The following is a 129,234-nucleotide window of genomic DNA, read 5'->3' on the forward strand; positions in this document are numbered from 1 at the left end:
TCCCCCTGCTGATGGTTGCCCATTGCTCCTACAAGTCTAAATCTCTCAGCCTGGCATGCATGGTCCATCATGAGCAGACTCTGGCAGCCCTCCCAGCCCTCCATGCTCCATCACATGCTCTCTCCCCTTGGCAGAGGACCTCACGACTGTGCTCAGAGCTACTTTGGGGGCTCTCCAGGAACGCCCACCACTTCCTCCCCATAATCTCTTACCTGTGTTAAGAGCTTGGTGGCATCCCAGCATGAGACTTTACTTATGTATCTCAGGGATTACTCCCAGTGGCCCTGGGAATTCTGAGAAGTTTAACAACCTGACCAAGGACACACGGATGGGTAGTGATGCTGCTTGATCTGACTCTTGCCAGAGTCAAACAGAGGGGATTTTCAAGTTACTGTAACTGGGTCCCTAAGCATCACATATGCCTTTACCCCTACAATGGGGCAAACTAGGCTGCAGGCAGGAAGTTGACAAAGGTGGGGGAGCAGTCTCAGGGAGCAGTACCCGGCAGGAGCTCACCAGCTTCCCCTACTTCAGTGAAGTTCCCCTGTGGGAGGCCAGGGAGGCGAATGGAGAAGAAGCGCAAGACTGTGAAACGTGACACAAGCCAAGCTGACCAAATAGATCCAAGGCTCGTCAATGGGAAGCTATCCGGATGGGGGGAGAGCCCCTGGCAGGTGAGAGGAGAAGCAGCCTCTTGGGTGAGGAATCACAGATCCCCTGCTGGGAGTTCCCCCACTCAGGATGCCCAGATGGGGAGGGGAAATGCTGCTTTCGCTTGGGGTGGGGGGCTGTGCTAATGGCGGAGCCATTTCAGGGAAAGCTGGGGGGAAAGCTGGAGGTACTTGATGGGGGATAGCAGCCAGGGTTGGATGGGCTGAGCACAGGGGCATGTGGTGGACGTACAGGAAGGCAAGCCATCATTTTACTAAAGAGCCAGAAAGATAATGCACTGCCAGTGGCATTTTAGGAGGAGGCCCAGGGTGTTTTGCTTGGAGAGGTGAGAGGTGGGAGAGGAGAGGTGAGAGAGGTGTTTTGCTTGGGAGAGAGGTGGGAGGGATGGTTGACCCTGAATACTGCTCCAGCCTCACCGTGGGTGCTAACACTTACTTGGTCCCAGGCATTGGATGGTACAGAAATCAATAAGCAGGGGATTGGCAGGCCTTGGGGAGCTCAAAGATTCTGGGAGGGTCAGGCTCCTAAACACAGCGACTCAATGGGACCAAAGCCAGGATGGCCAGTGGGACAGGACCTGATGGAACCCCAAGGGATCCCCGTTCAGGGGACTTGAGTCCCAGCCTGAGCCCCAAGGGTGAGTAGAACTCTCTGGGTGCTGTGGAGAATAACTACAGCAACAGCATGGGCAAAGGTGGGGAGAGGCCCTACAACAGGCCAACTCTGTAAAACAGGCAGAAATAGAAAATGCCAGCAAAGGGCCGTGGGTCTGTGCCTGTGTGACCAGGGAACAGGAAAGATCCACTTTTGCAACCAGCACCTCAGGCTTGAGAACCACGGCTGTGCTGCGCGCCATGGGCCCTTGCCTGGAGCTGTCAGGGGTAGTTGTGGTGATGTCACTGCCCACTCCCATTCCAGGTGATCCTGCTGGACTCAAAGAAGAAGCTGGCCTGCGGGGCGGTGCTCATCCACACGTCCTGGGTGCTGACAGCGGCCCACTGCATGGAGGACTCTAAGAAGCTCATGGTCAGGCTCGGTACGGACTGGGGCTGGGCAGGAGGGGCCTCGGAGGCCTCCAGGAGGGGTGGTGCCAGCAGCCTGGCCAGGTTTGGGGACCCTGATCCTCGGGGTGCTTGAACAAGAGGCTGCTTGAGCTCCACGGAAGGTGTCTGGGGAGAAGAGACCTCAGTGCTCCCCTGACCAAGCCACTCCCCTGGTGGGATTTGAGATGCAGTGACACCTGGTATATGGCAGGTGGGGATTCTCTTCAAATCTGGTGCCCAGGTGCTTACACACGTGTTTGCAAAGTGAGGGGGGCGTCTCACACACACATACACACACACACACGCCTATTCACTCCCACTCACATGGAGCAGGCTGTGTGGACGTCCAGTGCTGTCGGGTACAGACACCCACAAGGGATCTACATGGCCTGGCTCCAGGGCCATGCTTCACACAGACTGATAAGCTGATGGAGTTGAGTGGCAGAGACTCTGGCATCTGCCACAGCAAGGCAGCTGCAGTGGTCCCCAGGACCCTGAGTCCGGGCCCCACTCTGTACCAGTTTCTGAAGGGGCTCTCCACTGTCCATGCGGAAAAAAGAAGGAAAAGCTGTATTGAGAATGACCAATTCACATTCCCTGCAATAATCTGCCACACAACCAATGGCCAGTGGCCTCCAGTGGCACTGGGCTTAGAATCTCCAACTCCCCTGCCCCTGCCCCTCCAGGAGCCATCAGCCTTGCTGGGGAGGATCTTGTCTCTGGTGTGTGATCCGATCTTTCTTCCCCGGCAGAGCCCGTGTCCTGTTGGTTCTTCCCTCTGGGTCTTGTGTCTTGCTGTTCTTGCCCCGTCAGCTCCCCCCCAGTTGCTTGTCGCTGCGTTGCTCTCAGGCCAGCAGTGCTGGCAGGAGAGGCGTGTCTCTGCACCACAGTAGCTCCACACACCCTTTGTGGCTCCTCTCTGTGTTCCTGGCCTCCCTGCTCACTGCCCACGGCCGCCAGGCCTCCCTGCCCCATTGAGTGAGGCCTCAATTCCAACCAGCCTTCCACCCCTTTAAGACGACACCTGGCAGGGATGTGAGATTTGTGGCGCCCATGGCAGTGCCTGGGATGCGTGACGTCCGCTCCAGCTGTGGACCCTGGTGCTGCCCCCAACCACTCCAACTGCCCCCCTTGCCCCATAGGGGAGTATGACCTGCGGCGCAGGGAGAAGTGGGAGTTGGACCTGGACATCAAGGAGGTCCTCATGCATCCCAACTACAGCAGAAGCACCTCAGACAATGACATTGCACTGCTCCGCCTGGCCCAGCCCGCCATCCTCTCACAGACCATCGTGCCCATCTGCCTCCCTGACAGTGGCCTTGCAGAGCGCGAGCTCACCCAGGCTGGCCAGGAGACGGTGGTGACTGGCTGGGGCCATCGCAGCGAGGCCAAGAGAAACCGCACCTTCGTCCTCAACTTCATCAAGGTCCCCGTGGTCCCTCAAAACGAGTGCATCAATGCCATGCACAACATGATCTCTGAGAACATGCTGTGCGCGGGCATCCTTGGGGACTCACAGGATGCCTGTGAGGGCGACAGTGGGGGGCCTATGGTTGCATCCTTCCGCGGCACCTCGTTCCTGGTGGGCTTGGTGAGCTGGGGCGAGGGCTGTGGGCGCCTCCACAATTATGGCGTTTACACTAAAGTCAGCCGCTACCTTGACTGGATCCACAGCCACATTAGAGCTGAGGAGGCCTCGCTTGAGGGCCAGGTGCCTTAGCTTCCCTCAGGCTTGTGTCTGGAGCCCAGAGGCCACTCGTGGAACGGGGTGGGTGGGGGGGCTGGATGGCTGAATGCAACAGTTGAGACATTAAAGGGGACATGTAACAAGCACACCAGCTATAGTTCTGTCTCTCTTTGCATCCCTTTTCTGGGCTGTTCTGAAGGAAGTAACATTTGTGGAACATCTACTGCATGTCTCACACTTTATGAACACAGTCTTTTTCAGCTCTGTGGGGTGGGGAAGAGCTGAGCCAAATTTGGTGGGGTCTGAGGCTGATAACATTTGGGGGAGGAGCTCTCTTTATGAAAAAGAATAAAAAATGTGACCATAAAACTGTGGGAGCCCCTCTCAGGGCCTTGGAAGGAGACTGCACAAAGCAGAGATCTAGAAGTCAGAGCTTTACAGTACACCCAACAATGAAGGTAGAGGTTTTAAGCTCATATTACAGAGGGGAAAACTGAAGTTTAGGAGGGGTTACATGGTGGAATCAGGATTCAGATCTAGGCCTGACTCCCAACCCCCCTGTGCCCCTGTGTGTTCTCCACTGTTCTTGGAGGGCAGCTGTGTTGAGCACTTGCTGGGTATGGAGGCCATTATCAGCCCAGTGGGGGAAGTAGCCAGAGACTCAGAAGGTGTTGGTTCAGCTCAGAATGAGCTCACAGCTGAGGAAGCTGTTTAAGAACAATTTCGCAAAGGGGCGCCTGGGTGGCTCAGTTGGTTGAGTGTCTGGTTTTTTATTTCAGTTCAGGTCATGATCCCGGGGTCGTGGGATCCATCCCTGTATCAGGCTCTGCACTGAGTGTGGAGCCTGCTTAAGATCCTCTCTCTCTCTCTCTCTCTCTCTCTCTCTCCCCCCCCCCCCCCGCCCCTCTACCCTACTTGTGTGCGTGCACTTTCTCTCCCTCAAAAAAAAAAAAAAAAAAAAAGAAATTCACATGAGCATGAATAGCAGTAAGTAGGCGGCTCTGTGTTGAGCCAGCCTTATGGGCATAACTGGATGAGACAGAGAAATAAGTAAGGATGTACTTGATAAAGAGGGACAGAGGTGAGACGAAGCTGAGACAATTGGCCTAAAGTCATACAACGAGTCTAACTCTTTGTGTAGCTGTGGCCAAGCTATTCTCTTCTCTGGGCATCGGTAAAATAAAGGGATTAAATGATAACATTAAATGGTTCTCAATCCTAGCTGTACGTTTGAGCCTCCTGGGGAATTTTTACAAACATCCAGTTGCCCCCTCAGAGATTCTGGTTTAACTGATTTAGAGTGGGGGACCCTGACATTGATAATTTAAAAACTCCCCAGCTTATTTAAAAGTGTAGCTAGGGTTGAAAGCCACCGGACCAGATGGCCTTTAAGGGCCATTTTTGCTTGGATAGGCCCTAGTTCTGAGCCTCCGTACCAATGACAATGAAGACCAGCAATCTGAAAAAGGACAGCACAAGTGAGTCAATAGTGAAGGAGGCCCTGACTTGTGGTTATACCCAGCTTGTCAGAGCCACAGCTGCTTATTAGAGACCAGAGACCCCAGGAGGCGTGCCTGAGAAGGGGCCTGCAGGATCCATCTCCTAACAGATGCAGCAAAGGGGTAGTAGATGGGACATCTAGGGAGTGGGAGGAAGTCAGGCCCAGGGCTGGAACCACCTCCTAATGAATGCATTGAGCCAGCATCCCTGACACTCACAGTAGGATGTAATGGATTGGGAGTGACAGCGTGCTGGACGTCTTTGCCCCAGGCAAGCTTCCGGTGAAGCCAGTTAACTAGTATGGTAGCTTGGGTGAGGAAGCTCTGGTATGACCCGAGGATCTCTACTGACCTGCTCCCTAGTGAAACTCGTGAAAATTATAAAAACAAATATCTAAAATCTCTGGGAATGGTCCTAAGGGCAAACAAAACAAGAACAAAGATACAGCTTTTAAATCAATGCAAGAAAACTTGATCTGTCCAACAGAAAGCAAAGGAGAATAAAAATAAATAAGCAGCACACATAAATCCATTGCATTTCTGTGTAATAACAATGACTATGTGAAAATCAAAATTAAAACCACAATACCACTTCCAAGCACCCTAAAAAAAATGAAGTACTTCGATATAAGTTAAACATACAACTATGGCCACCTGACTTTTGACAAAGCTGCAAAAGCAATTCGATTGAGGAAGAAGAGCCTTTTCACAGGAAGCTGGTACAGTGGGGCATCCATAGGCCAAAAAATGAAACTGAATCTGAGTTTCACACCTTATACGAAAACTAACTCAAAATGGACATGAACTATAAAGTGAGACAAGAAGAAAGTATAGTAAATGGAAACTATGGAATAAGATGGAAATAACGATAAGTGTAATTAGGTTAAACTTATCAAGTAAAAGAGAGAACTCTCAAATTAAAAAAAAAATCAATCTGACCATATATTATTTACACACAACTTAAAAACACTGAAAGACTGAACATATACAATAATAGAAAGTCCATATGATTTTGAACAAAAAGCTAAGATAGTGATTTTCATAATGGATAAAATGGAAACCAAGGGGAAAATATCTTAAACACCAATGATGGACATTAAATACTGATGAAAGAATCAATCGTGTAATCATCATAGTATGTGCCTCTAACAATAAAACCTCAAAATATATAAACCAACAACTGACAGAAGTTCAGGAAAAAAGAAACAATTGTACTGGAGATTTTTAAAACTCTCTCAGAAACCAATAAATTAAACAGATTAAAAAATAAGTGGCTATGTAGAATACCTGGGCAATAAAATTAATAAGCTTGAGTGATTCTTTTTTAGCATATGAGGAACACTTATAAAAATATACTGGGCCAGAAGGAAACCTGACTAAATTCCAAGGGCTCACTATGATCTAGAACCTCCCCTCTAGCCAAAAGGCAATGCAAATATAAATTCACAAAAAATGTTTTAAAATCTTGTACATTTTCAAACTAACATATTAGTAAAAAAAAATCATTAAAAAAATGAAGAAATAGTAAGATTGAATGCCAAATTGTGGCACACAGCTAAAGCAAGGCATAGAGGAAAATTATATCTTCAAATATACTTATCAAGAAACAAAAGTTAACAGAGAGAGATTGTAACAAATTGCCTTGTGTGATTATGGAGGCCTGGCTGGTCCAAAATCTGATGGGACAGACTGCAGGCTGGAGGCTCAGGGAAAAATTGCAGATCGAAATTTTTTTTTAAATGTTTATTTATTTTTGAGACAGAGAGAGACAGTGTGAGTGGCGGAGAGGCAGAGAGAGAGAGAGAGACACAGAATCCAGAGCAAGCTCCAGGCTCTGAGCTGTCAGCACAGAGCCTGATGCGGGGCTTGAACTCACAAGCTTTGAGATCACAACCTGAGTTGAAGTCAGCTGCTCAACCGACTGAGCCACCCAGGTGCCCCAAGAATTGCAGATCTAGTCCAAGGACCATCTGCTGGCAGAATTCCTTTTTGCACAGGAGAGGTCAGTCTTGGTCCTTTTAAGGCCTTTGACTGATTGAGGCTCACCCACATTATGGAGGGTAATCTGCTTTACTCAATCTACCAATTTAAATGTTACTTGCATCTAAAAATGCCCTTCAAAGAAAATATTCAGAATGATGTTTGACTAAATATCTGAGCACTATGGTCCAGCCAGGTTGACCCATAAAATTAACCACCAACAAAAGGTTGAACTGGGCCCCTGACCCTGAAATTCAAATGTTGAAATCATAATTCCCCACAACCTCTGAAGGTAACCTTATTTGAAAACAGGGTCATTGCAGATGTAATTAAGGTGAGGCAATACAGGGATAGGGTGGACCCATGATATGACTGGTGTTACTATAAAAAGAGAGAAATTTGAATATAGACACACCAAGAGGGAAAACAATGTGATCACACAAGGAGAATGCCAGGTGAACACAAAGTCAGACATCAGGGTGATGTGCGTACAAGCCAAGGAACCCCAAAGATTGCCAGCAAGCCACCAGAAGCTAGGGGAGAAGCATAGATTCTCCTCATAGCCAACAGAAGGAACCAACCCCACAGACACTTTGATCTGGGACTTCTAGGCTCTAAACTGTGAGACAGTGCATTTCTGTGCTTAGGCAGCTTGGTTTGTGGTACTTTGTTTCAGTAGCCTTGGCAAACTAATAAATACAGCAAGTGACACAAGAATTCTACTTGAGATAGAGCTGGAAAAAGGAACACAAACCCAAAGGAATAAGAGGGAAGGAAATACGGATAAAGGAGCAGAAATCAGTGTAGTAACAAGGAGAAATGGAGAAAAGGAGATGGGAAACAAAAGTGAAACTGCAGCCCTGAAAAGACTACCTCTAGCAAGGTAGATGTGGAAAGTGCACATCAAAAAGATAAGAATGAAGAGAGAGGACCAGGGGTTCCATTTCAAGATGGCATGGAGGAAGATACTGAAGTCACTCTTTTCCATGTATGCCCTGAATCTATAGCTACCTACGGAAAAATTTCCTCTGGGAAAAATAAACACACACACAAAAAACAAACCAAAACTAGCTGAATGACTCTGGTGCATCACCCAAATAAGAAAAAAAAAATCCACATCAAAGTGGGTAGGAGAAGCTGAGACACAGTCTTGCCATTAATCCCACCCCTGGTGCAACAACTCACAATCGGGAGGGAACTCAAAACCCTGAGCTTCTCCCTGAGGACTGAAGGGTCTGAACTCCACGCCAGGCATCCCAACATTTAGGACCAGCCCTTGAGAGATAAGCCTCCAAAACATCTAGCTTTGAAAGCCAATGTGGCTTGGGTCCATAAGACTCACAAGGCTATAGCAAACTACGAAACCATTCTTAAAGGGCTCTCATGCACTGATTCATCCACCGCAGAGCCCAGCACAAAGGCAGCTGACTGAAAAATGTCCAGACTTTCTGTAAAAGAGGTGTATTTGCTTATTCTAAAGCACTGGCCTGAGGGGCAGATGTCTAATTTAACACATGCCTAGGGTCTTGCTGAACAACTTTCCAAAGACAGAGGCCAATGGGCACCGTCTTTGTACTCTCCCTCTGCCTTGCTCCAGCTCACCATTGTCTCCCCAAAAGGAGCCTGTACCCTCATCTGGCACCCTGATTTTTGCAGCTGCTGCCCAGAAGACACCTCTAGATCACCTGGCTCTGATGGCCAGTGGGGCTTATGCTCATGGGTCCTACAGAGAGTTCTCGGCTAGTGTCCTCCCCCAGGGCACAGCTTAGAGACACTAGAATGAAACACATACCCAGCCTTTCTGTGAAAGAGTACCATTACAGGTGTCGAAGCTTCAGCCTAAAGGTCAGGCTTCTGGTTTGGCACATATCAAGGAGCCTACTGAGGTGTTCTCTGAGGACAGAGGCTGGTGGGTACCATCTTTTTGCTTTCCTTCTGTCTCATTCTGGGCTGTTGGTATCTGTGAAAGTCCTAACTGCTTACTTCTATGGATGTATCCTGATGCGTAGGCTTTTAATTAAACATATATCTAGGGGCTGAATGCAATCCTTTCCAGAGACAAAGGAAGACAACATGTCTCTTCTTTATGCTTTCCCTCTGTTCAGCCCTGGGTTGTACATGTCTTTGAGAAAGGAACTTGTGTACAAGTCAGATGTCCTGGCTTTTGTGTCTGCTACCCAGAAGATATATCCCTCGACAGCATGGCTCTGGTGGGCAGTGGGGCTTGTGTTCATGGGTTCAATGGGATAGTAGCAAAAAAAGAAAAGCTCTTAACTGGCTATCACCCCAGGGCTCAGCACAAAGAAAGCAGATAGAAATGACCATCTCCTAGTCTTCCCCTGAAAAAAGGCATATTTGCAAACATTAAAAGCTGCTTCCTGTGGGTCTGGCTTCCAACAACCTGAATCTATGTGCTGACTGAAATCCTTGCCTTTGAGACTCTGACAGTCTTGGTACACCCTCAACTACTGGGAGCCACTAAAAATAAAGTAGGCTGCTTAGATAATTACAGAGGTTTAAGAGACAACTAAGATCTAGGGCAGGGTCAAATGATAAGGTTCATCTCCCACACAAAGCCACTCCTTCAAGGCTGGGAGAGGCAGCTGTTATGTTTAATGCATAAAAGCCAACAAAGAGTGAAGTAAAAAACCAACAAAGAGCAAAGTAAAATGAAGAAACAGAGGGGGGTGCCTGGGTGGCTCAGTCATTTAAGTGCCCAAATTTGGCTCAGGTCATGATCTCACGGTTTATGAGTTTGAGCCCAGCATCAGGCTCTCTGCTGTCCCCCTCTCTCTCTGCCCCTCCCTGGCTTGTTCTCTTTCTCTCTTTCTCTCTTTCTCTCAAAATAAATAAATAAATAAACTTAAAAAAAAAAGAAAAAAGAAATAGGAATATGTTCTAAATGAAAGGACAAGATAAAACCTCAGAAAAATACATTAATGAAATGGAGATAAGTGATTTATCTGATAAAGAGTTCAAAATAATGGTCATAAAGATTCTCACTGAACTTGGGACAAAAGCAGAAGAACAAAGTGAGAACTTCAAGAAAGAGAGAAATTTTAAAAAAGTACCAAACAGAAGTCATAGAGCTACAGAATACAATAACCGTCCTGAAAAATACACTACAGGGGCTCAACAGCAAACTGGATGATGCAGAAGAAAGGGTCAATGAATCAAAGACAAGGTAAGGAACTCAGCCAATCCAAACAGGAAAAAGAAAAAAGAGTGAAAAAGAACAAAGACAGCTTAAGGGACCTATGGGACAACATCAAGAGGAACAACATTTGCATTATAGGGGTCCCAGAAGGAGAAGAGAGAGAGAGAGACAGAGAGAGAATGAGGCAGAAAACATATTTGAAGAAATAAAGGCTGAAAAGTTTCCTAATCTGGGAGAAGAAACAGACATCCATGTCCAGGAAGCCTAGAACTTCAAAAGAAGATAAATCCAAAAAGATCCACAACAAGACATATTACAATTAAAGTGTCAAAAGTTAACAATAGAGAGAGAATCTTAAGAGCAGTAAGAGAAAAACAACTTGTTAAGTATAATGGAACCCCTATAAAACTACAAGCAGATTTTTCATCAGAAACATTGCAGGCCACATGGCAGTGGCATGATATATTCAAAGTGCTGAGCGTTAAAAACTGCCAACCAAGAGGGGTGCCTGGGTGGCTCAGTCAGTTAAGCATCTGACTTTGGCTCAGGTCATGATCTCATGGTTTGTTAGTTTGAGCCCCACATCAGGCTCTGCGCTGACATTGCAGAGCCTGCTTGGGATTCTCTCCCTCCCTCTCTCTCTCTGCTCCTTGCCCACACTTGCACTCTCTCTCTCTCTCTAAATAAGTAAATAAACTTTAAAAAAAAAAACACTGCCAACCAAGAATACTCTATCTGGAAAAGTTGTCCTTCACAATTGAAGGAGAGATAGTTTTCCACACATGCAAAAGCTAAAGGAATTCATCCCATTAGACTAGCCTTATAGGGACATTTTTTAGGTGAAAAGGATTTCTTTAAGCTGGAGCAAAAGGGCACTAGTTAGTAACAGGAAAGTATATAAAGGTAAAAATCTCACCGGTAAAGTTAAATATATAGTAAAATTTGGAATAATGTAAAAGTGGTGAGTTGATCACTTAAAGCTACTCTAAAGGTTAAAAGACAAAAGTAGTAAAAATATAATTTCAATAATTAGTTAATGGATATACAAGATAAAAAAAGATGTGAATTGTGACCACCCCCCAACATAAAATGTGGTGGATGGGTGAGTAAAAAAGTAGAGCTTTAGAATGCATTCAACCTCAAGTTGTTATCAACTTAAAATATGTTGTAACAAATACAATTTGTTTTATGTAAGCCTTATGGTAACCACAAAACTCAAACCTACAGTAGATACACAAAAGGTAAAGAGAAAAGAATCTAAGCATACCACTACAGAAAATGATCAAGTTACAAAGGAAAAGAGCAAAAGAAGAAAGGAACAAAGGAATTACAAACCAGCCAGAAAACAATTAACAAAATGAAAGTAAGTACATACCTTTCATTAATTACTTTAAATATAAATGAACTAAATTCTCCAATAAAAAGACATAAAATGACTGAATGAATTAAAAAACCAGACCGATATCTATGCTGTCTACAAGAAATTCATTTCAGCTTTAGGGGCACACACATAGACTGAAAGTGAAGAGCTGGAAAAACATATTCTACACAAATGGAAACCAAAAGAAAGCTGGGGTAGTTTTATCAGACAAAATAGACTCTAAGGTAAAGACTGTATTAAGAGACAAAAAAAATTACATAAAAATAAAGGAGTCAATCCAACAAGAGGATATAACATTTGTAAATATTTATTCACCAGCATCAGAGCACCTAAATATATAAAGCAAAGGGGCGCCTGGGTGGCTTAGTTGGTTAAGTGTCTGACTTCAGCTCAGGTAATGATCTTACTGTTTGTGAGTTTGAGCCCCGCATCGGGCTCTGTGCTGACAGTTTAGAACCTGGAGCCTGCTTCAGATTCTGTGTCTCCTTCTCTCTCGGCCCCTCCCCAGCTCATGCTCTGTCTCTCTCAAAAATAAATAAACATTAAAAAAAGTATATATATATATGTATATATAATAGCAAAAATTAATAGAACTAAAGGGAGAAATAGACAGCAACGCAATAATAGTAGAGAACTTTAATACCCCACTTTCATTGATGTGATAGATCCTCCCAATAGAATGTCAATAAGAAAACATTGGCCTTAAATGAAATGTTAAACCAGATGAATTTAACAGACATATGTAGAACATTCCATCCAAATGCAACAGAATACACATTCTTCTCAAGTGCACATGGTACATTCTCCAGGATAGATTATATGCTAGGACTCAAAATAAATCTTAATAAATTTAAGAAGATTGAAATCATATCAAGCATCCTTTTTGACCATAATGGTAGAAGACTAGGAATCAACTATAAGAAGAGGTCTGGAAAATTCACAAAAATGTGGAGATTAAACAATGTGATACTGAACAACCAAGGAGTCAAAGAAGAAATCAAGAGAAAGAAAAAAATACCTTGACTCGAATGAAAATGGAAATACAACATACCAAAACTTATGGAATGCAGAAAAAACAGTCTTAAGAGGGAAGTTCACAGTGATAAATACCTACCTCAACAAACAAGAAAGAGCTCAACCAACCTAACTTTACACCTTAAAAACTAAAAAAAGAACAAAGCCCAAAGTTAGTAGAAGGAAGGAAATAACAAAGATCAGAAAGGAAATAATTAAAAGAGTAAAAAGACTATTGAAAGGGTAAATGAAACTAAGAACTATGTCTTTGAAAAGATAAATTCAACAAATATTTAGCTAGACTGCCAAAGAAAAAGAGAGGACTCAAATAAATACAAACAGAAATGAAAGGGAAGACATTACAACCAATACCACAGAAATACAAAGGATAAGAGACTACTGTGAACAATTAGATGCCAGCAAATTGGACAATCTAGAAGAAGTGTATAAATTCCTGGAAACACACAACTTCCAAAGACTGAATCATGAAGAAATAGAAAGTCTGAACAGACCAATTTTTTTAAAGTTTATTTATTTATTTTGAGAGAGACAGAGAACACAAGTGGGGGAGGGGCAGAGTAGTTGGGGGATGGGGACAGAGGATCGGAAGCAGGCTCTGTGCTGACAGCAATGAGCCTGATGTGGGGCTCAAATCCGCGAACCGCGGGATCATGACCTGAGCCAAAGTCAGATGCTCAACTGCTGAGCCACCCAAGCACCCCAGAAAGACTGAACAGGCCAATTACCCATAAGAAGATTGAGTCAGGGGGCACTCAGATGACTAGTCAGTTGAGTGTCTGACTTCAGCTCAGGTCATGACCTCACGGTTCATGAGTTTGAGCCTTGCATCCGGCTCACTGCTGTGAGCATGGAGCCTGCTTCAAATCCTCTATCCAGTCTCTCTCTGCCCCTCCCCTGCTCATGCTGGCTCTCTCTCTGAGAAATAAATAAACATTAAAAAAAAAAAAGAAGGGGCGCCTGGGTGGTTCAGTTGGTTAAACATCCAACTTCAGCTCAGGTCATGATCTCACAGTTCCTGAGTTCTATCCCCGCATCAGGCTCTGTGCTGACAGAGCCTGGAGTGTGCTTCAGATTCTGCGTCTCCCTCTTTCTCTGCCCCTTCCCCGCTCATGCTCTGACTCTCTCAAAAAATAAAATAAACATTTAAAAAAGAAGAAGAAGAAGAAGTTTGAGTCAGTACTCAAAAACCTCCCTGAGTCTGGGTGGCTCAGTCGGTTAAGCGTCTGACTCTTGATCTCAGCTGAGGTCTTAATCTCTGGGTTGTGAGTTCAATCCCTGCACTGGGCTCCATGCTGGGCAGGGAGCCTACTTAAAAAGAAAAACAAAAACAAAACAAAACAAGTCCCAACAAGGTTTAGGACCAGATGGCTTCACCAGTGAATTCTACCAAACATTCAAAGAAGAATCAATACCAATCCTTCTCAAACTTCCAAAAACTAGAAGAGGAAAAAATACTTCCAAACTCATTTTATGAGGCCAGCATTACCCTGATACTAAAACCAGACAGGGACAAGAAGAAAATTATAGGCCAGTATCCCTGATTAACATAGATGCAAAAATATTCAAGAAAATACTAGCAAATCAAATTCAACAATACATTAAAAGGATCACATACAGCGATCAAGTAGGATTTATGCCAGAAATGTAAGGAAGTTTCGACCTCTGCAAATCAATCAATGTGATACATCACATTAGCAAAATGAAGGATCAAAATCACATGATCATCTCAATAGACACAAAAGAAAAGAACATTTGACAAAATTCAACATCCATTTATTGTAAAAATTCTCATCAAAGTGGGTATGGAGGAAATGTATCTCAATGTAATAAAGAACATATATGACAAGCCCACAGCTAACATCACACTCAGTGATAAAAACCTGAGAGCTTTTCCTCTAAGATCAGGAAAAAGACACAGATATCCACTCTCTCCACTTTTATTCAGTGTAATACTGGAAGTCCTAGCCACAGAATGAAGTAATAAAAAGAAATAAAAGTCATCCAATTTTGCAAAGGAAGAAGTAAAACTGCCACTATATCCAGGTGACATGATATACATAGAAAATAATGAAGACTCCACGAAAAAAATGTTAGAACTAATCAACAAATCAGTAAATTTGCACAATACAAAATCAGTATACAAAAATGTATTGCATTTCGGGGCGCCTGGGTGGCGCAGTCGGTTAAGCGTCCGACTTCAGCCAGGTCACGATCTCGCGGTCCGTGAGTTCGAGCCCCGCGTCAGGCTCTGGGCTGATGGCTCGGAGCCTGGAGCCTGTTTCCGATTCTGTGTCTCCCTCTCTCTCTCTGCCCCTCCCCCGTTCATGCTCTGTCTCTCTCTGTCCCAAAAATAAATAAACGTTGAAAAAAAAAATTAAAAAAAAAAATGTATTGCATTTCTATATATTACAGTGAACTACCAGAAAGAGAAATTAAGAAAACAACCCCATTTACAATTATACCCCAAAGAATATTTCTCAGGATAAATATAACCAAGGAGCTGAAAGACCTGTACACTGAAAATGATAAGACATTGACAAAAAAAGTGAAGAAGATACAAATAAATGGAAGGCTGTTCAATGATTTAAATGAATTGATTTAAAGAATTAATATTGTTAAATTTTTTTTTGAATGTTTATTTATTTTTGGAACAGAGAGAGACAGAGCATGAACGGGGGAGGGGCAGAGAGAGAGGGAGACACAGAATCGGAAACAGGCTCCAGGCTCTGAGCCATCAGCCCAGAGCCCGACGCGGGGCTCGAACTCACGGACCGCGAGATCGTGACCTGGCTGAAGTCGGACGCTTAACCGACTGCGCCACCCAGGCGCCCCAAGAATTAATATTGTTAAAATGTCCATATTACCCAAGGAAATCTCCAGATTCAATGCAATTCCTATCAAATTCCAATGGCATTTTTTCACAGAAATAGAAAAAAACAATTCTAAAATTTGTATGGAACAACAGAAGACCTCAAATTGCCAAAGCAATCTTGAGGAAGAAGAACAAAGCTGGAGACATCATACTTTCTGATTTCAAACTACATTACAAAGCTATATAATCAAAAAAGTACATATCTGTCATTAAAAAAATGTCAGTGGAACAGAATAGAGAGCCCAGAAATAAAACCATGCATACATGATTAATTTACAAGGAGGCTAGAGTATGCAGTGGAGAAAGGACAGTCTCTTCAATAAATTGTACTGAGAAAATTGGAGACCCACAAGCACAAGAATGAAACTGGACCACTATCTTACACTATACACAGATATTAATGCACAATAGATTACAGTCTTTTTTTAATTTTAATTTTTTGAATTTACATCCAAGTTAGTTAGCATATAGTACAACAATGATTTCAGGGGTAGATTCTTTAATGCCCCTTACCCAGTTAGCCCATCCCCCCTCCCACAACTCCTCCTGTAACCCTCAGTTTGTTCTCCATATTTATGAGTCTCTTCTGTTTTGTCCCCCTCCCTGTTTTTATATTATTTTTGTTTCCCTTCCCTTGTGTTCATCTGTTCTGTGTCTTAAAGTCCTCATATGAGTGAAGTCATATGATATTTGTCTTTCTCTGACTAGTTCACCTAGCATAATACCCTCCAGTTCCATCCACATAGTTGCAAATGGTAAGATTTCATTCTTTTTGATTGCCGAGTAATACTCCATTGTATATATATATATATATATATATATATATATATATATATATATATATATATCTCCACATCTTCTTTATCCATTCATCCGTCGATGGAAATCTGGGGTCTCTCCATACTTTGGCTATTGTTGATAGTGCTGCTATAAACATTGGAGTGCATGTGCCCCTTCGAAACAGCACACCTGTGTCCCTTGGATAAATACCTAGTAGTGCAATTGCTGGGTCGTAGGGTAGTTCTATTTTTAATTTTTTGAGGAACCTCCATACTGTTTTCCAGAGTGGCTGACCAGTTTGCATTCCCACCAGCAGTGCAAAAGAGAGCCTCTTTCTCTACATCCTCACCAACATCTGTTGTTGCCTGAGTCATTAATGTTAGCCATTCTGACAGGTGTGAGGTGGTATCTCATTGTGGTTTTGATTTGTATTTTCCTAATGATGAGTGATGTGGAACATTTTTTCATGTGTCGGTTGGCCATCTGGATGTCTTCTTTAGAAAAGTGTCTATTCATGTCTTTTGCCCGTTTCTTCACTGGATTATTTGTTCTTTGGGTGTTGAGTTTGATAAGTTCTTTATAGATTTTGGATACTAACCCTTTATCTGATATGTCATTTGCAAATATCTTCTACCATTCTGTCAGTTGCCTTTTAGTTTTGCTGATTGTTTCCTTTGCTGTGCAGAAGCTTTTTATTTTGATGAGGTCCCAATAGTTCATTTTTGCTTTTGTTTCCCTTGTGTCTGGAGACATGTTGAGTAAGAAGTTGCTGTGGCCAGAGTCAAAGAGGTTTTTACCTGTTTTCTCCTCGAGGATTTTGATGGCTTCCTGTCTGACATTTAGGTCTTTCATCCATTTTGAGTTTATTTTTGTGTGTGGTGTAAGAAAGTAGTCCAGGTTCATTTTTCTGCATGTTGCTGTCCAGTTTTCCCAACACCACTTGCTGAAGAGACTGTCTTTATTCCATTGGATAGTCCTTCCTGCTTTGTCAAAGATTAGTTGGGCATATATTCGTGAGTCCATTTCTGGGTTCTCTATTCTGTTCCATTGATCTCAGTGTCTGTTTTTGTGCCAACAATGGATTAAAGTCTTAAATGTAAGACCTGAAACCATAAATCTCCCAGAAGAAAACATAGTAAATTACTTGACCTGAGTCTTAGTGATGATATTTCAAATTCGACACCAAAAGTAAAGGTAGCAAAACCAAAAATAAACAAGTGAGAGAGACTACATAAAACTAAAAGCATCTGCACAGCAAAGGAAACCAACAAAACGAAAAGACAACCACTGAATGGGAGAAAATACTTGCTAATTACATATCTGATTAGTGATCAATGGCCAAAGTATATAAAGAGTTCACATAATTCAACAGCAAAAAACCCAATCTGATTAAAAATAGGCAGAGGCTCCGACAGACCTTTTCCCATAGAAGACATACTGATGGCCAAAAGGTTTGTGAAAAGGTGCTCAACATCCCTAATCATCAGGGAAATACAAATCAAAACCACAATGAGATAACATCTCATACCTGTTAGAATGGCCAGTATCAAAGAGACAAGAAATAGTAAGTGTTGGCAAACACGTGGAGAAAAGGGAACCCTCGTGTACCGTTGGTGGGAATGCAAACTGGTGCAGCCACTGTGGAAGACAGCATGGAGTTTCCTCAAAAAATTAAAAACAGAAATACCATATGCTCCAATAATTTCACTTATGGGTATTTATCTGAAGGAAAGAAAACACCATCTTGAAAAGATGTCTACACCACCATGTTTTTTGCAGCATTATTTATAACAGCCAAGATCCAGAAGCAATCTTAATGTCCCTCAATGGATGAATGGATAAAGAAGACATGATACACACACACACACACACACACACACACACACACACTGGGATATTATTCAGCTATAAAAAGAAGGAAATCTTGCCACTTGTACAACCTGAATGAACTCTGAGGTTACTATGCTAAGTGAAATAAGTCAGAGAGAGAAATATAAATACCATAGTTTCTCAATTATATGTGGAATCTAAAAAAACTAATTAACCAACAAACCAAAACACCAAACTCATAGACCCAGAGAAAAGATTGGTGGCTGCCACAGAAGATTTGGGAGTGGGAAAAATGGGTGAAGGGGTTCAAAAGGCACAAACTTCCAGTTATAAAATAAGTAAGTCTTGAGGATGTAATGTTCAACATGGTGACTATAGTTATTAATACCGTATTGTATATTTGAAAGCTGCTAAGAAAGTAAATCTTGAATGTTGTCATCACACAAAAAAGCAACATTTGTAACTAAGTGTGGTGATGGATGTTAACTAGACTTATTGGGGTGATTATTTTAAAATATATACAAATATTAAATTGTTATCTTGTATATCTGAAACAAATATAATATTAAATGTCAATTATATCTCAAAAATAAAATCACATAATAAAACAGAAAGGAGAAGGAATTAGGAACTGTTTTGTCATAAGCTAATAAATTTGAAAACATAAATGAAATAGATACATTCCTGGGGCGCCTGGGTGGCTCAGCATCTGACTTTGGCTCAGGTCACGATCTCAAAGTTCGTGAGTTTGAGCCCTGTGTCAGGCTCTGTGCCGACAGTTCAGAGCCTGGAGCCTGTTTCAAATTCTGTGTCTCCCTCTGTTTCTGCACGCTCCCATCCTGGCTAGCGTTCTGTCTCTCTTTGAATAAAAATGTAAAAACAATAAAAAAAAAACATTCCTGAAAACACAGCAGAAAACTGAAGTGGTACTGAAAACCATCCCTTGTCCCCTTCCAAAGCCTCAGCCACATGTTGTTTGTGTGAGTTCTACCAAACTCGTAAAGAACAGGCAGTTCCCATCTTAAACAAGTTTCTCCTACGAAATGAACAAAAAGAACAAAACACAGCAACAGCTGCCCAGCTCATTTTATATTTATTGCCATGGATAGCTCCCAGTTGATGCCTAAGGCTTGCTGCCTGACCCTGAACTTTCATTTCCTCGTCTAAGAACTTGGGTTCATATTCACTACATCCCTAGTGGTTGTGAGGATCAAACAAAATAAAAACAGGCAGTGCCTGCAGCCTGGAAGTAAAGTCCTCAGTGAGTTCCTCCCTCTCCTTCTTTCCTTACTCCTTCACACAAAGTCCAGGACTGAGGGTCACAGTAATTAATACCTCCTCAGAGATGGGAGAGAGCTGTACAGGCTAGAGTCATCTATGAAAGTGGAAAAGTTCAGTTCTCCAGTGGAAGAAGCAGCCATGTGCACAGACTTCTGGCTCTGGGGCTGCTGGGGTAAGGGGTTGGGGTTTCTGCCTCCTGAAGAGCCCTCCACCCAGCTGACACAGGGGGCAGAGCAGGGGTGGAAGGACAGATGGGAAACTGCTAACTAAACTGAGGCCAAGAGGACCAAGGGAGAGCTGGCGGGGGGTAGGTGGTGGGGTGGTGGGGCTGGTGAGCTGGTGGGCACAGGTTCAGGAGTAGCTGGGCCAAGTCCCAGGGAATGCCAGGAGAGGCTAAGCAGGGAGCTGGGCTCCAGGGAAGAGATGGCTGGCCAGACCCCTCTGTCTCAGGGAGGCTGAAGGCTGAGAGCAGGGATAAGATCATCCTCACTCAGCTGACCATGTGATGGTGGTTGTCTCACAGCAACTAGAGGAGGGAGTTGCTGACTGTCTCCATATTGATGAGAAGGAAAGAGGCTCAGAGGGACTCCCTCAGTTGTCCCTAATGGAAGAGTTGGGTGGAATTTGTGGTAGGCTTCAAAGTCCCTGTTCTGTCCTCTGTGACAAGGAGCGAGGTTGCAGGTGAGGGAGAGGAGTCAGGTACAGTTGGGCAATGGCAGGACCTAGGCTCTGTCAATATTTGGATAGGTCAATCATTAGCCAACTTCAGCCTTGTCCCTTGGCAGTCTCCACTGGAGCAGGTGCAGGGCTAGGACTGGCCCAGGCTGCAGCCCTGCTGGAAACTCCAGGGGGCTCAGTCAGGATTGGATATGGCAGGGCAGGCAGGGGGCAGCGCCTACCCTCTCTGCTCAGGATGTTTCCCATGGTAGGTGGTTCCTCACCTGTTCCCAAACGGGGCTGCAGTTCGGTCTCTGGGGCCAAACAGACACTTAGGTCACTGAAATAGTTGAAGTGAGTTTTAAAAGAATCTGTCAAGAAAGAAAAAAGGCATTGAACGTAGTCATCATGGGGGCGTCTGGCTGGCTTAGTTGGTAGAGCGTGCGACTCTTGATCTCAGGGTTATAAGTTTGAGCCCCACGTTAGGTGTGGAGATTACTTAAAAATAAAATCTTAAAAAAAAAAAAGAATGTAGTCATCATGGGAAAGTCAGAATTGTGATGGACTTTATTGCACTTATTTTGTGGTTCAGCATGATTTTTACTTTAAATTATGTACGTGGGGAGGAGGAACACACCATAATCTTTCTAGTTCTCAGAAGTTCTTAAATCAGACTCTGTTTACCTGGACCTGTGCTAAGGACCAGGGATTTTTCTAGCCCCTTTATATGCACTGTTTGATTTAATCCTCTAAGCGCTCTTAAAAGATGCATGCTGTCGTTCTCCCACTTTACTCAGATGAGGAAAACTGAAGCTCAGAGAGATAAAACTTCTTCCCAAACACATATGGTGAGTATGGAGAGAATGAGGATCTGCCCCTAAGTTTGTTGGCCTCCAGGCAAGGATTCTTACTTAATGTCAGTCCTACAGAGACCTCAGCAGAGCCAGGAATTAACAGGGTGAGAGAGCAAGTGAGGGTGTTCCCAGGTTCTGGCAGAGGCTGGAGCTGAATGGGGCTGGCTATTGGCAACACGGGGTTCTAAAGACTGACACATCGCTGTTGTGGGGTCTCCACAGAGCCCTGCTTCTGTTACCAAGTGGGATGCAGATGGAGGGACAGCAGCTCTCCCAACACAAGGTGCAGGTGCTAGAGCTGGTTTGCAGTAACTGGATAGTAACAAGCCTAACCCGGCTCCAGAGAATCTATGCTATTTGGGGGCCAGTTACCTCAGCCCATTAGGCCACAGTACTCATTAGCTATCCCTCATTTGGAAGGCAAGCAAACCCAGATCACACAGCAAGCTGGTGGGAGAGCTAGGCCCGAAGCCCAGGTCCTCTGGTTTCTAGTCCTTTCCCCTGCACCCACCACCCCCCGCCCCGCCATGCAATGTGCACAAGGGTCAGAGTGTGGGCACTAAGGGTCCCACAGAACCCCTCATCAGCAGGAGAGCGTTGCACACGTTTACAAAATTCATGCATGTGGTTAAACAATCACATGGTACAGAGGACCTCATATGAGTAGTCAGTTGGCCATCCCCTCTCTCCATATTTCTTTCTTGCTTTCTCTCTATGCTGATTTGAGGAGTTTCTATCAATCTGTCTTCAAGTCCACTAATGTGTCTTCTCCTGTGGCCAATCTCTGTGAAAGCTGTGCAATAAGTTATTAATTTCAGATATCAAAGTTTCAGTTCCAGAGGGTCCACATGATTTGTCTTTGCATATTCCATTTCTCTGAGAAAATCTCCACCTTTCCACCCATTTGGCCCACTGTTTTCTCTGTCTTCTTTAATACATTGTGGGTGTGCAAATATTGGCTCTTTTCTTCTTGATTATTGGTTACATTTTTTTCTTCTTTGTCTTATAATTTTTTAAAATTTTTTTTTCAACGTTTTTTATTTATTTTTGGGACAGAGAGAGACAGAGCATGAACGGGGGAGGGGCAGAGAGAGAGGGAGACACAGAATCGGAAACAGGCTCCAGGCTCCGAGCCATCAGCCCAGAGCCTGACGCGGGGCTCGAACTCACTGGACCGCGAGATCGTGACCTGGCTGAAGTCGGACGCTTAACTGACTGCGCCACCCAGGCGCCCCTGTCTTATAATTTTTATAGAATGCAGAAACTCATTTAAAAAGGAATTAGAGCAACCAAAGATTATATATTTTTTCCTACCAGAAAATGTTTCCTCTTTCTGGTTCAATCAAGAACTAAGCTGGTAACAGCTTGTTTTTCAGCAGAAACCACAGGCTAGAAAAGAGTGGCATGATACATTAAAAGTACTGAAAGGGAAAAAAATTACAACCAAGAAAACTCTATCTAGCAAGGTTATCATTCAGAATAGAAGGAGAGATAGCTTCCCTGGCAAATGAAAGTTAAAGAAGTTGATCACCACTAAACCAGTCTCATAAGAAATGTTAAAGGGAATTCTTTAAGTGGAAGAAAAAGGCTGTTACACTAGAAGTAAGAGGAAACGAAAAAAGGAAAGAATTTCACAGGTAAAAGTAAACGTACAGTAAAGATGGTAGGTTAATCACTTATAAAAGCCAGTATGGAGGTTAAAACACAAAAGTAGTAAGATTAATTATGTCTATAAAAATTAGTCATGGGATACACAAAATAAAAAGATGTAAAGCATGATACCATACACATAAAATGTGTGTGTGTATGTGTGTGTGTGTGTGTGTAAAAATTTAGTGATTTTAGAGTGTCCTTGAACTTAAGGGACCATCAACTTAATATAGACTGTTACACACATAAAATGTTGTATATGAAACCAATGGTAACCACAAATAAAAAACCTACAATAGACACACAAAAAATAAAGAGAAATGAATCCAAGCAATAACACTAAAGAAATCCATCAAGCCACAAGAGAAGAGAGCAAGAGAAGAAGAAACAGAGAAGAACTACAAACACAACCAGAAAAACAATGAACAAAATGGCAATAAATACTTTAAGTGTAAATGGACTAGGGACACCTGGGTGGTTCAGTCGGTTAAGTGCCCAGCTCTTGACTTCAGCTCAGGCATGTCTCACGGTTCATGGGTTTGAACCGCGTCGGGCTCCATGTTGAGCGTGGAGCCTGCTTGGGATTCTCTCTCTCTCTCTCTCTCTCTCTCTCTCTCTCTCTCTGTGTGTCTGTCTCTCTGTCCCTGTATGTCTCTCTCCTCTCACCCTCTCTTGCTCCATGCTCTTTCTCTCTCAAATAAATAAACTTAAAAAAAATGTAAATCGACTAAATGCTCAAATCAAAAGACATAGGGTGACTAAATGGATTTTAAAAAGTAAACAAGACCCACATATTTGCGACCTTCAAGAGACTCACTTCAGACCTAGACAGTACAAACTACAATAGAAAAATATATACCATACAGATGGAAGCAAAAAAGAAAAAAAAAACTGGGGTAGCAATACTTATGTTGGACAAGATAGACTTTAAAATAAAGACTATAGCAAGAGATAAAGAAGGACAATGCATAATGATAAAGGGGTCAATCCACCAAGAAAATAATAACTATTGTAAATATCTATACACTCCTATCTATCTATAAGAGCACCTGAATACATAAAGCAAATACAAATAAATACATACAGCAAATATTAACAGACATAAAGGAAGAAATTGACAGTAATACAGTGTACTAGGGGACTTTAACACCCCACTTGTATCAATGGATAGATTATCCAGACAGAAAATCAACAACAACAACAAAAAAACAGTGGTTTTGAATAGCATGTTACAGTTGTGAATGGGATCAGTTTCTTTATTTCTCTTTCTGTTGCTTCATTATTGGTGTATAAAAATGCAACTGGTTTCTGTACATTAATTTTGTACCCGGCGACTTTTCTGAATTCGTGTATCAGTTCTAGCAGACTTTTGGTGGAGTCTGTTGGGTTTTCCATGTAGAGTATCATGTCGTCTGTGAAAAGTGAAAGTGTGACTTCCTCTTTACCAATTTTGATGCCTTTTATTTCATTTTGTTGTCTGATTGCTGATGCTAGGACTTCCAATACTATGTTAAACAACAGTGGTGAGAGTGGACATCCCTGTCATGTTCCTAATCTCAGGGGGAAAGCTCTCAGTTTTTCCCCATTGAAAATGCTATTAGCTGTGGGCTTTTCACATATGGCTTTTATGATGTTTAAGTATGTTCCTTCTATCCCAGCTTTCTTGAGAACCATAAAATACCTAGGAATAAACCTAACCAAAGATGTAAAAGATCTGTATGCTGAAAACTATAGAAAGCTTATGAAGGAAATTGAAGAAGATACAAAGAAATGGAAAAACATTCCATGCTCATGGATTGGAAGAATAAATATTGTCAAAATGTCAATACTACCCAAATCAATCTACACATTCAATGCAATCCCAATCAAAATTGCACCAGCATTCTTCTCAAAGCTAGAAAAAACAATCCTAAAATTTGTATGGAACCACAAAAGACCCCAAATAGCCAAAGTAATATTAAAGAAGAAAACCAAAATGGGAGGCATTACAATCCCAGACTTTAGCCTCTACTACAAAGCTGTAATCATCAAGACAGTATGGTATTGGCACAAAAACAGACACATAGACCAATGGAATAGAATAGAGACCCCAGAATTGGACCCACAAAAGTATGGCCAACTAATCTTTGACAAAGCAGGAAAGAGTATCCAATGGAAAAAAAACACTCTCTTTAACAAATGGTGTTGGGAGAACTGGACAGCAACATGCAGAAGATTGAAACTAGACCATTTTCTCACACCATTCACAAAAATAAACTCAAAATGGATAAAGGACCTGAATGTGAGACAGGAAACCATCAAAACCCTAGAGGAGAAAGCAGGAAAAAATCTCTTTGACCTCAGCTGCAGCAATTTCTTACTCGACACATCTCCAAAGGCAAGGGAATTAAAGGCAAAAATGAACTATTGGGACCTCATCAAGATAAAAAGCTTCTGCACTGCAAAGGAAACAATCGACAAAACTAAAAGGCAACTTATGGAATGGGAGAAGGTATTTGCAAATGACATATTGGATAAAGGGCTAGTATCTAAAATCTATAAAGAACTCACCAAACTCCACACCTGAAAAACAAATACTCCAGTGAAGAAATGGGCAGAAGACATGAATAGACACTTTTTCCAAAGAAGATATCCAGATGGCTAACAGACACATGAAAAGATGCTCAACGTCACTCATCATCAGGGAAATACAAATCAAAAGTACAATGAGATATCACCTCACACCAGTCAGAGTGGCCAAAATGAACAAATCAGGAGACTATAGATGCTGGAAAGGATGTGGAGAAATGGAAACCCTCTTTCACTGTTGGTGGGAATGCAAACTGGTGCAGCCACTCTGGAAAACAGTGTAGAGGTTCCTCAAAAACTTAAAAATAGAACTACCCTATGACCCAGCAATAGTACTGCTAGCAATCTACCCAAAGGATACAGGAGTTCTGATGCATAGGGGCACATGTACCCCAATGTTTATAGCAGCACTTTCAACAATAGCTAAATTATGGAAAGAGCCTAAATGTCCATCAACTGACTAATGGATAAAGAAGATGTGGTTTATATATACAACGGAATACTACTTGGCAATGAGAAAGAATGCAATCCTGCCATTTCCAACGACATGGATGGAATTGGAGGGTATTATGCTAAGTGAAATAATCAGGCAGAGAAAGACAGCTACCATATGTTTTCACTCATATGTGGATCTTGAGAAACTTAACACAAGACCATGGGGGAGGGGAAGGGGGGAAAAAAGAAGTTACAGAGAGGGAGGGAGGCAAACCATAAGAGACTCTTAAGGACTGAGGACAAACTAAGGGTAGATGGGGGGTGGGGGAGAGGGGAAAGTGGGTGATGGGCAGGGAGGAGGGCACTTGTTGGGATGAGCACTGGGTGTTGTATGAAAACCAATTTGAAAATAAGTTATATTTAAAAAAAACGAATAGCATATTATACCAAATAAACCTAACAGATACATACAGAACATCCCACCCAAAACAAATAAAATACACATTATTTTCAAGTACACATGGAACATTCCCCAGGATTTACCACATTAACCCACAAAACAAGTCTCCATAAATTTAAGAAGACTGTATTTAAGAAGAAGTATCTTTTCCAACCACAACAGTATGAAACTAGAAATTGAATACCAAAAATAATCTGGAAAGAATAAAAAAAATGGGCTAAACAACATGCTAATAAATGATGAATGTGTCAACTAAGAAATCAAAGAGGAAACCAACAAATACATGGAGACAACTGAAAATAAAAACACATCAGTCCAGTATCTTTGGGACAGAGCAAAAGTAAAGTTCTAAGAGGGAAGCAATACAGGTCTACCTCAAGAAACAAGAAAAATCTCAAATAAACAACCTAATCTTACACCTAAAGGAGCTAGAAAAAGAAGAATAAACAAAGTCCAAAGCTAGTAGAAAGAAGGGAACAATAAATATTAGGCCAGAAATAATGAAATAAAGACGAAAAACACAGTAGAAAAGACCAATGAAAAACCAAGAGCTGTTTTTTGGAAAGATAAACAGAATTGATCAACTTTTAGCTAGATTCATGAAGAAAAAGAGGGTACTCAAACAAATAAAATCAGAAATAAAAGAGGAAAAATAACAGACACCACAGAAACACAAAAGAGTATAAGAGAATAGTATGAAAAATTATATGCCAACAAATTGGACAACCTAGAAGAAATGGATAAATTCCTAGAAACATACCATCTTCCAAAACCGAATCAGGAAGAAATAGAAAATTTGAACAGACCAATTACTAGTAATGAAATTGAAATAGTAATAATAATAAAAACTCCCAACAAACAAAAGTCGAGGACCAGAGGGCTTTACTGATGAATTCTACCAACATTTAAAGAAGAATTTATACCTATTCTTCTCAAACTATTCTGAAAAATAGCAGAGGAAGGAAATCTTCCAAATTCATTCTGAGACCAGACTTACCCTAATATGAAAACCAGAAAAAGACACTACAGAAAAGGAAAACCACAGGCCAACATCTCTGATTAACATAGATGCAAACATCCTCAACAAAATATTTGCAAACCAAATTCAATAATACATTTAAAAAGTCATCCACTACAAACAAATGGGATTTATTCAAGGTTACAAGAATGGTTCAATATTCACAAATCAATTAATGTGATACATCACATTAATAAGACAACGGGGAGGGGTGCCTGGGTGGCTCAGTCGGTTAAGCGTCTGACTTCAGCTCAGGTCATGATCTCGCAGTTCATGGGTTCGGGCTCTGTGCTGACAGCTCAGATCCTGGAGCCTGCTTCGGATTCTGTGTCTCCCTCTCTCTCTGCCCCTTTCTCTCTCTCTCTCTCTCTCTCTCTTTCTCCCTCCCTCCCTCAAAAATAAATGGATAAAATATTGAAAAAAATAAGAGAAGGGAAAAAACCATATGATCATCTCAATAAATTCAAAAGAAATATTTGACAAAATACAATATATGTTCATGATTAAAAAAAAAAAAACCTCTCAATATAATAATAGTCACAAAGGGGCGCCTGGGTGGCTTAGATGGTCAAGTATTCAACTCTTGATTTTGGCTCAGGTCATGATCTCATGGTTTGTGAGTTCAAGCCCCTCATAGAGATCTGCACTCTCAGTGCTTGGGCTTGTCTCTCTCTCCCTCTCTCTCTGCCCCTCTTGTGCATGCTCCCTCTCTCTCTCAAAAAAAAAAAAAAAAAAAAAAAACTTTAAAAAGATAATAAAAAATAAAAATATTAAAAAAAATTAAAATAATGGCCATATATGAAAAACCCATAGCTAACAACATACTTAATGGTGAAAAACTGAAATCCTTTCCTCTAAGGTCAGGAATAAGACAAGGATGTCCACACTCAACACTTTTATTCAGTATAGTATTAGAAGTCTTGGCTGCAGCAATTAGATGAAAAAAAAATTATAAAGGCATCCATATTGGTAAAGAAGGAGTAAAACTGTTACTATTTGCAGATTACATGATACTATATATAGAAAGCCCTAAAGACTCCACCAAAAATCTATTAGAACTGATCAACGAGTTCAGTAAAGTTTCAGGATAAAAAATTAATGTACAGAAATCTGCTCCATTTCCATACACTAATAATGAGGTAACAGATAGAGAAATTAAGAAAACAATTCCATTTAAAATTATACCAAAAAAAAAAAAAAAACCCAACCCACCTAAGAAGAAAGTAAATGAAGGAGGTGAAACACCTATACTCTGAAAACTGTAAGACATTGAGGAAAGAAACTGAAGATGACCAGAACAAATTAAAAAGGTATGCCATAACCATGGGTTGGAATAATTAATATAATTAAAATGTCCATACATTGTCCATACCCAAAGCAATCTACAGATCAGTTCAATCCCTATCATTACAAAGAGCATTTTTCACAGAACTAAAGCAAATAATTATAAAATTTGTATACAGAGTATTATGCTATGTGAAATAAGTCAGTCAGAGAAAGACAAATACCATATTATTTTACTCAGATGTGAAATTTAAGAAACAAAACAAATGAGAAAAAGGGAACAAAAAAGAGAGGCAACCCAAGAAACAACTATAGAGAACAAACTGATGGTTACCAGAGGAGAGCTGGGTGGGGGGATGGGTGAAATAGGTGATGGGGATTAAGGATGCACTTGTGATGAGCACCAGGTGATGTATGGAATTAACGAATCACTATATTGTACACCTGAAATTCATATAACATTGTGTGTCAACTAACAGGAATTAAAGCAAAAACTAAAAAAATAAAATAAAAATATTAATAGACTTTTTAAGGAGTTCAATTTTACAGAAAAATTGAATAGAAGACACAGGGAGTTCCCATATATTCCTCCCCCCTCCTCCAGTTTCCCCTCTTATTAACATCTTGCATTGGTGTGGTACATTTGTTGCAACTGATGAATCAATATTGATACAGTATTATTAACTAAAGTCCATAGTTTACCTTAAAGTTCAGTCTTTGTTGTTGTACATTGTATGGGTCTAGACAAATGTATAATGACATGTATTCAACATTACAGTATCCTAGAAAATCGTTTCACTGCCCTAAAATTCCCCCGTGGTTCACCAACTCATCCCTCCCTCCTTTCCTCCAGGCCTTAGCAACCACTAATGTTTTTACTGTCTCCATATTTTTGCCTCTCCCAAAATGTCATATACTTGGAATCATACAGTATGCAACCTTTTCAAATTGGCTTCTTTCACTAAGCAATATGCATTTCTTGGTAGCTCATTTCTTTTTGTTAATGAAGGATATTCGACTATCTGGAAGTCCTATGGTTTGTTTATTCATTCACCTACTGAAGGACTTCTTGGTTGCTTCCAAGTTTTGGTAATTATAAATAAAGCTGCGAAAAAATCTGTGTGCACATTTCTGTGTGAATATAAATTAATGTTTGGGAAAATACCAAGGAACACAATTGCTGAATTATACGGTGAGATTATGTTTAGTTTACAAGGAACTGCTGAACCGTCTCACAAAGTGGCCATACCAGTTCACATTCCCACCAACCATAAATGAGAATTCCTGTTGCTGCACATCCTCATCAGCAATCGGTGTTCTCAGTGTTTTAGATTTTTGCCATTCTAGTAAGTGTATAGTGGTATCTTGCTGTTATTTTAGTTCGCAATTCCTTATTTACATGTAATGTTGTGCAGCTTTCAAACGCTTATTTGCCATCTGTGTATCTTCTTTGATGGGGTGTCTGTTCAGATCTTTTGCCCATTAAAAATTTTTTTTTACATTTATTTATTTTTGATAGAGACAGAGCATGAGCAGGGGAAGGGCAGAAAGAGGGGGACACAAAATCTGAAGCAGGCTCCAGGCTCTGAGCTGTCAGCACAGAGCCCGATGTGGGGCTCGAACTCACAAACCGCGAGATCAGGACCTGAGCTGAAGTCGGACACTTAACCGACTGAGCCACCCAGGTTGATCTTTTGCCCATTTTAAAACTTGGATTGTTGAGTTTATATACATCTATCTATCTATCTATCTATCTATCATCTATCTATTATCTATCTATCATCTATTATCTATCTATCATCTATTATCTATCATCTATTGATCTATCTATATATCATCTATCATCTATTATCTATCTATCTATCTATCTATCTATCATCTATCATCTATCTATTATCTATCATCTATCTATCTATCATCTATTGATCTATCTATATATCATCTATCTATCATCTATCTATTATCTATCTATCTATCTATCTATCTATCTATCTATCATCTATCTATTATCTATCTATCTATCTATCTATCTATCATCTATTATCTATCTATCTATCTATCTATCTATCTATCTATCATCTATCAATCTATCTATGATACCTGCCTTTTATTGAATATGTGTCTTTCAAAGATTTTCTCCCAGGCCGTGGATTTCTGTTTCATTTTGTCAGCAGTGTCTCTTGTAGAGCAGTCTTTCATTTTAATGCAGTCTAAGTTATTGGTTATTTTTTTCATGGAGTATGCTTTTGGCATTGTATATGAAAATTCATCCCAAATCCAAGTTCACCTACATTGTCTCCTAAATTATCTTCTAAAAGTCTTACAGTTTTGAGTTTCTCATTTTGGTCTATGGTCCATTTTGATTAATTTTTATAAAAGATGTATGGTCTATGTCTAGGTTCATTTTTTTAAAATATGGATTCCAGTTGTTCCAGGACCATTTATTGAAAAAGATTATCCTTTACCCATCCAACTCCCTTTGCTCCTTTGTCAGCAATAAGTAGACTGTATTTGTGTGGGTCTATTTCTGGACTCTTGGCTCTCTTCCATTGCTTGTTTGTTCACTACCACACTTTATAGCTTTTTAGTAATTATTAAAGCCAAATAGTGATGACCTCCAATTTTGTTTTTTTCTTTCAGTATTGTATAGGCTATTCTGAGTTTTTTGCCTCTCCATATAAATTTTAGAATCCATTTGCCAATATCCATAAAATGTCTTGCTGGGATTTTTATTAGGATTGTGCTTAATGTACAGACCAAGTTGGTAAGAACTGACATCTTGACAATATTGAGTCTTCCTATTCATGTAATGGAATGTCTCTTCATTTCTTTCATGAGAATTTTATAGTTTTTCTCATACAGATCTTATACATATCTACATGTTAGATGTATACATAAATGTTTCATTTTGGGAGGTGTTAATGTCAATGACAACTGTGTTTTAAATTTGCAATCCCAGTTGTTCAGTGCTGGTATAAAAGAAAGCAATTGACTTTTGTATATTAACTTTGTATCCTGTGACCTTTATTCATTCAAGGAGGGTTTTTGTTGTTGTTGATTCCTTGGAATTTTCTAGAGAGAGTCACGTCATCTGTGAACAAAGAAAGTTTTACTTCTTTCTTCCCAATCTGTATTTTCTTTTCTTGTCTTATTGCAGTAACTAGGACTTCCAGTATGATGCTGAATACCAGTAGTGAGGTTAGACATCTTTGCCTTGTTTCTGATCTTAATGGGAAAGCATCATTTCCCAAAACTAAATGTAATGTTAGCTTAGGTTTTTTGTAGATATTCTTTATCAAGCTGAGTAAGTTCTCCTCTACTGCTGGTTTACTGGGAGTTTTTATCATAAGTGGGTATTGGATTTTGTAAAGTATTCCCTCATCTAGTGATATGATCATGTGATTTTTCTTCTTTAGAATGCTGATGTGATGAAAAGCATTAATTGATTTTGCAATGTTGAAGCTGGTTTGCATACCCAGAATCAATCCCTGTTAGTTGTGATGTGTAATTCTTTTTATGCCTTGTTGGATTTGACTTACTAATATTTCGTCGAGAATTTTTGCATCTATTTCATGGGAAATATTGGTCTGTAGTTTTCTATTCTTGTAATATCTTCTATCTCATAAAACAACTTGGGAAACATTCCATCCTCTTCTATTTTTGGAATATATTATATACAAATGATGTAATTTGTTTCTTAAATGTATGGTAGAATTCAACAGTGAACCCATGTGGGTTTGGTGCTTTCTGTTTTGGAAGGATAGTAATTACTAATTCAATTTCTTTTAAATATTGTCCTATTTGGATTATATATTTCTCTTTGTGTGAGTTATGGAAGATTGTGTCTTAATTGGTCCATTTCATCTAGGTTGTCAAATTTGTGAGCATAGAGCTGTTCCTAACATTTCTTCATTACCCTTTTAATGACCTTGGGATCAGTAAGTATGGCTCCTCTTTCATTTATGATATTAGTTATATGTGGCTTCTCTCGGTCTTCCTATGTTAACCTGGCTAGATATTTATCAATTTTATTGATCTTCTAAGAACAAGGTTTTGATTTTGTTGATTTTCTCTATGGACTTTCTATTTCATCAATTTCAATCAATTTCATTGATTTCTGCTCCAATTTTTATTATTTCTTTCCTTCTGTTTACTTTTTATTTAATTTGTTCTCCTTTTTCTAGTTTTGTAAGGTTTGGAAACATTGATTTTAGGTCTTTCTTTTTTTTAATTTTTATTTTATTTATTTTTGAGAGAGAGAGAGCATGAGCCAGGGAGGGGCAGAGACAATGGAACAGAGGATCTAAAGTGACTCCGCACTGACAGCAGCAAACCTGATGCAGGGCTCGAACCCACAAACCATGAGGTCATGACCTGAGCCAAAGTGGGTTGCTCAACCAACTGAGCCACCCAGGTGCCCCAATTTTAGGTCTTTCTTATTTTCTAATATGTGCATTCAGTGCTGTAAATTTCCCTCTAATACCATTTTTGCTGTATCCTACAAATTTTGATGAGTTGAATTTTCATTTTCATTTAATTGAAAATATTTGTAATTTCTCTTGAAATTTATGTGGTATTTAGAAGTGTGCTGTTAATATCCAAATAATTTGGGGTTTTCCAGCTATCTTTCTGTTATTAATTTCTAGTTTAATTCCCTCATGGTCTGAGAGCAGGCATTGTATGATTTCTATTCTTTCAAATTCTATTTTTTTTTTAATTTTTTTCAACGCTTTTTATTTATTTTGGGACAGAGAGAGACAGAGCATGAACGGGGAGGGGCAGAGAGAGAGGGAGACACAGAATCGGAAACAGGCTCCAGGCTCCGAGCCATCAGCCCAGAGCCTGACGCGGGGCTCAAACTCACGGACCGCGAGATCGTGACCTGGCTGAAGTCAGACGCTTAACCGACCGCGCCACCCAGGCGCCCCTTTCAAATTCTATTCTTAAGGGGTGTTTTATGGCCAAGAATGCGATTGATCTTAGTGAAAATACCAGGTGAGCTTGAGGAAAATGTGTACTCTGCTGTCATTGGATAAGTATTCCATAGATGTCAATTAGGTCCAGTTAATTAATGGTACTATTCATGCCCTTACTGATTTTATGCCTGCTGGATCTGTCAATTATGAATAGAAGGAATTTGAAAAGTGAGTAAGAGTGAATTCCTCTATTTCTCTTTGCATGTATATCAGTTTTTCCTTCACATATTTTGATGCTCTGTTGTTAGGTGCAAACATGTTAACTATTGTCATGTCTTTTTAAAGAATTGACTCCTGTATCATTATGTAAGCCTCTCTTTATCCCTTATAATTTTTTTTTTTGCTTTAAGGTCTGTTTTATCTAAAATTAATATAGCTACTCCAGCTTTCTTTGGATTAGTCTTGACATAGTATGTCTTTCTTCATCCCTTTACTTTTAATCTGTGTCTTTATTTGTAAAGTAGACATTGTTTTCTATTCATTGCCCTTAGTTCTCTGTTTCTTTTTCCTTTAAAATATTTTTTTTGTCTTCTATAGTTTTAATTGAACATTTTACATGATTCCCCCTTTTCCTCCTCTCTTTGCATATCAATTAGACTTTCTTGGAAAGATATATATATTTATTGCCGTTTTACTACTTGTTTTGCCCTCGAGTCTGGAGATTTTCTCTGATCCTTTCTTGTCTTTGTCACTTTTGTTTTTTCCTTTCCACTCAAAGAGTCCCCTTTAATATTTCTTGCAGGGCTGGTTTAGTGGTCACAAACAACTTTAGTTTTTATTTGTCTGGGAAAGCTTTTTTATCGTGTTTCCCTTGAGTTTGTTATATGCCTTTTCATCTAATCCAAATCCTCTTTCAAATATTACTATAGCATTTCATGGAAAGTGCAATTACTTTGTCAGAATATTACCAATTCATCTCTCATCTTTTATACCATTTTAGTTATTTGTTTCACTTATCCATAAGCTTTAATCACTATTATTATTTGGAACAAACTGTTACCTGTTAGATCAGTTGAGAATAAAAAAATTAAATGATTTTAATCTTTTAATATAGATAAGAAATAACAAGTGTTGGCAAGGATGTGGAAAAAAGGGATCCCGTGTGCACTACTGTTGGGAATGTAAATTAGTACAGCCACTCTGGAAACCAGTATGGAGGTTCCTCAAAAAATTAAAAATAGAAATACCGGACGATCCAGTAATTCCACTGCTGGGTACTTACCAAGAGAACAAAAACAGTCATTTGCAAAGATACATGCACTCCTATTGCAGCAGTATTTACAACAGCCAACACGTGCAAGCAACCTAGCTGTCCATTGATAGATGAATGGATAAAGTAGATTTGGTGTATATATACAATGGAATGTTAGCCACAAAAAAGAATGAAATATTGTCATTCATAACAACATGGATGGACCTAGAGTGTATTATTCTAACGAAATAAGTCAGAGGAAGACAAATACCATATGGCTTCACTTATATGTGGAATCTAAAAAACAAAACAAACACACATACATAAAACAGAAATAGTCTCATAAATACAGGGAACAAACTGGTGGGGGTTGCTGGAGGGGAGGAGGTCAGGGATGGGCAAAATAGGTGAAGAGGATTAAGAGGCACAAACACCCACTTATGAAATAAATAGGTCATGGGGATGAACAGTACAGCATGGGCAATATAGTCGGTGACACTGAAATGACACCAAAATGACTGTACAGTGACTGATGGTAACTACACGCATCAGGGCAAGCACTGTGCAATGAATGTATAGACTTGTCAAGTCACTATGCTGGACACCTGAAACTAATATAACACTGTATGTCAACCATACTCCAATTTTAAAAATAAAATGAAAGATTTCACTTTGCCTTGATTTCTCTCTTCCCTCCCTTTATGCAGATTTGAGTTTCTGACTTACATATCTTTCCTTCTTGCTGAAGAATTTCACTTAACATTTCTCGTGAGGCAAGTCTACTGGTGACAATTTCTGTCCGTTTCTTCTCTGAGGAAGTCTTTATTTCTCCTTCATCTTACAAGGACAATTTGCTGAGTACAGAGTTCTAGGTTGGCAGCTCTTCTCCTTCAACAGTTTAAATATTTCATACCACTCTCTTCCTGCTTGCATGGTTTCTGAAGAGAAGTTTGATGTAATTCCTACCCTCGTTTCTGTGTAGGCAAGGTGTTTTCCCCCTCTGGTTTCTTTCAAGATTGTCTCCTTGTGTTTGACTTCTGCAGTTTGAAATGTTATGCCTAGATGTAGATTTTCTGGCATTTATCATCCTTGATGTTCTGTATCTGAGATTTGATGCCTGAGATTAATTTTAGAAAATTCTCAATCATTATTATTTCAACTATGTCTTGTTTCTTTCTTATTTTGGTATTCCCATGATGCATATTTTACCCCTTCTGGAATTTTCCCACAGCTCTTGGATATTCTGTTCCGTCTTTTTCATTCTTGTTTCTCTTTGCATTTCAGTTTTGCAAGTTTCTATTGACATATCTTTAAGCTGACTGAATCTTTTCTGGGTTAGTGTCCAGTGTATTGATGAGTTCATCGAAGGCATTCTTCATTTCTGTTATAGTGTTTTTTAAAAAAAATTTTTAATGTTTATATTTTTTTGAGAGAGAAAGAGAAAGAACGTGAGCAGGGGAGGGGCAGAGAGAGAGGGAGACACAGAATCAGAAGCAGGCTCTAGGTTCTGAGCTGTCAGCACAGAGCCTGATGTGGGGCTCGAACTCAGGAGACTTTGGGCCATGAGATCATGACCTGAGCCCAAGTCGGCTGCTTAACCAACTGAACCACCCAGGCACCCCATCTGTTATAGTGTTTTTTGATTTCTAGTACATCCACTTGTTTCCATCTATCTGCTTGTTTTGCCCGTTTATTCTTGCATGTTGTCCACTTTTTCCTTTCAAGATCATAGTGTATGAGCCATAGTTGCCTTAAATTCCCAGTTTGCCAGTTTCAGTATCTCTGCTATAATGGAGTCTTGTTCTGATCCTTGCTCTGTCTCTTCAAAATGTGTTTCTTGTCTTTTAGTACAACTTGTAATTTTTTTGTGTGTTGGAAGCCAACATGATGTATTGGGTAAAAATGAACTGAGGTAAAAAAAAAATGAACTGAGGTTAAGTAAGATTTTATGTGAGGTTTTACATATATGTGGCTATAGGTTAGGCTGTATTTATTGTTTGTTATGGATATCAAAGGATAACATTTCCTCTGGTGTCTTTGCTTTTGTCCTCTGCCGTCTTTGAGCTTCTCTAGAGCCTTCCTCTTAAATTAGGTCTGAGGGGCACCTGGGTGGCTCAGTCAGTTAAGTATCTGACTCTTTGATTTTGTCTCAGGTCATGATCTCACAGTCGTGAGATCAAGCCCCACGTTGGGCTCCAGGCTGAGTGCTAAGCATGGAGCCTGCTTGGGATTCTCCCTCTCTCCCTCTCTCTCTGTCCTTCCCCCCCACCACACACACACATAAGCTCTCTCAAATAAATAAATAAATAAATAAATAAATAATAGGTCTGAGACATGTAGCTTTTTTAGTTGTGTCCCCTGTTATTATACAGGAGCCTTATTGACATGGGTGTGAGGTGTGAGGTGTGACAGGGAAGTGTTCTACAGTCCATGATTAAGTCTCAATCTTTTCATAAGCCTGAGCCCCTGGGCTATCACCTTCACAAGTGCTTTTCAGTTGTTTGTTTCCTTCTTAGATGAGACAGGAAGGCTAGAGGAGGCTGGAGTTGGATATTTCCCTTCCCTCAGGTCGGTTAAGCTCTGGTAAAACAGAAGGCAGGCCTTAAAATGAAAAGAATGCTCTGAGTGTATTTCAGAATGGCTGTTTTCCCTCTCCCCGTGCCAGAAGCATGAAGGGATTTTTCTCTGACTCTAATTGTGAGAACTTGGTAGCTCTTCTGGGGATAAAACTCATATAAGTATGGGGGACCTTGAAAGACTGTTCTTCTTGGAGTTTTTAACTCTCAAACTTGTCCACACCAAGCTTCTAGCCTAGTTTATGTATCCCACCCTGGTACTCTTTTCCATGGAGTCTCTTCTCCTATAGGTGTGATTGTCTTTATCTGCCTCTTTGCCTCTCAAATTTTGGGGGCAGCACTTGTGATCTTGAAACTCTGATACATCTAAGAACAGTTGTTGATTTTCAGTTGCTCATCTTTTTTTCTTGTGGTGAGGTCGGTAGTGATGACTCTTTCAAGCTCCTTACATGCCAGACTGAAACATGACAATGTTTTTGAAGAGCAAAAGTTTTTAATTCTGACGAAGTCAAATTTATTGATTTTTTTTCTTTTATAATCTGATTTTTATGTCATGTCTAAAAATCTTTGCTGGGGCACCTGAGTGGCTCAGTTTGTTAAGTATCCAACTCTTGATTTCAGCTGAGGTCATGATCTCACAGTTTGTGGGACTGGGCCCCACATCGGGCTCTGTGCTGACAGTGTGGAGCCTGCTTAGGACTCTCTCTCTCCCTCTTTCTTTCTCTGCCCTCCCCCGACTTGCTCTCTCTTTCTCTTTCTCAAAATAAATAAAATAAACATTTAAAAAAAACCTTTGGCGGGGCACCTGGGTGGCTCAGTTTGTTAAGGGTCCAACTTCAGCTCAGGTCATGATCTCACAACTCGTGAGTTCAAGTCCTGCATCAGGCTCTGTGCTGACATGACAGCTCAGAGCCTGAAGCCTGCTTTGGATTCTCTGTCTCTCTGCCCCTCTCTCGCTCACACACACACACTCTCTCTCTCTCTCAAATATAAACATTAAAAAAAAATTTTTTTTAAATCTTTGCCAAACTCAAGTTCGCTAAGATTTTCTCCTAGAAGTTTTAATAGTTTTAATCTGTTTTGAGTTATTTTTTGCATATGGTGTGAGGTAAGGTTAGAGGCTTCATTTTTTTGCATATCCAGTTGTTGAAAAGATTGCTTGTAAAAATTTTTTTTTTTGAAAAGATTATCCTTTCTCACTGAAGTGTCTCAAGCATCTTTGGCAAAAGTCATGTGTGTGTGAGTCTACAGACTGTCCCCTTGATCTCTTTGTCTCTCTTTGTGTCTGTACCATGGCTTTGATTCTGGAGCTTTATAATAAGTACTTAAACGGTGTAATTAATGTAAGTTATCCAAAATTCAACACTCCTTTGCAAAGTTGTTTTGGCTAGTCTAGATCCTTTTCATTTCTATATAAATTTTAGAATCCACTTGTCAAATTTTGCAAAAAAGTCTGCTGATATTTTTATTGGTATTGCAATAAATTTACAGATCAATTTGAAGAGTTTATACCTTAGAAACAGTGAGTCTTCTAAAACGTGAACATAGATCTCTCAATTTATTTAGGTCTTAGTTTCTTCTATCAATTGTAGCTTTCAATGTATAAGATTTACACATCTTTTGTCAAAGTTATTCATAAACATTCAATAATTTCAATGCTATTTTAAAAATGCATTAAAAAACTCAATTTCCAGGGGCACCTGGGTGGTTGAGTCGGTTAAATGTGCGACTCTTGATTTTGGCTGGGGTCATGATCTCACGCTTCATGAGGGATTCTCTCTCTCTTCCTCTCTCTCTCTCTGCCTCCCCCCTCCCCCCGGCCAGCCCTCAATTCCCAAGTGTTTGTTCCTACTATGAAGATATATGATTGAATTTTGATTTTGATATTGGGTCCTGCAACTATGCTAAACTTACTCACTAGTTGTGGGGTTTTTTTTTAATTTTTTAGTTCTATGGTTTTATTAACTCAAATATGACATGCACATTAGCTATCTATTCATTTTCTTCACTGCATAGCCTGACATTGGGATTGGTGATTCTGATGGCCAGCTGCACTGCTCTTTCTACAGTAGCTTTGTGATTCTTAGAGGAGACATTGTGAGAAATCCCTGCACAGTAAGATTTGCTGCACATCAGCAGCACTTCAAACTCCTTGACGTTGTGGACTAGAAACTTCTGGAAGCCACTGGGCAGCATGCGTTTTGTTTTCTTGTTGCTCCCATAACTCTTTTTAACTATCTTCTGCTTCATCAGAGGTCTAATCCTGGTAGTAGTTGACTGCCACTTGCACAGATGACACCAAGGAAGTGCCAAACTTACTCATTAGTTCTAAAAGCTTTTCTGTAGATTCCATGAAACGTTCTACATAAATAATCACATTGGTTTTGAATGAAGACCATTTATCCTTCTTTTCCATACCATATAAGTGACTAAAAATCTTAACTTACTACACTGACTAGGATCTCCAGCACAATGTTGAATAGAAATGGTAAGAGCAAACATCCTTGCCTTGTTGTTAATCTTAGTGAAAAGTATTCAGTCTTTCACCGTTAAGTAGGGTGTCAGCTATAGGTTTTTTAATAGATGTTCTTTATCAGTTAAAATTTTTCCCTTCTTTTTCCTAATTTGATGAGAGGTTATTGGGAATGGATGGTGGATTTTGTCAAATGTTTTTTCTGCATACATGAGAATATCATGGTTGTTCTATTTTAGTCTATTTTAATATGGTGATTTACATCGATTTTGAAACGCCAACCATCCTTGCATTCCTGGGATAAATTACATAATGTACTATCTTCCTACACATTGTTAGATTCAATTTATTAAAACTTTGATAGTTCATGAGAGGTGATTTTCAATTTTGTCTTCTTTTCGTGTCTTTCTTTCTGGTTTTAGTAACAGCATAATGCTATGTCACATAATAAGTTTGCAAGTGTTCCTTCCCCTTCAATTTTCTGATAAAGTATGTGTAGAATTAACATTATTTCTTTCCTTAAATGTTTACTAGATTTTGAGCCTGGAGTTTTCTCTGTGGGAAGGTTTTTAGCTATAAATTCAATTTAAAAAACAGCTATAGGGCTATTCAGGTTGTCTATTTCTTCTTGAGTTCGTTTTGGTGGTTTTTATTTTATAAGGAATTTGTCTAAGTTGTTGAATTTATTGGTATAAAGTTGTTCATAATATTCCCTTTCTATTCTTTTAATATATATAAAATAGTGCTGTTCCCTCTGTCATTTCTGACATTGTTGATCTGTGTCTTTTCTGTTTCCTGATCAGGCTGTTCTACATAAATGAGCCAAAGATAACTTCTATAGATTAACCCTATATTCTTTACTATAGCAGGCTGGGACCTGTTAGCTCAAAATTCTCCTGGTGCCAAAGTCAAATTTTATACATTCGGTTGTGTTTTTTGTTTGTTTTTATTTATTGTTGAGAGAGAAACAGAAGGCAAGTGGGGGAGAGGCAGAGAGAGAGAGGGAGACACAGAATCTGAAGCAGGCTCCAGGCTCTGAGCTGTCAGCACAGAGCCCTATGTGGGGCTCAAACTCATGGACCTTGAGATCATGACCTGAGTGGAACTCAGATGCTTAACCAACTGAGCCACGCAGGTGCCCCTACACATCCAGTTGTTTTAAATATAGACCAAATGAACAGATTTTTACCTCTTTAGAGCCTGTCTGCTTTGCATACCCCAGGATACAGCACCCAGCATCTGCTAGCCACAGATAAAATACTCCTGAAAGTCTCTGATCCAGATACCCTCCATTGTGCTGCTGAGCAACACCCTCTAGACACCTAAATCCTCTCTTCCATCCTCTTCTTCCTCAGGAATTTTCTTGACCTCCCCCTTTCTGGGAGGTGCTCCACGTACAGAAGACTCTGGATGGCCTCATGTGGTGAGGGAATTCCCCATACACCACCCTGTCAGTTGTCCAAATAAAGCTCATTGTGTGCTATTGCTACTTCATGGTCATTTCTTTTTTCTTCTTTAACCTCCAAGTCTCTTGAACTCACTACAAGTGGTGATTTAAAAGGGGGAGGGGGGCCTGGGTGGCTCAATCAGTTGAGTGTCCAGCTCTTGGTTTTGGCTCAGGTCTGATCTCACGATTCGTGGGATCAAGTCCTGCATCAGGCTCTGCATTGCCGGTGAGAAGCCTGCTTGGAATTCTCTCCCTCTCTCTCTCTCTCTCTGCCCCTCCTTTGCTCATGTGCTCTGTTTCTTTCATTCTCAAAATAAACAAATAAACTTAAAAAAAATGAGGGGAGAGAATTTTGGAAATCAAAAAATTGATATGGGGTCTACCCAGTCAGTAGGATAATCAATTGGCAAAAAGATCATGGACAGCATTAGATGCTTGGGAGTCAAAATTTGGAACAGCTCCACATCAATTTGGTGTGGCATTGCTGTGTCATATTGTACTCTATATTTTTTGTACTCTCTCCCAGTGCCTCATCATCTTGGACAAATGGTACCACCGATATTTGAGTGATCTTGTGGCATTGGAACAGACTTTTGGGGCCAGAGGCCCTGAGTGGCCCCAAGAGGGAGGTCAGGCCACCCAGCTGGTCTTCCCCTAGGCAAGCACTGGACAATATAAGACTTTTGGACCTGAATAATTAAAAAAAAGTTGGAACACAGCCTCTGGAGAAAGGGTGGGCTAATTCTGACTCCACAACAGGCTGTAGCAAGAGGGGCTCCCCATAGCAGGCTAGTGATTTAGGGAACTCCTGAGATGGGAGAGAGACAGGTAAAAGTGGATGAGATCAAGGTGTCAGGGTGAGGCTGGTCTCCTTTGTACATGGCGGGGATACACCTTTGTAAAGAGCTAGCGTGCATCTGCTGCTCTTGTCTGCAATGGCCAACCAGTAGGCTGAGCTGGCTAGAGCATTACTTAACATGACAAAATGCAAGGAAGTTTATATTCCTGCCCCTCCTGGGACTCCAAAGTAGGTGGTTGTCCTAGGTGCTCCAAACCATGAGGCAAGACACTTGTTGGGCTCTGCGGCTGCTTTTCATGGGTACACTGTTTCTTCAGAATGCCACTGGCCAGACAGGCAGGAGCTGGAACTCCAAGGGAGAGGACCTAAGGGAGGATTCTGGAGAAGATGACTGGTGCCCCCTAGAGGAAAAGGCAGCACAATACCACCATGATAGTCAAAAAGGAACCAAATAAACTATCTGGGGAGGATTAGGGCAGTTAGTGGAGATGTTGGCATCTCAGAGTTAAGTAATCCTCATCCTGGTATTCCCAATGTAAAGGCTGGCTTTTGCCTCATGACCAATCAGTGGACTTTGCCAATGCATATAGCTTTCCCTGGATTTAATTTTTTTTATTTCTTTTTTTAAGTTTATTTATTTTGAGAGAGAGAAAGAGAGAGCGAAAATCCCAAGCAGGCTCCACACTGTCAGCCTTGAGCCTGACACAGGGCTTGAATCTACGAACCGTGAGATCATGACCTGAGCCAAAATCAAGAGTCCAAATGCTCAACCGACTGAGCCACTCAGGTTCTCACTGTATTTAAAAAAAAATTACCTCATTCTTAAACTTTAAAAGATGACTGAATACTGAACTACACTATTTATACATGCATATTTGCATGGTGTTAAAAGTATTTTTTTTTTATGGTGAGTTGGGATAGCGATAAGCTGGTGGAAAGGAAGAGAGCTAGAGTATTCTGATGGGCAAGAGGCATACAGAAGTCTTCTAGGGTCCTGGCAATGCTCTATTTCTCGATCTGGACAAAAATTCATTTAGCTGAACATTTGTGCTTCATACTTTTTTTTTGTACATGCGTTATTTATTTTCCACAATAAGAAAATTTAAAGGAAAAAATGTGAACTAAGACTCACTGAGTATTTGAAGAAAACCCTTGATATGAAAGTAAAAAAAACCCAAATAAAGAGAAAATCAGACTCCAGAGGAAAGAGAAATTCAGGAAATGAAGAGAACTTAAAAAGAAAAAGCTAATTTGGTCAAAGAAATTCTTTGAAAAATTACATCCTCAAACAAGAACAAAATGTAATAAAAAATGACATAGAGACCCAAAAATAGACAAAAGATCTAAATAGACACCTCACCAAAGAAGACATACAGGTGGCAGATAAGCATATGAAGGGACTAACATCATATGCCATTGGGGAATTTCAAATTCAAACAACAGTGAAGGGGCGCCTGGGTGGCTCAGTCAGTTAAGTGCCTGGCTCTTGACTTCAGTTCAGGTCAGGTCATGATCTCATGGTGTGTGGGATCGAGCCCCGTGTCAGGCTCTGTGCTGACAGTGCGGAGCCTGTTTGGGATTTTCTCTCTCCTTCTCTCCCTGCCCCTCCTTCACATGTGCTCTCTGTCTCTCTCAAAATAAGTAAATAAACTTTTTAAAAATTAAAAAAATAATAAAAAGAGATGCCATTACAGTCCTATTAGAATAGCTAGAATCCAAAGCACTGACCATACCAAATGCTGTCAAGGATGTGGAGGAACAGGAAATTTCATTCACTGCTGGATGGAATGCAAAATAGTGCAGCAGCTGTGGAAGGTAGATTGGCAGTTTTTTACAAAGCTAACCATAGCCTTATCACACGATCTAGCAACTGTGGTCCTAGATATTTACCCAACTGATTTGTTATGTCCAAACAAAACCTAGACAAAAATGTTTATAGCACCTTTATCTATAACTGCCAAAAAGTAGAAACAACTAAGACATCCTTTAATGGGTAAACAAATAAACAAATTATGCTATGTCCATAAATGGAATATTATCTGGTGTTTTAAAAATGAGCTATCAAGCCCCCAGAAGATATGGATGAATCTTAAGTGCATAGTGCTAATTGAAATCAGTCTGAAATGCTACTTACTGAACGAGTCCAACTAAGGAGGTTAAATGGATGAAACACAAGGGATTTTTTAGGGCTATGAAACTAGTCTATATAATACTGAAATGATGGATACATGATATTATTCATTTGTCAAAACCCCATAGGGCTTTACAGTACAAAGAGTGGTGGGGAAAATCCTATGATGGAATGTAGAGTGTGACAAAAAAAAAAATCTTATGTATTACTAATGTATGAAACAACCTCACTGAAGTGGGGGTGGGGTAAAGGTACTGATCTACGTCTTTGGAAATGAGTGGAGTCTGTAAGACTAAAGGCAAAAAGGACTGCATATAAGTACCATACTCTTGTTGATAAAGTTGTTTCATATAGGTAAATGAGTTAGCAATTCTGATATGGTTCTGTGTGTCTAGAATTGAATAGTAAATGGATGGCAGAGGGTAGAAGCCAGGTTTCTCACTGGTGCAGTGTGAGTTTACAGGTAAGGAAGGGGAGAGGCTAGAATAATCCATATGGTAATAGAGTCAAAAACACCAGTATGAACTCATGTATGAACTTAACACAGATACAGATGGTTACATACAGAAATATTTAGAGATGTGTTTATATACACAGGCTAGTAGACACACACACACACACACACACACACACATAATCCTTGCTCTGACAGCAGAGAAGACCCAGACGCAACAACACCCCAGTAGCAACAAGCATACCTAGTGCCCAGGTCTTGGTTTCTAATACCATCCTCCAATAATAAGCACCAGGGATCCTTGGAGAAATGAATGAGTCTACTATTGGGGAAGAAAATACACAAGAAGAGCCTGGAACATCTTATAGTTCCAGAAAGGAAGGAATTGTTCAACAAATAACACACACACACAGACCCACACCACACCACACCACACCACACCATATACTGATGGGGCTATGTCAAAGGGACACAGGAGCCAACTAAAAGAGCTCCCAATGGCCCAAACTGGATCAATATGAACAACAAAATAAATAAAGAAGTACTGGATTACAACCCAAAATATAAAATAAATACTCTGGAGTCTACACTGACATTAATAAATGGTTAGATAAATTTAAAAATAGGGGATACAAATCTCCTGTGCAGAAAAATCACAAATAATTTCTGTACATACTCTGCCCTTAGAAAATGGAGTATAATTCCCTACTCCTTAAGGACAGGCTGGAGATGGTCTTTTCCTGCCCAAAAGTAAGTGTACTTTTAGAACGGGGGGGGGGTGGGGAAGAATAACTTCACAATGGAGAAATCTGACAAACACTATAGCAGCCAGGTGACCAAAATGATAATATATTGCCTTGATATGATGGGATGAAAATGTGCTTTTGTTCCATGGCCTTCCTCCCGCAAACCAGTAACAACAGTCTAACCACGAAGAAAACACCAAATTCCAATACAGGAGCAGTTTACAAAACACCTGACCAGCATTCCTCAAAACTGTCAAGGTCATCAAAAACCAGGAAAGCTTGAGAAACTGTATCAGTCAAGAGGAGCCTAAGGACACATGATGACTAAAAGCCATGTGGTATCCTGGATGGGATCCTGGAGCAGGAAAGGACATTGGATAAAAACTAAGGAAATCTGAATAAAGTATGGACTTTAGTAGTTAGGATAATGTATCAAAATTGGTTCATTAAATGTAACAAATGTGCCACACTAATGTAAGACGTCAATAAACTGAGTGTGGAGTATGCAGGAACTGTCTTGTACTATCTTCTCAGTTTTTCTGTAAATCTAAAATGGTTTTTGAAAATAGTTTACTTACAAAAAATAAAAGAGAACAAGAAAAATATATTAGAAATAAAAAATAATTACCAAGAGTAAAGAGTTGAAAAATAAAGTTGAGGAAATCTCAACATTCATAAGGAGATAAAATGCATAAACATAATGTCCAGCATCTGACTAACAGGCATACCAGAGAGAACAGAAAAAAAAAAATTAAAGAGTGTAAGTCACTGAAGAAATAATAGAAGAAAATGTTCCAGAAATGAGGAGATAGTCTTCAAATTGAAAGAGTCTTTCAAGTGACAAGCAAATGAACAGAAAAGGACCCACATCTATACACACCCTTGTGAACTTTGAGATCAAAGACAAATAATCTAGAAAACTTCTAGAGAGTTTTTTTTTTAAAGGTCACCTTTAAAAAAAGAAATAAGCAAATTTCTTTTCAGCAGCACTGGATACTAGAAAAGATTGATATGGTCTTCAAAAATTTGAGGGAAAATAATTTTGTATCTTGAATTCTAAAACTTGCCAAATAATGAACCAAATTTGAAGGCAAACTGGGGCACCTTGGTGGCTCAGTTGGTTAAGTGCCTGCCTTCGGCTCACATCATGATTTCATGGTTCCTGTGTTCGAGCCCCGCATTGGGCTCTTTGCTGTCAGCGCAGGGCCCGCTTCAGATCCTCTCTGTCCCCCTCTCTCTCGGCAAATTAAAGATGTGCAGGTCTCAAAGTTTTCTTTCCATGACCTTTTCTTAAAGAAGTTTCTATACTCTGGCAAAATAACCCAAGAACAAGAAAAATGTAGGATCCAAAATATAATGGAACTTTCAAGGGAGACTAGGGTATTATATAAAGCTTTAATATAAGGGAAGCAAATAGAACAATAACACAACTTTTAGTAGTATCAAAAGAACTCCATTAATAACAGGAAATATCTGTCAAAACAATAAAGATAAGTGAATTTAATTAATTAAAAGAAAAATTTCAGATCACAAAGTAAAACTCAGTATTGTGCTGTACAGAAAGCAAAATGACACCAAAAGCACAAGAAACAAAAGAAAAAAATAAACTGGATTCCATCAAAATTAAAAACTTGTATGCTTTAAAATGAAAATACATAGAACATTTTTGTAAATCACATATCTGATAAGCAACTGATATCTAGAGTGTATAAAGAACTATTATAACTCCATAGAAAGACAAACAACCCAATTAAAAATGTGCAAATGATCTGAATAGACATTTCTCCAAAGAAGATATACAAATGGTCAATGAGTCTCAAATATTGAAAAGATTTTCAATATTATTAGCTATCAGGAAAATGCAAATCAAAAGCATTAAAAAGACAGATAATAACAACTCTTGGCAAGGATATGGAAAATTTGAAGTCCTCATACATTGTTGGTGGGAATGTGAAATTGTACAGCCACTGTAGAAAACAATCTGGTAGTTCCTCAATAAATTATATGATCTAGCAATTCTACTCCTATGTTATCTATCCAAGAGACATAAAAGTACAAGTCCACACAAAAACCTGTATACAAATGTTCATAACAATATTCTTCATAATAGCCAAACAGTGGAAACAACCAAAATATCCATACACTCTTGAATAAATAAAACGTGATATACCCATTTAACAGAGTATTTGTCAATTAAAGAAATGAAGTGTTGACACTTGTGAGTATAAAAGATTTTATTTCTTATTTTTAAGTTTCTTTAGAAGATAATGAGAGGTGCCTGGTGGCTCATTTGGTTAAGTGTCAAACTCTTGATTGCAGCTTAGATCATGATCTCATGGTTCCTGGGACTGGGCCCCACGTCGGGCTCTGTGCTGAGAGCACAGAGCTTGCTTGGGATCTTCTCCCTCTCTCTCTGCCGGCCCCCTCTCTAAAAATAAATATTTTAAAAAAGATAATGAGTTATTTAAGGCAGTATAATAATAATATATTGTGTGCTGTTATGGGTTGAGAATTACATTCCTCAAACTCATATCTTGAAGTGCTAACCCCTAATACCTCCAAATCTAACCTTATCTGGAAATAAGATCATTGCAGATGCAATTAGTTAAGTTAGGATGAGGTCTTACTGGATGGAGTGGGTCCCTAATCCCTAGGGTGGGTCTTTAATCCAATATAACTGGCATCCCTATAAAAAGGGGAAATTTAGACAAAGGCACACATACAGGGAGAAGACACGCCAGAGTAAAGGTACTACTGAAAGCTGGGAGAGAGGCCTGGACCAGATCCTTCCCTAGCGCCTTCAGAAGGAGTATGGCCCTGTCCACACTTTCATCTTGACTTCTAGCCTGCAGAACTGTGAAATGATAAATTTCTGTGGTTTAAGCCACTCAGTTTGTAGTACTTTGTTATGACAATCTTACTAAACTGATATATGGACTTAAGAACACGTAAAAATAAAATATATGACAACAATAGCACAAAGGCTGAGTGAGGGAAGAGAAACAGAAGTATATGGTTAGAGTGCCATGCATCAGCAGACTGTCACAAATTAAGGATATATACTTTAAAGCGTAAAGAAGTGCCTTAAAAAGGTTATGGCTGATAAATCAACAAAGGGGATAAAATGGAATTACAAGGGGCACCTGGGTGGCTTGGTTGAGTGTCTCACTTGGTCTCAGGTCAGGATCTTACAGTTTGTGAGCTTGAACCCCACATCAGGCTCGCTGCTGTCAGCCCAGAGTCTGCTTTGGATCCTCTGTCCCCTGCTCTCTCTGCCCCTCCCCTGCTCATGCTCTCTCTCAAAAATGAATAAACATTTTAAAAAATGGAATTACAAAAATATATTCAATTAATCTACAACAAGCTCCCTCAAAGAGGAAAAATAACAGATGAGATAAACAGTTACATAATAAATAGCAATATAGATTTAAATCTAGTCATATCAAGCATCACATTAAACATGAAGGTCTAAATATTCAAATTAAAAAGACAGAGATTGTCAGATTGGATAAAAAACAAGGCTCAAATTGCCTACAAGAAGCCTACTTTATTTATTTATTTATTTGTTTGTTTATTTATTCATTCATTCATTCATTCTCAAGTTAGCCACCAGACACTCCAGGTGGCTATATTAATAACAGAACAAGTAGTTTTTTTGTTTTTCTTAAAATGTTTTATTTATTTTTGAGACAGAGAGAGACAGAGCATGAACGGGGGAGGGTCAGAGAGAGGGAGACACAGAATCTGAAACAGGGTCCAGGCTCCAAGCTGTCAGCACAGAGCCCGACGCAGGCTCGAACTCACAGACCGCGAGATCATGACCTGAGCTGAAGTCGGCCGCTTAACCAACTAAGCCACCCCGGCGCCCCCAGAACAAGTAGTTTTCAAAGCAAAGAATATAACCAGGAATAAAAAGAACCACTTCATAATGATAAAGAGAAAAGCCAATTTCTCAAGAGGACATAATAATCCTGAACATAAATTCACCTAATAATAGAGCTTCAAAATACATGAAACAAACATTTACAGAACTGAAAGGAGTAATAAACACATCCATAATTACAGTCAGATTTCAATACCCTTTCTCAATATTTGACAGAACAAGTAGAATAAAAATCAGCAGATATATAAAACTAGAATACTACAATACTACGAATTGACCTAATTGATTTGTGGAATACTCTTCTAAATTCAGCAAAATACACATTGTATTCAAGTGCACACAAAATACTTACCATAATAGGGGTGCCTGGGTGGCCCAGTTGGTTAAGTGTCTGACTCTTGATTTTGGCTCAGGTCATGACCTCACAGTTGGTTAAGATCAAGCTCCACATTGTCAGCTGTCAGCATAGAGCCTGCTTGGATTCTCTCCCTCTCCTCTCTCTCTCTCTCTCTCTTTCTCTCTCTGCTCCTTCCCCTGCTTTCATGTACTCTCTCTTTCTCTCCATCAAAATAAATAAACATTAAAAAAAGAAAAAAACACCATAATAGACCCTATTCCATGGCCACAAAGCAGCTAAAAATTGTAAAGTTATTCATCTCATACAAAGTGTGTTCTCTGACTACAATGGCATTATAAGTCAATGACAGAAATGTATAAAATTCCCAAATATTGAAAACTAAATAACACATGTGAGTTATATGTGAGTTATATGTTATACAATAATATGTGAGTTAAAAAAAAATGAATTCAAAGGGAAAAGAGAAAGTATTTAGACTTGAATGAAAATGGAAACAAAATATACCAAATTTGTGGAATGCGTAGGAAGCAGTGTTTAGAGGGAAATTTATAACACTAAATACCACAGAGGTTTCCATCCAATAAATAGATGGAAAAGAAGGAAGATCTCAAATCTACGATTGCTGTTTCACCTGAGAAAACTAGATAAAGAAGGGCAAATGAAATACAAATTAAGAAGAATAAAGGAAATAATAAATATTAGAGCAGAAACTAAATAGAAAACAGAAAAACAATAGAGAAAAATAATAAAACCCAAAACTGGTTGATAAATGTATAAATGCCTAGGCATTTGGGGGTTGATCACAGAAAACGATATGACCACTAGGTGGCAGTAGCACACAATGAGCTTTATTTGGATGACATCTGGCCAGGTTGGCATGATGAAGGAAATCCCTCAGAGCATGAAACTGTCCATCCAGAAGGGGAGGGAGAGCAGGGAGCAAGCTTGTGTGTCTAGAGGATGTCACTCAGTCACAACACTGAAGCCTCTGGGACATGAAGCTCTGAAGGGCAGCACCAGTGTGGAGTCTTTTATAGCTACTGGGTTTATTTTATCTATGGCTAGCAGATGTTAGGTGTACTTTCCTGGGGTATGCAAAGCAGACAGACTGCAAATGGCTAAAAAATCTGCTTGTCTGAGCTATTTTTAAAACCACTGTATGTGTAAAATTTGAGTTTTCCATCAGCAGGCTTTTGAGCTAACAGGTCCTAGGCCACTATGAATAAGCTAAAAACGTAAGGCCAATATACAAGAGGTTATCTTTGGCTCATAATATAACAATCCATCCCTCAGACCCATGTTGCTTTATAATTTTAGTTGTATGTTAATTCATAATGCCTGAGTTTGGAGCCCATAATAAAGATTTTAAAGCCCCAGAATCCTGTGAGAGTAAAAACTAGACTTTCAAAGCCTGTTTGCAGCTAGTCTGTAAGGAGAATAAGGTCAGAAAAGGAGATTTTGACTTGTTCCATTTGTTTAGTCCATAGAGTGTTATTATGGCCTCTTTGATGCATGCCTCTGGCTATCTTTAAAACACGTAGCAAGATGTGCTAAATATGCAGACCTCACTCCCCTCAGCAGCCAATAAGTCATCTAGGACTATGTGTTGATATATACCTGTCCTTGCCAGGAACTTAGGTAAGGAAAGTACACAGCAATACAGTAGGGGTTAAAGTCAGGGGTCATCTGCACCCAGCAGTAGAGGAATCTGACGGTCTTCTGGGTATTGTCCAAATGGTGTTGCCCACTCTGGCAGTAAGAGTTCCATCCGATGGGTGTCAGTTACAGATCCAGACTTGTCCTCAGTGTCTTTCATGGAGCAAAGTACTTGAGTAGCAGATGACAGTGCCTTTCTCTCCAGATGGTGGTAGCTAAATGCTAGATGATGAGTGGGCACAGGCTCAGGACAGTCACAGAGCTGGTTCATGTCAGGTTCTCATCCCACATTTTGCTGAAGTCCTGATCAAATAGTTAGCCTTTTAGCTCCCAACCAGGAGTTGGTAAAAATAGAAATCTTAGGAAAATGTTTGTCAAGGGCATATGCTATGGCTAGAAGTATTGCACTCGGCTCGGCCCATTGGATGCTTTGGTCTCTCCCCCATACAGAATTTGGAGTGTCTGAATATGGGCCATAGGCTGAGATTGCCCACTGTTTGGCCTTTTAATGCCCTGTGCTCACTCCATTGGTAAAGAGATCATTGACTTTCTCGTTTTGTGAGTGGGGCTGCCCTACCTCTTATCCCCATTGAGCAAGGGATGAGACATCGCTGGGGACTTTGGTATGTTAATCTAGTGGCAGGGTATGTGGCCATGTCCTCATGGAGTCACAACACCCCATAGGGCCAGGTTAAGTTTGATCCCGTAGTAGCATTTCCATCTTAATAAAGTTGCAGCTTTAACTTTACAGGAAGCTTTTTTCCACTGTCCAGAACATAACAAGAATCTCCCCCCATAAGTATCTGGCTCTGCTCCAGCGTGGGCTTCCGTTCTGGTGAGTACCCAGTATGCCACCCATGTTGCCTCTCTAGGGGCAAACACCTGTAGGTTGAGTCTGGGAGCTGCTGGCACTAAAAGCCCATGGGTAAGCATGGACCTGTTCATTTGGTCTAGAGACTTCAGGAGGCAAATTTTGGGGTGGCCAAAGCTTCTAGTTTTAAGTCTTGCCTTCAGTTTATAGTGCTTGTTATTATGGCTCAGGTCCCCAGTGGAAAATGGAAAGCTATGGACGACTGCATAGATGGGGGCCAGCAAATACTGAAGGCGAGGAACATGTTGGTTCTCCTTTTCTGACATGGGAGGTTTCAGGGCTGGCAGCCTGTCTCTCCCCAGGGTATTTGTTAGTCAGCGAAGGCTGCCCTAACAAAGTACATGAACTGGGCGGCTTAAACAACAGACATTTATCGTCTCACCGTTCTGGAGGCTGGAAATCCAAGATCAAGGGGTCAGCAGGGCTGGTTCTGTTCATGCTTCTCTCCTACTTCCTGAAGCTTTGCTGGCAAGCGTTGGTGTCACCCTCATTTTTGTCTTCATCTTCACAGGGTGTTCTCCCTGTGTGTGCATCTGTTTCCCAATTTCCCCTTTTTGTGAGGACACCAGTCCCACTAAAATAAGGACCCACCCTACTTTAGTATGACCTAATCTTAACTAATTACACCAGCAATAACCCTTATTTCCAAAAAAGGTCACATTGTGGAGTCCTGGGGGTTAGAACTTCAATGTATGAATTTGGAGGGAACACAGTTCATTTTTTTTTAATTTTATATTTTATTTTTTTAAAGTTTACATCCAAATTAGTTAGCATATAGTGCAACAATGATTTCAGGAGTAGATTCCTTAGTGCCCCTTACCCATTTAGCCCATCCCCCCTTCCCACAACCCCTCCCGTAACCCTCAGTTTGTTCTCCATATTTATGAGTGTCTTCCGTTTTGTCCTCCTCCCTGTTTTTATATTATTTTTGTTTCCCTTCCCTTATGTTCATCAAAGTCCTCCTATGAGTGAAGTCATATGATTTTTGTCTTTCTCTGACTAATTTCACTCAGCATAATGCCCTCCAGTTCCATCCACGTAGTTGCAAATGGCAAGATTTCATTCTTTTTGATTGCCAAGTAATACTCCATTGTATGTATATACCACATCTTCTTTATCCATTCATCCATCGATGGACATTTGGGCTCTTTCCATACTTTGGTGCTATAAACATGGGGGTGCATGTGCCCCTTCGAAACAGCACACCTGTATCCCATGGATAAATGCCTAGTAGTGCAATTGCTGGGTCGTAGGGTAGTTCTATTTCTAGTTTTTTGAGGAACCTCCATACTGTTTTCCAGAGTGGCTCTACCAGCTTGCATTCCCGGAACACAGTTCAATTCATAACAACCAGATGGCCATGGGTGAAAGACCCTCCCTGCCCCACCTTTCCTCTCCCTCTCCTCTCTTCCCTTTCTTTCTCCCTCAATTTATCTTCTCCCTCTCTCCTTCCCTTCCTCCCTCTCTCTCCCTCCAGAAGTCCAACTATTAGCGCTGGCTAAGGAAGTGAATGGAAAATGATTTAAAGTGAGAGAGCTGACAAAAAGGCACGTCAGAGCGAGGAGCAGGGCCAGTTACCGGCCACCACAGTGTTTAAGAATCTGGGGAGTCCCAAAGGCCTTCCCTGGGCATTTCTTCAATAGTCTGTGCCTCTCTGTAGAGGGAAGTCCTTGAAAGCCATACCCTCAGGAGAGCTTCATGAGAGGGAAGAAAAAGGTGCAGAACAGTGTGCCTGCTGGGCCCCCATTTGCTGTTTTGAAAGGGACCATATATAGCCACATTCCACTCTCCTTGAGGAGAGTTGGAAACTGTAGACTGCCTCTGTGTGGTAGGGAGATTTTTTCACTTTTATTCTTTGAGATGTTTCTTTTTTAAGCATGGGCAGGTTTCACTTTCCAATTAAAAAATAACAGTAACGAGTGAGTGGTAATGAACCAAGTCGCGCCTCTGGAGGCCTCTGCCCACACTGCTGGAAGGCCTCTTGTGCACGCATTTGCATGGGTTACAAGAAACACAATGTTTTTGACTGGAAAGATAATTATCTTAATTCACCAGCCATGTCAATCAGCAGATTTGCCTCTGAATACCTTCTCAGTCTTCCCCCAAACCTGCTCTTTCTTGAAAGTTTCTTACCATTATGGGCATTCAAAAGACTCAGAAGCTAATGTCAAGATTTGTTGAATAGTTTGAACAATGGCAAGTGCCCAATTTTGGAATCAGAATGTGCCTTCTCAGGGTGGCAATATTCACAAGATGAACACCGATACTTGAGCATTTCCCATGTACCAAGCAATGCCCATGCACGATCCTATTTCCTTCTAACAACCTCTCTACAAGGGGGTGGGGTGCGCCACCATCATCCCCACGGGGACCAATCGGTAGTTACTCAGGTGAAGTCAAACAGTGAGTGTGCTGGCGGAGCCAGGATTTGAGACTAGGTCTGGGCAAACTCCAGAGCCTGAGCACGTAATCCTCAGCTGCTAGCTGAGGTAAAGGAAATGTGAAGCCACATATCACCAAATCCAATGTTAAATTAAGCAGTGAGACTGAAACACAGAGGAAACTGAAAAATCACAATGAGGTAGCCCTACCTATTAAGCTACCTACTGTGTGCTGGGCATCCTTCTGAGCACTTGCGCCCCTATGACCTCTCTGTGCAGTGGGCATCGATGCCCTCAGGAGGAGGAAACCAAAGCTTAGTGAGCTAAAGTGACTTTGCCCTAGACCACATAGCCCACAGGTGGCAGAAGGGGAATAGGACTTGGGGTCATATGACCCCAAAGCACCCTCTCTTGGCACATCCATCCTTGTTCCCGTTCCTCCACTGAAAGTGATCTCAACAAATTCCTGAATGAGCAGATGAATGACAATTCCTGAATGACAAGAAAACCACCATGAAGAGTCCTACCTCAATAACGCACGGCCCTACACTGCCTGAGCTGGGAGGCGGTCTGAGGCAAAGTCATTCTTCCCCTCTGCCTTCCCAACCAGAACCTGGGACACTGCTGACCAAGGAGGGAAGAACAAAGATAGTGAGTGGCTGGGGCTCTCCGTCTGACCTTGGCCCTCTCCCCTGGGTCCTCCTGTGTGCACATGGGCACTTGGCCAAGGTGCTTTGTGCTAGCTACCACTCTGAAGAGAAGGAAGGCCTCCCGCAGGGGTGATGGTCAGGAGACCCGGCCAGATTCACCTGGACACTTAGCGAGTGCTGTGAGCTGCAGGCACGGCTGGGCTGAAATGGGTCCATATCAAGCTTCCAGTCACATTTGATGGATAAGAGAGCTCACTGTGGCTGTGAATCCAGGTGGGGTTGTGGAAGCCACTAGAAAAAAAAAAAAAACAGCTGGGTTGACTGAAGGGGCTTCTAACCTGCCATCTTGCTCAGACATCTATAGAAAAAAATGCTGTAAGGAGACTCCATGCTCTCAGACACTTTTTTTTTTTTTAAGCCAAGAAAATTTCAAAAGCTTCCCTGAATGGTTTAGACATGTGTCTGATGATTTCACAAGAGAGGATCTGAAAACAATGTAGATACCCACCCAAAGATGTCAAGTACTGAGACAATGCCTAGCATTCATGGCTGGTGTTCCCAAAGGTCCCACTCCAAGTCTCCTGCCTCTCTTTCTTGGCACTTAAAGAAATACCCAGTAGCTGATGTCTGCCAGCTTTGTGACTCCACTCCACTCAGAGCACCAGCCACGTACATCCAGACTGGCATTGCACATTCTCCTTGCTCAGGGAGCCCCGGGAACTTCAGATCACCCTCACTCGCCATTTTCGCTACTCCCGTTGGGCTTGCCCATCTACGCTCTGTCCTCATTAATGGTTCCCTACCCTCCTATCCATCCAGGCTTAGCCTCTTCCTTCTCCAACTCTAATGGCCAAACAGAACAAGTTCTAACAGTTCTCTCTCCAAAGATGTTTCAATCTGTTGTGTCCCCTTTGTTCTCAGTTACTATCCAACTCAGAGACTCCGTCTCCCATCAGCGCTACTATGACCACATGGTTGATCCCCTGCTTCAACCATGCAATTCATCCTTCAGATCACAGCATATTCAGAAGACTAACACAGTAGCAAGAGCAAGTTACTCCAGAAGGAGGAAAGAGAAAGGAATCGGGAGGCCCAGGTAAGAAAACCTGTGGCCTGTAAGTCCACCTTCAAATTGTGGCACACTCCTACCTCATCTTGTCTCACATTTCCTGGAATCATTGTAATTTCCTGGATACACCTGGGGGAGTTCCAATCCTTGTGATACATTGCTTCTTCTGCTCACGATGTCTTCCTTGCTTGTCTGCCCAGCACGTAGTTAAAGCCTGAGATCTGGAACCAGAAAAAGCCAGATTTGAACCTCAGCTCCAACTACTAGCTCTATGACCTTCGTCCTGAGCCTCTTTCTGCATCCCTAATATAAAGGTCATATCAGCATTTATGTCATAAAACTGTTAACAGCCTTAAATGATATTACTCAAATTGTTTAGTGGAGAGGCATGGCACACAGTAAGCACTCAATAAATGTTATCCATCATAATCATCCTTGCCCCTCAGAAGTCAACTCCACACCATCTCCTGCATGAAGTTTTTCTTGATCTCTTCTAGTTGTGCCCCCAGTAAACCCACCATAATGCATTTATAATTAAGTTTGCTTTCCTGGGTCCCTCCTCACATTGTGACCTAATTAAGGGCAGAAGCTAGCTGGTTCATCTTTGGTCCTCTGCTATTGAGAGAATCTGGCACCTATAGGGCTCAGTGTTTGTTGAATGAATTGGTTAACGAATGAAGAAAAGTGGAAGTAGGGACTATTCATTAGCCAAATTTACTGTGTACTTCATGACAGACTTTGTTCTGGTTGCTGGGGATACATCAGTAAATAGAACAGATGGAGTTCCTGCCCTCATGGAGCTCCCACTCTAAGGAGGAGGATATACTCAACAACAAACAAGTCAATATATAGTAAGTTGGATGGTGCAAAGCGCTCCCGGGAAAATAAAGTGAGGGGCAGGTGCTTTCTCCTATAAGAAAAGTTAGGCAAGGTGTCATCAATAAGATGACATTTTAACAGAGATCAAAGGAAGTGAGGGAGCAAGGTTGGTGGATATTTGAGGAGACAGGGCAAGAAAGTGTGATGCAGACAGAGAACAGCTGGGTGCATATGAATAAAGGGAAGCTGGCCAGAACACCATTTTATTCATCTGTAAAATAGGGACAATATCATCTCAAAGAATTAAGTACCATTGATGTCAAAATGTGAAGTGCCATATATTAGTTCAGCTCAACACACCGAATGGTGACAACAATATGGACATGGTTCTTGTCCCCTGGGACCCCATGGCCTCTTTGACTTGGTCCTCCTTCCCCCTGACATGGGTTTCAAAAGAGGTCAGCTTGGAATGGCTGTCCGTAACTACACTGGTCATCCACAGGTAAGTTCTTCGAGAGACCAGTGCTTCCCTGACCTGTGCTGGTCTCACACAGAACTGGTCTGGGGAACTCTATTTCTCTGCTATCTCTAGCCAAAAAAAGTAACTTCTTGTTCAAAACATACAAGAAACGAGAGAATTACAAAGAAATCACTTCTTCTCAAAACTCAAAGGGCGGGCAATCAAATAAACCTCTCTCCTTTTCTCTCCTGACTCTCAAACCGTGAGCACTGATTTCCCTCACCCACGGAGATCCTCACATATTGGAGACCAAACTCCATGTTCCTTTACTTTCAATCCACTTTTTAACATGTCATCAGAAAACATTTATGAAGTTTTATTTAAAGCCTCACTCATTGCTCTCTAGTCAAATAAACCTAAGGAATGACTCGCTGCCCTAGGGCCTGATAAGCTTTGAGCCTCCCTCCGTGCATCCGTCATGGAAAGAACCTTCAGGCACAGGTCTTTGTAAGAACTGAGCTAGTCCTGGGGAGCACAGACCCAAACCCTCCTCCCCCAGAGTGAGTGGTGTTTTCCCTAGTTGTTCCTTCATATCCTTCTTTTAATTCAAATCCTGCTTTGAGGCAGCAAGAATGTTTTTTAAAAATCTTATAGTAAATCCTTTTACAAACGGTCATCTCCGAGTTTTGGTCAAATCTTTACATTTATGTACTGAGCTTGCTTAAAATGAGGCATACTAGTAATACTGTGATACAGCCCACCACTTTCTTTAAAAAAACCAATGAACATATGAAATGCCTATCTGTAGCTCAACATACCAAAATCAGCCAACTTGAGACACATGCATTTTTGTAACATTTCTAGCCCATGTCTACACTAGGCAATTCCACCTCTCAGGACTTCTCGAACATCTCAGCAATCCTTTTATATACAGGTAACCGACCTCACTTAACTCCACACTACACGTACGTGTTCCACAGTGCATGAGATGGGAAAACGGCTACCTCTACGGCAGGAGGGGAAGATCATAACAGAGACCATATGGAGCCTGGCCTGACAATCTCTAAGAGGAAGAGTAGTATGCAGGTGGGTGAGAAGTCAATTTGGAAACAATGGTTAATCTAATGCCCTCCAAAACAAAACAAAACAAAACAAAACAAAATTGCAGAGCATTTTACTAGTAAAGGGGTCCCTCTCTGGCTCCCAGGGCACAATCTTGGCAGGCCAGAAGGCAGTCGGATGATATAATTAAAATGCTGCAAGAAAAAACCCCCATCAACCGAGAATTCTGTATCTGGCAAAAACTATCCTTCCAAAATGAGGGAGAAATTAACACATTCCCAGACAAACAAGCGCTGTGGAAATTCACTACCAATAGACAAGCTCCACAAGAAATGCTTAAGGTGGTCCTCCAAACTGAAAGGATACTAGTAAGTAATTCGAAGCCATACAAAAATGTAAATCTTTCCAGTAGAGCTAATTACACGGATAAATATAAAACTTAGTTTTATAATTATCATAACTTCTTTTACAGGATTTAAAATATAAAAGCATAAAAAATAACTAGAAGTCTGTTAGTGGGTACACAATATATATAAATGTGATTTATGATTTCAGTAACATAAAAAGGGCTAGACTATAAAGTAGCTTTTGTATGTGATTGAAATTACAGTTTAAAAATATTTGTAGCTTAGTATGTTATATGTAATTATCATAACTACAAAGAAAATGTCTATAAACACATCCCTACACACTGAAAACTACAAAATTTTGCTCAAAGAAATGAAAGAGAATATACAGATCCTGTGTTCATAGACTGGAAGACTTAATATTGTTAAAATGTCCAGCACTACCCAAAGTGATCTATGGAACCAGTGCAGTCCCTATGAACACCCCAATGACGTTTATTGAAGAAATAGAATAATCAATCTTAAGTTTCGTATGAAATCTCAAGGGACCCCAAATAGTCAAAACAATCTTGAAGAACAAATTTAGAAGACTCACACTTTAGGATTTGCTACAAACCTATAGTAATCACAACAGTGCCATGCTCCCTTTCCCTCAGTCACGTGGAGGCAGAGGATTGGGTGCACTCAAAATTGGGCTCCACCCATAACCCACCTCCATGACTGAGGAAGTCATTGCTGCTGGAAGTGTAATGGAGGTTAACACTGTTTTACAAGAGGTGCTGAAGACAACCCTCATCCATGACGGCCTAGCATGTGGAATTCGTGAAGCTGCCAAAGCCTTAGACAAAGGCCAAACCCACCTTTGTGTGCTTATATCCAACTTTGATGAGCCCATGTGTGTCAAGTTGGTGGAGGCCCTTTGTGCTGAACACCAAAATCAACCTAATTAAGGTTATAAGAAATTAGGGGAATGGGTAGGCCTCTGTAAAACTGACAGAGGGAAAACCCCATTAAGTGGTTGGTTGCTGTTCTGTGGTGCTTAAGGACTATGGCAAACAGTTGCAGGCCAAGGATGTCATCAAGGGATACTTCAAATGTGAGAAAAAAACCAAAACTTGGTTCTTGTTGCAAAAAACGCCACAAAAAAGTGTCACTCTGGCACAAAGACAGACATAGCCTGATGGAATTGAGCCCAGAAATGACTTTTGACAAGGGAACCAAGGCCATTCAATGAGAATAAAGAATGATTGATGGGGGGTGGGAGGGGGTGGGTGGGTGATGGGTATTGAGGAGGGCACCTTTTGGGATGAGCATTGGGTGTTGTATGGAAACCAATTTGACAATAAACTTCATATATTATGGCACAAAAACAGATACACAGACAAATGGAATACAATAGAAACCCCAGAACTAGACCCACAAACGTATGGCCAACTCATCTTTGACAAAGCAGGAAAGAACATCCAATGGAAAAAAGACAGCCTCTTTAACAAATGGTGCTGGGAGAACTGGACAGCAACATGCAGAAGGTTGAAACTAGACCACTTTCTCACACCATTTACAAAAATAAACTCAAAATGGATAAAGGACCTAAATGTGAGACAGGAAACCATCAGAACCTTAGAGGAGAAAGCAGGAAAAGACCTCTCTGACCTCAGCCGTAGCAATCTCTTACTCGACACATCCCCAAAGGCAAGGGAATTAAAAGCAAAAGTGAATTACTGGGACCTTATGAAGATAAAAAGCTTCTGCACAGCAAAGGAAACAACCAACAAAACTAAAAGGCAACCAACGGAATGGGAAAAGATATTTGCAAATGACATATCGGACAAAGGGCTAGTATCTAAAATCTATAAAGAGCTCACCAAACTCCACACCCGAAAAACAAATAACCCAGTGAAGAAATGGGCAGAAAACATGAATAGACACTTCTCTAAAGAAGACATCCAGATGGCCAACAGGCACATGAAAAGATGTTCAGCGTCGCTCCTTATCAGGGAAATACAAATCAAAACCACACTCAGGTATCACCTCACGCCAGTCAGAGTGGCCAAAATGAACAAATCAGGAGACTATAGATGCTGGAGAGGATGTGGAGAAACGGGAACCCTCTTGTACTGTTGGTGGGAATGCAAATTGGTGCAGCCGCTCTGGAAAGCAGTGTGGAGGTTCCTCAGAAAATTAAAAATAGACCTACCCTATGACCCAGCAATAGCACTGCTAGGAATTTATACAAGGGATACAGGAGTACTGATGCATAGGGGCACTTGTACCCCAATGTTCATAGCAGCACTCTCAACAATAGCCAAATTATGGAAAGAGCCTAAATGTCCATCAACTGATGAATGGATAAAGAAATTGTGGTATATATACACAATGGAATACTACATGGCAATGAGAAAAAATGAAATATGGCCCTTTGTAGCAACGTGGATGGAACTGGAGAGTGTGATGCTAAGTGAAATAAGCCATACAGAGAAAGACAGATACCATATGGTTTCACTCTTATGTGGATCCTGAGAAACTTAACAGGAACCCATGGGGGAGGGGAAGGAAAAAAAAAAAAAAAAGAGGTTAGAGTGGGAGAGAGCCAAAGCATAAGAGACTGTTAAAAACTGAGAACAAACTGAGGGTTGATGGGGGGTGGGAGGGAGGGGAGGGTGGGTGATGGGTATTGAGGAGGGCACCTTTTGGGATGAGCACTGGGTGTTGTATGGAAACCAATTTGTCAATAAATTTCATATATATATATAAAAAAATAAAATAAAATAAAATATCTAATATACATTAAAAAAAGTAAACTTCATATATTAAAAAAATAAAATTAAAAAAAGAATAAAGAATGAAATGGGGAAAATATTTGCAAATTATTTATCTGATAAGGAGTTATTATCCACAATATATAAGGAATTCCAACAACTCAACAGCTTATTTAAAAAATGGGCAAAATATTTGAATAAGTAGTTCTCCAAAGAAGGTATCAAAAGCACTAAAATAAGATGTTCAATATCACTAATCATCAGAATACAAATCAAAAACACAATGACGTACCACCTCACACCCATTAGGATGGCTACTATTAAAACACACACACACCCCAAAAATAAGTGTTGGTGTGGTGGTGGACAAATTGGAATCCTTTGCACTATTGGTAGGAATGTAAAATGGTGCAGCCATTATGGAAAACATAATGGCAGTTCCTTAAGATTAGAATTACCGTAAGATCCAACAATTCTACCTCTGGGTAGAATTACTTCAAAGAATTGAAAGCAGAGTCTCAAAGAAATATTTGCACACCCATGTTCATGGCAGCATTATTAACAACAAAAGGTAAAAGCAACCCAAATGTCCATGAACAGATGATGAATGGATAAGCTAACCATGGTATCTACATACAAGAGTATTTATTATTCAGCCTTAAAATGGAAGAAAATGCTGATACATTTCAACATGAATGAACCTTGAGAACATTGTGCTAAGTGAATACACCAGTCAAAAAGGATAAATAATGTATGATTCCATTTATGTAAGAGTCATAGTCAAAATCATAGACAAAGTAGAACAGTGATTGCCAGTGCTGGGTGGGGGGGAGAGAATGTGGAGTTACTATTCAATGGGTAGTTTCACTTTATTAACATGAAAAGATTTCTGGAGATGAAAGGAAGTGGTTATTGCAAACAAGAGTGAACAATGTCACTAACTGTACACTTAAGATGGTCCTTTAAGATGTCAGATCTTATGTGTATTTTACATATTTACAATTAACTTAGAATAATTATAATTAGTCAACAATTCTTTTAACGGGAAACAAAATGATTGTTTCACTCCATTCAAATGGTCAAAGTTACCACCACCAAACACTGGGACAAACTCAAGGTCCTGTGGAGAGAAATATGCTTAACTATTTGGGAAGCAAGAAGCAAGCTGTCAGCAAGTTACTCATATGTATAAATGTTACAAATGTTCACAATTGGTTAAATATAGGTGAAGGGCATACTGGGAGTTTATTTTGCCAATCTTGCCACATAATGGTTAGCTGGAAATATTTCCAACATTAAAAAAAAAAAAATTGCCAGGTTTGGCAATTTCTAAAATAACCCATTGACCAAGGCTCATTTATACAGAAACAATCTTCTTCCATATAAGACAAATTCCGCATCATTTTGAATTCCTCAGGCATGATTGTCACTTTACACCTGGCACCAACAGTTTTACCCTACATGGGAGAAACCATCAGGTAACTGGAGCTTACCCCATCAAATGGCAAAATGCTATATTGGTAAACTTTAAATCTTTTTTTTAGAAAGTATGACTCTTACCTTTCTTGTTTAGAATTTTTAATGACCAGGGTCATCAACATGGGCTTCAATAGGTGGCTGTGCTTTTTTTTTTTTTGCTCTCACAAGTTTTTTTGAGGCCATTTATATGAAGCAAATGGATAGTGTAGAAAGCAATGGTTTCCATCTAGTGGTTAGCAAGCACCTAGTAATATCTTTACGTACCTGCCTTTTATAGCTCACTATTCCATCTGTGCTTCTAAGCTTGTTGAAAGCAAATGCAGAGATTCTGAGATTCTTCTGAGTAAAATGCATACACTGCATGTTATTTTGTCTGTTCAAAAGCTTTTATGGTGTGGTTTTCATGTTTTTTTGAAAATCCAGGTTGTCAGAAACCCTATTCCAATTTGTATGAGTAGAATTTCTACAATTAAAATGAATTACTGGTGGGGTGCCTGGGTGGCTCAGTCGGTTAAGCGTCCAACTTCAGCTCAGGTCACGATCTCAGGGTTTGGGAGTTCGAGCCCACATCAGGCCCTGTGCTGATAGCTCAGAGCCTGGAGCCTGCTTCGGATTCCGTGTCTCCCTCTCTCTCTCTGCCTCTCCCCCACTTGTGCTCTCTCAAAAATAAATAAAATGTAAAAAATAAAAAAGAATTACTGGTTCTTGGGTTTAGTCATTTTGACTAATTAAAGATTCTTCATAATTAAATCTAGAGACTACTAAAGTAAGTTCAAAGTATCACAAAAACAAAATACAGCCACAAACTATAATTATCTATCCCAACTGCCCAACTGCCATCAGTAACTGGCACAGTAATTTTCAGTTATATCCACATTTCCTCTAACGGCAGTATTTCTCACCCTGTTTTTCATTATAGCACCCTTCCCAGGAGAAAACATCTATGTAAATTAATTAAAATCAAGTAATTAAAGTTTCCCTAACAAGACAAACAGTAAGAAATAAGATTTTGTTGGTATTTCCTTTCAACCCCAACTAGGGTACTGCGATTCAATTCTGACGCTAACCACTTGGGAGTTAGCACTGCACTCCCCAAGGTTTAAGGGCTCAGTCTTCCACAATACTGCCCCCATTTTGGATGCCAGCAGCAAGTGGGTCCATGCCCACTTTTAACTAACTGGTTACAAATCTGGGGGTTTCCATGAACCCCTCAGGTTCAAAAATTTGCTAAAATGACCACCAGAACTCAGGAAAGCACTATGTTTATGATCATTTTTATTACAAAGGAAGACCAACGAAATGAAGACACACAGGGCAAGTTCTGGGAGGAGACAGCTTCCACACACTCTCCTTGTGGAATGAAGGCACATCACCATCTCAGCTCAGTGTGCTCACCCATCAGGAAGCCCCAGTGAGCTTCCGGGTCAGGAGTTCTTAACTGGGGTTTCACTACGCAGGCATGATCGATGACATCATTGGGCACGTGACTGGACTCAATCCCCTCACGCCAATCATGCATCAGGCCTGCCCAAAGTCTCAACCCTCAAATTACATGGTGGATCTTTCTGGTAACAGCCCCCACCCTAAAGCTATCTAGGGGCCTACCATGAGCCACCTCATTAGCATCACAAAGACATTCCTACCACCCACACGGTTTAGAAGCTCCTTGTTAGGAACCCAAGATAGAGACCAGACAAATTCCTTATTATGCCACAGTCAGGTAGGCTGAACACGGACAGTTTACAAACCACTGTAATATTTAAGACTTTTTTCCCTCACCAAAAACCAATTTTCACCCCCCACTGAGAATGGATCCTCTAAGACAATGAAGAGACAGCCCCCCAAAACCAGAATGGAACTTTATTGTGTAAAGTTTATAGAAGTATGAGTAGTAGTCTTCTGTACAAAGTACACAACAAACAGTTTTAAATACAAGTGAGAGAAATGCAAGTCCTATGACATTTGATACAAGCAGAAGCATTTACAGAAACACTAAAAAAAAAAAATTTAAAATATCCTCTTCTTTCTCCAAAGAGTCCATTGCGCATTTCTTAGAGATGGGGACACATCCCAGGCAAGGTCACAATGGCATTTTATTGCCCTCGATGCTGATTTTCACTGCGTGTGCAGATCTGCTTTTTTTCCTGATATCTGTGAACTTTCTCATCTGTTTATCCAGTCGACTGATACCCTTCTTGGAGGTCCCCTGAAACTAAGAGTGGGGTAAAAATTAAAGAGCAAATTATTGAAATACACAAATCCAGTTTTGCCTTTCACCTCTGTTTGTCTGAAAGTTAAAAAGGGCTCTTATCTCTGGAATAATCAGAGATATTAATCTGCTTTGGTGACCTCAGGAATAGAGCAAGCGTTAGCAATGTACACGTTAAACGCTCTCAATGAAGAGTAACGAACTGTGCCTTATTTTAAAATTTTGCCTCAGTCCATAGATATCTAGATGGAAGAGGGACGATTTAAACTACGATCCCCCCTGCAATTCCATCAAATTAGATTCTGACTGTATGCTTTTCCCTTTCAAAGGTCAGCATGGAGCTGACAGCTTGTCATATTCACCTTCAAACAGTGCCGGCATGAAGAATGACTGATCTTCTGAGGCAAGGAAAGTCACCTGAGAAAAAGCATGAAGCCTGATGAACGAGGTTAGAGGATGAGTAAAGCGAACCCGTCAGGCGGTGGAGCTCTTGTTTCAGACTTGAAGTGAATCTCTGCTTGGCCTCAGCAGGTTCTGTAGCCCTGGGCAAATCTGGCCCCTGGTCTGTACTTTCGGGACCGCCAGGAGAGGTAAATGAGGTAATACCGTCAAATACTAGCACACAGTCAGTGCTCAAAATAAGTATCAGCTGTTACCATCATTACCACTACTTTGGGACGGATCAGATTTATGATAAGTATACTGGATACAAGAAGAAAAGTAAATTAAGCCTTGGATCCAAGGGGCTTACCACTTCTTGCATCTGTTCCTGCTAGCCTCTTAGTTTTAAGATTTGGTTTTGGTTATTTTTTTCATTATTTGAAACAACTACGCATCTTGAAGAGATGCAGTCTCCAGAAATCGATACTGTTAGAAATGCTGAGAAGGTCTGCCACTTCTATCAAAGATCAGAGCCAATTCTTCTTGTTGACTAGTGTTACTGACAATTCTGATCTTTAAGAATGTTGAGTGGTTTATAAAGAGAGGAGTTTTTCTAATTCTTCTCCCCAGATGTTTACTACTGAATCATCTGTGCAGCTCAATTCTGAGACTGCTAAAAGAAGGGAGGGCCCAGAAGACACTCTGGGGGTGGGGCCAGTGTGGGGATGTTCCTTTGAGCTGGGGAGCCCCCCAAGTCTCACTCCACCTCTAGACTCAGCGTGTACCTCACACAGGAGCTCCTGTCAGTCTTGAACAGGAGCCATGTAGATCATCCACCCTAGATTTTCTGAAACAATCCCACGTCCAAATATTATTTTATATCAATTTAACACTTGGCACTAGGACTCTGAGTTAGCATAAATATTCATTACCAGATGAGAAACAACTATGCTTCTCTCACGCTATCGAATCCCCAGATTTCCTAGACGGTCCTAGATATGTGACCTCCTTTCAGACAATGTGCCCTGATTCTTAGTAGTTAGTCCACATCAGAAGCCTTACCTGCTCAGATCTGCACCAATTACTCAACTCCCAGCAGCTGTACACACCAGCCAATACTGTCTCCCAGGACCCTGACAATCTGAGCCCTCTAGCCTCCTCAAATGGGACATACCCAGGTGACACGAATCCACTCCTACCTAGTCCTGTAACTTTTCAGACTTGTGGCTGGCAGATGCCTAGTTTCCCCAAGCCTGGAAACACACAGGATATAGTACCTAACATGCCAAATTCAGTGATCTCTCTCCTGATTCAACTCTGTACCACTTCCTTAGGACAGTAAAAGTGTATGCTGCACTGTTTTATCAGAGAAAAACCAAAAGCAGCTTAAAAGATCAGCAAGATAGGTTTGCTTTAAAAAATTATGGTACGACTGTATTTGGACACAATATTAAGTCACTGAAGAATGTTTACTCAAATGAATGTTTACCGTGTTAAGTAAAACACAAATCCAACAAAGTATAAAATAACAATTTTGCATAAAATTTGAAAACAAAAATACCAAAGCACAAAACCAGCAATGTTTATGTACAATATAAAGAGGACAAAAAGGAAATAACCCAAAATGTTAATATTAAGGTGTGGTGGAATTACAACTGACAGTAATTTTATTTGTGCTTTCTGCATTTAAAAGGTTATAAAAAAACATACATTGCTTTTTGTCATTTTAGTGTTATCTTAAAAGCACTCCATGGAATAAATTAACATATAAACATACAATGTAGTATAGGTTACTGCATTATTTAGGAGTGAAAAATCAGAAACCACAGAGGAATAAATAAACAAATTATATATTCACATGATAGACTATTAGGCATCCATTATAAGTGATAAAACTATAAGGTGGTTTAACGAGGAGAAGTGACCAAAATTATATACAGAATAATTGTAATTATATGAAAGTTATCAATAGAAAAAAAGGGCAAAAATGGTATCAAACTGCTTTTGAATTGTGGGCAATTTCCCTTTCTAATCTCAAATTTTTCTATAATTACAACCAGAAAAAAAACCAACTTTGAAACATTACTGGAAATACATTTAACACATCAAACTGTTAATAGTGGGGACTCTGAGGAAGAGCAGGGTTTTGGGGATGGGTTATTCTATAGTCTTTTATATTCACTTATGTAATTTCAAAGATAAAAATGACATTTAAAACAACGAGCATTTCATTTGAAAGCCATTTACTCACTCCAATTTTCTTCTTGGAAAATACGTTTTCTAATAGTACTCTTCGTGTCTCTGTGGTTCGTGAAAGCCCTGAGTGAATCTGTAAGGATTCATCCTGAACTGGGGAAACGGTATCAGGTGGTTTAAGGACAACATCCTAAAATGTAACATGAAACCACCAGCTTTCTGGATCATGCCGTATTTGTTTTCTGACAGAACTCTATCAGCCAGACTCAGGCCTAGGTAAATACTGGCACATTATGACCTGGGGGGTGTGGGATGAAGGAAAGGAATTCAGCTTAAGTTTCCCTCTCCTCCTGCTGGTCACTTCTCTCTTCCCGCCTCTCCGTCACATACTGGGAGAGGAGGGCACATGCCCTTCAAAACACCAACAGGCTTCCAAAGAAGAGTGGCCACTGAGACTCTGTATTATAATTTCTTTGCCAGATTGTGGTTCTCAATTCTCAAAAGTAAGTATATTGGGGAGGAAAAACTACCAGGGAGAGGGATAGAAAGAGGGAAAGACAGTGAAAACCAGGTAAAAGAAAGAGGGGTGGCTGAGGGAGAGAAGGGAGGTCAGGGGACATTTTTATGGGTAAAAGTACAAAAAAGGGGCGGGAAGTTACGAAAAAGTTCTTGGCTCTGAAGCAGTAGTGCTCTTCTATCTTCCAGCTATTCTCAGTAAGAAAGAAAGGGTGTGCTTTGTTTTGACTGCAGCTGAACAGCAAAAACGAACGCGCACAGAGGTGAGTGTAGTCCGTGAAAAGAGCTGCCCAAGCAGGGGTCCCAGAGAAGTCACAAGAAGGCAACACACTCAGACTCTTCAGAGCACCCTGCCACAAGGCACTGCTGTTAACCTCAGAGCACAGCAGGGAGTGAGTCTGGCTGCAGGAACGGTCCCAACTCTTTCATTTCTGACCATCAATCAAATTTATCTCCTAAGAGTTCAGTGCAAGGCTTTATGCACTGGGCCCTCAAATGCACACAGACAATGTGGGAAAAAGCCACCTCCCTTCCACTAAGAGGCTACATTCACATTCACATGCCTGTAATGCAGACCGCTATGATCCTGGACCCTAAAAAAGCATTTTCAATAAAAATGGGTAAGAGGAAGACCAAATGCTCATCAGGGACTTAATTATATATGAATTCCTGGGGTACCAATAAAGGAAGCGACTTCCATATCCATTTCTAAACATTCAGTAGGACTTGAAAGTCACAAAGTGTTTGTTAAGTTCATTACTTCAGTAACTAAAAGTGGGCCAGGCCTTTTCTGGTTAAGAAAGCACACGCACACTTGTTTTCACTCTAGCTGCTGACAATTCAAGCCCATGCACAGAGCATGCTTCCTTGGGGATACCTCCCGGATACACTCTGGTAGGGCCAGGACTACAGGGGCATCCTGTTGCCTTCAATGCTGAACTTGACAGCACGGTGCACTTTGCTGAGTCGTTTCTGTTCTGCAAATCGCCTCTTATGCTTTTCCAATCGGCTTAGGCCCTTTTTAAGAATACCAGGCTAGAAAGAGTGGTTTGAATGGAGAATAAAAAGAGATTACTGAAGAGCAATGTAGATCACGGAGTAGTATTTACAATGATGACAGAGGAAGTATCTGCCCTAAATATTTCACAACAGAATTACTTAAAACAGCTGAAGAGAAAGGGCGGGGGGGTTGGGGGTGGGGGAAGACTGCAGAAGCAGGGGAGTTGTTTCTCATGGCTCTAAAAAAATGACTGCATGAAAACACTCTAGGCTTCAAGATTCAGTTGAAACAAAGGGATTAATGAGAAGAAACTTCCTGGCTGGATAATGTTGCTTTAAGTCTGAAGTAAAGCTCACAAGCAATGAGTGATCTGGCTAGCTAAGAGGCCAGAAAACAGCTCTCTTTAAATGAGATAAACCTAAGAGCTGTTAAGAGTTATTACACACGGAGTAAAAAGACAAAACAGTAACGTGCACTTGAGATCCAGGTTGCCATTTCCCTGCTTGCTTACCCTGGATGACTCCATTTCCACATTCCACTTAGGTCTGACAACGTAGTCCTTGTTTGAGGGCATGGGGACCCTCGCACGGGCACAGAATCCAGGATCTCCAGGTCTGAGAGCTCTGAGGACAGGAAGAAGAGCATGCTGTCATGCAGCACCCCCCACAGCTGGGCCCAGCTGATTTAACTGCGCAGGTGCCTCAAACCTCTCTGCCTCCCCAGGTCACCCAAAGTGCCCTCTTTGCTGTCTTAAGCTGGCCTCGCTATCACTCACATTTACTCTAAGAATTCTTCCACTTCCCTCCCAAAGCTGAATTCCTCTGCATTTTCAGGATTCCTTCTAGCCTCTCCTCAGCTTCACAGTCAAGCCTCACTCCTTTCCAAGGTTGCTTCCCACACCAGAACCCTAAATTCCAATTCTCTAGTCCAGTGGAGCTCCTCATAGGTTCACTTGTCACGTGAAAACTCAAACAGCCAAAATGATCCCTCAAGATGGAGTATGCCTATAAAGCAGTTTACGTGGTTTTGTATATGCAATATAGTAATTTTTGTTTCTTGTCTTTAAAAGTTGAAATAATTATAGGTTTACATGTGGTTTAAGAAATAATACAGAAGGATCTAGTGTCTCTCCCAATGATAACAACATGCAAAACTATGCTACAAGAACACAACTGGGGCACCCGGGTGGCTCAGTTGGTTGGGCATCTGACTCTTGATCTTGGCCCAGGTTAAATCTCACAGGCATGAGATTCAGCCCTGCACTGACGGCACAGAGCCTGTTTGGGATTCTCTCCCCCTCTCCCTGCCCCTCTCTCGCTTGCGTGCTCTCTCAAAATAAATACTTAAAAAAAAAAAAACCAACAACGACAAAAAAGAACACAACTAGGGTATTGATGTTGATACAGTCCACCAGTTTTTATTTACATTTTGCCATTTTTACTTACGCTTATTTGTATATTAGTGTATTTACAATTTTATCACATGTGCAGGTTCATGTATTCACAAGGGACTGTCCTGGTGCCCTTTTATAAAAACACATCCACCTCCCTACCCCATCTGCCCAGCCTCTAACCCCTGGTGACCACGAATCTACTCTTCATTTCTGTGATTTTTGCATTTCAACAATGTTATATAAATGGAATACACTATGTAATCTTTAGAAACTAGCTTCATCCACTAACATAACCGTGAGGACCCATCCAAGTTGTTACATCTGTCAATATTTTGTTCCTTTAAATGCTGGGTGGTATTCTATAGTATGGATGTACCACAGCTTAACCACTCACTTCCTGAAGGACATCTGGGTTGTTTCCAGTTTTGACTATTATGAATAAAGCTGTTTGCTCATCTACGGGTTTCTGTGCAAACACAAGTGTTCATTTCTCTGGGAAAATGCCCAGGAGTTTTTAAGTGCTGGGTCATACCGTGGCTGCATGTTTAACTTTATAAGAAACAGCCAAACTGTTTCCCAGAGTAGCTGTATCATTTTACCCACAGCAATGTATGAGCTACTTTGAGCTACTTTCTCAGCAGCCATGCCAGCATCTGATGGTGTGACGTACAGTTACTTTTTATGTACACATTTGAGACTAAATTAAGACTAGCATCCTTCAAAACTAAGGCCTATTTGTAAATGTCTCGGCATTCAAATCACTCAACTTTTAGGTAGCCGTCCATCCCTAGGGGTAAATGGAGAATGGGTGTGGATAGGTTGGTGTGGGAGAGAAGAACAAAAAAATTCTAAATTGTTTCTATTCTCTTGTACGGAGTTTAATCTGTTCTTTTTTTTTTTTTTTTTTTAGTTTAATCTATTCTTAACATCAAGCTTCTACAATCTTCAAAAACGTGAATAAATTAAGTGGCTAGCCAAAGAAAATTCTCATAACCTATTACCCCCTGAAGCTGGCGTCTGTCCCATCATCAAACCTATCCCTAAACCAACAACGCCAAGCACCCTCCAGCCCCTCTCGCTCTCCTCTTGCAATCTGGGTGCTGCCTCACTGCCAACACTCACTGTACAAGCCCCTCTGCAGCATCTGCCAACTTCCCATGCCCCTTGCCACTGCCCCTTTCTAGCATGGCCTCCTCCCTTCCCTAGGGTCCTCTCCAACATGCATGACAAGTGTACTCACTTGCCTTCACTGGCTACACCCCTTTCCAAAGTGGCACAGTTTATGGTTTATTTTCTACCCTATACTTTCTTGATTCAACGACCTTGTCTGTGGAGATGACAATCAAATTATGTCTCCAGCTCCAAATCCAAGTTTCAGACCCATGATACTTATAGGAATATCCATCCCATTAGGTATCTCACGTTAACTACACTCAATCCAGAACGCACCTATGTCCTCAAAATCTGTTCTTCCTCTCCGTTTGAGCAAATGGTTATATCACTGTCTCAGTTACTTGCAGTAAAATTGTGGTTGGTGTCTTCAACTCTAGCCAAACTCCCCACCCACAGAGTCACAAACTCTTGGCAATTCTGCCCCTGCTAATAATAAGTCTTCTAACCTTCTGCTTCCCCAATACCACCTTAGTTGAACTCTTTCACTGCCTTCAGTTCCTCTGCCTTCCAACCCACCCTACACCACGATGCCGGCAGCATCAGCACTCCAAATCCAATCTGACAATTTCCCGTCTCTGCTCACTTTCTACAGAATCACAGAAGTAATAATTCCTCACCTTCAAAATTTGGCCCACATCTACACTTCCAACCTTATCTTCCACCATCTCAGGCACCAGACTACTACCCAACCACTTCAGTCTACTTGCCATCCCTTAAATGGGCCTTGCACAATAACCCCATATCTTCATGTAAGCTCTGCCCTTTGCCTATAATCCCTCTACAGACATTTTTATGAGCATGGACTATCTTTAATTCAATTTTGTATTCCCACAGCTTAACAGAGTCTAGCATGGAGCAAGCAGCAACAAAATCTTTACTGAATGAACTATTTCTCAATCTTCTATCCTCCAGAGTACCAGTGTATTTGGGGATATTCAATAAATGCTAAACTGAAAATCATCCCCCACCAATGTGAACATAACATGGTCCCCTTTGTAATCTTTCTTAAAACAAAGCAGCAAGCAGAAGATTTTCTACGTGACATCTAAGAAGAAAATACAATAAGAAAACTTACTTTTCTTCTCCTGTCAGCACCTTTTCCAGGTCTCTTCGGGGTGTCTGGCCACCAGTGCTGTGAAAAAAGTAATCCATGAGATACCAGGAAGGTCAGAATCATTTAACAAAAGAACAGCAAAGCCAACTTTTAGACCACAGGTAGTTCCCTTACACCGGATCTGGGATTACTTCTAATCTTGTGGAAGTACTACTCTTTTTAATGATCATTTGTATACCAGGTTTCATCATGGGTAAGTAGTAATTGCCATTTTTGTCACTTATAACCCTGCCATCCTGGATGCAACTATATCCGGTTTGTTGATACAAAATGAACCAGTAACAATTTTTTTCTAAGAATTTGAAAATGGGCCTGAGAAAGGGAAAGGTTTTTTTGTACAAGCAACCTTTGAAACTGTGGCAGATGCCACATTCCATCAGATGGAACCAAAAAAGGAGGGAGTGTGGGCCTTCATGGTAGAGTACCACATTTAAACTAAAAGGGTGTGATCTACACAGACATATCAAGGTGACAGAAAAGACAAAATGCTATCATCTTGCAGGATTCTTATTGATCTTATTTACAAAACAACGGCATTACTGCAATAATATTTACTCTGCTTACTCATACCTGTTCATTCTCCGTCGTTGAGGCATTTGTTCTAGATCTCTCTGCTCTCTTTCTTCTCTTGTCATACCTTTGTAGTTTGAGGTAAGACCAAATATAGGCCGAGACCATTCATCTGTCACAAGGAAAAATCGATTGTTTAGACCACAAAACAGCATTTCTGCTACCATTCCCTGAAACAATCACACCCCAGCGTGATGTAACATTCCAGGCATTTAGAATATTCTTTCCCTAAAGATACCATTGTTTCAAGATCATTTCAGGATATATGCAGCACATAATACCAGTATAATCACCAGCTTCAGCTGATTCAGAAAATTCAGGGTAAAAAAGTCATTCTATAACCACTACAGAGGTTTACAAAAAGTAACACCTGACTCGCTCTGATAGTCATCACTAGCAGTGCTGACATTTCATTGCCTAATTTCTAACAATTTACTGAAAATAGAAAATCTTCAAATTCTTCCACGTTCCTATTTTAACCAAAAACAAGTCAAATTGTCAAATGGTCTACATCTTCAAAAATTGCATTTTAATAGTGCAGTGTAGAATCTAGATTTCATGAAATCTAAGAAAGCTACTACAGGGACGTGACCATGAAGAAAACTACTACATGCCCACTGTTTAGTCATTGAAAGTCCAGAAGTGCCAACTGACGTTTTTGTCCTCAACATAATGTTCCACTTAATACACTATCAAAACAAGCAGGAAAACTTCACACACAGAAGATAGGTGTTATCAAGTAAGAAGGGAGCAGGGGGTCTCAGGGGGCCTATGTATCTTTATATACACAGACCCACCGACCCCACTACTGGATTCAGAATCACTGTTACAGTAAGTCATGGGTATCACTGGAAATACTCTGTTTCTCTAAGCAGAGGGCAAAATCAGAGTTGAGAACTAATGCATAAAAGTTCTCATACAATAGCGCACTACAAATTATTAACAAGATCAAAAATGTAACATTTCTCTGATTTATAACAAAAAATAAATTTCTCTCAAAAAGTTTTGATAATCTCAGAAGTTGAGGAGAAAAATAATTACTGTATTCACATAGAGGAGTAGTTATTTTTTGATATACCCTTGAAGTTTAAAACATTCCTTTCCAACACAGAGCACAGGAAGAGTTAAGGAGAACGATGAAAACACACATGGTTTCATTCTTAAAACTGAAAGATTTCATAAATGATATGGTAACAGATTAGATGAATTTCATCCAGACTCCTGGATTTCTCTGGTATCATTAAATAGAACATGCAAAAGGCTTTGGAGATCATTATAAAAGTTAACAACAATAGCATTAGTGGCTAACATTTCTTGAGGACTTACTATGTGCTAAGCACCATGCTTTATATATATCCTCTCATGTAACTTTTACTTAAGTGAATACATAATTATTTTACAGAGGAGGAAACCAAGGCTTAGAGCTTAAATCACTTGCCTAAGGATATGCAGTAAGGATTTGAACCCAGGTATGACTGACTCTAGGGCCTGTACACTAACCCCTCTCTATACATGCTCTTGATCCAGGCTTAGACAACTTTTCACTTGCTATCTTTAATATCGACAGCATACTTAAATCTGCTGAGAAACATTTGAAGTCTAAGGGTTAAAAAAAAACCTGGTACCTATAAGAAATTACCAAAAAATTTTCTATTCTACTTTATGAACTCATTTTAAATGAATCTTGACAAAAATATAGTTATATATACATGTCTTTCTGATATACACAAACACAACAAACAAAAAGCAAAATGTACATACTGATTAATTTCCCTGCCATATCCTTGTTGGACCTTGATTCCTTGGGGTGTTTATAGAGATACATCACTGCTCGTCCAATCCCACTATGCTTCAGGGTCTCCTGGCTCACACTAGGTAGCTGGGGAACATAAACACATACATACACATTAATCACTCAGAAGCTGGGAGTCCTGCCAATCTACTCTAGAGGACCTCCAAGGTCTGGTTCATTCACAACAGAGTAACAAAAAATCCATTTTCAGGATCTGCAGACATTGAACACAAAGATACTCTGTGTTCACATCAAAAGTTGAGAGTTCCGTATTATACTGAGTCAAAGTAAAACTTAATGTGAGAAAATGTATACTAACCACACTCAGAGGTTAGTAGTTTAAAACAAGAGTCAATACAGGCCTCTGAATCAGTCTGAACCCAAGCATAGCCATCTGCTAGTTATGTGACCTTGGACAAGTCATTTAACTTCTCCAAGTCTTAATTTCCTCATCTGTAGAATGAAGACAATACACCTACCTTGCAGGTTTGTCGTGAGGAATAAATGAACCAAAACATGTATGAACACCTGGCACAAAGGAAGTTCCTTGGGAATTCCTTCAGAAGTTAAGTAGCCTGCCCAAGGTGTCACAGCCACATAAAGGCAGCCCAGCTCAAGACTCACATGCAAGTTTATCTGACTGAAGTTGGTGCCTGTTCTACTTCAAGTGCCTCCCCAGAACATGTCCACTACTGTATGATTACTCTCAGATAAACAACCGCAACTCCAAGATCTTTTTCTTTCAATTCTATAGTTACATGAAATTTTAAAAGGCCTTCCTTTTTATGCGCATTTTATTTGATATGTTCCTACTAAACACATATACATGAAACCCCTGTTCCGACAGACTATGTCAGAGAGAATGTATAAGAACATACGGTAAAACACAGAGGTTGTAATTATACAAACCACAACAGACAATTAGAGGAGCATACAGTCAAATTATCCGCCTCTAACCTCTTGTAGAATCTTCAACAGCTCCTCTCGAATCTTTAGTGCTGGCAAACTCCTATCCGGTAGAGGGGAGAGCCATTCTTTGATGGCAGACATCACACCGCTGTCAATAAATGTTTCTTTAAGGTCTTGCCTGCAGTAATTAAAAAAAAAGTCAAGTCTATGAACCTTGGTTGCACTGTAGCTTTCTCTGGATTTTCTTATATGTTTAGTGAAATTTCCAAAACCTACTTTATTTATTTATTTATTTATTTATCTATCTATCTATCTATTTTTTTTAATGTTTGTTTATTTTTGAGACACAGAGAGACAGAGCATGAACAGGGGAGGGGCAGAGAGAGAGGGAGACACAGAATCCGAAGCAGGCTCCAGGCTCTGAGCTGGCAGCACAGAGCCCAACGCGGGGCTCGAACTCACGGACCATGAGATCATGACCTGAGCCGAAGTCGGATGCTTAACCAACTGAGCCACCCAAGCGCCCCCAAAAACTACTTTTAAAGTTACTCATATACATTATTTCATCCTATTTCAAAAGCAGTATGAAATGTAGTTCCTACTTTAAAAACAGATTTGAGAGGCAAAGATCATTTGTTAAAAACATGAATTATACAAGATAGGTTAATGTTGATATGAATGGTACAGACAGTAAGCTCCAATTATTACAACTGAAAAAAAAATAATAATGTTCAGAGATTCTCAAACTAGTTAGGTGATAGAGAACCCAGAACTGTGCTATTCTTTGCAGGACACCAAGGAGAATATTATTCTCTTAGCAGAAAAAAAAATCCCAAAGAAATACAAATATTTAAATTCCATTTTATGTACAGAATCAATTACTCTATTGACATATTATGACAATATTACATATATGAAATCTGCAACAGAAAACTGCTTCTTGGGATTAAGGCAGCAATTTTCTAGTGGAAAGTTCTAGCCTATGCTGTTGGCTATGGTTAGGTTCAAGGAGAAAACAAAGTGAGTCAGGAATATGAGTACACCAATGGAAGAGCCTCATGACAAGGATCTACCATAAAAAGGTCCTTATTCCAGAAGGACCAGTGACATACTTCATGATAATAACTGGTCATATAAGACTCTACAATATATGTTTCAAGTAGTCCCTCAGAATCTGCTCTGCTCTCCGCCACACCGGTAAAGGAGATGCAACTTTACCAGACTCAAGATAAGACGGTCTATAAAGAATGAAGGCAGTAGTTTATGTGCTTTTCTTTCCTTAGTATCAGTTTGCAAAGGGAGCAAAGGTTAAAGATCTGTGAGGAAGCAACAGATTGTTTGTATCAGGGAGCAAAGGTTAAAGATCTGTGAGGAAGTAACATGATTCAGGAGATTCTATTCATTACTATTTTTCTGTGAATTGATAGAAGACAGTCATTCTTTTTTTTTCTTTTTTTTTTTTTTATTTATTTTTGGGACAGAGAGAGACAGAGCATGAACGGGGGAGGGGCAGAGAGAGAGGGAGACACAGAATCGGAAACAGGCTCCAGGCTCTGAGCCATCAGCCCAGAGCCTGACGCGGGGCTCGAACTCACGGACCGCGAGATCGTGACCTGGCTGAAGTCGGACGCTTAACCGACTGCGCCATCCAGGCGCCCCGAAGACAGTCATTCTTTAACATCTCTAGAACACTGGTACATAGTTTGAATATTATTCCATTAAAAGGAAAAAAGTTTTTCAAGAAAACACAATACTTACTTCTTAAGGTGCATGACCACAGTCGGCAATAAAGTTAATTTTTTCAGTGCTGGCTTTTTTTGATTGTTCAACTGTCTGTCTTCCTATCCAGGAAGAAAAAGATTTTTCAAGCAGCAGTATTTATTGGCTTCACCCCTAGCATAGAGCCCAAGGCAGGGCTTGAATTCATGACCCTGAGATCAAGACCTGAGCTGAGATCAAGAGCTGGATGCTTTACCTGACTGAGCCACCCAGGTGCCCCCTAAACTTTAAAATAAGGCAGCAATTTCGCGGGGTAACAATTTTTTCTACAAGAAAGGATAATACGCTTTTTTGTAGAACCCCAAATTCTGTCAAACCTACAAAACTATCAGAGTAATTAGCCTGACCAATTACAAATTTAGGGGAACAATGTTACTGTTCTTGTTTACTTGGATGCTTTCTCCTATTTGAATTACAGAAAATTTCAAATTCTACCAACACAGAAAACAAGATAATATACTCCTATCAATACATTTATTTCAACAATTGAACACCCATGTTCAGTCTTATTTCAGCTACACGATCGCCAGCTACTTTTTCTTTCCCTTCCCTGAAAAGGCCACACAACAAATCAAGCGAGGAAAGGCAAGAGGGGGCTGGCAGGGGTCCATCTCACCTCGGCAGCTTCATTCATCTTGACGATCATGGCACTCACTACGTCATCGGCGTCACTGATGAAAGTACCGCCATCACGATTCCGTCTGCGCTTGCCGCTCATGCTCTTCTTCCGCTGCAACATCATCTCGAAATCCGACAGAAAGTCCATACTAAGCAGCAACACAAAATCAAGTGAAATACAAACCCCCTTTATACATATTTCCTTTTGTCACAGTTAATAACCACCAACTTTCTTAATTCTAACTCCATGAAATGCTACTTTCTTCTAAAGCGCAAGTACTTATTAGAATTTGGCACCTTTCAAGATACCAGACTTCTCTGAACACAGATTCCAACCGTCTCACAAAAGTATGTGAAATTCAATCGACTAATATTTTGTAGCTAAAACTTTACCTTATTGCCCCTGGGATCCCAAAGTCAGCTTTTCTCTCAAAAAAAAAAAAAAAAAAAAAATGTATTCTAATTATTAGGTTATTTTTCAGTAAGTCAAGAGCTTACTTGGTGAAGGTGACACCATATAACCCCACAAATCAAGACAGCTGAGCACAGGGCAAATGAAAAAAATAACAAAAGTAAACAGATTTTCAGACAGCGCTGTATATAGAGAAGTAAAAGAAAAATGGAACAGGTTCTTTCCTACACTTAATAAGGAACCAAAATAAGAAAAAACAAAGTTTGATAGGTTCTAACCTTCATTTTTTAAGTTCTCTTTAACAAATTAAAAAAATAAAATAAAACAAACTTACTGTTTTCCTCTCTTTATGTTATCATCAGAATCTGAATCTTCTGCTTCTTTTACCTGGATTTCACTTTTTTCCTCTTCCAAATCTTCTTGGTTAAAACCCTAAAGGCCAGGTAAATTTGCCAGGGTTATCACAACTTTCTTACAGATTTTCTTCTGTATAACTGCTCTTAAATGTTTTGCCTTTTTTTTTTTTAATGTTTTGCCTTTTTAAAGTAATACATTCACAAAGAACAAAAATTAAACAGGTATCAAAAAGCATATAGCAAAAAAACTGACTCCCACGCTAGACGGTAGTGTTACTAGTTTTCTTAGGTCTCCTTCCAGAAATAGGCTAAGCCTACACTGATATACCTATTTGTACACATATGTATTTACTATCTCCTTTTATTATATAAATGGCAGCATACTCTACACACTGGGTACAGTACAATGTTCTGCACTTTCCACATTTAACAACACAATCTGGAGACCAATTCATATTGGCATAAAGTATTCTCATTTTTAAGGCTTTACACTATTTCACCCTATGACTGCAACTATAATTTGTTTATACGTTTTGCCACTGACATTTAGGTATATGTATTTGAAATTTTGTGAAATACCAAACTTTCCACAGAAGTTACACTAATTAACTCTCCTTCCAGCAAAGCATAAGTACACCTGTTTCCCCAGCTTCTCACTACTACAGGTTATCAAATATTAATAGGTGCCAATATCTGGACTGAAAACTAAAAGGCATCTTTCTTTGCATGAATAAGGGTGAGCGCCTTTTTTTTTCATGTTTAAAAGCCATTTGTAATTCTTTCTCTATGGAACTCCCAATAGCCTATGTCCATTTCCTGTTGGAGCTTTGTCTTATTGGTATGGAAAGGCTCTTTAAAAATTAGGGAAATTAGCACCTGGGTGGCTCAGTCCGTTAACCATCTGACTTAGCTCAGATTATGATCTCACGGTTTGTGAGTTTGAGCCCCAGGTTGGGCTTGTTGCTGATAGCGCAGAGCCTGGAGCCTGCTTCAAAATCTCTGTGTCCTTCTCTCTCTCTCTACACCTTCCCCACTTGTGCTCTGTCTTTGTCTCTCTCTCAAAAATAAATAAACATTTAAAAAAATAAAATAAAATAAAAATTATGGAAATTAGCCCTCTGTAAATGACAGGGACAGCACAATCCTCACATTTGCAGTTTTGTTTTGTTTATGGTAATGTTTTCCAGGCATAATATTTTATTTTATTTTTATGGTCAGTCTTTTCTTTATAGCTTCTAACTTTCACGTCATACTTAGAAAGACCTTTCCAATGGTTCACCTAGTATGCTGTTTTTCTCACTGAACTCAACCTATAACCAAGCTGATCGTTAACTCTCCAAACTAGAGAAACACATCTTATTCTTGTAAAATGCTGCTTAACTGAGTATGAGCTCCACAAGAGCAATGTCCACGCAATCTGGCATACAGGTTCCCAAATATTTGTTGAATGAATTCTTCCTATTTTCCTTAGCTTCACTCTGCTATCCTGCTACCATCTTAGACCCTAAATTCATCTAGTTTCGCTCTCTTACTTTAGTAATTAATGATGTTTCAATGCAAGACCTGTTTAACGAACATGTCTTTTTTCTTTAATCTTTTTTTTTTTGAGCGAGAGACTGCGAGTAGAGGAGAGGGGTAGTGGGAGAGAGAATCTTTTAAGCAGGTTCCATGCTCAGCACGGAGCCCAATGTAGGGCTCGATCCCATGACCCTAGGATCATGATCCAAGCTGAAATCCAGAGTCATATGCTCAACCAACTGAGCCACCCAGGCAGCCTGACAAGGACATCTTAAATTTCTGGGTGGCAAGGATATTTTGTTTCATTTTGTAATGAAGTTCCAATTTCACTGCTTTGTACTCAGAAAACATTGGCTATACTTTGTAATTTTTGCAAAAGCTTGGTTTAAAATTTATATGGGAATGGGAAAAAGTAAAAGCCAAGGCAATCTTGAGGAATAACAAGCTTAGAGGACATATACAACCAAATATCAGCAGTTCTATATTAACAGTACAAGGATAAAGAGACCAAGAAAACAGAGAAGATACTGCTGAGACAGACTGGAAATCATAGACACTACATGTAATGACAAAGATAGTACTACAGAGGAGCAGGAAAGGATGATCTGGGTCAACTGGATATTCCAAATGGGGTGGGGGGGGGGATATACCTTGACTTTTTTCTTTTTTAAAACATTTTATTTATTTATTTATTTATTTATTTATTAAAAAAATTTTTTTAACGTTTATTTATTATTGAGAGATAGACACAGAGCATGAGTAGGAGAGGGGTAGAGAGAGGGGGAAACACAGAATCTGAAGTAGGCTCCAGGCTCTGAGCTGTCAGCACAGAGCCCAACACGGGGCTCAAACTCACAAACTGCGAGATCATGACCCAAGCCGAAGTCAATCGCTTAACCAACTGAGCCACCCAGGCGCCCCTAAAACATTTTATTTTTAAGTAATCTCTATATCCAACATGGGGCTCAAACTTACGACCCCGAGATTAAGAGTCACATACTCCACAGACTGAGCCAGCCAGGGACCCCTTGACTTCTATCTCATACACACCCATTATCCATTACAGGTGAATTGTACAACGAAATGTGAAAGGTTAAAACAAGCTTCTAGAGAATAATTCAAAGAGAATATCTTTACGACCTTAGGGATAAGCAAAAATTTCTTGGAATTCAAAAAGTTTCACCATAAAGGAAAAGACATGCAAAGTTGATTTATATTAAAATTAAAAACTTGTTCATCAAAAGACTCCATTAAGGATGTGAAAAGGCAAGACAAAGAATAGGAATAATTTTAACTTTTACAATCATCAATCTTTTATATTTGTATTCATATCCAGATTACATAAAAAGACACTCTTCTGTGGCTTTTTGGTCTGCTTGTTCTATTGGCTACATTCCACTCAGAAAACAGATTTGTGTATTTCTCTTTGCAGCTGTCAACTTTTGTTGTGTATATACATTTCAGCTGTCGTAGTATATATACACAATTTTAAAAACTTTTTATTATGAAGTGACCCTCTTTATCTCAAATGTTTTTCTGCCTTGATCAAGGTCTGTCTCTCTGATATCCATCTCCTGTGCCAGTTTTCTTCTGATTAGTGTTCATAGAGAATCTTTTTCCATTCTTTTATTTTCAACTTTTATCTTCTGTTTCATATGAATCTTGAAATGAGTATATAGCTATTTTGCAAAATCCAGTCTGACCATCTCTGTGCTTTAATTGGAGCACTTGATACATTTCAACTGAATATAATCAGAGATGTTATCAAAGCTTAAATCTGCTACCTTTACCATATACTACTTTCCAATCGTCCCCTATTCTATACCTCTTTTTTTTTTTCTCTTGCCTTCTTTTGGATTAGCTTTTACTATTCCATCTTTTCCTCCTTAGGTTGGAGGCTACACATTCTATTAGTCGTCTTAGTGGTTGCTTCAGAGATTACAATGCAAAGTCTACTGACATCCTTTTACATATCTGTAAAGACCATGTCCATTCCCAATTTGTTACTGCTGTCACACGTTTGAAATTTTATACATATTTTAATCTACAATAGACAGAACTTTTTTTTGTAGCATCAATACTCATTTAGATTTACCCACATACTTTTGTTGCTTTTTTCCTCCCCGAGTCCTTGACCTTCCACCTGAGATTTTCTGCCTTTTGTATCTCCTTCAATTGGTATCCTGGTAAGATGAACTAGGAGGGAATCTTCATTCCTGACAAATATTTTTGCTGACTATAACAGAACACTGAGTTTGAAATTATTGGATTCTACTGTTTCTACTAAGAAGTCAGCTGTTACAGTCTAATCTTTGCCTCTCTGAATGTAATATTTTCCCCCTCTGGCTACTGTTAATATTTCCCAGTCTTTTTTGGTTTCTTGCAATTCTACTACGATGTATTTAGGTGTAGGTTTCATCATATCATTGCATTTATCCTGCTCATAATTTGTACTTCTAGAATCTCTAGCTTTATGTATCATTTCCTTTACTGCTTCTGCCACATACATTTTTTTCCTCTCCTAAGATTCAACCTATGTTAAACCTTCTCATGTATAATTTACATTTTATTCTTTTACATATCTTAATTCTTCATTCTAAATAGCTCCTTCTAACCTATCATCCATCAGTTCACTCCTTTTCAAATAAATCTAATCTGTTGTTAAACTCATCCATGGAATTAATTTCAGTTACTGTAATTTTACAGTTTCAGAATTTCTACTCAGTTCTCATTGTTTGCTCTGACAAAATTTCTTACCTTTTACCTCCCTGAAGAGCTTTTTTTAAGGCAACATCTAAAATTCTTATTATCTAGAGCCTCAAGGTCTATTTCTATTGTCTGATGTCACCATTGTTTCTTTTTAACGTTATTGACAATTAGGTACCACATTGCATATCTGATAAACTACAAAAATAATGAGGCCTGTGATGATGCTACCTTTGTCCTGAAGGGATTTGTTTACATATGTCAGGTGCCTGAGAGCAGCAGGCAAGAGTTAAGAGCAAGAGGTTTTCAAGGGTCTCCTAATCTCAGCAGGCTCTGACCTCCAAATACTGTCTCTTGAGCCCAGAAACTGTCAAAAATAGGACCAACCTCGGGGCACCTGGGTGGCTCAGTTGGTTAAACATCCAACTTCGGCTCAGATCATGATTTCACGATTCGTGAGTTTGAGGACCACAATGGGCTCTTTGCTGACAGTTCAGAGCCTGGAGCCTGCTTCAGATTCTGTGTCTCCTCCTCTCTCTGCCCTTTCCCACTCTCTCTCTCTCAAATATAAACAAACATTAAAAAAAAATTCTTTTTAAAATATGACTAGCCTCTCAGCATGAACAGGCAAACGTCCCAGAAAAAGCATTTTATTAAAAATTTTTTTTTTTTCAACGTTTATTTATTTTTGGGACAGAGAGAGACAGAGCATGAACGGGGGAGGGGCAGAGAGAGAGGGAGACACAGAATCGGAAACAGGCTCCAGGCTCTGAGCCATCAGCCCAGAGCCTGACGCGGGGCTCGAACTCACGGACCGCGAGATCGTGACCTGGCTGAAGTCGGACGCTTAACCGACTGCGCCACCCAGGCGCCCCAGAAAAAGCATTTTAAATGCTGAGCTTATCTCTTTTCTTTTTTAACTGTTCATTTTTAAAATTATTTTTTGTTATTTTTTTATTCTCAAGTTAGTTAACATACAGTGTAGTCTTGGTTTCAGGAGCAGAACCCAGTGATTCATCTCTTACATAAGACACCCAGTCCGAGCTTACCTGTTTAGGTATCTGTCTTTTGCTAGCTTTGGGCTTAGTAATTCTTTGTTACCTTATTCCTCTGCTGATGAGATTTTTAAGTATTTTGTCTAGCTTTTCTAGTTGTCCTTAGCAGAAAGGTTGGTCCAAATTACCTAGCCTACCACAGCTAGAATCACAAGTTCCATAAGTACTGTGAATCCTTCTCTTCAGCATTATAACGTACCTTCTGTCATCTCTTAACGTGTTCCTCCCAATTAATTCAATTTTGCCTGTTACTTTCCTTCTATGCCTCTGTATACACTTTTATTCCACTTTCTGAATCCTTTCTTCTCGATTTTTCTACTGAATACACACTTGTTTTTTGTTTTTTTTTTTTTAAAAAAACATTATTGAGAGAGCGCAAGCAGGGGAGGGGCAGAGAGGGGCACGGGGGATCTGAAGCGGGCTCTGCATTAACAGGCTGACAGCAATGATCCTGAACTCACAAACCTCAAGATCATGAGCTGTGCTGAAGTCCGATGCTCGACTGAGCTACTCAGGTGCCTTTACATACCTGTTTACTTCTACTTATTGGAATTACCTATTTGGGAACCACTGTCACAGAAATAGAAAGAGCATATTTAAAGAAATATCTCCATCTTATACTTACTGTAAATTCTTCTTCCTCTTCATCACCAGATTCTCCAAATATGTCTGCAATAAGATTTCTAGAAGAGAAGGAAATCATTTGCTTTCTTCTCATTTACACAGGAACCACAAAATCTTTTTCTAACAAGATACAATTTACATATCATCAAATGTGCAGATCTTAAGTGTCCGTTTCAGTGGGTTTTGAGAAAAGACAACATTCACATAGCCATTACCCTAATCAAAATATAGAACAACTTGATCTCTCCAGAAAGTTCATCCCTTTCCAGTCAATACCCTACATGAACATCTTAAAGCCAACCACCATTCTGATTGCCGTCATCACAGATTAATTTTGCCTGCTCTTGAACTTCACATAAGTGGAATCAGACATGTCCTCTTTTTCTTTCACTTAATATTCTGAGATTCATCTATGTTATTTATAGTACATAACAATAGTTCAGGAACTGAAATCCTGAATCCCCCAAAATCATGCAATCGGGCAGGATATACTGTATCACCTCCCAATAAAATTTTAATACAAGTTTAAAAAACTTAAAAGACAAACCCCTCTCTACCACCTCACATGAACCCTTGAAAACTCACGTTATGCTGTCACTTACTCTTCTTCGTTCCCCGACTCACTATCACTCCCAAACAGATCCTTCTCTTCGTTCTTCTTATCAGACAATTCTTCTTTTCCTGCTTCTTCTTCACTGTCAGAAGCTAGAGTCTTCTCTCTCTTGCCTGGCTTATCTGATACAACATCACTGTCAGAGTCATCTGCATCAGAGACAACCCGACTCTTCTTTGCTGCTGTGAAAAAAAAGTTCAAAATATCCTTAATCTTATTTGTCACGATCATGGTATTACTAAGAATAACATGTGCTTTTAAAATGGCAGTACTCAGCAAAAATCAAAGGGCTCCTAACACACAGCTTAGAATAATAATTAAAAAGAAAAATAACTAGGGGCACCTGGCTGGCTCAGTCAGAGGAGCAAGAGACTCTTGACCCGAGTCATGAGCTGGAGCCCCATGCTGGGTGCAAAAATTAAATAAATACTTCATTTAAAAAGAAAGGTACTAAAAGGTTCAGAGTCATATTACAATTATCTGTTATTGTTTAGGAAAAAGGGGCCAGAAGATGAAGAACGAAACTGTCAACATAAAAGTGGGCATCAATAGGCACCTTTCCTTTGGGGGAACAGAAAAACTGAAGACTGCAATGATATGCAGAATTAGAGTCCCTTCTATTTTGCTGAGTATTAGCAGCACTGAAAAGGTTTAGATATTCTTTTATGGAATCCCCTTACTTCCTGATCATCACTGGTCGGTTTGGAATTTCTCATCTCCCCCAGTAAACTAGCTGGCACATGTGTGAGGCTCTTTTTCCTTCTCCTATAACTGCCAGGTCATAAGGAAATATGTCTTCTCCCCACTCAAAAGTAAGTTTCATAAAAAAGTAATCAAGGGGTATCTGGGTGGCTCAGTCGTTAAGTGTCCGACTCTTGATTTCGGCTCAGGTCATGATTTCAAAGGTCATGATTTCTCACTCGTGAGGTTGAGTCCTACATCAGGCTCTGCGCTGCCAGTGCAGAGCCTGCTTTGGATTCTCTCCCTCCCTTTCTCTCTGCCCCTCCCCTGCTCATGCTCTCTTAAAATAAATAAACATTAAAAAAAAGTAATGAAGTGAAAACTATTATCCATGAAAATAGGGGCCCAGCTAGCAAAGACTGGAAAGAGACACGGAGTCTCTAAATACAGTCCCTCACAAACTTCCTTGTATTTGGCAACTATCTGACGATGTTTAACAAGACAGGTACCCATGGGAGCTCAGTCACTATCTACATGGGATCTAACGGATTAACTGTCAGATCCACAGCCAAGTCTGCATCCAGCTGGGTTTGCACATAAACAGATTTCTTTGAAATATTACTCTTCCCCACAGAAAACTATCTTTCATGTTCCCATGGAAACTCCATTAGTTTACTGTTTTGAACCAGTAAGACCTTAACCAATGCTCCTAAAACAACTCAAAGCCAATTTAATACTAAGATCGGCCCCTGAAAACCAAGCAAAACTAGTGTCCTAGTGATATTTTAGAATATCAAGTTGAATGAGATAGTAGAGATCTAACATTTCAGAAACACACAGCGCTTCAGTCACAAGCTCAGACAAGAATGAAAACTATGCACAAACAGTTCAAAAAAGGAAGCATCCTTACATGCTTTCTCTTCATCTTCACTGTCAGAAAGCACAGCAGCTTTTCGCTTTGCTACTTTCTCCTCTTCCCCGACTTTTTCTTCATCTTCGTCACTGTCAATTTTTGGCCTTTTGGGTTCCTCCTCCTCACTGTCTGAACTCTGGATCCTTTTTCTGTCTATATGGCTATCTGAACGAAAGGAGTCCTTCTGCATTTCTGCATCCTCTCCCTTGTTCTCCCCATCGCTGTCCTCGTCCGACTCTGGCTTCTCTTTGTGCCTGGAGGCATCCTCAGTTTCGGAATCACTGGCGGGTCCCTTCTGAGGCTCCTCGCTCTCAGAGTCACTGACTCGGGGCTTGGGAAGCTCCTCGTTTTCTGAATCACTGGCCTGGTTCCTTGGGGGGTCCTCACTTTCCGAATCACTGACACGGGGTTTGGGAAGCTCCTCATTTTCTGAGTCGCTGGCTTGGTGCCGTGGGGGTCCCTCACTTTCCGAGTCACTGACACGGGGTTTGGGAAGCTCCTCATTTTCTGAGTCGCTGGCTTGGTGCCGTGGTGGGTCCTCACTTTCTGAGTCACTGACACGGGGTTTGGGAAGCTCCTCATTTTCCGAGTCGCTGGCCTGAGTCCTCTGAGGCTCCTCACTCTCCGAGTCACTGACCCGAGGCTTAGGAAGCTCCTCACTTTCCGAATCACTAATTCTAGGCTTGGGAAGCTCCTCGTTTTCGGAATCACTGGCCTGGTGCTGTGGGGGCTCCTCACTCTCGGAGTCACTGATTTGAGGTTTTAGAACATCCTCTGTTTCAGAGTCACTAGCAGGACTTTTGGGGAGCTCTTCCATCTCTGAATCACTGGCAGGATGCTTTCTAACATCTTCATTTTCTGAATCAGTTGCGTGCCCATTAAGAAGGTCCTCATTTTCCGAATCACTGACAGGTAGCTTCCTGGTCTCCTCACTCTCAGAGTCACTCGCACGCTGATGAGTGTCCTCATTTTCAGAATCACTTGCAACAGGCTCTGCATGCTCCTCAGATTCAGAGTCACTGTCCTTTTGCCTTTGAAGCTCCTCACTTTCAGAGTCACTGGCATTAAGGTTTGAGGGGTCATCATTCTCAGAATCTGTCACATGATGTCTTTTGTTGAGGCCATCCTCTCGATCACTAGGTTCATTCTAAAATATCAAGGGCAAAAAAAATTAGTAAAGTGCAAGAAAAACGTTTAGTAGAGAAATGTTAAAATTTCTCAACATTTTTTCAAATACAGGAATATGCACACGTCAAAAAAAATTCTTGTTCCACACCTATATAGAAACACCCCACTTTAAAGAAGACCATCTACCTGTGAAATGGCTAACATGGTTTAGATCCCATAATGGGAAAAGATAACCAGTTTTCAGCAAAACAAACGTGTAAAGCATGCCACCAGATTACTATACAGGAGGCTTCTATCCTGAAAAGCTAGCCAAAAAAAAAAAAAAAAAAAAGCCTGACTTTTCCACATAATTCTAGCTCCTAAAAATGTATTTTTCACAGAAATACAAGCAAACATGTACCCAACTTCTTTTTTTTTTTTTTTTAAATATTTAATACTAAGAGAGAGAGAAAGGGGTGAGCAGCAGAGAGAGGGAGACACAGAACCTTGAAGCAGGCTCCAGGCTCCGAGCTGTCAGCACAGAGACCAATGCAGGGCTTGGACCCACAAGCCATGAGATCAGACCTGAACTGAAGTCAGACGCTCAACCAACTGAGCCACCCAGGCGCCCCTACATGTACCCAAGTTCTTCTTAAAAGAAACACTCTTGGGTTCTATAAAGTTAAAATTATTTTAAGGAAAAAAAACTATGAAACTTTAAGGGTGAAATGATATGCAGGGCATATTCTCCCAGGAGAATCTGAACAAACAAGGAGAGGGGTAGTTAGTTCACACCGACTAAGCACCTAGTAACAGCCCAACTCCCAGGCGGCTCTCTCCTGCTAGTTCATTTACTCCTCACAACAGTACTTTTCACAATAACAAAACTGAGGCTTGGAGCAGCCTGGGTCATACACCTAGTAATCCTGGTACAAAAGTTTAAGTTTTAGGAAAAACGTGATATAACTATAGCAACATAATGTTAAGAGAAATAATCTGAGAACAGAGAGTATGAACTTGATATATGTATATTAGAACTACATTTTTCCAAATGTAAAGAACAAGATATAAAATTATATATACACCAAAATACTAGTAACTGGAATCTGGGAGATTTTTTCTCATCTAGTATTTGAACTTTCAATAACATGGTGATTAATATTGTTTTAAAAAGTGAAAGTGTTTCTGTGACTTTTCCCCATTAAAAATGTTCTGAGCCAAATATTTCTCTTTAGAATATGACTGACATTACCTGAAATTACCAGAGATGAGTTTTCAAGGAGCAAAGAATTTTTAATAATGTTTATGCCCACCAGCATGCTATGAAATAATTCAGTGACAAGATAAATGGCAAGAAAAAGTCTTCAGAAAACTTGTCCTTTAACTTGCCTCCAGCTCATTTAAAGTATGCTGTGATAGACTACAAAACATTATACAACAAGCTTTGAAGCCTAAGTTTGAGGGGGTTTTTTCTGTCCATATTTTAGGACCATCTCGACAGCACAGCATTCCAAATAAACAATAACTGCTGAACATATTTATTCAAATAAAACATGTGCAGGAAACTTTCTAAAATCATAAACTTTTCAAGTTTCCTACAGGCACTTTTCTTTAGCACTGGGCATTCGGCACAGCACTGGATTCCTTCCCAGCCATACATCCTATTATCCCATTAAAATAGGTGTTTATAAAATGTGATATAAGGACAGGAAAAGTAACACAGACTCTTGCACTACAGTACAATACTCCATATATTGCTAAAAGTCTACTTGAAAAACTATCTTAATGGTCTTTAACTATGAAAATATAATTTAGAATGTTAAGTCCTAAGAAGGCAGGCATTTTTGGCCTGTTTTCTTCATTGAGGTATCTTCAGAGCACAGAATGGATTCTGGTATATATACACCAAGTGGGAATACATCTGACCCTTGAACAACATGGGAGAGGAATGTCAGAGGTGCTGACCGCCCCCGCCCCCACACACAGTTGAAATTTGTAACTACTGACTTCCCAAAACTTAACTAATTAGCCTACTGCTGCCTAGAAGCCTTACTAATAACTTAAACTGTCAATTACCACATATTTTTAGTATGTTATATATTTTGTATACTATTTCTTATAATAAAGTAAGCTAGAAAAAGTGCTATTAAAGAAAATCGTTAAGGGGGAGCTTGGGTGGCTCAGTCAGTTAAGCATCTGACTCTTGATCTCAGTCAGCTTGGGCCTTGATCTCAGGATCGTAGTTCAAACCCCACAGTGGGCTCCGCACTAGGTGTAAAGCTTACTTAAAAAAAATAATACTAAAAACTAAAAAACTAAAAAAAAAAAAGAAAATCGTAAGGAAGAGAAAATACATTTAAGCACTGTATTTATTAAAAACAAAAACATAGGGGCGCCTGGGTAGCTCAGTCAGTTAAGTGTCCGACTTCAGCTGGGGTCATGATCTCACAGTTTGAGAGTCCGAGTCCAACATCGGGCTCTGTGCTGACAGCTGGAACCTGGAGCATGCTTCAGACTCTGTCTCCCTCTCTCTCCGCCCCTCCCATGCTCATGCTCTATCTTTGTCTCTCAATAATAAATAAATGTTAAAAAAAAATTAAAAAAACAAAACAAAACACATATAGGGGTCCCTGGGTGACTTAGTCCGTTGAGCATCTGACTTCAGCTCAGGTCATGATCTCATGGTCCATGAGTTCAAGCCCCAAGGCTCTATGTTGACAGCGCAGAGCCTGGGGTCTGCTTCAGATTCTGTGTCTCCCTCTCTCTGCTCCTGCCCCCCCTCAACTAGTGCCTCTGAGTGTGTCTCTCTAAGGTAAATAAACATTAAAAAAAAAAATTTTAAACACACACACACACACCCAAGTGGTGCCAGGCACTTTAAACCCATGTTGTCCAAGGGCCAACTATAATTTAAAGTGAGGAATAGGGGCGCCTGGGTGGCGCAGTCGGTTAAGCGTCCGACTTCAGCCAGGTCACGATCTCGCGGTCCGTGAGTTCGAGCCCCGCATCGGGCTCTGGGCTGATGGCTCAGAGCCTGGAGCCTGTTTCCGATTCTGTGTCTCCCTCTCTCTCTGCCCCTCCCCCGTTCATGCTCTGTCTCTCTCTGTCCCAAAAATAAATAAACGTTGAAAAAAAAAAAATTTAAAGTGAGGAATAATTAACTATGTGCAAGGTGCTAGGAGTCAAGGATGAACATGTCTCAGTGCCTGAAGCTGCTTTCTATGAACCAGCCAAATGTATCATAACAACATAAAGTAGTATGTGCTGTCATGAAGGTATGCACAATATTGTGAAAGCCTACAGGAAGTGATCTATAGGAGACTGGGCTTTAGTAAGTATGCAGACAAAAGTATTTACAACTAGTTTGTAATGACAGAGTTAAAAAAAAAATTAACGAGATTATTGAGGGAAAGCAAGACATACAGGCACCAGAAGAGGCCACTAAAGCAGGAGGCAAAGGGAAAACTATAACCGGCTTTCGAAATGCTTTCCATGACATACCTATGACAGAATTCTAACAGTTTGTTTGTGTGTGACTCAATTTATTTTCGCTGTAAGCAACAGAAACCATCTCTGGCTTATCTTCAGAAAAAAAGAACAAAAGAACAATATTCCCAGAATTTAAGTGCAACTGACTAAAGACTCAGAAAGGGTAGGAACCAAGGCAGCTCAGAGAGCTTAGAAAAGGGAACTTGAGGACTTTTCTGCTAGAGCACAATCAATACCATGATTCATTCTAACCATGCCAAACTTCTGTGTCTGGGCTCTAAATTTTAACCTCCCAGGACAGATGATCCAATTGGCCATGGCAACATCAGATGTTGTGACTCAGTGTTCACTGGGTTACACCCACAGCAGGGACACAGTATTGGGAGCCAATGCCAGAGAGGGAAGAGATACCATGAACTGAACAGTCATCCTCAAACTTACCTGCTGCACTCTACCCTGGATTTCTAGACACACGGTGTATAAATTCTAAAACAAGCAACCATGACAAGGACATTACATACATTAAGGTTTGTGAAACATGAATTCTCATCAATTTTTGAGGAGTTTCATAAAAACTGGGTGTCTATTCATTATATGTAACATGGTGAAGACAAAAAAGTGAGAAATTACTGCAGTAAGAAAGTGCTAGTCGACAGACTCAAGTTAGAGAATTCACTTAGGCAATGACATCACAGGATTTAGGAAAAGAATCCATTAGAAATGATACAATTATGCTTAAAAGTCATCAAGACAATATTCAATATTTTTAGACTGGTTTCAACAATTAGTTTAAGTTGCAAACTTCAAAAATCCAAAATACAGTTCTTTAAAAGTCAGGTATGAATATAACAAATCAACAGTAGAAATTGCCATTTAAATGCCATGTTCTTAATAATTTAAAAAATTCCCTAATTGCTAATTGCCAGGGAAACTGACCACTCTGAGGTTTCTCAGAAGCTTTAGAAATGTCTATAATACCTCATACCTCCTGCTTACAATCGTTCACACTGTAGATCCAAATAATTACCCATAATGAATGATGTGGTCGTTTGTCTCAGCATACAAATAGTAACCACACTCCTTATGGACCGAGGCCACAATACTCCAATACGCGTGCACAGAGATGATTAACGTTTTAAAATTACAAAGTAAATGATAAAACTGCCATAAAGCAAATATCAATTTGTAAATTTCAAAGTATATAAACATTAAATAGAAATCCTTGTAAAGAACTAAACTGAGGATACTTGTTTCTTTCTTATCCATTGGAAGAGTCAAAACTGTTGAACATGCATACTAAACTACCAATATAAATTGGTAAAACATTCCAACACCAAGTCACACAGTAAAATATCATGAGGAAATTTCTACAGATTTTCAAAACCATGTTTCACTGGCTCTTAGTTCCAGAAGATACATCTGAAGTCCCCATCTTGGGAATTTGTCAATACATATCACCTTTATTAGTGTGTGAAAGAAACTAAGAAATCCGGCAACAAAATTACACAATGCTGTTAATCCAGCGTAGCTCCTGGAGTGCTGCAAGGCTTTGACTTTGAGAAAACTCCAATTTTACAGCTAGCATTATAATAAAATGTAACTATATACCAGTGTCCTTTGTCTGTCAAAAGATGGTTGACCTTAGAATCAGATAATCAACAAAAGCACTCCTCATGACAAGTGGAAAAAGCAAATTGTACACAAAGCTTAAAAGTTCATAATGATGAAGCAAACTCCTACTCCTGCCTTCCTCCCCAGGCTCACTTCTGCCCTCTCTCCAACATCAACCAACTGCACCAGCAGTTCCCAAACTTTAGTGTATGTAAGAATCATTTGGGGAGCTTTGGTGAAAAACATACAGATTTTTGTGCTTCTCACCTCCAGATATTAATCCAGTAAGTCTGAAGAAGAGGTCAAAGAATCTGCATTTTGACATCTAATCCCAGTGATTGTAAATGCATGTTAAAATTCTACTGCAGGCACATGGAACTACTAATTTCACTACTGTTTTCAACAAATACTGTTCCCCTTGCCTCGAATATTTCCCTCCCACCTTGTCCTTATGATACCTCAAAACCAGGCAAAAACAGCCTCTTCCTGAAGCCTCTCTAGACAGAATGGGCTGTGTGCCACGTAACGAAACAGTTAAGAACACAGACTCCAGAGTCAGAAAGATCTGGGGTCCAAACCCTAGCTCGGCCATTTTCTACTCCGTCCTCTAGGGAATTTTCTTAACTTCTCAAAGCCTCAGTGTTCTCAATCTGATGGAATTAAGGATGGTATCTATACTAAGAGAGCTGTTTTGAGGATCAAAAGAATGAAAAGTGGTTAGCACAGTGCCTCTAAACTCTCGATAAATGCTACTAGCCATTCATATCAAAATACCTGATTATTTAATTACAAAATATTCACCCTTCAAGACTCAGCCCAAACAGATCATCTGAAATGGCTGAGCTACTTAGCTATTCTTTCCTTCATACCCCCATAGCATCTTCTACCTTTACATCAATGAAAGATGATGTTTACACAATTATCTTTATAACACACTGACCTTAAGATCGGAGACCCATTTTTTAAAAAAAATCTCTTACTTTCAGTATACACAAGACACTCACACTCACCAAAATGAAACAGAAACCCCATAAAATAATGCTTAACAGGAAAGAACCAACACAAAATTTGTTTCTCCTTAGCTTGGTAGACTAAATGACAAAGCCTGAAACTAGCACAAAGAAAGGAAAGGATAGATGGAATCTAAAGAACTGGTAAGAAACAGGGTAAACAAGTACAGCAATGGCCAAAAAGAATCTTCTAGCTGTTCTGATGTACTCCCTATAGGAATGCTTTTCTCATATTAGCACAACTTCTCTGTGGAAGGATCCAAACAATAGCATACTGCCATCTTTATTCAATTCAACATGAGACTTGGCTAATGTGGCTGTCCCCCAACTTCAACAGTAGATGGATATGGGCCCACTATGGTTTGCCTACAGTTAGAAAGCAATGAGAAGCTAGGCTCCATTTCCAAAATTCTTCAATAGTCCCACATTCTATTTCTGTGTGTGAGACCCTCTTCTACCTTTCTACACAGATGAAATCTGTAGGTTTCTGGATATTAAAATACACATTTCCTTCAATGTACTTTTCATGGAACAGAAACCAGCTGACTACAAGCCACAAAGCTAATTTCATGTTGTCCAAGAGAATATTCAAGTAAAACAACAAAAATCAGAACTAGCAACTAGTTATAACTAGGTCACATTTGTACTCATATTTCTTTATTAAAAAATTGTGATTTTGGTGTTAACTATTCAAAGAGATTTTTTTTTTTTTTAACTTTCCCCTTTCTGCTATCTGCTAGAGCACAAAAGGTGGGTGAAGATTCTGAGTTTTCAAAGTGCTCTACAAAGAACAAATATTCTTGATGAAAATTCCACTGATGCTTACATTCCTCTTAGGAACCTAGTCAAAAAAGATGTTAGTAAGTCATAACTGAATTCTATCAAACACTTAAATAGGAATACATACCAATCTTTCTCAAACTCCTCAAAAAAGGAAAAGAGGAGGTTGAGGGAACACTTCCAAACTCATTTTAAGAGGCTAGCATTACCCTGATACCAAAACCAGACAAAGATACTACAAGAAAAGAAAATTACTGGCCAATATTCCTGATGAACACAGGTGCAAAGATCCTTAACAAAACACGAGTAAACCAAATTCAACAGTACACCATGACCAAATGGTTATTTATGCCAGACATGCGAGGATAGTTCAACAAATCAATCAACACACTACACCATGTTAACAAAATGAAGGCTAAAAATGATATGGACATCTCAGTAGTTGCAGAAAAACTATTTGACAAAATCCAACATCCACTTATGATAAAAACTCTCAACAAAATGGTAAAGAGGGAACATATCTCAACATAATAAAGGTCATATATGACAGGCTCACAGATGACATCCTACTCAACGAGAAAAACTGAAAGCATTTTTTCTAAGATCAGGAACAGGACAAGAATGCTCATTCTTGACACTTTTATTCCAAAGTGGTGCAAGTCCTAGCCCTAGTAATTAGGTAAGAAAAAGAAATAAAAGCATCCAAATCAGAAACGAAGAAGCAAAACTGCCATCATTTGCAGATAACATATAAGAACATATAAGACCACCAAAAAACTGTTAAAACTAGTCAACGAGGGGCGCCTGGGTGGCGCAGTCGGTTAAGCGTCTGACTTCAGCCAGGTCACGATCTCGCGGTCCGTGAGTTCGAGCCCCGCGTCGGGCTCTGGGCTGATGATGGCCCAGAGCCTGGAGCCTGCTTCCGATTCTGTGTCTCCCTCTCTCTTTGCCCCTCCCCTGTTCATGCTCTGTCTCTCTCTGTCCCAAAAATAAATAAACGTTGAAAAAAAAAAAAAAAAATTAAAAAAAAAAAAAAACTAGTCAACGATTTTAGTGAAGCTGCAGGATACAAAATCAATATACAAAATCTGGTGCATGTCTGTACGCTAACAACAAAACCTCAAAAGGAGAAATAAAAAATAATCTCATTAATAATACATCAAAATGAATAAAATACCCAGGAATAAATTTAACCCAAAACATGAAAGACCCAAACACTGAGTACCATTAGACACTGATGAAAGAAACTGAAGACAAAAATGGAAAGATTTGTGCTCATGAATTTGAAAAGTTAATAGTGTTAAAATGCTCATAGTACCCAAAGCAATCTACAGACTCAATGCAATCTCTGTCAAAATTGCAATGGCATTTTTCACAGAAATACAACAAACAATCCTAAAATTTATATGGAACAAAAGAATAGCCAAACAGGCAAAACAATCTTGAGAAAAAACAAGGCAGGAGGTGTCACCCTCCCTGACTTCAATCTGTATTACAAAGCTACAACAATCCAAACAGTATGGTTTTGGCATAAAAACAGATACACAGATCAGCAGAACAGAAGAGAGCCCAGCAATAAATCCACAAATACATGGTCAATTAATTTATGACAAAGACACCAAGAATACCCAATAAATGACAGTCTCTTTAATAAACGGTACTGGAATGGGCCCCTGGGTGGCTCAGTTGGTTAAGTGTCCATCTCTTGATTTCGGCTCAGGTCATGATCTCATGGTTCGGTTCATGAGATCGAGCCCTACATTGGGCTCCGTGCTGACAGTTTGGAGCCTGTTTGGTATTCTTTCTCTCCCCCTCTCTGTGCCCCTCCCCTGCTCACACACACCTCCCCCCCCCCCGACTCCCAAATAAAGAAATAAACATTTTTTAAAAAATTAAAATAAATGGTGCTGGGAAAACTGGACCCCTATCTTTCACCATACATAAATTTCCATTTAAAATGGATTGAAGACTTAAATTTAAGATTGTACACCATAAAACTCCTAGAAAAAAAATAGAGGATAGGCTCCTTGACATCAGCCTTTGTGATGATTTTTTGGATTTGACACCAAGAGCAACAATGAACAAGTGGGACTACATCAAACTAAGAAGCTTCTGCATAACAAAAAAAACTATCAACAAAATGAAAAGACAACCTAAGGAACTGAATAAAATACATGCAAAACATATATCTGAGAGGTGCCTGGTGTCGACTCTTTATCTTGGGGTCGTTGAGTTCAAGCTACCTGTTGGGTATAGAGCCTACATAAAAAACCACATATCTGATATATACAAAGAACTGACACAACTCAACAGCAAAAAATACCCAATCCAATTAAAAAATAGGCAGAAGAGCTGAATATTTTTCTAAAGAAGACATACAAATGGTCAGCAAGTTCATGAAGAGGAGCTCAATATCACTAATCATTAAGGAAATGTACATCAAAACCACAATGATATATCACCTCACACCTATTACAATGAATGTCATAAAAAGACAAGATATAACAAGTGCTGGCAAGGATGTACATTCTTGGTGGGAACATAAGTTGGTGCAGCCACTATGGGAAACAGTATGGTGGTTCCTCAAAAAACAGACCACATGATCTAGCAACCCCACCTCTGGACATATATCCAAAAGAAATGAAAGAAAAGAAGATACTGAAGAGATACCTGCACTCCTACATTTACTGCTACATTATTCACTAGAGCCAAAATATGGAAATCATCTAAGTGTCCATTAACAGATAAATGGATACCGGAGCACCTGGTAGCTCAGTGGATTAAACATCCATCCAGACTCTTGATTTTGGCTCAGGTCTTGATATCACAGTTGTGAGACTGAGCCCTGCATTGGGGTCTGCACTGAGTGTGGAAGATTCTCTTTGCCTCACCTTCTGCCCTCCCCAACTAACTAGTGGCTCTCAAAAAAACAAACAGAAGAACGGATAAAGAAAATATATATAAATACATATTATATACGTATGTATATACACACCATGGGATATTCAGCCACAGGAAAGAAGGAAAAACTGCCACTCGTGACAACATAGGTGGCCCTTGAAGGTGTTATGCTAAGTAAAATAAGTTAGAGAAAGATAATCATTGCATGGTATCACTTGTATGTGGAATGTTTAAAAAAAAAAAAAAGTCATACTCAGAGAAACAAGGTAGGAAAGTAGTTGTCAAAGGTTCAGTGAGCAAGTGGAATGGGGAGATAAAAGAATACAAACTTTCAGCTATAAGATGAGTAAGATCTGGGGATCTAACACGTAACATGGTGACTGTAACTGAGGACTCCATCCTGTAACTGAAATCTGCTATTGTAGAACTTAAATGTACTCACCAAAATAAAGATAAATATGTGAATGACAAATATGTTAAAAAAGACATGACTACAGAAAAAACACAGTAAAATGGCAGACTCCAACTCCCTTAAAAACATTAGATTGTAAACGGATTAAACAAGCCAATCAAAAGATAGAAACTGGATTTAAAAAAAGATCCAACTACATGTTGTCTACAGGAGACACACTGTAGAATCAAAGACAGATTGTACATTCTTCTCAAGTGCACATGAAACATTCTCCAGGACAAACCATACACCAGGCCACGAAACAAACCTCAATGAATTTAAAAAGATAGCTATTATTATACAGAGTAGCTCTCGTACCACAATGCAATCAGAGTAGGAAAAATGGTAGCAATCTGAATATGAAAATAAAACAATTCCACTTACCAAGAATTAAAGAGAATAACACACTTAGGAATAAATTTTAAAAAGAAACACAACATTTGTACACTGAAAATTACAATGCAGTGTCAAAAGAAACTGAAATTTAAAACACCCTATATTCATGGATCTACACTGTCAAGATGACAACACTACCCAAACCCATCAACTCAATGCAATCCCTAATAGGACCCCAGCTCCCTTCCCTGCAGAAATTGACAAGCTGATTCTAAAATACATATGTAATGGGAAGCCTGGGTGGCTCAGTCGGTTCAGTGTCCAACTTCGGCCCAGGTCATGATCTAACAGTTCCGTTGGTTCAAGCCCCACGTTGGGCTCTGTGCTGACAGCTTAGAGCCTGGAGCTTGCTTCAGATTTGGTGTTTCCCTCTCTCTCTCAAAAATAAACATTAATAAAAAAATTTTTTTTTAATAAAATACATATGTAATTGCAAGGGACCCAGAAGAGATAAAATGTTAGAAAAGAACAAAGTAGCATTCACACTCCTTGATTTCAAAACTTACTCAAGGTACTATGGTATTGGTGTAAGTACAGACACAGATATGAATGAATTAGAACTGGAGATCCAGAAATAAACCCTTACATCCATGGCCAACTGATTTTTTTTTTTAATGTTTATTTTAGAGAGAGAGAGAGAGAGAGAGAGAGCGAGCGAGCACGCGCCTGAGTGGAGGTGGGGCAGAAAGAGAGGGAGACACAGAATTGCAAGCAGGCTACAGGCTCCAAGCTGCAAGCACAAGCCCCACATGGGGCTCAAACTCACAAACCACGAAATCATGACCTGAGCCGAAGTAGGACGCTTAACCAACTGAGCCACCCAGGAGCCCCTATAGCCAACTGATTTTTGACAAGGGCACCAAGACCATTCAATGAGGAAAGAAAATTCTCTTCAACAAATAGTGCTGAGACAACTAGACATCCACATGCAAAAGAATGGAACCTGACCCTTACCTCATAGAATATACAAAAATTAACTCAAAATCAACCAAAGATCTGTAAGAGCTAAAGTTATAAAACTCTTAAAACATCGGGGTAAATCTTCATGATCTTGGATTTGGCAAAGAATGTTTAGACATGCCACTAAAAACACAAACAATACAAGGAAAAAAACCCCATAAATTGAACTTCATTAAAATAAGAAACTTTTGTGTGTGAAAGCACACTAAAGTGAAAAGGTAACTCATGTAACAGGAAAAAATATGTGCATATCAGTCACCTAATAAGGGACTGTATCCATACTATTTAAAGAACTCTTACAGCTCAATAAGAAGAAAAATTGCTCAACTAAAAAATGAATGAGGGATCTGAATGGACATTTCTCCAAGAAGATCCACCTACATAGACACTGAACATCATTACTCTTCAGAGAAATGCAAATTAAAACCACAATGAGATAATACTGCATATCCACTAAGATGTCTATTACCAAGGAGTCAGGTAATAACAAGAGTTGGTAATGATACAGAGAAATCAGAACCTTCATACACTACTGGTGGGAATGTAAAATGGTGCAGCCAACCTGGAAAACAGCTTGAGGGGTTCTTCAACTGAGAATAAAATTACCATATGGCCTAGTAATTCCACTCCTAGGAACATACCCAAGAGAAATAACATATGTCCACACAAAAACTTCTACATAAATGTTTACAGAAACACTTCACCTAATAGCCAAAAGGTAAAAACTTAAATGTCCACCAACTGACAAATGGATAAACAAATGTGGTTTATCTATATAAGGGAATGTTATCACAAAAAGTACCAATACATGCTACTATATATATATATATGGATATGCTATATACATATACCCAACATATATGGTTTACAACAAACCTTGAAAATACCATGTTTAGTAAAAGAGCCAATCACAAAAGACTGCATATCATATGCATATTATATGAGATGTCCAGAACAGGGAAGAATGGGGACAGGGAGTGATAAGCAGGTAACAGCTATAGGGTTTCATTTTCAAGTGATAAAAATACTCTAAAATGGACTACGGTGATGGCTGCACTACTGTGAATATACTAAAGACCCTTGAATTGCATATTTTGAATGGGTGAACTGTATGGTATGTAAATTTATCTCAATAAGTGGTTTTTAAAAAAAAGACAAGTGATAGTTTTCAAGATCAGAGGATGCAGAAAAAACCAAAATGAACAAAATACCAAGATTTTTAAAATAGGGTAAGTATTACTGATTTTTCCTTTATTTTTTTTTTTAATGTTTGTTTATTTTTCAGAGAGAGAGCAAGAGAGGACAAGTGGGAGAGGGGCAGAGAGAAAAGAGAGGGACACAGAATCCAAAGCAGGCTCCAGGGTGAGCTGTCAGTGCAGAGCCTGATGCAGGGCTCAAACCCATGAACCATGAGATCATGACCTGAGCCAAAGTCGGGTGCTTAACCAGCTGAGCCACCCAGGAGCCCCCGATTTTTCCTTTTGTCTCAGGATCTTCTTTAAGCTTTAATATAGTTCCCAAATTTTTAACATGCACATTTATTTAGAATCCAGTTGATTACAAAAAAGTAGTTGAAGATGCTTAAAGGTAAGCCTACATTACATTTATAACTAAAGCACGAAGCCATGAGCCAATCTTCTCATGCTAGTTTCCAAAGTGGAAACCTTAATGAGAAGCTACACACTAAATAAACTGTAACAACGTTTACATTATCAAGTAGTTTCTACGTATCAATCAATACATTATTAGAATTCAGTCTAAATGCGCAGGAGCATACAAAAAACTGAGGAGCATCATAATCACTAAAAAACGAAACATAACTAAAAGATAAGCCTTTCTCCCAGTCCATTTAGCCTCTCATCTTGAGTGCCCCCTACTTACCCTGCCCCTCTGGCTCCTTGGTGTTCCTTGAAGACATCAAGCACATTCACACCTTAGGGTCTTTGCCTGGAATGCTGTGTGTGTGTGTGTGTGCGTGCGTGTGTGTGTGTGTGTGTTCCTCTACACAGCCATGTGGATATTCCTTTACCACCCTTCACGCCTTGATCTGAAAGTCACTTTCTTAATAAGGCTTACATGTACCTCCCTATTTAACAACAAAACCTGCCTTCTATTCTGGCACCCTTCACCTTGCTCTAACATTCTTCTTTCTCCACAGCACTTATCATCTCTTAACAAACTGCACATTTTTAAAAAATGAATACTGTTTAAAGTTTTTATTTTGAAAGAGAGAGAGCACACATGCACACACAAGGCGAGGGGCAGAGAGAGAATCCCAAGCAGGCTCTGCACTGTCAGCACGGAGCTTTGACATAGGGCACGATCCCATGAACCATGAGATCATGACCTGAGCCAAAATCAAGAGTCAGATGCTTAACCAACTGAGCCACCCAGGTGCCCCCAAAATGAATACTGTTTAATGTCTTTCTCCCCCTACTGAAAAATAAATCTAAGAAGAGAAGCATTTTGGTGATGATGAGACCTCATTTAGTCCCAGGTAGGTCAAAAGAGCCTGACACATAATGGGTGCTCAATAAATATTTGTTAGATATATAAATACACTAATGACATTATTAAAGGACAGAATCAATAATACAATCTCAAAACTGGACAATTTTCCATTCTTCTGTAATCAAGCAAAATATATGCCAAATGAACTCCTTAAAAAAAAAAATTTGGTCATCTTATCATTCCCATGAGTTTCAGTTTGTGTTTAACAAAAACTTATAACAAACTTATTGTAAACTGTCTCAACTTTATTAACACTGTATAGTACAGACTGTATAACCAGGGAAGCAAATTAAATAGTTTTAAAAATATTTATTAGGCCAAATATATTGAAATGCTACATGTAAGATCCAATACAATTCTGTATTATGCAAAAACAGCTTTTTAAATTATATTTGCTTGTCAAATGCATTCTATGCTGGAGAAGTTCAGATTGAGAAAGTCAAATCCCAATAGGTGATGAAAACCCCATTAATTTTCTATTTCAACTGGCATCTCTTCAGCTTGTAAATGCTCACTGCCCCCCTAAGACATCATTTTGGGAATGGGGAGGCCTAGTCAAATATCAAAGGCCCTGGCTCATTTTCTGAATCAATATGCACATTTGAAAACTGCCTAATATCTGAAAGGGGATCCAATCAGAAATTATTTCCCTGTGATTTCCTACCAAACCAGACTATCCCTGTTTATTTTTAAAGCAGTTCTCTATTAATTTAAAACCCTTTACTCCCAGGGTTTGAAGCCTATACCACGTGACAGGAGCTCTACAACTCCTAAATAAAACATGTCTCACAGAATGCAAGGGAAAAGCCTCCCCAAAGATGTTGTTTAGCCAATACCTCTGAATGACGTTCTACACTTCCAGTGTCTGATCCAGAGTGTTGCTCATTTACATCATCCTCAACGTCTGACCCTGAATCCCGTTCATCCTGTACTGGGGTAGCGCCACCATCATCTGCTTAAAAATAAAACAAAAACCCACTTAAGGTGTAAGATGGAGAACATCTACAACCGAAATGAACACAATGCATCAAGAGTAATGTAAGAGCAAAGGTTACCACTGACGAAGCATAACTAATGAGACTAATGTTGAGAACAAAGCAAAAGTATAATGCTTACATAAACACCATCGGAACGTGTATTGTGACGCATGTGGCAGAAAATACGTCATAAAAGAAACGTGAGGCTGAAGAAACATCACTAAGGGCCAAATCAACAACCTCTAAATAACAGTGTGCTCTTTGACTATTTCAACTTTATGTTAAAAACTGACTCTATTCTCTCCACAGCCCTTACTTACCACCTTCTAATGTACTACACGACTTACCAAGTTATTTTGTTTAATGTGGGTCTTTCCTCACTTGAATGAAAGGGCCAAAAGAGCAAGGATTTTGGTTCACTGCTGAATCCCTGGAGCCCAGAACACTGCCTGGTACAGTACAGTAAATATTTATTTATGAATGAAGAGCACAAGGAACTCCAGTACAGAAACAGTACAAACTCCTTAAAGTAACGCATACACTGTGCTATTGCAAAATGGTAAAAATGAGTTGCTACCTACCTTTACCCAATACATTAAAAACAAAGTAAAATTGTATTGTGAGAGGGATTTAGGGCTGTTGGAGAATATGGGAAGACTCGGTTAGAAGTTTAATAAAAATAAACAAAACTTTAAAAATGAAACAGTCAACTACAGGAAAACCAAAAAAGTTGTATAAGAATGAAATCACTATCGTACTAATGAGCTACTCTACTTGGCTAAGGAGTAAAGAATATTTACAGTCAAATTACAAACAATAATTCTGAAATGTAACGAACAATTATGCTACACTAGTGAGAGTGTGGGGAAGAGGGCACATAAGAGGCTAAAATCCTGTCCTAGCACAATAAGAAATCATTATGGAATACCTAAAAATGATGCAACAAGAAAGAGCACAAGTTAAGAATATGGAGATAAATATTTTTTAAAGTATGAAAAATCAGGGAACTGTTAATTTTTTTCAAGTCTTCTATAGCACTTAGTTCATATACATGTATTACATGTACTTCCTTACTTGAAAAATAATTTAAAAGTAATTTAGAACGAACTGAAAACACCAGGCAAACATTTTAGGCAAAACAGCAATGCATGCCTGGAAACGCGTTTGTAGTCCTACTACTATTCGCTATCATACGTATGGAATCGAAGCGAACTCGAAACAGAAAAGAGATTATTAACATTTAGATATTCAGGCACTCCTGACAGAGAATACCTAATGGAACCTGGATGCAAAGTGAAAGGAAACATAACGTTCTTCCCCACTAGATAACTGCCTTATTTGTCTTTCGATCTCCGGTGCCTAGCACAGTGTTAGCAAAGGGGGTGCCCAGTGTTTACCGAATAAACAGGACGAGGAAGGAGATCAAACTTAAGTGAGGACAAAGAGGAAAGATCTCAAGTGAAGTAAAGGCACAAAATCACCAGTGAGTGCCAGTCGTACACGCCTGACCCTAAAATACTTATACAACTCAAACAAAGGTCTTACGTTTTCCTTACTTGGAAACCAATGTTGCAAGCGAGATTAAGCTAGCCCTAACTCCAAGTGAGAAGTCTAGGAAAGATCCCGCACCCCCCAACGAACCGCTCCCTTCAATTCTCGCAAGACGCTCGCAACTCCCGAAAAAAAGAAGAAAAAAAAATCCCCTAACAGGAGAGACCTTCCCTAGGATAGGCACACAGAAGCGGTTTTTGTATGAAAGTAGCTTCCCAGTTTCAGCAAAAACCTTCGCCGATTCAGAAGACGGCTCTCCGACTAGAATCCCCTCTCCAAGGTTCTAACTTCGGGGTCGCAGCAGACCTACGGGCTCTTTGAGCTTCACCTCACTGTCCTCGGAGGGCTCCGTCGGGGAGGGAACCTCTCCAGGGCCTCCCTCCCCTACCCCACGGGGGTGAGAGATCAAGCCCCGCGGAATAACCACTTCGACCCCCCAGCCCTGTCCCCCAAGTCCCTGCCCCACCTGACTGGTCGCCGCTGTAATATTCCGAATCCATGGCAGGCGGGCTCTCAGCGGGGAGTGTCCGCGCCCCGCGCCGCCCCCGTCACCTCCTTCCTGGCGGTGTGAACCCCAATGGCGCGGCCCAGTGCTCAGAGGCTCCCGCTCGACTAGAGGGTTTCGAGGATGAGGAGAATAAAACCGCAGCAGCAGCAGTCGCAAACACTAAAAGCCGCGACACAAGAGGCCGCACCCGGCAGGCCAGCAGGCGTGCGGTTCGGCGATCTACTTCCCAGAAACACCTCTGGGGCCAAAATGGCGTCTGCCCACGACCCTCAAAGGGATGCAGCGCGCAGGCGTCGTCCCCTGCCATCTGGCCAATGAAAAGACGCAACGGTAATGACGCACAGCGTGGCCGGAAAGGAGACTCCTGGGTAAATTGAGCGGGCGCTCTGGCTTCAGTTAAATACCTTCCTTTAGAGGGATCGGGTCTGTCCCCCGCGGAGATGTTAATGTTACTTTATTGGTTCTCTTTTCGCGCGCCTTGGTTCAGGATCTTCTGAGTTACGCTTTTGGAAAATGAAGACACGCTACAATTACATCTGCATCCTACGGCCAAATAATCAGGGTTCCCGTCATGCAGCGAGGCGCTTGATTCCCGCCCTTAGTACGGGAAGGAAGTGGCACGTTGCTTTCTGGGACTTGTAGTTCAAAGCCTAGGGAGCTCTGGTGCGTTACTAACTGCCGTGATTGAAAGGGCCGACTTGCAAGGCATCTTTTTTTTTCCTTTCTTGTATCTTTAACGACTCAGTTTCCGTCTTAAGAAGCCATTTGGTCAACAATAGGAAGTACAAGTTTTTGCTTCCAGATAGGTCCCCTGATAAAAGACATTGTTAAACTTTACTTGAGTCCCATGCCCTTGGTGAATAGCAATGGTTAAGAAACTTCCTGACTTATCAGTTATCTCGCAACCGCTTACTGTGAAGAACCACTCTTCTGCCTATGACCTAGATAAAACTCACGCTCTACTCTTTCCTGACCCTTTGTACACCTTTGACAAGGCCAGGTAAAGACCTCCCCTTTTGTCTGAGCCTGCTCATAAGGTCAGACTCAGACCCCGCAACTTCCTGTTCTCTGTTTCATGAATATTTTGCTGAGATTAGAATTCTGCCCTTCCCCCTGAAACTACCTAGACACAGAGATAAGCACTTTTCTGTTCACCTGACTGGAACTTCTGCTTATAAATCAATCTCAAGTATACATCATCCCACTTTTCTTCCTATGAAAATCTAAGGCAGAAACAACCTGTGTAGACATTATGATTTTCATATCTGGAGTGCTCTCCCTATCACAATCTGAATAAAATCCATTTCCCTGTTTGTTTTTGCCTTAGACAAAGCAGAGAATGTTCCTGCCTTTTGATTAGAAGAGGGCCAGTACAGGTAAGCAAAGATTCCCCAGAAGGTGTAGACCTGCATACATTGGATCTTTTGTTAGCAAAGCATACATCTTAGACTGGATTTCTAGGTATGCCTAGCTTGTTGTAAGGCCTCATGTGGTGCCCTGGAAAGTCCATCTCCTACCCTGGGCTTGAGAGATGTGGATTCTCCCATGCCAGCTCTGCTATAAGTGCTCAAAGTACTCTTACTCACGACACATTCCTGCTTTGATAATCCTTGAACCCTTTGTTAGCCAGTAAGAGGATGCTGGCAGAACCCAGTTCTAGGCTCCAGAAATGGACATGGAAAGGGAAGGAAGAGAGAGGGGTGGTTTCTCCCTAGAAATTCTTATTTTCTTGTAAGAGTTCATCCCTTTCCCTGGGTAATAGAAACAGCTTTGAAATCTAAGTCTGCCCCCAACTGTGGGAATGACATTTTCTCAGGCTTTTATGAGAATCAGAATAAGAAATTAACAAAGGTATAAGGTATAAGATTAAACCAAAGGTATAAGATTAAAATATTAACTTTCCTTCCTCTCATAGAGGAGACCCCAGAATCTAGGCTCTCTTTGGAAGAGAGCAGGTGAGAATGGGTGAGATTGTACCTGTGTAAATAAAGCAAGATGATTAGGAAGTTTCAGTGGAAGGGAACCCAATGCAAATCCTGCTGTAAAGAGCTTATAATTTCACTGGAGGGACAAGACCAACAGCCATTAAACTGATTGGACTAAACAATGCAATTGCAGGAGAATAATTAGTGAATTTTATTTATTTTTTATATTAAATATAATTTATTTTCAAATTGGTTTCCATACAGCACCCAGTGCTCATCCCAACAGGTGCCCTCCTCAGTGCCCATCACCCACTTTCCCCTTTCCCCCACCCCCTATCAACCCTCAGTTTGTTCTCAGTATTTAAGAGTCTCTTATGGTTTGCCTCCCTCTCTCTCTGTAACTTTTTTTCCCCCTTCCCCCCCCCCCCCCGCCCCTGGTCTTCTGTTAAGTTTCTCAGGATCCACATATGAGTGAAAACATATGGTGTCTGTCTTTCTCTGCCTGACTTATTTCACTTAGCATAATACCCTCCAGCTCCATCCACATTGCTGCAAATGGCCAGATTTCATTCTTTCTCATTGCCAAGTGAGAATAATTACTGAATTTTGACATAAAGATTCTATCTGCCCCAGTGGTTTGGAGAGAGACAGAAGCTGACTGAACGTGCAGCAATGTGCTGAGACCCAGAAGGCTACAAAGAAGTATCAGATCTAGTTTTTGTACTCAGGAAGCCAATACCGTAGTTAGTGAGACAGGACAAACCTTTTGAACTAAATAAACAGAGGTTTAGTTAAAGCTGTGTGCTTGTCAATGTAAACACAGGTCCAGGAGAGTTTCCCAGAGCCTTTTCACCAGCTGGCTGTCCCTTAGGGCCCCCTGATAGAGAAATGCTAGAGCAACACAGATGTGCCTTTCTGAGTTTTGGCTGCCTTGCCTTTTAAGGGCTGGTGTTTCTCCAATCCCCAGGCCCCACTCCAGCCCCATCATGGTTGGTCCATGCTGGTGGGGGGGGGAGATGCACCCAAAAGGGAGGCTGTTTCTCCCACAAAAGATACTAAGGACAGAGAAGAGATGAAGGGAGGAAGGGCTTGCAGCAGTCCACTCTTTTCCTTGGATGATAACCTAGAGACACTAAGTACATGCAAGATTTATTCGGTCAGGCTTTTGAGACAACTGTAACTTGCCACACGTTTCCGGGAGTGAGGTTACACCATATATGAAGTGGCTTGACACTGGCAGAGCTGCGAACCGGGGCTCAGAGATCTGGGTTCTGGGCCAAGCTCTGGGCTTATTGTGCTTGCTGAGCCCCCTTTGAGTCTCAGTTTCCTCATGTGTCAGATGAGAGTGTTGAATCAGAAGATTTCAAGGCCCCTTAGTTTTATCGTTCTATGTCGGAGAAGCCAGGTCCCCACGTCTGACCATCCTCCTTGCGCTTGAGCCGCTAGGGGGCCCCCACTAGTGCAAAAACCAATGGAAGGAATACATCCTAAGCCTCCACACCTGGCCCTGTGGTCCTTCTCTCACATTCCAGCCTCGCAACTCACCGGGACACACCTAAGGTTTGTCCCGCCCCTTTGTTTGTAATACTGAAAACAGAGACTCATCTCAAGAAACAAGAAATATCCCAAATACAAAATCTAACAGCACACCTAAAGGAAATAGAAGCAGAAGAGCAAAGACAGCCTAAATCCAGCAGAAGAGAAATAATAAAGATCAGAGCAGAAATAAACAATATAGAATCTAAAAAAACTGTAGAGCAGATCAACGAAACCAAGAGTTGGGTTTTTGAAAAAATAAACAAACTGATAAACCTCTAGCCAGGCTTCTCAAAAACAAAAGGGAGATGACCCAAATAGATAAAATCATGAATGAAAATGGAATTATTACAACCAATCCCTCAGAGATACAAGCAATTATCAGGGAATACTATGAAAAATTATATGCCAACAAACTGGACAACCTGGAAGAAATGGACAAATTCCTAAACACCCACACGGTTCCAAAACTCAATCAGGAGGAAATAGAAAGCTTGAACAGACCCATAACCAGCGAATAAATTGAATCAGTCATCAAAAATCTTCCAACAAATAAGAGTCCAGGACCAGATGGCTTCCCAGGGGAGTTCTACCAGACGTTTAAAGCAGAGATAATACCTATCCTTCTCAAGCTATTCCAAGAAATAGAAAGGGAAGGAAAACTTCCAGACTCATTCTATGAAGCCAGTATTACTTTGATTCCTAAACCAGACAGAGACCCAGTAAAAAAAGAGAACTACAGGCCAATATCCCTGATGAATATGGATGCAAAAATTCTCAATAAGATACTAGCAAATCGAATTCAACAGCATATAAAAAGAATTATTCACCATGATCAAGTGGGATTCATTCCTGGGATGCAGGGCTGGTTCAACATTCGCAAATCAATCATTGTGATACATCACATTAATAAAAGAAAAGATAAGAACCATATGATTCTGTCAATCGATGCAGAAAAGGTCTTTGACAAAATTCAGCACCCTTTCTTAATAAAAACCCTCGAGTAAGTCGGGATAGAAGGAACATACTTAAAGATCATAAAAGCCATTTATGAAAAGCCCACAGCTAACATCATCCTCAATGGGAAAAAACTGAGAGCTTTTTCCCTGAGATCAGGAACACGACAGGGATGTGTCTCTCACCGCTGTTGTTTAACATGGTGTTGGAAGTTCTAGCATCAGCACTCAGACAACAAAAGGAAATCAAAGGCATCAAAATTGGCAAAGATGAAGTCAAGCTTTCACTTTTTGCAGATGATATGATATTATACATGGAAAATCCGATAGACTCCACCAGAAGTCTGCTAGAACTGATACATGAATTCAGCAAAGTTGCAGGATACAAAATCAATGTACAGAAATCAGTTGCATTCTTATACACTAATAATGAAGCAACAGAAAGACAAATAAAGAAACTGATCCCATTCACAATTGCACCAAGAAGCATAAAATACCTAGGAATAAATCTAACCACAGATGTAAAAGATCTGTATGCTGAAAACTATAGAAAGCTTATGAAGGAAATTGAAGAAGATATAAAGAAATGGAAAAACATTCCATGCTCATGGATTGGAAGAATAAATATTGTCAAAATGTCAATACTACCCAAAGCTATCTACACATTCAATGCAATCCCAATCAAAATTGTACCAGCATTCTTCTCGAAACTAGAACAAGCAATCCTAAAATTCATATGGAACCACAAAAGGCCCCAAATAGCCGAAGTAATTTTGAAGAAGAAGACCAAAGCAGGAGACATCACAATCCCAGACTTTAGCCTCTACTACAAAGCTGTCATCATCAAGACAGCATGGTATTGGCACAAAAACAGACACATAGACCAATGGAATAGAATAGAAACCCCAGAACTAGACCCACAAACGTATGGCCAACTAATCTTTGACAAAGCAGGAAAGAATATCCAATGGAAAAAAGACAGTCTCTTTAACAAATGGTGCTGGGAGAACTGGACAGCAACATGCAGAAGATTGAAACTAGACCACTTTCTCACACCATTCACAAAAATAAACTCAAAATGGATAAAGGACCTGAATGTGAGACAGGAAACCATCAAAACCCTAGAGGAGAAAGCAGGAAAAGACCTCCCTGACCTCAGCCGTAGCAATCTCTTACTCGACACATCCCCAAAGGCAAGGGAATTAAAAGCAAAAATGAACTACTGGGACCTCATGAAGATAAAAAGCTTCTGCACAGCAAAGGAAACAACCAACAAAACTAAAAGGCAACCAACGGAATGGGAAAGGATATTTACAAATGACATATCGGACAAAGGGCTAGTATCCAAAATCTACAAAGAGCTCACCAAACTCCACACCCGAAAAACAAATAACCCAGTGAAGAAATGGGCAGAAAACATGAATAGACACTTCTCTAAAGAAGACATCCAGATGGCCAACAGGCACATGAAAAGATGCTCAACGTCGCTCCTCATCACGGAAATACAAATCAAAACCACACTCAGATATCAACTCACGCCAGTCAGAGTGGCCAAAATGAACAAATCAGGAGACTATAGATGCTGGAGAGGATGTGGAGAAACGGGAACCCTCTTGCACTGTTGGTGGGAATGCAAATTGGTGCAGCCGCTCTGGAAAACAGTGTGGATGTTCCTCAAAAAATTAAAAATAGACCTACCCTATGACCCAGCAATAGCACTGCTAGGAATTTACCCAAGGGATACAGGAGTACTGATGCATAAGGGCACTTGTACCCCAATGTTTATAGCAGTACTCTCAACAATAGCCAAATTATGGAAAGAGCCTAAACGTCCATCAACTGATGAATGGATAAAGAAATTGTGGTTTATATACACAATGGAGTACTACGTGGCAATGAGAAAGAATGAAATATGGCCCTTTGTAGCAACATGGATGGAACTGGAGAGTGTTATGTATGCTAAGTGAAATAAGCCATACAGAGAAAGACAGATACCATATGGTTTCACTCTTATGTGGATCCTGAGAAACTTAACAGAAACAGAAAAAAAAAAAAAAAGAGGTTAGAGTGGGAGAGAGCCAAAGCATAAGAGACTGTTAAAAACTGAGAACAAACTGAGGGTTGATGGGGGTGGGTGATGGGTATTGAGGAGGGCACCTTTTGGGATGAGCACTGGGTGTTGTATGGAAACCAATTTGACAATAAACTTCATATATTGGAAAAAAATAAAAAAATAAAAAGAAAAAAAAAAGAAAGAAAACAGAGACTCACTTGAAAGCTCATTAATAGCGGATAATGAATCACTAAACACCGTACCATGGCTTACCACATGGCCACTAATATAATTGAAGTGAATCTTTAGCTCTCACGTGGATATCCACATTATATTAAGTAAAAAAATACTCATAAAATGCTATAAATGGTATAACTTTATTTATGTGGACAACTAAAACAGCAAACAAAAACCCAACCTAACAATTCCTTAGTAAATATGAACAGAAAATGACTTTCCAACAAAGATTGAAAGGCCAAAAGCCATAAAAAATGGAAACATTTGACTATATTAAAATAAAAACTTAAAAGAAGTTTAATTTAATAAATTTAAATTTAATAAAGTTAAATTTAATAAAAATTAAAATGTGCACATGGCAAAAACAACACACCATTAGCCCAATCAAAATATAAATGATTAAGAAAAGAATTTTTTTTTCAACTCATATTAGAGACCAAGGGCTAATGTCCCTAGGAGATTATAAGAGAAATCAATAGGAAGACTAATAATAGACAAATGGGTAAATAATGACAATTCACAGAAGATTAGTGGCTCTAAGATACATGAAAAGATATTCACCCTAAAATAAGATAAAAGCAAAATAAGATAAAAGCAAATAAAGCATATTGAGATATTATTTTTTACTTCTCAGATTACAAAAATCTGATTAACATTCTATTGATGAGACCATAGAGAAAGAGGCCCTTTCATCAGGTGCTGTGGGAGTATATTTGTACAGCCCTCTACAGAAGGCAGTTTGGAAATGTTTATAAAAATTACAAATGCATATGCCTCAGCAAATGTATCCTACAAATATACTTAACCATGTACAAGTTACATATCTACAAAAATTGCAGCACTACTTGCAAAATTTTGGAGATAACCTAAATATCCAAAAAGGAACGATCACAAAATTATGATATACTTATACAATGGAATATTATGTAGCTATAACAAAAAATGAGGAAACTCCCTTATGTACTGCTATAAAAAATTTTCTAAACTGGATTCAGTGAAAAAAAATGCAAAATGCAGAACAGTGAATCCCATCTTTTGTGACAAAGGGAGGATAACATATGTTTGTTGTCGCTTCTAAGTATATTTTAAAAATTTGAAAATTCTATAAGAAACAATGTACCAGTTGTCTGTCGGGGGGAGGGGGGGGCCAGGAAAGAGGATGGGAAAAGGCTGTCAAGTTTTTTATAACACATAATGCTTAGTTTTGGTCCATGTGATAACTTCTAGTTGATTCTATTTAATTTTGTCATGTCATATCAAATGATACAGCCCACTCATAGGTTACAGCCCATAATTTGAAAGCTAGACGTTCCAGTCCTCACTTGCCCATGGTGTGGCAGCTACCCAGGTCAATTTGCTATGATTGGGCTTCATTTTCAATCCCGATGATCCAAGCAAAGAGGTCTTCATGGACTCATCTGGTCTCACCTTGTGTAGAAACCATACATGTGTGCCCTTCCCTGAGCAAAACCCCACTTCAATACATAATTATGCGTGTGTGACTGAAGAATTATTCAAGTTACAAAAAAATTCTCTGTTTTTGTTTTGTTTCAGTTTGGTTTGGTTTGGGTTTGGGGTTCTTTTGTGGTGAGCTTCACATCACTGAAAGTGTGTAAGCAGAGACTGCCAGTGGTCATAAAGGAATTCAGCTTTGGAACCATGGTTGAACCAAGTGACTTTCATAGCCACCTTTTTTTTTTTTTTTTTTTTTTACTATTCTTTAAAATTGTGGTAAAATACATATAACATAAAACTTGTCTTTTAAGCCATTTTTAAGTGCACAGTTGAGTGGTATTAATTACATTCACAAAGTTATGTAACCATCACCCCTATGTATTTCCAAATGTTTTCATCACTCCAAACAGAAACTCTGTATCCATTAAGCAGTAATTCCCCATTTTCCCTCCCCCACAGGCCCTGGTAACTTCTAACCTTTCTTTCTCAGTGAATTTGGTCATTCTATATGTTCCATATAAGTAGAATCATACAGTATTTTGCCTTTTGTATCTGGCTTATTTCACTTAGCATATTTTCAAGGCTCATCAGTGTTGTCACATGTGTCAGGACTTCATTTTTTTTTATGGATAAATAATATTCGACTGTATGTCTATACCACATTAAAAAAATCCATTCTTATGGAAACTAATTTGACAATAAATTTCATATAATAAAAAATTAAAAAAAATCCATTCTGCTAGTGGACACTTGAATAGTTTCCACCTTTTGGCCACTGTGAATAATGCTACTATGGATAGCAAAGTTGCAGAAGACATAAACAAAACACAAACATTAGTTTCACTTATGTACACTAGTCATGAAAAAGAAGAAAAGAAAGAAAATTAAGAAAACAACCCATTTACAATAGTGTCAAAAAGAATTAGGTACTTAGGAATAAATTTAACCAAAGATTGGCAAGACTTGTGCACTGAAAACTATAAAACATTGCCAAAAGCAATAAAAGAAGATATAAATAAATGAAAAGGTATCTAATATTCATGGATCAGAAGACTTAATATTGTTAAGATGGTGATACTACCCAAAATGCATACTCCATGTAATCCCTATCAAATCTCAATGGCATTTTTATTTTGCAGAAATGGAAAAACCCATCCAAAAATTCATATGGAATTTCAAGGAACTCCTGAAGAGTCAAAATAATCTTGAATAAGAACAAAATTGGAGGATTCACACTTCTAATTTCAAAATTTACTACAAAGCTACATTATCAAAACAGTATAGCATTGGCATAAAGATTGACATATAGGCCAATAGAATAAAGAGTCCAGAGATAAACCTTCACATCTATGGTCAACTGATTTTTTAAAAATTTTTGTATATTTATTTATTTTTGAGAGAGAAAGAGAGAGAGAGAGAGAGAGAGAGAGAGAGAGAGAGAGAGAATGAGCTGGGGAGGGGCAGAGAGAGAAAAGGGAGACACAGAATCTGAAGCAGGCTCCAAAGTTCACACTGTCAGAACAGAGCCCAACACGGGGCTTGAACCCACGACTTGTGAGATCATGACCTGAGCAGAAGTTGGATGCTTAACCAACTGAGCTACCCAGGTGTCCCTATGGTCAACTGATTTTTGACAAGGGCGCCAAGACCATTCAATGAGAAAAGAACAGTCTCTTTAATAAACAGTGTTGGGAAAACTGGATATCCACATACAAAAAAAATGAAGCTGGACCTTTATCTTACACCTTATGCAAAAATTAAAAAGGATCAGAGACCTACATATAAGAGTTAGAGCCATAAGACTTTCAGAAAAAAAAAACTTAGAAGCAAATCTACATGACCTTGAATTTAGCAATGGTTTCTTGAATATGACACCAAAAGCAAAGGTAACAAAATTAAAAATACATAAAGTGGACTTCCTTTAAACTAAAACCTTCTGTGCATCAAAGGATCACTATCGGGGGAATGAAAAGGCAACCCACAGAATGGAAGAACGCTTTTGCAAATCTGATAAGGGCTTTTAATATTTGGAATACATGAAGAACTTCTACAACTCAGTAACAAGAGGGAAAACACCCAATTTTAAATATAGGCAAAGGCCTTGAATAGACATTTTTCCAAAGAAGATATATGAGTGGCTAAAAAGCACACAGAAAGATGCTCAGCATCATTAGTCATTTTTAAAACATGCAAGTCAAAGCCACAATAGGATACCACTTCACACCAACTAGAATACCCATAACCAAAATAATGGAAACTAACAAGTGTTGAGGACGCAAAGAAATTGAAATCATACAGTTGTTCATGGGAATGTAAAATTGTACAGCCATTGTGAAAAGGTTTGGCTGTTCCTCAAAACGTTAAATATAAGATTACCGTATGACCCAACAATTCCACTTCTTGGTATACAACCCAAAGAATTGAAAATAGGGTCTCAACTGGAGTCTTTGGTTTTTAATACTTTTAATTTTGGAATGATTTTAGAACTACAGAAAATTTGCCAAAGTGGCATAGATTCATATATCCCTTGCCCAGAGTCCTTGGTATTAACATCTGACATTACTGGTTATCATCACATTTGTCAAAATCAAAAAACCAACGCTGGCACATACGATTAACAAAACCATAGATTGTATTTAGATTTCAACTGTTTCTACACATGTCCTTTTTCTGTCCCAGCACCCCTTCCAGTACACCACATTGCATTTAATTGTCATGTCTCCTTAGTCTCCTCTGGTCTGTGACAGTTTCTTGAATTTCCCTTGTCTTTCATGATCTTGGCAGTTCTGAGGCATCCTGGTCAGGTGTTTGGTAGGATGTCCCTCAGTTTGGTTTGCCTGATGTCTTTCTCATGATTAGACTGGGGTTGAGGCTTTGGGCAAGAATACCACACAGTAAAGCACCCTTCTTATCACAGCCTAGGGACGACTTAATGCAAGTGATGCTAAACTTGGTCACTTCGTAGATGAGGAAAAATTAGTCTGCTGGGGCTGCTGTGATGAATAACACACACTGGGCAGCTTAACCAACAGGGATTTGTTTCCTCACAGTTCTGGATCCAAGGTCAATGTGGCCGCAGAATTCTCTCCCTGGCTTCTAGATGGCCACCTTCTCCCTCTGTCTTCACATGGTCTTTCTTTTGTGTATTTCTGTGACCTCACCTTTTCTTATAAGGACTTTGGTTAGTTTGGATTAGGACCACCCTAATGACCTCATTTCTCCTTAATTACCTCTTTTAAAGGCCATCTTTCCAAATACAGCACATTGTGAGGTATTGGGAGGATAGAGCTTCCACATGAAATCTGAGGGCACACCTTTCAGCCTATAACACTTGGAGCTAAGGTGGTATCTTCTAAGTCTCTCTAATGTTAAGTTACTATTTCTCGTTTTCCATTCTTTATTATTTGGAAGCAAATCACTAAGTCCAGCCCATAGGGGAGATGTGTGGAATTCTTTGATTAGAAACAAACAAACATGGGGCACCTGGGTGGCTCAGTCGGTTGAGCGTCTGACTTCGGCTCAGGTCATGATCTCGTGGTCCGTGACTTCAAGCCCCGAGTTGGGCTCTGTGGTGACAGCTCGGAGCCTAGAGCCTGCTTCCGATTCTGTCTCCCTCTCTCTCTGCCCCTCCCCTGCTCATGCTCTGTCTCTCTGTCAAAAATAAATAAACATTAAAAAAAATTTTTTAAAGAAACAAACAAAGAGAAGATTACTTGGCAAGTTCTTTCCATTTGTCCTGTGCAAGGACTAAGGCATAGGGACTGTGTGAAGCCCCCTACACCCTAAAACCCAGGATGATTTACTGCAGAGCAGGGCCTTAGTAAACACCCACCAAGCAAGTGACTGAGTGACTGGGTCAGTAAGAGAGTTGCACAACAGGCCACCTCGAGATCCCGGCCTTCCTTTCGGCTCCAATAGTCTATTTGAAGACAGTTGATATCCTTGGGTCTTGGTTTAACAGCAAATGTAAAGCTGGAAAGATAATTATTTCAAGAGCAGATTCAAGAGAAATTTTAAGTTACTAGGGGTTGGTTATAATCTCTAGTTTTAGGGACTATGCAAAAAAAGTGTTATTTTTTCAAAACCAATCTAAAGCCACAGTGAATTTTCATGGACTGTTTGACATTTCCCCCCCCCCCCCAGGGTGCTGGGTAGTACACACGTGCCAGCAACAAGAGCAAATCCTGCCCTACCCTACCTGCACAATATGTTTCCAACTGGTCTTCAGTTCCCTCAGCCAGTAGGTGTGAGTGACAGCTCCTCAGTGTCTAGCCAGCTTCAGATACTGGAGCAGAAGGGATCGACACCATGGCTCCCTGCCCAGAAGAGGCAGCAGGTTCAACTGGATGTACAAGCTAACATTCCTAGAACAATTATAGTTAAGATGGTATGACTATTGGAAGCTCATTCATTACTCAAGTTTATGGGTTCTAATCCTGCCTCTGTCACTTTCTAGCTGTGTGACCTTGGACAAATTACTTAACCTCTCTGTGCTTCAACTTTCTCATCTACGAGTTGAGGATAATCATAGTATTTATCTTATAGAGTTGTTATGAGGATTAAATGTGTTTATGCGTAAATAATACTTCTTGGGAAATGATATAGGTGATAGTTATTATCTTTTTTAAAAATAATTATTGGGGCGCCTGGGTGGCGCAGTCGGTTAAGTGTCCGACTTCAGCCAGGTCACGATCTCGCGGTCCGTGAGTTCGAGCCCCGCGTCGGGCTCTGGGCTGATGGCTCGGAGCCTGGAGCCTGTTTCCGGTTCTGTGTCTCCCTCTCTCTCTGCCCCTCCCCCATTCGTGCTCTGTCTCTCTCTGTCCCAAAAATAAATAAACGTTGAAAAAATTAAAAAAAAAATAATTATTTATTTGGGGGGAGCTCAAGCGAGGGAGGGGCCCAAAGAGGGGGACAGAGGATCCAAAGCAGGCTCCGTGCTGACAGGCTGACAGCAGTGAGCCCGATGTGGGGCTTGAACTCACCAACCATGAGATCATGACCTGAGCTGAAGTCAGACACTCAACCGACTGAGCCACCCAGGTACCCCCATTATCTTTATTAGGCCCTATGAAGATACAAAGAACCCTAACATTTGATTCTTGTCTTGAGAAACTTACAGTCCATCAGGAAGCCCTACTTTGAAAAAAATCCATGCTAAAAGGTAAGTCACGTGATCTGACTAACAAGTGCTGTAGACATTAGAGCCTAGAGTGAACTATAGTAGTCAGGGCCAACCTCCCGGAAGAATATTTGAGCTGGTGTTTAAAGGACAAAAGGCACATTTGGATGGGAGAGGGATCATGTTTTAATTATGGTAGCGTAACAACACATAACAAATGTCAGTGGCTTGACACAAAAAAATGTATTTCTTGCTCTTGTAAATGGGCAGTGGGATCAGTAGTGGGGTGGCGGTGGCACTCTGTTCCCAGCGGTCATTCAGGAACCCAGACTCCTTCCATATTGTGGCTTCACCATTCCTTAGGGCCTCAGAATCCACTGCTGGATGCTCTGCATGTTATCAGCAGAGGGAAGAGAGAGAGCACAGGGTGTCACGGGGCCTGGAAGTGGAGCGCATTACTTACCTTCGTTCTGTGGCCACCCCTGTGAGCGAGGTTGGAAAGAGTATCCCAGATATGGGACCAGAGGGAAGAGAAACTAGTCTTTATACACACACAGTATTCCAGCCAGGGTTAAGAACTCTATCCTAACGCTTCTCTTCTCAGAAATGAAACTCTTCACAATGCCCCGCTCCCCCTCAACCTCTTCCAAGAGATGGACAAGGTATCATTACTATCATCACAATCTGCATCATCAACATCATTACCCAGGTCCCTTGGTTTATTGCGTTGCCACATAATCAAGTTTTGCCTTCTCCTCCAATTACCTTAACCTCCCCAGGGCAATCAAATTAGTCATCAGGATGCCATTCACCCTGCACATGGGGCAGAGGTCCCCAGAGGTTTGTGACCAGAGGCTCAGGTTTACGTACCAGGACCCAAGACTGAGATTTATCCCCCGGATTTCCTGCAGCTCTCCAGAAGGGAGAAAGTGACTCTTCTATTTTGTGCCCCTGCTTTGCCCCTTCTGCTGCTTGGACAAACCTCTGGGTGGATTCCTCACAGGGGTTGTGATAATAAAGCACGATCAGGGATGAGTCATTTTCTTCTGGACTGAGCTGGCAGGTGCCCCCCTGGTTCATGGGGACTTTGGATCCAAGTTCTGCCCAGTCCAGCAATGTCTATCTCATGGTCTCTGATCCAGGGAGGATGAAATACTTGGGCTTGCCAAAAAATAGTCATTTCCTTGGCATGTCCTCCGGGGGCACCAGTCCGATAGCCCCTTTTCTGCAGCCTCCATATCTTATTCTGAGCATATCTTTCTGCCATTCCAGGAGGCCAAGTGCGGGGTCACCCCTTCCAAGAGGACATCCCCTTCTGGCCCTTGATGTTCTCCTCTTTCAGTCTCAACTGCACCTGGACCTATGAGCTATACTTTGGTTCTCAGCTGGGAATGGTTTTGTCCCCCAGGAATCGTCTGGCAATATTTGGACACATTTTGATAGCACAGGGCGGGGGGCCCAGGGTTCCTGCTAAACATCTCACAGTGCATAGGACAGCTGTTCCCAACCTGCCAACAAAGAATGTCAATAGTGCCAAGATTGAGAAACCCTGAACTGCACAGATAAAGTGAGTCATGTGGTATACACTTCTGTACTGTGCATAATTGTGTTTCCAGGGAGGCATTTAAGCCCCACACATTCCCAGATATTCCTTGCCCTTGAACCTCAGAGACCACAGAAATGAAAGTCTCTTCTGATCCTGGGCCAGGGCAAGCAAGTTGAAGAAGCACCCCTCCTGAAAATTTCTAAAAGGAATATGTCTCCTCCATCCCTGGGGGTTGGGGGAGGAGGGAGTCCAGGTTTGTTTGAGGGTTGATGTACAATGAGCACTGGTCTTGGAGTCAGGTAGATCTCGATTCAAATCTTGCCCGTGACACTTCTAGCTGTGTGATGTACACAAGTTTCTTAACCTCTTTGGTTTTAACTTCCCGACTATGAAACGAGGATAGGCACCCTAACTTGTAGGGTTGTGATGAGGCTATGTGATGGCACCTGCATAGAGCCCAGCACCTAGGAAGCACTCCATAAGTGCTAGTTCCCTGAGACTGAGAATTCTAAAACATTCTAAAGAGCAACTCAGCCACAGAGACCTATGCGGCCAGCTGTGTTATTTTATAGAGTTAATGGGTAACTTGGCTGCTGTAGGCTAGAGGGGAAGATCAGGGCTACCAGGAAACAAGCAACTTCAGGTCGCTCCAGGATGTGCTGGTAGAGGTACAGTGAAATGCTCCTTATACTCTGTTTCGGTTGCTATGGCAATATTACAACGGGCTTGATCATTGGACAGAAACACAATGACGCATAAGTTGTCCTACGGAGGCATTTGGGCTCAGCTCAAAAACGTATTTTTAGAAATTCACAAAATATCTGTGTCTTGGGGAGAATTGTGGCAGTCACATTAGGCTGCCTAAGAGCCAAGTCTGGTCACAGGTGTGACAAACAGGAAGAGCCTGCCCCGACTGCCATCAGCCCCTCTTCCTGATTTCCTGGGCTTGGGGTACCTCAGCAGTGGAAACTGTGAGCCCCGCCAGCTCACACAGCAGCCAGGCCAGGTCCCTGCAGTGACATGCACACCATTTTGCTGGGTGTGCATGCCCCTTGTTTCAATAAGTTCCCTTCTTTAGCCTTCCTGTAGCGCCATCATGCAAACAGGGCTGTGAGCACAGATTCGTTCATTGCAGCATTGTGGGTAATAGCAAAGCATTGGGTGCCTGCCGATGTCCATCCAGGGAGGATGATTACACAAATGATGGGACATTTATAGGAGGGACTTGAATGCTGTCCTTAAAGACAGGTGATTAAAGTTTGGTACAGCATAGGAAAATGCTTATGATATCAATGTCAAATGTGAAAAACAAAGTGGGAAAGAAGTTTGTAGGTATCTGAAAGGTGTTTCTGTCAAATTCTGTTTAACACAGACTCTGGCTAGAGATATAAATTGCTTTCTTCGGCACAAATATTCTGTTCTGCTTTTTTCTTTCATGAGGGCAGAGGAAGTGGGCCATAGAGGACCCAGCCTGGTGCAGGGGGTCCCAGAGCAAGGAACTCACCATTTCTGGGAGCTGCAGTTCACCAGTCCTGCGGGAGTGAAATGGTGTCTAACCCAGAGAGGCTACATGCCATGTGAGCCCCCACCCCACCCCCAAACCAAGTGTTGGCCCAGAAACTGGCTGAGACTTTAAGGGGGCAAGAGGCTAGCTGGTGCCAAGGTAGGACTCACAGGGAGTGGGTGGGGGGCGGCTGAAAGTCTCAGAGCACACGCTTCCTCCAAATGGCCCCTTGGTTGGTCATCCCCCAGTTCGTTCCCTACCTCTGGCATGGGCTACCTGGTTGTAAGAAAGAAACTCCTTCAAGCTGTTTCAGCAGCAGGAGCGTTCAGCAGAGGAGAGCTGGGACTGCAAGGGGTCCCTGCGGGAAGCCCAGGAAGCCCTCGGGCAGTGGTGACCTCCGTCTGGGACCATCTCTGCAACCAGTCGACTTTACCCTTCTCTCTCCACCAACACTTGGTTCCTGTCTCCAAAAGAGGCCGAGGTCAGGGTTGCCACCTGCCAGGGCTCAGCTCTATCTGAAAGGTGAGAGGGGCTTCCCACACTTCGGCCTGCAGTTCCCAAGTGCCTCCCAAACCCTGGCCCTGGGAAGGAGCCTGCCTGGCTCTAATGGGACCAACTGTGAGCACCATCCCAAGGTCTCTCTTCACCCAAGAGAAGGGCTGCAGCTGAATAGTCCCTCCTGTGGACTCCCCTTCCACCTGCCTTCAAAGCCCCCACACTCACACTTTCAGGGATTGCCTCCCCCTACAGCATGGCCTCTCCCAGTGCACACCGCTTGAAAGGTCTGTATTAGCCTCACTGCAGAACCCCCCCTTCCCTTGAGCCCCAGCTCAAGCCAGCTGCCCCTGCTTCCGGGGACCCCACTGAAAACCTAGTTGTGCTAATGGCCTTTAGCTCCGTTATAGGCTTCCTAGCCTCTCCTGTGTGTGTGCCCCAATTAGGACACGGGATGTTTGGGAGCAGAGGTCCTGCATGGGTGTCTTTGGAGTCCCTGTGATGCCCAGGAATATGCTGAACTCCCTTGATTGATCAGCTGATTGTCACCATGGGGTTGGCTGGTGGCCAGCAACAGGTGCATGGAGTGCGGGCTCTGATGACCTGCGGGGAGTCTTCGCTGAAGAGTCCAGGGTTAAAGATCAGGCTGCTGTGAGGCTCTGCTGGCTGGGGCTGCCATGTGGGAGGGGATGGGGCCCAGGACAAAGTCCTGTAATAAATTACGTGGGGCCAGACTGCTGGGCCATTTCCTCTTGGGTCCCTTCTGCGTCTTCCTCCTCTCCCTTACTTTCTGACACGCCCAGAGCCCTGGCACTGCCTCGTTTCCCTGCTCTTTCGGAGTGCCCAGGGTGGAGGGGAAGGGAGTCAGCGAGACCCCTGTCCTGAGAAGGTAGGGGAATATGGGGGCTTCTCTGCCAGCCGGCTGCACCGGTGGGGGGGCTGGGAGAGCTATGTTCTGCCAGCTGGGAAGATGGGAGGAGGGAGTCACCCCTCGGGAGGAGGGTTGCGGGGGGGTGGGGGACTGGGGGGGCTGTGTTCTGCCAGCTGGGAGGATGGGAGGAGGGAGTCACCACTCGGGAGGAGGGTCGCGGGGGCGGGTAGGAGGTGGGCTGGGAGGCACGACTTGGCGAAGCCCGGCAGGGTGCACTTGGAAACAAGGTGGGAAAGGCCTGAGAAGTAGAGAGCCAGAGATTCCTTTCAGGAGCCTAGAAACCAGGAACACCAGCCCAGAGATTTGTTCCATCAGGATGCAGGGCCGGCCTGGGGGCCGAGGAGGAGGAGGAGGAGCAGGAGAAGGAGGAGGAGGAGGGAAGCCGACAGGCCCTCTTCTGTAAGAAGGTGGACTCACTGGCAGGGGGGATGGCGGGGGCAGGAGGCGGCCAGCCGGCTACCCTAGCCGGCAGCCTTCTCATAGCAGGAGGACTCACCGAGGAGGAACCATAGAGCGTAAGGGACTGCCTGGGCACCGATCATCTGGCACCTGACAGACGTCAGCTGTGCCACATGTGCCATCGCACTGCGCCTTCACAGCACACTGGTGTTATTGCCTCCATTTTATGGACAAGGAGACTGAGGACCATGGAATGGGGCGCAGAGTCGAGACTGGACTCCAGGGCCCAGGCTCCTGTGACTCACCTGTGTATCATCTTGGACAATTGCAGGCAGTTGTGTCAATCACCTCTGAAAGGCTTGGGCCCCTGGGGAGAGGCAGGACCCTGCCAGCCTGGCCCCAAAGCCTCCTGGGTGGGAGTGTTGGGTTGTTGGGGCCCCAGGGGGCTGGGGGAGGGTTTTTTCTCACTTGAGCTGCCAGCGTGCTGGGCATCCATCCCTATTTCACAGATGAGAAAATCTGAGATGCAGAGTAGGAGGGTCTGGCAGCCAGAGGAGTGGGGCCCCATCCTAAATCTTCTAAGTTGGGTATGTTTGTTCCCCACAGCCAGGCCTCCCCCTGAGTCCACACTCTGTAACTCTGGACTTGAATTTTGTTCTAACCCATAAAACCCCAAAACTCCATTGCAGATTTTAGTTCAAAGAAAACCAAAACTCTGCACGGGGCTGGCTCTCTGGGCCTGCAGCACGTGGCCCCAGGAAATTGTTTTGAACGACTCAGCTCAATAGCACTTCCTGCAGGAAGCCTTCCCCACTGCCCAGGACCTGCCAGGCACCCTGCTGACTGGCCCTCAGGTGCCTCTTCCCAGAGGACCCGTGTCCGTGTCTGGCTTGGGTCCTGGGGTATTCTCACTCAGGCACGGGGCGAGGCACAGCTCTGTGGGGAAGTGACGCAGCACGATGAACACTCCCAGTTACCCAGTTGCATCTATGTCACAGCACGCTTTTCACATCTTGCACCACATCTCTTGCTTCCATGGTGTCACTCAGTCCACATGACATGCTGCAGTGAGGAAGAGCAGGAATTGCAAGTTTTTCACAAAAGAGGGCGTTGAGATGAAGGAGGATAACATTCTTTGCCTTGGACCACTGAATATGAGTACCCGGAGGTGCACAGCCTGGATCTCCTCGGGGATCTGTCCCCTGCCCCCACCCAGGGCGTGGCAGAGGACAGGCACTGGGGAAGATACATTGAAGGAATGCAGTAGCTAGTAGCAAGCAAAGCTAGGAATGAAGTCTAGTTTTCTATCCAATGCCACTTGGGACTCCCTTGCCTACCTCCTCAATCAAACAGCGTGCACTGTGTTCCTTCACTGCTGGGCTGGTGAGGTGAGACTGTGTGAAGGAAAAGTGACCCCACCAGGCATAGACCACACAGGCATCAAGAAGTCAGAGGAGGAGATGGCTGGGGCTGAGTCCAGGGTGAGAAGGAGAAAGAGTGACAGAGAAGGAGGCGAAGGGACACAGATGGGCTGTGTAGGAGAGGATGGCTTGATGTCAGTGCTGGAGAACTGGGATGTTCCAGGCCAAAGAAGTGGCATCACAAAGATCTGGTCTGGGCACAGCCAGTTCCTGCCAGGAGCTGAGTGTGGGAGGAGGGAAGCAGTAAATGCTCCTTCCATGATGACAGAACTGCGCTGTCCAACACAGTAGCCACAAGCCACATGTGGCTACTGAGCACCTGAAGTGTGGTTGGTATGACTGAGGAATTGAATTTCTAATTTCAACTACAATGAATTTAAATGTACACAGTCACATGTGGCTAGTGGCTACCATATGGACAGTGCAGTCCTAGAGAGTGCAGCGTATCAGACCAAGGGGAGAGGTGAAGTAAAATAAACAAGGACTTCACAGCCAGACGAGCAGGGGTTCAAATCCTGACTCAGCCACCTACTAAGTGTGGGACCTGAAGCCCCAGTGTCTTCATCTGTCAAATGGAACCATGTCAGTTACCATGTAGCATTGTTGTGTAGGTCGAATTAATGAACTACTGTTGGAAAACTCTTAGCAGCATGCCTGAGTACAGTCTGAGCCCCTACTCTGTTCTGTGGGGAGGGTCAGAGTGCAGAGGGCAGGCAAAGGAACCACAGCACAGTGGAACAGTGTATGTTAGTCTGTAAATCTCTCAGTGATCACCTGCCTTATTCAAAAAGTAAACAAAAGAGAGTCACTTGAGGCAGCTTACAGAGATACCTAGAATGCAACAAAATCAAAAATAAAATAAAGGAGAAAACAAGAGGAAGAATAATTAAGGTAGGAAAGCACAATTCAACTCTCTTAGAGGAAGGCTAGTAAATGAAGTTCCAGTGTATTTGCTAGACATAGCCACCACGTTCATTGTGAGAGTCCTGGTGGGCAATGCAAAAACGAAAATGTAAGCAGTGCCGAGTTTAAACATGCCCTTGTTAAGAACAAGCTAGTCTCTGAGAAGAAGCCCGGTTTTCCTGATGGGATGTCATGAAGTGGATACCAAGCAAGGGAATACCATTGGCAAAAATAGTAAATTCAGGAGGGCTTCTCAAGGGCCCTCTCTTCCGAGGTCTCTCTGGGCAGGCTGGCACTCTGCCACAGCAAAGCTCTGAGAAGGTCTTCTCTGGACGAGTGAAAACCATGAGTTTCAATGCAGGCCAGGGTCTTCTGGAGCCAGAGAAGGTAGACATTAGCTAGAATGGCCGAGGACAGAGTCAGGGAGGCTGCAAGGAAACACTTAAGCCAGGTCTGAAGGAGTGGGCCAGAGATGAGGCCGTAGAGGCGGGCACTTGACCTGTACCTGCAGGGAGCCCTAGACGCTTGTGTGTCAGGTGTGCAGGGAGGAGGGATAAACCTAGTGTAAGGTCCTGGGAGGGTCTAGGAGCCAGGTTCTGAGAAAGCAAGGTCTCTCAGCTGGACGTGAGCACACACAGCAAGGTTTTTGGCCGTAGGGGTGGCCAGGCCCTGTGCCCACTAGGGCAGGATGGGATGGAGGCCTATAGCTTCACACCCTCAACTCTGCCCTTATCTGGGCAAAAGAGAAGGGATCCCTGGTGAGGACCCAGGAGCATCATGTCTCTGGGCCGGGGGTACCTCTTGGGGACATATACCTCCTGAACTGCCAGTCACATGGTATTCACAGGAACGCCACCCCACTGATATCACCCCACACGCCAGACAATCCTGTGTGGTGGGACTCCCTTTCAATGGAGGGTGTGTCCCTCTGGGCCCTGGGCTTTGGAGAGGGGCTGAGCCATCCTGGCTGCATCAGAGCACATGGAGAGGCTCAGAGTCGGGGTTGACAGGCCCTGTCCCAGTGTGCACTGCCAAAGCAGCACTACTTTGAGCTCCCGCCTCGATGGTGCTGCTATCAGCCCCTCCCGGCCCTCCCCGTCACCGAGCTTGGTGACTGATGGAGAAGGGAGTAGGATTTCAGGCAGCCAGACAATGCCATAGACAGCAACGCAAAGAATAAAAGCAAAATAAATAATAAAAATATATGGATATAGAAACGCCAAACATAACAGAAAGGAGCAAAATGTGAGGGAAAATTCTTCCCCTACCTTCCTCCCTCTATCCCCCATGCCAATCCTCAGTTCCAGAAGAAACCACTGGTAACAGTTCAATATAATTACCTCTAAAAAGGATGTATCTCCATCTTTAGATATATGCATCTTCCATATGTTTAAACAAAAATAGCATGATACTATAAAAGATAGCTCACTTTTATTTCATACTCAAATATCAACACACATACTAGATCAAACCATCTGAAACTACCAATATTTGATTGTCTTGAGTGTCTGCAGTGGGATGGTCTAGTCAGAGTCCCTGTCACCTGCTGGACTGTGCTGCCTCCCACTGAGTGGTGGCCTCTTTCACCTACGCCAGCCCATTTTTGTTCCCGTTTGGTGTGACAGATTCCACATCAGACACCCTTGGCTCTGGAGGAGTTGGCTGGTTGCACAGGGTAACTTCCAAGCCTCTCAATCCCTCACCCAGATCCAGACACCCTTTCTGCATCCCTTCATTGCCAGCCCTCCAGGGTAGCGTCCCCACTCTGGACTAGCTTCCCATAGACCAGACAGTCCGTGTGTGTTTTGCTTCTCAGACCACAGTCTCCTGTTCGGTGCCCCATATACCACATGGCACACAGCCCCTCCTAGTCCCAGGAACATTTTGACTCTCTCCCCAACTCCACCTCCCCACTCACCTTTCAGCATTCCTTTACCTCTTCTCCCATACTCCACTTCAGTGATACTCAGAAGCCCATGATAGTGGTGTGGCTTTAGACATCCTACAGCTCTGAGGAGGGCTTTGGTAACCAGCAGCTCACCCTTCTCCTCTCAGGTGATGGTCACCCCCATTCTGGTGCCTTAGGTTCAGTACACCCTGGGGCCAGTGCAGGACACTGACCCTGGTGGGCTCAGCAGCACACTGACCTACTTCAGGGCTGGGCAAGGGGCCTGAGCTAAGAAGAAAGCATCTCACTAACAAGAAGTAGGAACTTGCAAATACTCTGAGGGCTTTCCCTCAGGGGCAACACCATACTTACTTTCCTGGGATGGGGGGGGGCATGGCTGCTCCCATCTTCCTGGTGGCCATCCATCCATCTACCCACCCACCCACTCATTTATCCATCCATACATTCAGCAAGCATATTGTGAGCCCCTACTGGAATGAGTAGGGCATAGTTCTGTTCTTAAGATTCTTGCAAGTGTGGGAGAGACACACACAGTGACACATAAAAACAACAATAAGAGCTGAGGTAGAAAATTATAGCTGCAGCATATGAGGGTGTGTGTACCTGTGTGTGGGTACATACAGGTATGCACATGTGTTCCTTCCAAACTCCTATCAGATGAAGTACACAGACACCAAAGTGAGAGAGAATGCGGGGGGGCTCCTGGAACTGCATGAAATTTGGTGTGGCCTGTGGGAGGAGAGGTGAGATACAAGGCTGAAATCTAGACAGGTCATGATCCCGAAGGACCTGAATGCCATAAGGATATGACACACATTCTCCTGGCTATGGAGAGGTATGATATGGTCAGTTTTTTTGTATCTTTTAAAGATCACTTGGTTGGTAGAATGGAGAATAATTTTTGGAGAGGCCAGGAAGCAAGTCTACCTGGGAGGCTTCCTGTCTCTCAAGTGAAGGATGACAGGGGACTAAGAGATGGGCAGGAGGTGACACAGACTGTAGTTTTTCCTTTCTTTCAGTGTCTTTTATCTGGCTTTGGTATTAGGGTAATGCTGGCTCAGAATTAGGAAGTGTTAGGAAGTGTTTTCTGTGCTTCTGTTTCCTGGGAGATGTTGTAGAGAATTGGTACCATTTTTTCCTTAGATGTTTAGTGGAATTCATTGGTGAAACCATCTAGGCCTGATGCTTCTTTTTTGACAGGTTGTTAATTATTGATTCAATTTCTTTCATAGATATAGGCCTATTCAGATTGTCTATTTCTTCTTGTGTGAGTTTTTGACAGTTCTGTCTTTCAGGGAATTGGTCTATTTTATCTAAATTTACCAAATTTGTAG

At 40.9% G+C, this 129,234-nt stretch overlaps 2 protein-coding genes, 1 long non-coding RNA gene and 1 pseudogene across 6 annotated transcripts in view; 2 read left to right on the top strand and 2 right to left on the bottom strand.

Annotated features, from left to right (window-relative positions):
• PROC (protein C, inactivator of coagulation factors Va and VIIIa) overlaps window positions 1-3,475 on the top strand; it is a 9,509-nt gene extending 6,034 nt beyond the window's left edge. Inside the window, exons 6-8 of the mRNA XM_047084807.1 lie at window positions 535-674; window positions 1,591-1,708; window positions 2,858-3,475. Of these exons, the coding sequence (XP_046940763.1) occupies window positions 535-674; window positions 1,591-1,708; window positions 2,858-3,435 (836 nt within the window). The 3' untranslated portion in view covers window positions 3,436-3,475. The remainder of the gene's footprint in view (window positions 1-534; window positions 675-1,590; window positions 1,709-2,857) is intronic.
• A 47,437-nt stretch (window positions 3,476-50,912) lies between these two features.
• LOC124514770 (uncharacterized) lies at window positions 50,913-52,437 on the bottom strand. Its single transcript, XR_006962660.1, has 2 exons — window positions 52,088-52,437; window positions 50,913-51,137 (listed from the first exon to the last, which is right to left on the bottom strand). It is a non-coding gene; the product is annotated as an uncharacterized LOC124514770 (long non-coding RNA).
• A 6,772-nt stretch (window positions 52,438-59,209) lies between these two features.
• LOC124514236 (40S ribosomal protein S12-like) lies at window positions 59,210-59,669 on the top strand (annotated as a pseudogene).
• Window positions 59,670-64,572: 4,903 nt separating this feature from the next.
• IWS1 (interacts with SUPT6H, CTD assembly factor 1) lies at window positions 64,573-105,739 on the bottom strand. Of its 4 annotated transcripts, none has more exons than XM_047083029.1 (14): window positions 105,470-105,738; window positions 103,312-103,430; window positions 87,257-88,406; window positions 85,655-85,844; window positions 85,054-85,111; window positions 79,128-79,225; window positions 78,380-78,530; window positions 77,743-77,825; window positions 76,033-76,162; window positions 75,045-75,162; window positions 73,284-73,395; window positions 72,675-72,731; window positions 69,545-69,656; window positions 64,573-64,943 (listed from the first exon to the last, which is right to left on the bottom strand). In XM_047083029.1, the coding sequence occupies exons 1-14, from the start codon at window positions 105,501-105,503 to the stop codon at window positions 64,812-64,814; spliced, it is 2,544 nt and encodes an 847-aa protein (XP_046938985.1). In that variant the 5' UTR covers window positions 105,504-105,738; the 3' UTR covers window positions 64,573-64,811. The 4 variants fall into 4 exon arrangements, 3 of the variants coding, with proteins under 3 accessions (XP_046938985.1, XP_046938984.1, XP_046938983.1); XM_047083028.1 differs by having other exon boundaries at window positions 85,655-85,847; window positions 103,312-103,427; window positions 105,470-105,737; XM_047083027.1 differs by having other exon boundaries at window positions 85,655-85,847; window positions 105,470-105,737.
• Between the last annotated feature and the right edge of the window lie 23,495 nt (window positions 105,740-129,234).

The sequence above is a fragment of the Lynx rufus genome, unplaced genomic scaffold (genome assembly GCF_022079265.1).
Source record: "Lynx rufus isolate CCGP_SWC_20201006 ecotype Redwood Valley unplaced genomic scaffold, mLynRuf1.p SCAF_2, whole genome shotgun sequence".
In the NCBI taxonomy this organism is placed as follows: Eukaryota; Metazoa; Chordata; class Mammalia; order Carnivora; family Felidae; genus Lynx; species Lynx rufus.

Bases quoted from the DNA above. Each gene is read 5' to 3' on its own strand.
- IWS1 (XM_047083027.1), bottom strand. From the start codon at position 105,503: ATGGATTCGGAATATTACAGCGGCGACCAGTCAG. The intron at 79,226-85,053 runs GTAAGTATAAGA...CCTGGCCTTTAG, and splicing joins AAGAGGAAGAAGAATTTACA to GGTTTTAACCAAGAAGATTT. The intron at 64,944-69,544 runs GTAAGCAAGCAG...CCCCACTCTTAG, and splicing joins TGGAAATGGAGTCATCCAGG to TTTCAGGGGACCTCCAAGAA.